At 42.8% G+C, this 144,179-nt stretch overlaps 1 pseudogene; it reads left to right on the forward strand.

The window, feature by feature from the left end:
- Nucleotides 1–131,447: 131,447 nt before the first annotated feature.
- Nucleotides 131,448–131,566, forward strand: LOC126177930 (5S ribosomal RNA; annotated as a pseudogene).
- Nucleotides 131,567–144,179: the final 12,613 nt, after the last annotated feature.

Raw genomic sequence — 144,179 nt, forward strand, 5'->3', positions numbered from 1 at the left:
TTTGAAGTCACGCTGGTACGTTCTGTTGCTGTGTGTTTCCATTCCATGATTAATGTGATTTTAAGAGAAGTAATAAAATGAGCTCTAACATGGAAAGTAAGCGTTTCCGGACACATGTCCACATAACATATTTTCTTTCTTTGTGTGTGAGGATTGTTTCCTGAATGTTTGGCCGTACCTTTTTGTAACACCCTGTATATATATCTATATATATAATCAGTTCATGACATCCAGTCTTACAAATTTACTATCTTTGATGGAGACACGTCCAGAACATCCGCTCTCAAAACTCCGCCATCTCTCCCCCCACATCCACCACTGCTGGCGGCTCACCTCCAACTGCGCAACGCTACGCGCTGTTAACAGCGAGCGGCCCAACACTCCAATAGCGAATATTCCAATAATGCCAATCAGCCACAGACTGCACACAGCACAGCTAGTGATTTTCATACAGAGCGCTATGTTGCGTTACCAACATAAAAACCTAAACAGCCTACTTACACTGTGCAGTTATGGTTTGAGAAAAATAATTCATTTTTTCCTGCATTCGTCAACTCTCCCTATTAGAGAGGAGCGAAAAGTAAGTTTTTTACGTAGAATTCGAACAGATACATTGTTAACATGTTTTTATTTTTAATCAATGATTTAATCACCTATATCAACAACGTTTTGCCATCTACTGTGCAGATTTTCTATGATGAATCGATAAAGATAATTGGTTTTTTACCAAAGTATCTAAAGATGGCATTTTGTACATCATCCATATTTTCAAACTATTTGCCACTTAGATAATGTTGTAGCGATCTAGAATAAACGGAAATCCAATGGCGTAATATCAGACGAGTATGGTGGGTGAGGCAATACCGGCCAACCTGATTTATTAATTTTGCCTGGGTTCGTCTTGTGCAGTGCGGTCGCGCATTATCGTGTTGTAGAATAACGCTATTTCTGTTGACAGTCTTTACCCATTATTCAATTATAGTTTGACTTACTCTATCTAATAGTTCATAGTAAAGGAGCGCACTGACAGTTTCTCTAGATTTCAGCACTCCAAAATGAACGATCCAGTGAATACTCCACTAAACACACAAAAACTCATTTTTAGGGTGTAAAGCTGGCTTAGCAGTACTTCGTGGCGATTCATTCGGAGAGGGTCACTGCCTTTTCGTTTTGGGTTATCGTAATAAACCCATTAGTCATCGGGAGTGAGAAAGAGATCAAGAAACGCTTCTGTATTATGTAACTGAAGTAACAAGCTGGATGTGGTGGATTGTTAGCTTTATTTGTCTTTACCAATTTTCTGCAAATTTCCTTAGCCGGCCCCTGTAGACGAGCGGTTCTAGGCGCTTCAGTTCGGAACCGCGCGACCGCTACGGTCGCAGGTTCGAATACTGCCTCGGTCATGGATGTGTGTGATGTTCTTAGGTTAGTTAGGTTTAAGTATTTGTAAGTCTAGGGGACTGATGACCTCAGCAGTTAAGTCCCATAGCGCTCAGAGCCATTTTGAATCTTCCACTTGTCCTTAACGTATCATTCTCTAAAGTTGATGGTCTTCCTGATCGATACGAGTCGTAAAGATCACACTTACAATATCTGGACTTAGAAAAACATATTTTTGAACGTCTAATGTACTTGGACAAACATCGCAAGTGTTTTTCATAACAACTCTTGCGTTACTATCCTTGCTGAACTCGTAAAAGCGTAAGATGCCGAATTTGTACCTTTCGTGTTATTTATCTGTACATTTCAACATGAATGTTCAAAAAAATAAGATTTCATTATTTGCAAATAAACGAGTCACTCTAATTTTAAAATGTCTTTGGCACGAATTTGAAGTACACAATGAGCTGATAAAAGAAAAACGAATATTGACATGCGGTCCCTCTAATACATTACAAACTGCTGGTCGTGAATATTGGAACAGCATGAGAGCGGCATTGAACAAGTTTCATGTTAGCATGAAATATACTACATGCTTGGCTATAGAAATGATTAACTTTTCAGCATCGCATAAAATTTGTAGCAGTAACACCATATTATTTCGGTACATAAAGAAATAACGTAGCGAGTTGCATTATGAAATCACATTTGAATGTTGGTTGTTTCAGAGAAGATAGTCACGATCATGGCATAACGATACTGCAGTTTATCGTCCTGCGAAATTGCTGCTCACATTCGTATATGGAATCGATGGGTTCTGGAGGGCAGCACTCAACGCCATGCAGGATGTCAATGACCCCAAGCAAATAGCGCCCAAAAGGTTCAAAATGGTTCAAATGGCTCTGAGCACTATGGGACTCAACATCTTAGGTCATAAGTCCCCTAGAACTTAGAACTACTTAAACCTAACTAACCTAAGGACATCACACACACCCATACCCGAGGCAGGATTCGAACCTGCGACCGTAGCAGTCCCGCGGTTCCGGACTGCAGCGCCAGAACCGCTAGACCACCGCGGCCGGCGCGCCCAAAAGGACAGACATACTGCTCGCAAGGCCGTGCAAGATCGTACAGCTATGTCCCGTATACGCTTGTTTGCAGCAAAATAAGTATCCACAAAGACAGTACGAAGAGGTCTGGAGGACCACTGCCTGGCAGATGGACGACTACTGTTCGACTTGACTTGATGCGGTAGCACAGATAGGAGCGCTGACACTGGTGTTACGCACAATAACACGAGACGCTGGAATGGCGTTGCTTACTATTCTCAGACAATCCCCAGTTTTTCGCACAGTATTACAACGGATGTATCGATTTGTGGAGGCTCCGACAAGGACGAACATCATCAGATTGTATTCGTCATCGTCATATGATCACGCTGGATTTGTGGTTGTACTTGCTCCACAAGAAATGACTCCAGCACGCACTGCAAGTCGATCTCAAACGTGATTGTGTGAGGTGCCATTGGATGCACAGTAAGATCGCCTACGGTTCACCTAGCTGGTAACATGAACTGTAAGCATTACATTTCTGACGCGTTCCCGGAAGAACAAATACTACCTTCATATATAGTTAAAATATGGCTACCCGGCCATTGACCTTCTTGTGCGAACGCACACGCTATGCCCCAACTCGTACGGGACTTGGTAGACTAATCTGCCACGAGTAGTGAGTGGGATGGTCAAACAGCTATTAGGCTCACTACGAATGTTGTTGTGTGGACATGTTGGGAATGTGGTTCTTACGGGGAGCATGCAAGGGATAAGTCCCTGCAGACGCACTATTCTCTGTACCCTCGGTGGCTCAAATGTACGCCGGCACGGTAGCTCAGCGTGTTCGGTCAGAGGACTGCTCGTCCTCTGTAATAAAAAAACTGAGTAAAGGAATCAACGATCGACTTGAATAGATGTCTTGTGACGTCCGCCCGGACCAAAAGCAACGAACAATCCCGAACAAAATGAAAAAAAAGTGGATAGAGCGTCTGCCTTGTAAGCAGGAGATGTCGAGTTCGAGTCCCGGTCGGGGCACACATTTTTAACATCCCAATGGTGTATATTAACGCCTGTTTGCAACTAGGGTGTCGATTTAATTATCATTTCATTCTAGAGAAGCTGCACCGTCATCAATGGTATTTGTTCTTTCGGGAACAGATACTACCTTCATATATCTTTTTTCTTACTTCTTGCAAACGCTGAATTACTATGAACTTACAGTTTTGTGGAAAATCATTGAGAGGACATTTCGTACCTGCGCTTACATCCAGATTTCTTTATCTGTGATATTCATTTATTGTTTTCCATTATGCGTTTGTTATTTTTCCTGTCATTAATAATCAGTTTTTCATCGAATTAACCATAACATCAGAGAAATAATCATTTAAGCAGTAAAATTATGGACATCTGCAAGGACATGAGATACTCTGATTAATCCAATAATTTTTAGATAAAGTAATTGCGTAACGAAATAAATATACAACTGGCCTGTATTTGCGAAAGTCTCAAGAACCGTTTAAATTTAGTGATGATTTGAAGAAAGTGGTAGCATTACATGATACAATCAACCAGAGATAATGGAGGATACGTTTCACGGGATGGTAAATCACAATGACATCAGCAGCTTTTCATGACAATGACGAATGGCACGCTGCAATAAGCTGGCTCAACCTTCTTTCACCTGGCTCTGCAGATCATCAATGATGTGGAATCTACCCCAGCATGTCGTACATGCTAAATGGGAGGGATCAATAGGGATCTTGTTGGCCAGGGTTTAGCGGAACAGTTCTTCATGTTAAAGAACTGTAGTCGAGTACTCTTTAATTCTGTACTCGCTTCACAATATGATTTGTCTAGACTGGACCATCTTGATCACTTAAAGTGTGTTTGGCACAAACTGTGGAGCACGTTCATACTCAGAAACATTTGAGAGCTTATGTTGTTAGAGTTATTTGCGTGTTTCATTGTCCTCTACTCGTCCCTTTCGTTCGTACCTATAACAGTCCAACAGCCTGTATACTTCGTGGGCAGTATATGGTAACAGGAAGAGAAAGGTCGTGGCGAGTATCTAGACATGGGAACAGACATTGCTCCATCCCTGCTCACACAAAGTCGCAAAATATTGGTACGAACTGCTCTGTACTAGACACGTTATAAGGTTTTGACACATTTGGAGATACGGAATAAGACTACTGCATTAATTGCCCCTATCGATTTTTTTCAACAACTACCTTTTTCGTCCATAATACAGTACATTAGGATGAACCAACATTACTGATAACACTAAGTTAAATTAGAGCTAGGTATCACATTAAAAATACGGCGGTGTTCAGGCTGCAGTTTGTCGGCAATTCCATTTTGTTTTTAAATTATTGTTTTCTCATCTTAAGTGCATGCGTCAGACACTGAAGCATCGCTTACATAATACGCCTCGAGAAAAGAAGCTGGTGAACAAAATCGATAACATGAAATTCATGCATTATAGAGCCGAGACTTCGATCCACTTCCTTCTCTGCAGACCATTCATTGGCGTGAGCCGTGCATACAACTGTTCCTTGAAAGTGCACTTTCGGAATATATAATGCGCTTTACAAATGCTTGCACTCATATTTAACGTTTGGTAGACTGAAAAGAATTTCCACTACAGTAACGAATTACGTAATTTTTCTGGCTCAGAGAGATGTCTGATTTTTTTTCTAGTGTCCAATTGAATCAGTTCATTCTTCAAATATGTATTTTCTTTAGATATCCATGTATATTCATCTAGTTTGGTGGAAGATGACTTGGGTCTAGTGTTGAGTGGATCGTAGTTAGCTCGTTTCGAGCGAACGTATCCATCCAGACCCAAAAGTCTAGCTCTAGACGACGCTCAAACTCTGCCTTTCGACCTTCTGATGCAGGAAAAACAACCATTCATCTGTGAATGCTAATCACGGGGCTCAAACAGTCTAAAGAAACTGACTTTCGAGAGCTCCTCACCACTATCAAGTAAGTTGTACACAATATATTCAGATGTATGTTGAAAGTTATCTGTTGTTTGTCACCTTTAATGCGACATATTCACGCACGCATCGATAAGCACTTGCCTGTGTCAAAGAAATTCAGTCACTTACACGTCTGTTAAATTAGCTTGTCTTTGGTTGGAAACTGCAAAGCACGGCGTAAGCGAATCATGTGAACTCTGTAGTGATCCACCCTAAAGAGATGTTTAGCGGGCAGAATCGGATAGCAAGTGCAACATGGACAGTGGACAGAGCGACACATACTGCTCTTCTGCTTGGTGCTGTGAGGTGGTTCTGATCTAAATTAGTACATTAGCTCTATCTTTTAATAAAGAAATGGACACGTGACATCGTTCTGGGTTATGCTGAGATAGTTACTTGCTTGGACTGCATTTGCTTAGTTGTACCTTGTAGAACATAAGATTTATTTATGTGAACTACTTCGTAGTCTTATTCAGCGCGGGCAGTATTAGTTCTTTGATAGAGTTCACAGTTTTGTTAGAACATGCAGGAATCAGTGTCAAATTCTGTTCAGTCATATAGGCTTACAAGCTGGTTATCTCATTGCTTTTCGATTTAGTAAATAATATCGTGGGCATAATATAGTGTGATTTTCCTCGTCTTTTTCTAGATGCATGGTAATATACCCCCCCATGAACCATGGACCTTGCCGCTGGTGGGGAGGCTTGCGTGCCTCAGCGATACAGATGGCCGTACCGTAGGTGCAACCACAACGGAGGGGTATCTGTTGAGAGGCCAGACAAACATGTGGTTCCTGAAGAGGGGCAGCAGCCTTTTCAGTAGTTGCAGGGGCAACAGTCTGGATGATTGACTGATCTGGCCTTGTAACATTAACCAAAACGGCCTTGCTGTGCTGGTACTGCGAACGGCTGAAAGCAAGGGGAAACTACAGCCGTAATTTTTCCCGAGGACATGCAGCTCTACTGTATGATTAAATGATGATGGCGTCCTCTTGGGTAAAACATTCCGGAGGTAAAATAGTCCCCCATTCGGATCTCCGGGCGGGGACTACTCAGGAGGACGTCGTTATCAGGAGAAAGAAAACTGGCGTCCTACGGATCGGAGCGTGGAATGTCAGATCCCTTAATCAGGCAGGTAGGTTAGAAAATTTAAAAAGGGAAATGGATAGGTTAAAATTAGATATAGTGGGAATTAGTGAAGTTCGGTGGCAGGAGGAACAAGACTTTTGGTCAGGTGATTACAGGGTTATAAATACAAAATCAAATAGGGGTAATGCAGGAGTAGGTTTAATAATGAATAAAAAAATAGGAGTGCGGGTTAGCTACTACAAACAGCATAGTGAACGCATTATTGTGGCCAAGATAGACACAAAGCCCATGCCTACTACAGTAGTACAAGTTTATATGCCAACTACCTCTGCAGATGATGAAGAAATAGATGAAATGTATGACGAGATAAAAGAAATTATTCAGGTAGTGAAAGGAGACGAAAATTTAATAGTCATGGGTGACTGGAATTCGTCAGTAGGAAAAGGGAGAGAAGGAAACATAGTAGGTGAATATGGATTGGGGGGAAGGAATGAAAGAGGAAGCCGCCTTGTAGAATTTTGCACAGAGCATAACTTAATCATAGCCAACACTTGGTTCAAGAATCATAAAAGAAGGTTGTATACCTGGAAGAATCCTGGAGATACTAGTAGGTATCAGATAGATTATATAATGGTAAGACAGAGATTTAGGAACCAGGTTTTAAATTGTAAGACATTTCCTGGGGGCAGATGTGGATTCTGACCACAATCTATTGGTTATGAACTGCAGATTGAAACTGAAGAAACTGCAAAAAGGTGGGAATTTGAGGAGATGGGACCTGGATAAACTGAAAGAACCAGAGGTTGTAGAGAGTTTCAGGGAGAGCATAAGGGAACAATTGACAGGAATGGGGGAAAGAAATACAGTAGAAGAAGAATGGGTAGCTCTGAGGGATGAAGTAGTGAAGGCAGCAGAGGATCAAGTAGGTAAAAAGACGAGGGCTAATAGAAATCCTTGGGTAACAGAAGAAATATTGAATTTAATTGATGAAAGGAGAAAATATAAAAATGCAGTAAATGAAGCAGGCAAAAAGGAATACAGACGTCTCAAAAATGATATCGACAGGACGTGCAAAATGGCTAAGCAGGGTTGGCTAGAGGACAAATGTAAGGATGTAGAGGCTTGTCTCACTAGGGGTAAGATAGATACTGCCTACAGGAAAATTAAAGAGACCTTTGGAGAGAAGAGAACCACTTGTATGAATATCAAGAGCTCAGATGGCAACCCAGTTCTAAGCAAAGAAGGGAAGGCAGAAAGGTGGAAGGAGTATATAGAGGGTTTATACAAGGGCGATGTACTTGAGGACAATATTATGGAAATGGAAGAGGATGTAGATGAAGACGAAATGGGAGATAAGATACTGCGTGAAGAGTTTGACAGAGCACTGAAAGACCTAAGTCGAAACAAGGCCCCGGGAGTAGACAACATTCCATTTGAACTACTGATGGCCTCGGGAGAGCCAGTCATGACAAAACTCTACCATCTGGTGAGCACGATGTATGAGACAGGCGAAATACCCTCAGACTTCAAGAAGAATATAATAATTCCAATCCCAAACAAAGCAGGTGTTGACAGATGTGAAAATTACCGAACTATCAGTTTAATAAGTCACAGCTGCAAAATACTAACGCGAATTCTTTACAGACGAATGGAAAAACTGGTAGAAGCCGACCTCGGGGAAGATCAGTTTGGATTCCGTAGAAATGTTGGAACACGTGAGGCAATACTGACCTTACGACTTATCTTAGAAGAAAGATTAAGAAAAGGCAAACCTACGTTTCTAGCATTTGTAGACTTAGAGAAAGCTTTTGACAATGTTAACTGGAATACTCTCTTTCAAATTCTGAAGATGGCAGGGGTAAAATACAGGGAGCGAAATGCTATTTACAGTTTGTACAGAAACCAGATGGCAGTTATAAGAGTCGAGGGGCATGAAAGGGAAGCAGTGGTTGGGAAAGGAGTAAGACAGGGTTGTAGCCTCTCCCCGATGTTATTCAATCTGTATATTGAGCAAGCAGTAAAGGAAACAAAAGAAAAATTCGGAGTAGGTATTAAAATTCATGGAGAAGAAGTAAAAACTTTGAGGTTCGCCGATGACATTGTAATTCTGTCAGAGACAGCAAAGGACTTGGAAGAGCAGTTGAACGGAATGAACAGTGTCTTGAAAGGAGCATATAAGATGAACATCAACAAAAGCAAAACGAGGATAATGGAATGTAGTCAAATTAAGTCGGGTGATGCTGAGGGAATTAGATTAGGAAATGAGACACTTAAAGTAGTAAAGGAGTTTTGCTATTTAGGGAGTAAAATAACCGATGATGGTCGAAGTAGAGAGGATATAAAATGTAGACTGGCAATGGCAAGGAAAGCGTTTCTCAAGAAGAGGAATTTGTTAACATCGAGTATAGATTTAAGTGTCAGGAAGTCGTTTCTGAAAGTATTTGTATGGAGTGTAGCCATGTATGGAAGTGAAACATGGACGATAACTAGTTTGGACAAGAAGAGAATAGAAGCTTTCGAAATGTGGTGCTACAGAAGAATGCTGAAGATAAGGTGGGTAGATCACGTAACTAATGAGGAGGTATTGAATAGGATTGGGGAGAAGAGAAGTTTGTGGCACAACTTGACTAGAAGAAGGGATCGGTTGGTAGGACATGTTTTGAGGCATCAAGGGATCACAAATTTAGCATTGGAGGGCAGTGTGGAGGGTAAAAATCGTAGAGGGAGACCAAGAGATGAATACACTAAGCAGATTCAGAAGGATGTAGGTTGCAGTAGATACTGGGAGATGAAGAAGCTTGCACAGGATAGAGTAGCATGGAGAGCTGCATCAAACCAGTCTCAGGACTGAAGACCACAACAACAACAATGGTAATATAAAGTCACGTGGTCCACCGAAGGGCACTTGCATGTGAAACATGAAATTTTCGATTCGGAGGGAATGGAAGGCACACAGCAGTCAGTTGAAATCCCATTAGCTTTTATTATTCTTGCAAATCTTTGACCATGCACTGAAGTGTATAGGCAGAAGTGTACTCCTGCCTATACACCTGTAATGACATATGGTGACATGAACTGCCACTAGTCTGTTGAAATATAACGAAAATGCATTTAAGGTGGCTATTTATAGCCGAAATGTCGATTTGCAAGAATAGTAAAAGCTAAAGGGATTGCTACAGACTGCTGTGAGCAGTTCCTGATGGGATAGAAGTGGTTATTTTGTATTCATTTTCTGAATAATAAATGTATTCAGCATTCATATAATTTGGGATTCTTACAAACTTATTTTTCAGTCCTCTGATTTTTAAATTTTTACATGTGTTCGTTTAAGAAAGACGTTCTTGGACGAACAATGTTTCCCTTTCTCTGCCTTTCTTATTTTTAAATGTAATTGTCAGCAAGTCAAGTGAGCTCGTGTTGCAGTGGAACCTAAAGGCATGTGGTTGCAACGACGGAGACTTCGATGTTTTCGTTTCACGTTAGCTGAGATCCTTTCAGTGTATTGGTATTGTACGGTACAAAACTAAACACATTTTCACTGTACGAGCTGCACATGTAAGATACAGTTCCTAGACACAGATAGCGAGTAGCTACAAGAAATCTTTTGTAAGCATGGGATTTAGTTTTCTCTTCCTTTAGCTCTTGTTAGACCCCCCTTTAACAATCCCACGGCACCGTGAGTAAGTTCCTTTACACTACAGGACCCTACACAAAGTTAGTCAAACTACGTTTGTTTACTTATGGTTCAGATTTCACATGAAGGGAGTGATTCAGTGCAACGAACAGTTTAACTGTTGTTTCCAAATAATAACAAAGAAAGAAAAATATGTTTGTTTACTTTCAGGAATAAAATGGCGGTTAAGCTGTCATAATGTTGGCTTGAACACCACAGTGCTGTACAACAAATTTTCCTCTTGTCTTCTTCCGACAACTAAATGCATCAATCAGCCAGTTATAGGCGGGCCTACTGTTTGACGTGGATAGCGAACGACGGTGCAACTCGGCATTCTTCACATTTACAAAATTTAGCACCGACAATCGCTCTTCCACCTACAATCGGGAAAGAAGAAAGTAAAACTCAACCAGGGTGGATCTGAAGCTTACGGGGAAACGGTGAGGTTATCAGCGCCCTTATACACATTAAAAGAAACGAAAGAGAATAAAATATCGAAATTTTAACATACGTGCTGCGACAACTAAGAAATACTGAAATGTGCTATACCTGAGATTAAAACACAAGTGAATCCACAGAGGAGCTAAAAGAAAGGCACAGGGAAACGTGACTGGCTGCCAATTTACCAAAAATCATGGGTGAGCCACTCTGAACACATTAAAACCATTCTCATAAAATCTTGATCAAAATATTGCATTAAAAACAGAAGTAGGGATGAAATCTCTTCTGTACTGCACTAAATCTAATATTACGCCGGGCCTCTGCAGTAATCAGGGCAGTAGACGGTTAAAACGCTGGATTTGGGGTTGTACTTGCTCCACGAGGAATGACTCCAGCACCCGCTGCAAGCCGATCTCAGACGGCTTTATGGATCCTAGAGAAAAGGCGTTCCAGAGGTGGACGAGCAACAGTATGGTATGCGAGTGAAGTCTGAGATAGGAGGAACTTACATGCCTGACACTCCTTGAGGAGCTGCCATCCGAATAGTGAGTGGCGGTCCCCCGGTTTCAGCACAGCACCCGTGGCCAACCGAATCCCCTCATGGTGGACGGCGTCAATGATCTTCCAATAAGAAGGCCTCACCAATCCATGCACTGCGCACCCGAAGTCCAGCCGCGAACGCACCAGAGCCCTACAAAACTGGAGCAGACGCGCCCTAACCAAGACCTATGGCTAAATCACTTTAGGATGCCTTCTGGGTTCTGGCTTTCAGGTCTGTCAGGTGTGGCAACCACTCCAATTTGTAGTTAAAAACGAGGCCCAGAAACATCAAAAATGGTCCAACTGGCTCTAAGCACTATGAGACTTAATATCTGAGGTCATTAGTGCCCTAGAACTTAGAACTACTTAAACCTAACTAACCTAAGGACATCACACACATCCATGCCCGAGGCAGGATTCGAACATGCGACCGTGGCAGCAACGCGGTTCCGGACTGAAGTGCCTAGAACCGCTCGGCTACAAGGTCGGTCCAGAAACATAACTGAGTCTCTAAAATGTACGACAGTGTCCCTTATAGGCAAGACTCTCCTCTAAGCTCCGCACTGTAAGTTGCAACTGATGGCTCGCTGTTGCAAACTGGGGCGGGAACAGAAAACTGCAAAATCGTCCACAAATAAGGAGCACAATACATGACTCCTTACCGTAGACCTGATATTGTTTACGGCTAGTGCAAGGAGGGTAACAAAACATTGCTCTGAGGAACACCATTCTCCAGCTCAAAACGATCAAACAGAGTCACCAACTCGGGTCCTAAAAAACCACTGGAACAGGGAATGTAAGAAGACGGGGAGGTGGCCACGATAGCCCCATTGATGAAGCTGTGCTAGAATGCAGTGTGTCCAAGCAGTATCGTACTCCTTATACCGAAGAGTATGTCGATACAGTGTTATTCGGGTAGAAAAGCCTGCTGTATAGCGGCTTCTAGCACGGTCATGCTGTCCACAGTGGACGGAAATCTCCAGAAACCGCAGCGGCTAAGAAGTTACCCGATCTCTAACAACTACACCAGATGATGGTTAACCATTTGCTGCGGAGTCTTTCCTACACAGTTCGTTAAGGCGATACTCTGATAACTACTAAGACATGTACGGTCCTTTCCAGGTTTGCGGAGAAGTAGCAAAAATGCCTCTCTCCATGAGGCGGGGAAGTTACCCGAGTGCCATATAAGATTAAAACATTCTAGGACGACATCCTTTGACGCTGCTGGCAAATGTCGAAGCATGCAGCGCCCGATTTGTTCGTAACCGGGTGCAGCACCACGAGTCTCAGACAGGGCCGATCCCAACTCCCAAGGAAGCTATAAGTCTCCGAGTTGCTGGATCTAAAGTCCAACTTTCCCCTCTCTACAGTCGCACAGTAGCGACGAAACACCAGATCCCGGGTGGCATTGGCAGTACTTTGTGCCAAATTCTCCACCAGCATCTGAGCCATGTCTCCGGGTGCTCTTTGGAGATATCCAGAATACTCAACCACTATACGCCTTTCGACAGACACCGAGCGGTGGACTATAGTGTACCGATGAAGATGTAGACGTACATTGATGAATGCCAAAAATGAGTCTAAAACTAACATACCTGGTAGTTTAAATAGAAAATGGTGACCGGAAGAACACAAGGTGCATCTGAAAAGTTCGCTGAATGGACTCAGAAAATAAAAAATAAGAGTAAGAAACATACACATTTACTGGCCTTCAAAGTAGTCACCATTATGCACAGCATACTTCTGACATCTGTTTTAAAGCTGTTGTATCAAAAATGGTTCAAATAGCTCTGAACACTATGGGACTTAACAGTTGAGGTCATCAGTCCCCTAGAACTTAGGACTACTTAAACCTAACTAACCTAAGGACATCATACACATCCATGCCCGAGACAGGATTCAAACCTGCGACTGTAGCGGTCGCGCGGTTCCAGACTGAAGCGCCTAGAACCGCTCGGCTACACGGGCCGGCAAAGCTGTTGGAAATCGTCAGCAAACGCTATATGTGGAATCTCTCTAAGCACCGTGGTCACGCGTTGTTGGGGTCCGTGTCATTACAGGGGACGAGAGTTGGTGCTACCAATACGATCCGCTGACCAAGCGACAATCAGTGGCGTGGTGTTTATCATCTTCCTCGCCTTCAAAAAAGTCAGCTAAAAAGATACAAGATACAATGTTGATCGCATTTTTCGACAGCGAGGGCTTCATCCATCCCGGATTTGTACCCGAAGGTGGCGGGGAAGACGACGAATACGATGCCACCGACTGTCACTTGGTCTCCGCACCGAACTAGCAGCATCAGCTCTCATCTTAAGCAATGATGCAGATGGCAACCAAATCGTGACCACAGTGCTTCGAGCATTTCCAGAAGAAGCGTTTGCGGGCAGTTTCCAACAGCTTTACGGCCGATGTCAGAAGTGTGTTGTAGCTAACGGTGATTGCTCTGAAGGTCAGTAAAAGTATCGTGATTGTAACTCTTGTTTCCTTTATTTTCTGAGACCGTTCACACCTCCAACAATGGAGGACTCGGCTCTAAATGAGAAGAACGCTAGAGAGCGCTTACTTAGAGAGTTCCTGGGGTCGCTTAGGAGCAGCCAGAAAGGAGACAGAGTTGGCACAACGTCTAGACTGGTCGCCAGCGCTACGTTAATGGCCTCTTCTCTCCATTGTGGAGTGCTTGCTGGCTGGCCGGCCTCCCTGCCTGGTACATCGCAGAGGCAGCCGGCGAGTGGCTTGCTTGCCTCGCGCCGCCGCTTAAAAACCCCTCCCCGACAATAGCCGGCTCTGCAGCGAGCCTCATTCAGAGGGCCTTTGTGCCGAATCGAGCTATCGAAACGAATCTCGTTCTAAAGAGCCAAGTCGCAAATGATCGGCGAGTCAGTTCTAGCCCACGCTGTTGACCGAACGATCGGGTACGATAAAATTTAACGGACAGATCAGTTTTGGCACATCCGAGCTTAAATATATCGCTCGCGATGTGAGAACAGTAGAATTTCCTGTAAATGCTTGAAGCCTGGCTGACAACGATATTACAGATTTATTGCTCTCACGTGACGTTAACATGCAGTATCACTGATTGTTAGCGAACAGTTAAACGCATTTACAAGCAGCTGTTGTATTACGTGTGAAAATGGATGTCACGTTAGTAGTCTCACACAGCCGAGTTACAAACAAGCATGTTTCACGTTGCCTCAGTATTTCTCCTAGTTTTGATAAACTTCCGGAAAACCTGCATTTTTTTTAAATATGCGGCGGTTCTCTAAGGGTAGGAGATACGAAAAACCTTAAAATTGTTGTAGACGTGGCAGCTGGTTTAAGGTCCGAAATGTGTTCTCATAATTTTTTCAAATGTATTATTTTATTCTGTACCAGCTGACCCGATAGACGTTGTTCTGTTCAAATACCAATAAATTTGTTTGTGAGTTTTGTAAACGCTTGCTGACCACGTAGCGATGTTCAAAACTTTATTCGACGCAACATTTGTTTTTATTCTTGCACGGTTATTCACATTCATTGTCATTATTGGTTTCTACTAACCGATTACGTTTCATCCGATTTACGACCTTCCTTTACATTGTCCCTTTCTTCTTGTGTACCGTGCTGAACATGTTTGTGATAATCGATTGTGTTCACTTTTAAATCTTCGTGTTGCTCTGCTGTTCGATCATACTGAAATTTCGTTACATTTGTAGCATTGTGAGTTCTGCGATCTAAATTGTTCCGTTCTGTCAATCGCGACACAATGGGCGATGCGGATAATCACAATTCGACTGAAAATCGACAACTGTTTCACTTTTTTCTTACTGTATAACCGTTTGTCGCTTCGCAAATCACAGATTTGGTAGGTAAATACGAAAATTTGTTTGAAAAAAAAAATAAAAAAAACGACGAAACCTAATTCAGTCATGAATCGACTGCGACGAACTTACAACACAACCGCAATTCCACTCAAAATAAACTGAATCAATGAGTTATTTCCATTCAGGGAGCATAAAGAACAAAACAAAAAAAGAAACAAATAAATATGTCGTTCTTATCACGAGTTATGATCGATAGTGCATATGGAAATCATGATTTTTACGGTTTGAATTTTCCGAATTTTCTTTGTAATCGTCCCGAAGTTTTTTTCTGAAATCTTTTACAGGCTCTTAACGAAAAGAATAGAAGACAAATAACGAATTTCCATCGTTCAAATCGTGGTTTATGATGTTGATTTTATACACAAATCTCATAGAAATGAGCACTTCGAGGTTTTCCCGAATTTCTCAACTTTCCGGACAACTGTTCTAATTTTTCTTTCCCCAAAGCCTTATAGCGGACTACTGCCAGCTTTGTCTTAAAAAAAAAAAAAAAGAAAAAGAAAGAGGGAAAGCCAGATCAGTCCAACCGTTCTCATTTGATGCGCATGCCAACGAACAGAATTTAACTTCTATTTATTTAGATAATACTTACAGATAACGTATAATACAATTTAATTCAGTAGTTTAAGCACTAACTGAGCCGAACATCTTATTTTTTGAAGCATTATCAGAGTAACATAATCAAGATTACTCAAAACATTTTAATTACCTGTCACAGCCACTTTTTGTTATCGCCGTTCATGCAGCAAGAAAAAAATCGCTGTTTAAGAACAATAGGTTTCTCCGTCTTATTCTTATATCAGGAAGTGGGAGAAGTAAGGGGATCATTATTTCAGATTTTTACTATCGCTCGGATTACCAGAAAAAACTGACAGTTCCCTTGTGCTGACTGTCGCGAATAGTGACATGCATTGCCTGATACGTTTGTAAGTTTTACATTTCTGGTCAGAAAAAAAGTTTCGCGATACGCTTCATAGTTCTGTGTTATACAGTAGATTGTCGCGACGTCTAGGATGGGAAAGGCTAGTCTATTAGTCGACCACTATATTATTCGACCTGTGAGCGAAGCCACTTAGTTGCATTTATTGTGAGTTTTCATCGTGAGTTTGCATCAAGAGGACACGCTGAAACACTTCATAGTCTGTGTGCAACTGTCTTTGTACCATTCAAAATCTGAAGCAATTTCCTTAGTCAGCACTGTGCTTGTTTGCTATACAATCTCGCTGCGTGTTTCCTATAATGGCTCGGGAAGTAGCAATTATATCGTGGTCGGGTAATACTTTGGTGGTGGAAGCTGGGAAACTAACATTGCCACGTAGGGCCGGAGATAACGAGCACGCAGGGCTAACTGGGCGGGCCAAATGAAGTACGCATTGCGGATGTAAGATTTGGTAGACTAGGGAATAAGCACCTTTTAATTTAATTCATTGGAATTCCGAATAGCGCCTCAAGATTGTTCTCAATGTGTATGCAACTAGCTAACAATATTGTACAGTACACGTATGGACTACTTTTCGCCTGACATGGGGACACATTAAATCGTCGAGAGACTTCGAAAATACACGATGTGATGAAGAGTATACGGACATCCCCAAAACATAAGTCTTTCATATTAGGTGCATTGTGCTGACCCACTTCCATGTACTCCATACCAGCGACTTCAGTAGCCATTAGACATAGTGAGAGAGCAGAATGGGGAGCTCCACGAAACTCACGGAATTCGAACGTGGTCAGATTTCCACTCTCCTAAACATCCCTAGGTCCACTGTTTCCGATGTGATAGTGAAGTGAAAACGTGAAGGGACACGTACAGCACAAAAGCGTACAGACCGACCTGGTCTGTTTACTGACAGAGACCGCTGACAGTTGAAGTCATAATGTGTAATAGGCAGATATCTATCCAGACCACCACACAGGAATTCAAAACTGCATCAGGATCCACTACAAGTACTATGAGATTTCATGGTCTATCGGCTGCTCATAAGCCACACATCACGCCGGTACAAGCCAAACGACGCCTCACTTTGTGTAAGGAGCGTAAACACTGGACTATTGAACAGTGTAAACTTCAGCAAGGCTCATTTTAAAGTGTTAAAAATTTTGACAGGAAAATTATTAGCTGCTAATGATTCATCGTGGCATCGGGAGAGCGACAGAAAATGATTTCCGGTAGGTGCAGAGATCAACCTTCTATGGGATGTGTGTACTACACTTCACAAAATGGACATCGTCGACATTCAAGAACTGTTCAAAGAAAGCCTTTAACTTGCACCATGAACACCAAATGAAAAATATCGAGCCGCAGTGATCACAAAGGTTTGCACTATCAAGACTGAAGGCGAACTCCTTGGGAATTATAAATCGTACAGGACGTTAAGCTAGGTGGCTACTAGAGAAGAACCCTTATGGAGACATATTGGTGCAAGGGAGTGGGAGAACTGATGGAATGTGATGGCATCCAACCGAATGCGAAGCATTCTGTCGTGGAGCTTATCGTGAAACTGTATATCCTTTAAAAAGGATAGGCACGGAAAACATCCAGAAGCTGAATTTATCCAGGGGTTCCAGGCGGTATGAATTGCAAGGCCACGCACTTTTCAGGAAAGACAGTTTGCTCTAAAGGAGTATGATTTTATACGCAGACCAGAAACAAAGCAAAAGCAAGTTATTTTGCCCATTGGCCAAAATCAGTGCTGATACCATAGTTTTAGTTCTCTTACGCCCGTTCTCCCACTTTAGCTTGCCGAGACGTAAATATTCCCTACTGCCCTTGCGAGATCACACACACAAGAAAGAATCGTATGGGACAGACCACTTCCAACTTCTCGCAGCACAAGAAATAACTTTCCAGCCAATTTACGAGCCAGATTAAGTCACCATAATTGTATGCGAATGCCTTAAGAGATTGATGTTACTTGACCTTGATACAACTCTCTTGGTACCTTTGATTTCCAGGGTTCCTTTCATATGCATTTCCGCTTCCAATCTCGATTGGTCGGAGTTGAAATAAATTTCTTACTGAACAGTTGGATAAGTTTATTTATGTCATCTACAAATTTTCGGACGGCATTTGTGGCTCCTTGTCCGACAAGGGTCCTTAACTACACGGTTCGACAACTTCTTCAGTATCATTTTCACTTTTTAAGCATATATGGACATAAATGTAGTCTTAATGTGCATTGTCCGCACAGTCGAGCGTATACGAAACCACACATTCCACTGACTCACCTTACAGAAAAGTTAATATTTCATCTGCCAGTTATTTCTCACTCCACGAAATTACTTGAGTTCCTTTCTCAAGAAATGTCAACTTCGGCAACTACTGTTGTAGATACAACTCAAAGTTTGGTTTGTTTATCGTTCCCATTGCTCTGAAATGTATCAACACGAGTAGCACTGTTCTGAGTTTCTCGTCAGCTAAACAGTTCAACTATCCTCCGTAGCTTCATGTTGCACTCACTATTGGATACCTCCAATCCCGCACCCCGTTGCCATTAGCAGTAAATATTGTGGTTGCATGGTAGACGATATGTAGGGGGTCTTATGCCGTAAACATCGTTGGCCCTTTTGCGACCTCGCGCTCATGGGATTCAACAGAGACGGACCGCATGCTTGGACTGGGAAAAATGAGGAAGGAAACAGGGTCTTTATCTACTTAAAGAAACTATCCTAACATTTGTCTTCAGTGAAACTTCCTGGCAGATTAAAACTGTGTGCCCGACCGAGACACGAACTCGGGACCTTTGCCTTTCGCGGGCAAGTGCTCTACCAACTGAGCTACTGAAGCACGACTCACGCCCGGTCCTCACAGCTTTACTTCTGCCAGTAGCTCGTCTCCGCGTAGAGCACTTGCCCGTGAAAGGCAAAGGTCCCGAGTGCGAGTCTCGGTCGGGCACACAGTTTTAATCTGCCAGGAAATTTCATATCAGCGCACACTCCGCTACAGAGTGAAAATCTCATTCATTATCTTCAGTGATTGAGGGAACACGGAAACTCTGGATGGGTGGTTGGTTGATTCAGGGGATGGGACCATACAGCGAGGTCATCGGTCCCATCGCAGTAGGGAACGAAGGGGAAGGAAAGTGACCGTGCCATTTCATAGCAACCATCCTGGCATTTGCCTGAACCGATTTAAGCAAATCAAGGAAAACCTCAATTAGGATGGCCGGACGCGGGTTTGAACCGTCGTCCTTCCGAATTTGAGTCCAGTGTGCTGACCACTGCGCCACCTCGCTCGGTTCTGGATGGTCGGTCGGGGATTTCAACCATGTTCCTCCCGAATATATAATGTGAGGAAATATAGTCGAACTGTTGTGATGTGATACAGTATAGGAATAATTCAGATACGTTAACATTACGGGGGCTTTCTAGTTACGTTTAGAAGCTCAACGCAAAAAAAATTGTACTTCTGGACAAATAGAATCATTTCTGCCTAATTTAACAGAAATTCCACCCTATTCTTCATGTTACGTATCAATTTAGGTGAGTGGTACAGCACTGATTGTAACAGTGTCGACGTATGGACAGTGTGGGAGTGACGCAGATGTGCTTGCACTATCAATTAACCCCACATTCCATCAATAAAATTTGACTTATCAATATCGACGGGGGAATCATTACAGACCAATCAAGCAGAAAGTGCCCTCATCACATCACCTAAATCTAGAGGCAGACGCTGCAAGAAAAACATGCCTCAGAGGGGCTTTTATTAAAATTCCGAGAGTATGCGCTACAAAAAGAATCATTACTTCGTCGTATATACTATTGGCATGAAATTAATGAACTTGGCGGCTTGTCAACAGTTATTCAACCAGCGCACCATTTGCGTTTGCAACAGGAATGCGGGGAGAAAGACATTAGCACGCCATGTATCCTCCGTCACATACCAAAAGATGTCTTTCGAAATGTAGTGCAAATGGTTCAAATGGCTCTATGGCTCTGAGCACTATGGGACTCAACATCTGAGGTCATCAGTCCCCTAGAACTTAGAACTACTTAAACCTAACTAACCTAAGGACATCACACACATCCATGCCCGAGGCAGGATTCGAACCTGCGACCGTAGCGGTCACGCGGTTCCCAACTGAAGCGCTTAGAACCGCACGGCCACACCGGCCGGCGAAATGTAGTAGGAAATATAAATAACATAACTTCTCCTGCAACCAAGCTACGTATGTCACTGCAGTTTCAGATTTAGCGGTTTTCTGATCTTCCTTTTTTTAAATAAGGATCTCAGCTTATAACTAAAAAATCAATCTGACTGCTCACTTCATATACATTCGCCATTGCTTGCAAATTATGATTTTTTCGTTTTACACTTCTTGAATTAATTATTAGAAAATTTTGACGTACAATGGTGGGCAAAACGTATGGTAGAAAGTAACTTGCGCGTGATACGTCGTCATTGCCAATAACATTGCTTTTATGAAACTCGGCCATACATACAAAGAACTGCTACAGTATAGTGCAAAAGATATCTGAAAGGGATGCACAAAGAGACTAACAAAAATTAAACTTTTATTAAAAGACAATAATTACACTGAATCTGCCGCTATTTATGATGGTCCCCTGGACATTACAAAAAGCGGGACATGGTTCATAGCAGCGTGTGTGAGCACGACGGACGGCAATGCATGCTCCGCAACGTGCTTCCATGCTGGCCGCAGAGCTGGCATATGTGGCCTGCAGTACGTCTCTCCAACGCAACCCACACCTGCTCGATGGGATTTAATCCGAGGGAACTGTAAGGTCAGTCCACACGCCGACTCTCCTCTAATTGTAACTGCGTCTCCACCTATGCTATTCAATACGGTCACACAGTGTCATCCATAAGAGTGAAGTCAGGGCCGAATTCACCTATGAAAACAACGGTTCCAGACTGAAGCGCCTAGAACCGCTCGGCCACACCGGCCGGCCTCTTGAACATACTCCTCCCCTCTCGTTCCCCCCCACCCCTCAGAAACGGAGTTCATTGTGATAAAATTCCACCGAGACATCATCATGGCAACATGTGGGATGCGGCTATGCTGCCTCTTACAAGGAGCAGTTCGACCAGGGCGACACACAGCAACACGCCACATGTGGGACTGTAGTGTGTCGCAGTTGGAAAGTGGGTTGCAGCTGCATGCGACCCGCCACCGGTCGACAAGACGACACGCGCTGCACCCTGTAGCGAGCTATCGGTCAGTCAATGAACGCCTGTGGCATGCAGCATGCGACGTGAGGCAGACGATCGAGAATTTGTGGACAGTATTCTATCCTGAACGTAAAAAACAAAGTCAAAGAAAAATAGTACATTCCCGAAAAATTGGAGAAAACTGGTTTGTATATGACCTCTATATACATGTTTACAGTGCACTACTTTTCCAGCTGCCTGCACAAAATCATGGAGAACAGATATTACAGCTCTGTGTACTTGTGGCATAATTCTTGTAATACTTGGTTTGGAGATTCAGAACGTGTAGACAATAAAGGATAACCGTCCCCTGAAGCTAATGTCCTGAAGTGACTAATCATCTGATGTTGCCTCGCTACAGTTCTCCTACATTCTTATCGTTGTTGTGATCTTATCCAGCAAGTACCGAAAATCTGCTTCATAGCAAAGTTTCATCGTTATCGACCAGTTACCTCTCCGCCCATGGTAGCTGAGTGGTCAGCGCGACGGAATGTCATACCTAACGGCCCAGGTTCGATTCGCGGCTGGGCGCTCAGGGACTGGCTATTGTGTCGTCCTTATCATCATTTCATCCCCATCGACACCAAAGTCGCCCAAGTGGCGTCAACTCTAAAGACTTGCACCAGGTGAACGGTCTACCCGACGGGAGGCCCTAGCCACACACCATTTCCGTTACCAGTTACCTAAAACATTCATTCCTACATTCCTGATCGCCAACAACTAATTCCCTTCACCGCTATTTTGTCTTTCTTCTTTCTCATGGTTTGTTAGTGTATGTTGCGTTCAAACCAACTTCTACGTACTCTAGAATAGTACTTACCAAAGGTTACGACCTACAACGCAGCTGCTGATATTACCATTTTGTAACGTCATGTTGCAGCAGTTTGATCTTACTTCAATGGAACTGAGTGATGCACACCGTACAAACATCAGACAACGCGTTTATCTGGGCAACAGCAACTTCGTAGCACCGTCCAGGTCAGACACCAAAACTTGGTAAAGCTAGACAACAGAGTGTGCGACTTGCGGTAACGTGAATGAAGACACATTAACGGAAAAAAATGCAACACCAAAAAATAAATGAGTGAAGTAATGAAATTTCGGGAATACATTTGTCTAGGTAACATATTTAAGTGATTAGCATTTCAACGTCACAGGTTGATATAAATACTAGAAATGCCATTGCAAAAGTGAAATTCTGGTACATTAACGACCTGTGTAGCCGCCAAAATATTGAATGAAAGCACGCAAACGCGCATGCATTGTGTTGTACACGTGTCGCTTGCCAATATGTGGGGTGTAGTGCTATGCTTGTTGCACTTGGTAGGTCAACGCAGGGACAGTTAAAGCTGGTTGTGGATGACGCTGGAGTTTTCGTCCGATCATGCCCCATACGTCCTCGGTTGCGGACAGATCTGGTGATCGTGCAGGTCAATGCAAAATGTCGGCACTCTGTAGAGCAGGTTGGGTTACAACAGCGGTATGTGGGGAGCGTTCTCCTGTTGGTAACCACCCCTGGAATGCTGTTCATGAATGGCAGCACAGCAGGTCGCATCATTAGACTGACGTGCAAATTTCCAGTCAGGGTGCGAGGGATAACCACGATAGTGCTCCCGCTGTTATGCGAAATCGCGCCCCAGAGCGTTAAGTCCATGTGTAGGTGTAGGTCCAGTGTGTCTAGCTCGCAGACGGGTCGGTGACAGGTCCTCAGTTGGCCTCTTCTAGCGAACACACGGCCATCACTGGAACCAAGGTAGAACAAACTTTCATCAGAAAACACGTCAGACCTCTACCCTGCCCTCCACCGAGTTCTCGCTTAACAGCACTGAAATCGCCAATGGCGTTGGTTTAGGGTCAGTGGAATGCACGCTACAGGGCGTCTGGCTCGAAGCTGCCCTTGAAGTAATCGATATGTAACAGCTCGCTGTGTCCCTGTGGTACTGACTGCTTCTAAAATCGCTATTGCAGGTGCAGTACGATGCCCCACAACCAAACGCTCTGTAGTGTCAGGTGTCCGTGCGGAACACTATCTTCTTGCGATCGTACGTTGTCATGACCAACGAGCCAGCTTTCATCTACAGTGGCTACATTCCTGCCAACTCTTTCAGAAATATTGCAGAAGCAGTATCCAGCTTCTTGTAGCTCTGTTACATGTCATCGTTGAAAGTCTGATCTGTTAATAACGGCGTCTTCGTCACCTTAAAGGCATTCTTGACTACCATCAACTCACCGAATTCAACCTCAAAGGTAAGTAGCGCTCATGACAGTTACAGCGTTTATCTGAAGGGAACCTGATCTGCATCCTCACAGTGGCACCACTAGTGCCACTCTTACAAAATGGCTCTGAGCACTATGGGACTTAACTTCTGAGGTCATCAGTCCCCTAGAACTTAGAACTACCTAAACCTAACTAACCTAAGGACATCACACACATCCATGCCCGAGGCAGGATTCGAACCTGCGACCGTATCGGTCGCGCGGCTCCAGACTGTAGCGCCTAGAACCGCTCGGCCACTCCGGCCGGCGCGCCACTCTTATGCGAGTGACATGAAATCTGAATAGGCGACATCTTTCAGATGTAGAGACATGCCAACCAACTTCAGTTTATGTCGCGAATCTCCCCCTTGGTGCTGCGATTGTTTTCCGTCTATATATACCACTCCAGAGGGGATGTATGTCTCTACGTTTTCTTACCGACAAATGATAATCACAGCTAAAAGTTATGAAGCAAGATGTCGAATGTAGAAGTACGGATATTGTGTGGGTTTGATGTTTCCAGAATGAATGGTTTTGATGTTTTTATTTACATGCCGTGAGCTTTAACGAGAAACGGGTACATCTTCCGCATAGGACGGCGATCGCAGCGACTTCGCGACAGGAAATGATGATGATGATTTGATTTGTGGGGCGCTAAACTTTGCCGTCATCAGCGCCCGTGCAAATTTCCAATCTGTGCACAGTCCAGTCTATACACTATCGAATGATGATGGAATGATGAGCACAACACAAACACCCAGTCCCAGGGAAGAGAGAGTTCCCAACCGTGGCGGGAATCGAATCCGGGACACCGCGACAGGAAATACCTGCTCGGACGCTGTGATTTATGTCCCATGGATCGCTGCCCTGATTTGGAGTTGGCCAAAATTCCACAGCATGGATATATAATCAACGGACATTATGTTAACGAAAGAAGTTAAAATGATCTGTCGCATTCGTTCTAATTCGGTATATTACACAAAGTAGTTCGAGGTTCTGTGATTAATGTATGTTTTGTCAAAACTCCACACAAGCACACGCAACTCTACTGGAATTTCAGAAGTTATCTGGTAGAAATTCAATATGTGCTGTAACAGTTGTTAACTGCAGTGCAAGAGTAACAGTAGTAGAAGTGCAACAAGCATAAAAAGGCGCAACAGTCGAGAATAAAGGCAAAGATGCTATTAATGATATTGAAAGTTGCACCTCACGTGCCGCCTGATGGTGTCTCTCTAGAATTTCGCCTTAACGTGCGAAAACAGATGACTGTCAACTACACAATATTTCAGCGCTCACGAACACTCGTGGCGGAATATTACAACGCTTGGCATTCGTTACGCTGCGACGGTAGAAGCCTCGCAGGTCGATGCAAGTCTCCTTGCGTGCGGGCCAAGTTCGCAACTCGCGCGTGCGAGCTTATTCCAACACGAAACGGCTTTCGAGAATCTCTGCCACCTGGGACCGTGTCGCTGGCGTCAGCTTCTAAAGTGTTGAGAGCTCTGTTTCAGTTAGGTGCTGCTCCATAAATTTATTAGACGATCTAAACAGGAGGGGAGTGCTCAGGGGCCCTATCAACAGACGACTCATGACGCACTGTAGCTCCAGAAATCGAACAAATCCTTTGCGATTTTCTCAGTGTAAACTTTGTCTACGTCATCGCGTAATACTGAGGGAGGTCACGTTTGTTTCGCAACCACGAAACAGCCTCATTTTTTATTTTGTTTCAGATGGCATCGAGCAACGACTCATACAAACAGAAACAAAATTCACAAACAAAAGATTATTTATTTATTTTCTTATTTAGCCTGACCAGATTAGGGCCTTAAGGCCCTCTCTTACATCTGACCAGGAACAACACATACAGCTGTATTGCCAAAACATTCATGAAAATGATAATCTTAGGGATGATAAAAAGCTAATAATAATGATAGTTCACAATAATTAAAGTAAGGATAAATGGCAATAATAACAGTAATAATAAAACGAAGTGCTTTAAAAATAATATATAGTTTAGAACAACTTAAATCATGTTTAGTACTGTCAGAAAGAGAAAGGATGAAGAACAGGAAAATTGGAGTGACAGTAATAGTGGCTGTTAGGAGAGGACTTGATTTAAGTAAATAACTCTGTAAGCGAGGAGAAGGGAAAAGTTGTAGGGGGAAGGGGGACTGCAGACCAGTACGTGGGAGAGATAACTATTGCGAGAGAAGGTGAGTCATTAGCTGATTTTTGGAGCATGGAAGTGATTTAATTTCTCTGATATTTTGAGGAAGATTGTTACAAAGTCGGGTTCCGGATGAAGAAAATGATTTAGAAAACATGACGTTGTTGTGTGGTGGTACTGAGAGAATCTTACTTTGTTGTGATCGAGTATTTCTGCTGTGTTGTTCAGATAGTAATGTAATGGCTGAGGATAAGTAAGAGGGAGTCTGATGATTGAGAAGACGATGGACTAAACATAAAGTGTGGCAGTTCCTACGTTTACCGAGCGAGGTTGGCGCAGTGGTTAGCACACTGGACTCGCATTCGGGAGGGCGACGGTTCAATCTCGTCTCCAGCCATCCTGATTTAGGTTTTCCGTGATTTCCCTAAATCGTTTCAGGTAAATGCCGGGATGGTTCCTTTGAAAGGACACGGCCGATTTCCTTCCCCATCCTTCCCTAACCCGAGCTTGTGCTCCGTCTCTAATGACCTCGTTGTCGACGGGAGGTTAAAAATCACTAACCTAACCTAACCAGTTCCTACGTTTATCAGCACGTAGCCACGATAATTGTTCATAGGCTGGCGTGAAGTTACTTCACATATACGACATAAATACACAGATTTTTTAAAGTAATGCCTGTACACTTCATTATTATGAATATAAAGACATTGAGTATACTATTATACAGAATTAAACTTTTCCACGAAATTAATGAGCCAAGCATATAACAAGTACAAAATCGAATTGTCGTTAAAGATCAGTTTTAGAAAGTCTAACGAAATTTGGCAGTTTAAAGAACTTCAACTAAAGCAGCTAGAAGTAATCAATAATTTAGAGTTTTTCGTATAGTGTCTGCCCTCTTACGCATTCCATTAAAAAAAGTGCTGGACTTCATCTTCAACTGAATAATAATCGCAATTGGAGAGGATATTAACTTTCACACGTGTTTCATTTTGTTGGCAGAAATATTTTGTTTGTGACGGTTTTCTTCCTTTTAACAACTGAATTAAGAAACCATGGGCTACTTGGATAGCACAGTACCAAGTTCCATTGAGGTTAATGTTCTCGTTAGATAATGATGATGATTCTTACGTTACCTTAACTGCAAGCCGTCAATGTAATCACATTACAAGCAGAATATTAAACAGGGTGCAAGCTGTTGCACGTTTTTGAAAAACTGGTCACCTGGTTCGTTGCCCTTGCTCTGATGTTACCTGGTAGCCACTAGAAATTGATTTGCGGAGACGTTTCCATCCATCCCTTAAGATGGCTTGGGATATGACACGCTAGATAGATTGTTATTTTTCGAGAAGCTGTTCTTGTAAGCGGTATCAGAGCATTCGTGGAAACGGTACAAATTAGGACTTGGTCTACGAATAGCTGTGTCGCATATAGTATGGCCTTTTAAACGATTGTTTGAGTATACAGAAGGATATCGTAATTGGTAAATCTCCAATCTGTTCTGTGACAAAGGAGACAGCAGATAAGCGATCATCAAAGCAAGAGTTAAAGTAAATTATTGACAAATGACAATTTTGGTAAGCAAACACCTTGAAGCTGCATACAAAATATTTATTCTATGGCCGGTATTCAGAAACCAACCTATTATTAGGAAGTTGACAGAGAGTGTGATGGACACAAGACAAATCTAGGTGGTTATAAAACCAGTCATAACGTCACATTATAAAAGAAATTATAATTTAATGCGTCTTACATTGGCTTGAATCACAACCAAGAAGGCAATGTGTACACTGCTTAGTGACGGACAAAATTACGTGTGTCAGAAGAAACTGAAAAAGGACACATTGAAATAAAAAATGTGGAAGGTATTACTTGTATCACGCGCTATCCCTTCAAATAATAGAGAACCATGTAACTATGTGTGTTTGAATGATTATTTTTAATGTAACATTATATCATTTTAGTATGTAGCAGGTTGTTCACTTTCCTTCTTTTTTCGTTTTGGTCATTGTGAGGCCACAGAACTTCTTTAATTCGGATCAATTACGATCGTCTGGTCTCTATCCTTGTCCTATATTCTTTCATTCTCCCATTGTGGAACTTCCGTCGCCTGTCTGTCCACGATGCGTCGGTGCTGTTTCAATTCTGAACTGGAAGCTAATCACAACCTAAATTTTTTTTTCTTTGAAAGTCACCCTGTTGTAAATCTCTGTTTTTTGTATTCCAATTTCTTCCATATCTTTTGGTATCTCTTGGATTTGGTGTAAATTCTTTCTCTTGTCTACAGAAAGCTACAATGTCCGATGTAAATAATCTTGATCATTTTGAGCTCCACTGCTATCATTAACATTAAGACACACATCAAGAAACGTTTTGCATCACCCTGGTTCCCAGAACTCTGGATGATAGAAATTTACTGTGGATATTGTGTCACAGAGACAGTCCCAGTCCCTTTGACTCTTCAGAGATGTTACTAAACCCGCCCAATTATGTAAACAACCATCCATGAGCAGCACCTATTAGACGGACGGGGTACGACAGCCGATCAGTTCCAATCATTCCACGAGGAAGGAGCTACAAGGCTCGTGTTGTCTGTAGGTCAACCATGCCTAGACGGTCAATACCGCGGTTCGATCACGTCCGCATTGTTACTTTGTGCCAGGAAGGGCTCTCAACAAGAGAAGTGTCCTGGCGTCACATCAAAAAAAGTTGTGCATCACCTCGGTTCCGAGAGTTCCGTAACCTGTACAGAAAATAGGAATAGAGATCAACATAAACATAACTTCCACCTGTTTTATTGCTTATGAAAACAGCATGTTGTACAACTATACAGAGAGACCTTTAAAGGTGGTGGTCCAGATTGCTGTACACACTGGTACCTCTAATACCCAGTAGCATGTCCTCTTGCATTGATGCATGCCTGTACTCATCAACGCACTGTCCGTCCAGATTGTCTCACTTCTCAACGGCAATTTGGCGTAGATCCCTCAGAGTGATTGTTGGGTCACGTCGCCCATAAACAGCCCTTTTCAATCTATCCCAGTCATGTGCGATAGGGTTCATGTCTGGAGAACATGCTGGCTACTCTAGTCGAGCGATGTCGTTGCCCTAAAGGAAGTCATTCACAAGATAAGCACTATAGGGGCGAGATTTTCGTCCATGAAGACTAATGCCTCTACATCTACATCTACAACCATACTCCGCAAGCCACCTGACGGTGTGTGGCGGAGGGTACCTTGAGTACCTCTATCGGTTCTCCCTTCTATTCCAGTCTCGTATTGATCGTGGAAAGAAGGATTAAAGGTATGTTCTCGAAACATCAACAAAAGACCGTACCGAGCTACTGAGCGTCTCTCCTGCAGAGTCTTCCACTGGAGTTTGTCTATCATCTCCGTAATGCTTTCGCGATTACTAAATGATCCTGTAACGAAGCGCGCTGTTCTCCGTTGGATCTTCTCTATCTCTTCTATCAACCCTATCTGGTACAAATCCCACACTGGTGAGCAGAATTCAAGCAGTGGGCGAACAAGTGTACTGTAACCTACTTCCTTTGTTTTCGGATTGCATTTCCTTAGGGTTCTTCCAATGAATCTCAGTCTGGCATCTGCTTTGCCGATGATCAACTTTATATGATCATTCCATTTTAAATCACTCCTATTGCGTATTCCCAGATAATTTTAGGAATTAACTGCTTCCAGTTGCTGACCTGCTATATTGTAGCTACATGATAAGGGATCTTTCTTCTATGTATTCGCAGCACATTACCCTTGTCTACATTGAGATTCAATTGCCATTCCCCACACCACGCGTTAATTCGCTGCAGATCCTCCTGCATTTCAGTACAATTTTCCATTGTTACAAGCCTCTCGATATACCACAGCATCATACGCAAAAAGCATCAGTGAACTTCCGATGTTATCCCCAAGGTCATTTATGTATATTGTGAATAGCATCGGTTCTACGACACTCCCCTGCGGCACACCTGAAATCACTCTTACTGGGGAAGACTTATTTCCATTGAGAATGACATGCTGCGTTCTGTTATCTAGGAACTCTTCAATGCAATCACACAATTGGTCTGATAGTCCATAAGCTCTTACTTTGTTCATTAAACGACTGGGGGGACTGTATCGAACGCCTTGCGAAAGTCAAGAAACACGGCATCTACCTGGGAACCCGTGTCTATGGCCCTTTGAATCTCGTGGACGAATAGCACGAGCTAGGTTTCACACGATCGTCTTTTTCGAAACCCATGCTGATTCCTACAGAGTAGATTTCTAGTCTCCAGAAAAGTCATTATACTCGAACATAACACGTGTTCCAAAATTCTACAACTGATTGACGTTAGAGATCTAGGTCTTTAGTTCTGCACATCTGTTCGAATTCCCTTCTTGAAAACGGGGATGATCTGTGCCCTTTTCCAATCCTTTGGAACGCTACTGTCTTAGACCTACGGTACACCGCTGCAAGAAGGGGGGCAAGTTCCTCCGCGTACTCTGTGTAAAATCGAAATGGTATCCCATCAGGTCCAGCGGCCTTTCCTCTTTTGAGTGATTTTAATTGTTTTTCTATCCCTCTGTCAACTATTTCGATATCTACCATTTTGCCATCTGTTCGACAATCTAGAGAAGGAATTACAATGCAGTCTTCCTCTGTGAAACAGCTTTGGAAAAAGACATTTAGTACTTCGGCCTTTAGTCCGTCATCCTCTGTGAAGTACCATTTTGGTCACAGAGTGCCTGGAAATTTTGTTTTAATCCACCTACCGTTTTGACATAAGACCAAAATTTCTTAGAATTTTCTGACAAGTCAGTACATAGAACTTTACTTTCGAATTCATTGAATGCCTCATGCATAGCCCTCCTCACACTACATTTCGCTTCGTGTAATCTTTGTTTGTCTGCAAGGCTGTGGCTATGTTTGTGTTTGCTGTGAAGTTCCCTTTGCTTCCAAAGCAGTTTTCTAACTCGGTTGTTGTACCACAGTGGCTCTTTTCCGTCTCTTACGATCTTGCTCGGCACATGCTCATCTAATGCATATTGTACGATGGTTTTGAACTTTGTCCACTGATCCTCAACACTATCTGTACTTGAGACAAAACTTTTGTGTTGAGCCGTCAAGTACTCTGAAATCTGCTTTTTGTCACTTATGCCAAGCGAAAAAATCTTCCTACCTTTTTTATTATTTCTATTTACGGCTGAAATCATCGATGCAATTCAAATGGTTCAAATGGCTCTGAGTACTATGGGGCTTAACATCTGAGGTCATGAGTCCCCTAGAACTTAGAACTACTTAAACCTAACTAACCTAAGGACATCACACACATCCATGCCCGAGGCAGGATTCGAACCTGCGACCGTAGCGGTCGCGCGGTTCCAGACTGTAGCGCCTAGAACCGCTCGGCCACTACGGCCGGCATCGATGCAGTAACCGCTTTATGATGGCTGATTCCCTGTCCTGCGTTAACTGTTTCAAATAGTTTGGGTCTGTTTGTCACCAGAAGGTCTAATATGTTATCGCCACTAGTCGGTTCTCTGTTCAAGTGCTCAAGGTCGTTTTCAGATAAAGCACTTAAAAAAATTTCACTGGATTCTTTATCCCTGCCACCCGTTATAAACGTTTGAGTCTATATAAGGCAAATTAAAATCTCCACCTAGAACTATAACATGGTCAGGAAATCTACTCGAAATATTTTCCAAATTTTCCTTCAGGTGCTCTGCCACAACAGCTGCTGAGTCAGGGAGCCTATAGACACATCTAATTACCATGTTTGGGCCTGCTTTAACCATACCCTTCACCCAAATTATTTCACATTTCGGATCTCCGTCAATTTCCTTCGATACTATTGCACTTTTTATCGCTATAAACTCGCCTCCCCCTTCATTGTCCAGCCCGTCTCTGCGGTATACATTCCAATCTGAGTTTAGAATTTCATTATTGTTTACATATGGTTTCAGCCAAATTTCTGTCCCTAGTACTTTGTGGGAATTGTGACCGTTTATTAATGAGAGCAGTTCTGGGACCTTTCTATAGACGCTCCTGCAGTTTACTGTTACCACATTAATATTATTCCCTGTTGCGATTTGCCTACTACTACCTTGCCGCGTCTCAGGAGGCGTCTTGTCGGACCTAGGGAGGGAATTCTCTAACCTGAAAAACCCGCATGTGCACTCCACACGTGCTCCGCCACCCTTGTAGCCGCTTCCTGCGTGTAGTGCATGCCTAACCTATTCAGAGGGACCCTACATTTCTCCACCCGATAGCGGAGGTCGAGAAATTTGCACCCCTATCTCCGCAGAATCGTCTGAGCCTCTGGTTTAAGCCTTCCACTCGGCTCCAAACCAGAGGACCGCGATCGGTTCTGGGAACGATACTACAAATAGTTAGCTCAGATTCCATCCCGCGAGCGAGGCTTTCCGCCTTCACCAACTCCGCCAACCGCCTGTATGAACTGAGGATGACCTCTGAACCCAGACAGCAGGAGTCATTGGTGCCGACATCAGCAACAATTTGCAGTCGGGTGTACCCAATGCTCTCTATCGCCGTCGGCAGGGCCTCCTCCACATCTCGGATGAGACCCCCCGGCAAGCAGACAGAGTGAACACTGGCCTTTTTCCCCGACCTTTCCGCTATTTCCCTAAGGGGCTCCATCACCCGCCTAACGTTGGAGCTCCCAGTCACTAATAAACCTCTCCCCCCGTGTACCTTGCTGAAGGAGCGGCCACATGTCCACTCACAGGCAGAGCGGGCGATGCCACACGGCGAGGCACTACATTTACCCTCCGCCTCGTGCGCCGCGAACGCCGCTGAACCTGCCACTCCCCTTGGTGCCCCAACCGCTCCCGGCACCCACGAAGATGCCTCGACAGCAGGGACAGTGGGTGAAGCATGTAACACCTAGCGTGTACCATGCAACGCACCAGACTCCCCACTGCCGCTACGCTCCGAGGAAGTAGCCTGAAGACGGATGACCGCGGCCATCAACACGTTCAGTTGTTCGCGAACAGTGGTCAGCTCCTCCTGCGTCCGTACTCAGCAGTCACACATCTGCCAATATGCTGCCGATATTGTTGCACTATCAGTCGGAGGATGGCTTTCATGTATAGTATAGCCGTTACGGCGCCTTCCATGATCACCAGGGGCGTACGTTGGCCCCACATAATGCCACCCAAAAACAGAAGGTAACCTCCACCTATGCTACACTCGATGGACGGTGTGTCTAAGACGTTCAGCCTGACCGGGTTGCCTCCAAACACGTCTCCGACGATTGTGTGGCTGAAGGCATATGTGACACTCATCGGTGAAGAGAACGTGATGCCAATCCTGAGCGGTTTATTCGGCATGTTGTTGGACCCATCTGTATTGCGCTGCATGGTGTCGTGGTAGAAAAGATGGACCTCGCCATGGACGTCGGAAGTGAAGTTGCGCATCATGCAGCCTATTCCGCACAGTTTGAGTCGTAACACGACGGTACCACGCCAACAAAAGACACCAGGATATCGATATTTGGCTACACTACCCCCTGTCCCCCCTACCCTCAGATGCCCCAATAACCACTCCAGCAACGAATAGTGAACAAAACAGTATTCTACGATAATTTAGGTCAAAACATTTTATCCTTAAGTAATATATACTCGTGTGTGTAAACACCTGATGGTGACAAAAATGAATGAAATGTGTTGCAATATTTTAAATTAACCATAAAATAAATAAATGTGACTGGTAACAGAGAAATACAAATATGTATCATAGCATTTGATGCAGAAGATTGGACTACAAGGCTAGCAAGTAATCTCTGGGAAATCTGTTCTGTCTATGGGGGTTTGGTTCCAGAATGCAGATGCGACGATTTACAGAACATTTTCAAAGTATTGTCTCCAAAGTATTGTCTCCAAACTATTCTCTGCCCCTTCCTTGTACAATGATTATCGAGCTCTAGAAATGCAGCATTACAGTATGCTGGAGAGCGAATTCCGGTGTCTTTTCGCAACATAAAATAAACGTGGCCAACATCCATCGTTCCATAGCAGTACAGACGAAGAGTCTACAAAAGGAGTAGGTATTATTGTGGATAAAGATCTAAAAGAGGAAGTCTGTGGCGTGGACAGAATCAATGACAGAGTCATGGGCGTAAAACTCACTACCGGACGAGACCTCATCACAGTTCTAAGTGTGTATGCACCCCAGACTGGGTATTCGGAGGAACAGAAGGACGAATTTTGGTTAGACCTAAATGAACAATGGAAATACCAGACAATAAAAGGGTGGTAATTGGGGGAGATTTAAATGGACATGTTGGTGAGAGGAGGAGTGGGGAAGACAGAATTCATAGTGGATGGAATTGTGGAGAAAGAAATGCAGCAGGACACAGTATTGCAGAATATGCTGTATTTTTTGACCTAATGATCGCCAATACCTACTTCAATCGTAGAAGAGAACAACTTATAACGTACAGGAGCGGATAACATAAAAGTCAGACTACTTGTTGTCCAGAAGGAAACACGTCAAGAAAATAAAGAATACCAGGGTTATATACAGTGAAGATGTGGCTGCGCAACACAAACTCGTAGTGGCCGATTATGAAATGGTAGTGGGGAAAAGACGTAAATGTATCAAGCGAGGAGAAAGAAGAATGAACTGGTGGCAACAAAGAAAAGGTGTTGCGAGAAAAAATCAAGGAAACAGTATTAAGTGAAGTGAATTTACCAGATGATGTACAGGAGTGGTGAAGTTGTAATAGTAATGTAATTACAAAAGTTGGAAAAGACGTGCTGGGTGTAACAACAGGAAAGGGATCACCAGAAGGAGGCATGGTGGTGGAATGAGGTTCAGAAAGCGATAAAAGTGAAGAAAGATGCAAAAAAATGGGACTTAACAGGACGACAGGAGGATAGGGAAGCCTACAAGACTGCAAAAAAGATGCCAAAAAGAGCAGTGGCAAAAGCAAAGGCTGGGGCAATGGAAGAGGCGTATGAAGAGCTGGAAAGAACACAGGACGGCAGGCAACTCCCACCTCCCACGGATTGCTAAATCAAGAGCTAAGGCGACCAAGGACATAACATCAATGAGGCAGATAAAGGATAAATCAGGTGTAGTATTACACGACATTGAAAAAATCTTGAATAAGTGGTGGGAGTACTTAGAAAGGCTACTGATTAAGGAATATGTACGAGAGAAGTATGAGGATGGAGATATAAATGAAGGAATGACCCAAAGTGTAAGTAGGGAAGAAGTAGAACACGCAATGAAAAAAATGAAAAATGGGAAGGCCCTAGGGGTAGACCAAAACCCAATAGAAGCATGGAGAAGTCTGGGAGAACTGGGAACTGATTTCTCTGGGATCTAATGCAGAAGACCGAGCGAGGTGGCGCAGTGGTTAGACACTGGACTCGCGTTCGGGAGGACGACGGATCAATCCCACGTCCGGCCATCCTGATTTAGGTTTTCCGTGATTTCCCTAAATCGCTCCAGGCAAATACCGGGATGGTTCCTTTCAAAGGGCACGGCCGACTTCCTTCCCCGTTCTTCCCTAATCCGGTGAGACCGATGACCTCGCTGTCTGGTCTCCTTCCCCAAAACCAACCAACCAATCTAATGCAGAAGATCTGGAGAGGAGAAACAATGGCGCATGCGTGGAGAAGCAGTATACTGGTTCCCATTTGTAAGGGAAAAGGGGATATCCAAAACTGTACCAATTATAGAGGGATAAAAGCGATGTCCCACTCAATGAAGATATGGGAAAGGATAATTGAGAAGAGGTTGCGTCTAGAAACTGATGTATGTGAGGAACAGTTTGGATTTATGCCTGGAAGAGGAACAACCAATGCAATATTTGCACTAAGCTAATTGATGGAGAGGCATAGAGAAGTACAAGCCGAACTGCACATAGCCTTTATCGATCTTGAGAAGACAAATGACAGAGTACCAAGGCAAAAGATACGGAGATGTCTGAGAAGTAAATGCCTGCCAGAAAAATGTATCAGGGTGGTAAAAGACATGTATGAAGGTGGAATGACACAATTCAGGAGCAGAGAAGGTGCAACAAAGGCATTTCCACTGAGAATAGGACTACATCAGGCATCTGCTCTCAGCCCATGTATCTTTGGCCTTGTCGTGGATGTACTAGTCAAAGATGTGAAGAAAGAGACACCTTGAAGCATGATATTTGCCAATGATGTTGGTAATCTGTGAACTCACCCAGCAGGCACTTCAAGGTATTCTTGAACAGTGGAGAAAAGTTCTAGAGGAAAGGGGAATGAGAATCAGGAGGGTGAAAGCAGAGTGTATGTGTAAAAAGGATACCAAAGATCTAGATATAAATCTGCAAGGAGAACAACTGATGCTTGTCAAGAAATTTAAACACTTAAGCTCTTACATGCAAAGAGATGGACTGGAGGCCGAAATACAGCACAGGATAAATAGTGGATGGATGAACTGGAGGACACTGAGCGGAGTACTGTGTGATAAGAAGGTTAGCTGCAGAATGAAAGGAAAGCTTTACAAGCCTGTGGTGAGGCCAGCGATGTTGCATAGCGCAGGAACTCTGCCAATTATAAAAGCCCAAGGGAAAACATGGAAGTAGCAGAAATGAGTGTTGAGGTGGATGAGTGGAGTAACACGAAAGGAGAGACTAAGGAATGAGTACATCAGGGGAACAGTGAAAGTGGGGCCGATAGGGAAGAAGATCCATGAAAGTAGGCTCAGATGGTATGGACATGTGCAGAGAAGAGGGGAGTACTACGTGAGGAGAAGAATTGAAGACCTAGAAATCGAAGGACCAAGGAGAAAAGGAAGACCGAAACTGAGATGGATGACAAGGTAGCAGGAGACCTACGGGAGAAAGGATGGCTCAGAGAAGAAGCACTCGATAGGCATTTATGGAAGAGCAGGCTCCAGGAAAGCAACGCCACCCCACATGACGTGGGAAAAGGCCGAGATGATGGAGATGATGATGATTATGATGATAATCCATTCTTAATTCCCACAAGAACACTCCCTCCTCTCTTTCATGACTTAATAGCAATAATAGTTTACCGTCTTTGGTCAAAGAAGTCCCATCGCAGCTTGCTGAGATCACATTCAGTATTTCAATCGTAGGTCAAGAAAAAAGTGTATAAAATCGAGGTCGAAAAGACCTTCACATCAGGAAATGGGATATTATCAAACTCGGCGCGGTGGAACGCCGCACAACATGCGGCCATGGAATTACGAATTCTACTGACCATTTGGCATGGCTGGGCAAAATGGAAGGATCAAGTGGTGCGAGGGGCAATAATAATCATCTCGATTCAATCTAATGCTTTTAAGAATCCATTGTACTGGGCTGTTTGTTTCGGAAGGTTTCCTTCACTCATTTTGTCGAATGTTTGCCCAATCAACTTAAAAAACGTAGCTTTCCAAGACGTTTTACAAGGGGCAATCAAATGAAAACGATACAGATGAAAAAAGTAATAACTGTTTATTATTTCAAAAGTGACAGCTATACAGTATATTTTCCCCATTGTGAGATGGTGAACACCTTCATGGAAAAACGTTTGGGGCTACCATGATTTTACCCAGGCGTACGCCTCTTCGTCCGAAGCAAATCGACGGTCCCACATGTTCCCAAGTTTCTTTCGACTACGCTGCAGAAGTTTCGCTGGGAATCCTTACACAACCTCCACACAGTCCCGATCTCTCCCCACACGATTTCCAAAGGTTTGGAGCTCTGAAGGAAAGAAATTTGTGGCCATCGATTTGCTTTGGACGAAGAAGTGCACGGCTGGGTACAGTCATTGTTCCATAGGAAACCGCAAACGTTTTCTCATGAAGATATTGACCATCTTCTCCTACCGGGGGATAAATGTACTAACAGTTAAGGCGATTACTTTTAAAATAGTAAACAGTTTACTTAATTTTTTCCATCTCTTTCGTTTTCAATAGACTATCTCTTACTTTAACGTTTAGTTAAGTCAGTCAAATTTAAAATACATGAGGCGTGAAAATAACGCAGATAAATGCAGCAGCGTGATCAAATGTGAAGTTTTGTAAGCAAGTAGTTCTGTCGGTAGCGTAAGTTGAATAAACGTTTTTAAAATTTATTTCCTGTTTCTTCCCTCTGGGGAGTTGTCATGAGTGAAATTTTTTGTTGGTTAGTTGTTATAATAAATCAAGAGGAAATTCCCAAGTTTTCTGTTTTGCAAGTTTTTCTACATTCATTTTGTCGAATGACTGCCCAGTCAATTTAAGAAACATAGCTTTTCAAAACATTTTGTAAGGAGCAGTCAAATGAAAACGGGGCATATAAAAAAAAACTAGTAACTGTTTATTATTTCGAAATAGATTTTTCAGTCTTTCCCCTTCTTTCATTAATTTCTACAGATGCCCATGGTTGTGGTGTGCATATCACTGGCGTACTGATGAATAGCGTGTGACAGCGATCCTCTTGTAAAGGTACTGAAGTGAACGTTATCATCACGCCGCCCCTCCCCACCCCTCACCCCCCACCCTCCCACGTCAACCCTGTTTCTCTGGCATAAACAAGGCGGTGCTGCCACGCTGGAGAGGTATTCACTTACGAAAAAAAGTAAAAACTTTTCACTTTCGGAACTAAATATTCATTAACGCGTTTGAACAACGTGTTGCAAGTTTCGTTGGCCCCTTACTTTGTTTTCCTTTCAACATACAAAAGGAACCCAGCCTGAAGCAGAAACTGTATGAGTTTCTGACTTGAATTGTTTATGCAGCCATCATAACTTTCCATGGGCCTACATGTCCGAACGAGGCACTGGACCAATGTAATTTCCATGCACTCTGCTTGCTGATCCCAGATAACTCCATTAACGGAATAAAACGCGTTACGCAAATTCCAGACGTGATTTCCGCAATTTCTGTTGCCCTCTCCGCAAATTGTTTAAAACCTAGTATTTGAATCGGAGTTCTATCTTAAAGGTGTTCTTTATGTAAACATATATGAAAACATTTACAAAAAATTCATATGATCATAGACTAGATATAAACGTGGATCATTGTATCTTTATTGCGATATTGTCACACTCAAGTAATTGTTCAAACGTTATAGCATTATACAATATACGAGTTCCATTCATGGACGGAAAGTATTGGGGCTAATCAGTTACAGTAAACGCATTGACTGAGTTTATCACTGTTTTCCTCATCAAAAAACTGTATTATCAATGGGTAAATTTAATTATACTGTTAAAATCTGCAGTCATCTGTCAATTGCTGTTTCAATTACGTTTCTCTTGTGGATAACATTAAACGTTATCCAGGATACTTTTTGGAGACGTAAAGAGCTCAAGGAGAGGTGAATAGGTAATCTTGTGCAGCCAAGGTTGTTTGGTGTTTCGACAGAATCTTGCTGTCATCATCGGATCTTTGGAATTTATTTTTAACATGTATACGTGCCCTTCGTTGTATTCTGTTGAAACCAATCTTGGTTGCAGAAGATCGACTGTACACCAATGACAGATCGCTCCCTGCAACATGCGCAGCCAACACAAGGAGAAGTCTCAGCAGTGTCGAGTTCAGCCCTCTCACAAGTAAAGAGAGCTGAATAAAATAACTGCAACACCGTTTTCAAGCACAGATTTGTACGAGGTGTGCCTAGAAAAAAACCGGACTAGTACTGGTGAAACAATAAAACGAATGCAATAAGGCTGAAAGTCGCGTGGCCTGTCACGTGACTCTCGCTCCGTCTATTGCTCGAGTTTCATCTGCCTCCTGCACTCAGTCTGCCCGTGGCGTCTGTTTTAAGTAGTTGACGTTTTGTCTGTGCGTCGGAAAATGTTGAGTGTACAGAAAGAACAGCGTGTTAACATCAAATTTTGTTTCAAACTAGGAAAATCTGCAAGTGAAACGTTTGTAATGTTACAACAAGTGTACGCCGATGATTGTTTATCGCGAACACAAGTGTTTGAGTGGTTTAAACGATTTAAAGATGGCCGCGAAGACACCAGTGATGACACTCGCACTGGCAGACCATTGTCAGCAAAAACTGATGCAAACATTGAAAAAATCGGTAAACTTGTTCGACAAGATCGCCGTTTAACAATCAGAGCAGTGTCTGAGTTAACAGGAGTTGACAAGGAAAGTGTTAGGCAGATTCTTCATGAAAGTTTCAACATGAACAAAGTGTGTTCAAAAATGGTTCCAAAGTGTCTCACAATTGAACAGAAGGAACGCCGAAGAATGATTTGTTCTGACATCCTGGAAAACATTGAAAGTGATCCCACCTTCTTACAAAATGTTATTACTTGCGATGAATCGTGGTTTTTTACTTACGATCCCGAAACTAAACGCCAATCGATGCACTGGAAAACTCCTGGTTCTCCACGACAAAAAAAAGCACGAATGTCAAAATCGAAATTCAAGGCAATGATGATTGTTTTTTTTTTTTTTTTTTTTTTTTGACATCAAAGGGATTGTGCACATTGATTGGGTACCAGAGGGACAAACAGTGAATCAGCATTACTACATTAGCGTCCTGGCTACCCTACGTGAGCGAGTACGGAGAAAACGGAACGATTTGTGGAGAAAAAAGTCATGGATCCTTCACCAAGACAATGCCCCAGCTCACAGTGCGTTGTCAGTGAAGACGTTTTTGGCAAAACACAACATTCCCATCTTAGATCATCCACCCTACTCACCTGATTTGGCCCCCTGTGACTTTTTTCTTTTCCCTAAAGTCAAGTCAGCTTTGAAAGGAACTAGATTTGAGACTGTTGAAGCAGTAAAAGAAAAAGCGACGGAAGTAATGTATGGACTTACCGAAAATGATCTGCAGCATTGCTATGAACACTGGAAAATTCGTATGGAGCGGTGTAGAGACCGAGGAGGAGAGTACAATGAAGGAGATAACATGAAATTGTAAATAAATGTTTTTTCCAGCATCAGTCCGGTTTTTTTCTAGCCGCACCTCGTATTGCTTAAGTAATCGAGAGTGTAACGCTAGTAGGCCCAGGTCTATAAATCAGTTATATAAAAAATAAATGAAATTTAACTGACCGATTTATGGATATAAATCAATTTTTCCCGGCCAACAGAAACCACCGATAGCTTGCCTCAACAGAAGACTATCGAATGATAAGAGTACAGCACTTTTCATAACCACCAATCATGTAATTCGCAATATACACAAGGTGGCGAAAATCAGCCTAAGTTCCACTTCTGTTCCTCTCAAATTCAAGCCACAGCAATGTTGTCACGTAGAAAGACTGATTCCATATGCATTCTACATCTACATCTACATCCATACTCCGCAAGCCACCTGACGGTGCGTGGTGGTACCTTGAGTACCTCTATCGGTACTCCCTTCTATTCCAGTCTCGTATTGTTCGTGGAAGGAAGGATTGTCGGTATGCCTCTGTGTGGGCTCTAATCTCTCTGATTTTATCCTCATGGTCTCTTAGCGAGATATACGTAGGAGGAAGCAACATACTGCTTGACTCCTCGGTGAAGGTATGTTCTCGAAACTTCACCAAAAACCCGTACCGAGCAACTGAGCGTCTCTCCTGCAGAGTCTTCCACTGGAGTTTATCTATCATCTCCGTAACGCTTTCGCGATTACTAAATGATCCTATAACGAAGCGCGCTGTTCTCCGTTAGATCTTCTCTATCTCTTCTATCAACCCTATCTGGTACGGATCCCACACTGCTGAGCAGTATTCAAGCAGTGGGCGACCAAGCGTACTATAACCTACTTCCTTTGTTTTCGGATTGCATTTCCTTAGGATTCTCCAATGAATCTCAGTCTGGCATCTGCTTTACCGACGATCGACTTTATATGATCATTCCATTTTAAATCACTCCTAATGCGTACTCCCAGATAATTTATGGAATTAACTGCTTTCAGTTGCTGACCTGCTATATTGTAGCTAAACGATATGGGATCTTTCTTTCTATATATTCGCAGCACATTACACTTGTCTACATTGAGATTCAATTGCCATTCCCTGCACCATGCGTCAATTCGCTGCAGATCCTCCTGAATTTCAGTACAATTTTCCATTGTCACAACGTCTCGATATACCACAGCATCATTCGCAAAAAGCCTCAGTGAACTTCCGATGTCATCCATTAGGTCATTTATGTCTATTGTGAATAACAACGGTCCTACGACACTCCCCTGCGGCACACCTGAAATCACTCTTCCTTCGGAAGACTTCTCTCCATTGAGAATGACATGCTGATTCCGACCCTCGGCCAGACGTCGCCCGGGAACGGAATCCATGGACCGCAATGTTCGTTCGAAACGTCGATATTCATGTGTCCTGCAGTTCACATGTCGACGCGCAATGTGCTGAGTTCTTCATCGACCCACGACCCACGAGCCGAGTGATCCACCGTCCTGGCGCCACCATAGTGTCACCAAGATGAATGCCGTGAGGTAGAGCGGCTACTTGGGTTGAAAACAGTAGGAATGGTTCACGATCCCCCCCCGCCCCAGTGGCTGAGGTGGCTCGCAGTCCGGAGCTGCTGGTGGCATGACGCAGCGGACGCTCATCACTGGGCCTGCCAGACCCTGTGCGACAACTATCGGCATCAAATGGAAACTTGCAATTCCATTCTCAAGTTGATATGCCGACAGGGTGGTATCGATAGTCGATACAAGACCGATAGTATTCTCACTAATTCGCCATTTAAATAAAAACACAAATAAATAAAACGTACAAGTGTAAAAAAAAATGGCTCTGAGCACTATGGGACTTAACATCTGTGGTCTTTAGTCCCCTAGAACTTAGAACTACTTAAACCTAACTAACCTAAAGACATCACACACATCCATGCCCGAGGCAGGAATCGAACCTGCGACCGGAGCGATCACGCGGTACCAGACTGTACCGACCGTCTGTACAAGTGTATCCATAATGAAATTCACATGTACCGGGTGGTCAAAAAGTCAGTATAAATTTGAAAACTTAATAAACCACGGAATAATGTAGATAGAGAGGTAAAACCCCATGTAATTCCAAGCATGTGTGTCAATTTGTACCTCTCTATCGTGATTTATTCAGTTTTCAAATCTATACTGACTTTTTGATCACCCAGTATATTACTAGAGGAGGCGCATTACCACACTACTTACCCATTGACGTGCGCCTTCAAAATGTTCTGCTTCACTGCTACAGTTCCCACGATAACTTAGTTGCCGGCCGCGGTGGTCTAGCGGTTCTGGCGCTGCAGTCCGGAACCGCGGGACTGCTACGGTCGCAGGTTCGAATCCTGCCTCGGGCATGGGTCTGTGTGATGTCCTTAGGTTAGTTAGGTTTAAGTAGTTCTAAGTTCTAGGGGACTTATGACCTAAGATGTTGAGTCCAATAGTGCTCAGAGCCATTTGAACCATTTGATAACTTAGTTCAAAAAATGGTTCAAATGGATCTGAGCACTATGCGACTTAACTTCTTAGGTCATCAGTCGCCTAGAACTTAGAACTAATTAAACTTAACTAACCCAAGGACATCACACACATCCATGCCCGAGGCAGGATTCGAACCTGCGACCGTAGCGATCGTTCGGTTCCAGACTGTAGCACCTAGAACCGCACGGCCACTCCGGCCGGCTATACTCGTAACTTAGGTAACTCAGTAACAAGATCACGTGCAGTGCCTGTCCAGCACAGTTATATCGAGCGAAATGCGTAATTGTGACACACAGGTATTGAAAATTTATGTTGCGTTCTTTTAGAGCTTGCACCGGGGCCACTGTACACATAGTAAGAATAACACACATACAATCAAGAGCTAAATCATAGTTTCATAAGCATAAATAGTAGAAATAGTAACATACCCAACATGTGCTGCCAGGAAATTCTACAAATCTCGTAATGTAATATGTATAGATGAACAGTTACCTACTTAATGTTTTTATACGCCACTGAAAATGCGTAACACCAGTAGGTGAAACCAGTTTGACTATAAATATTCAGTTACAGAAGATGGAGGGTACTCATTCTTATCTTCATTATAAACATAATTGGAAAACTCTGGACAGCGGTCCTTGCAGGATGGGACAAATACTTCATAACACCAGACATGTATTCGTAACTAATTTTCAGACATTCTGCGCATACCAGTGAACAGCTATCATACCAGTTTTTGATGTGTCTGAGCACTCTTAGTTGACCCATTAGTATCATGTTTGTACATTCTTTTATGTTTGAAATATATTACAATTAAACTTCCAAAATGCTGTGGAAATAACACCACTGGTCAGAATGACGTAAAACTGCAACGGAATATTATCGTAGAAGGGCGAAAACGTATGGTAGAAGAAAAAAAAAATAGTGTGAAAATTGATCAATAGATGGCGCTGTATGTGTCAGAATACGTAAATGGAAACACCTGTCATGTGCACGACCCATTGAAGTTGGTATAAACATGCCGGGTACACGGTTTTTCCTCCTTTCGCGTCTGCAACATTCACCATGACTATCTCAATGCAGGATCGTGCTCTGCTTGTAAAGCTGTATTACAAGAATGATGACTATGCACATGTCGCTCTGCAGATGTTCCGGACACTGAACCGTTTGAAAGAAGACGTTGATCAAATGACTGCCGTGGGTCTGGAGCAAATGATTCGGAAATTCGAATAGATGGTTCCTTATGGTGTGCAACCTGGTGGAGGAAACGAATTCATTCGACGTTAGTGGAAGCAATGGCCACAGCAATGCAGGAGGAGACGAGAGGTGGTGTACAAAAGTGTAGTGCACAGAGAATTGCTCGAAACTGGACATACCCGTGAGCACGGTTCGTAAACTCCTACGAAACATCCTTCTTTGTATCCACTGAAAATTACCCATATGTACGAGTTGCTTCATGCCATCAAAAGAGACCTTTGCTTTAGGATCTCTTGCTCGCATGGCAGTGACAATGATTGGCCGTGGAAGATTTTTATGGACAGACGAAGCACACTTTCTAACATTCTGCGTGGTTTCTGCGACTTCTCAGTCGTGTCTCCCTACCACTTTCGCGCAACGACGCTCTGAGCGTGTTTTTTAGGGAATTGACTAGTTTCAACCTGGGACCTCTTGCTGGTAAGGAGACGCCAGACCACACATGACATGTAGATTTCAGAAGAGTTAAGTGAGACTAGCGATGATAAAATCAAATACTTAAGGATTTCAGCGTCAGCTCCACTGCACTCCCTGTAAAAGAATCTTAATACTAACTAAATTTAGTGGAAGGGGTTCAAGGCTTTTCTATTTTTAGTTATCTGGTAAAATAACGTCGTAAAAGCAGTTAAGTTTACCATTGGAAATTTTATTCTACTCACAAAACATTGTTTATAAATTGCACTATTGATAAAAGGAAATATTTTAATACAGGATGATAAAAACCAACTGCGTTCAACAAAAATGTGAACGAATATTCCCTGAATGGTTTTCCAAGTTCTACAATGGATCGAAGGATGACCTATGCCATATCACATCTACAATCTAGATTTAAGTTAAGTTTCATAAAAGAGAAAACTATCAAAATGGTCTACAGTGACCCTCAATTATCTTTAATTACTTATCTAACTTGTCGTAAATTACAGTGCCTGATGTGACTTATCAATAATTATATAACAGAAAAATCATTGCATTTCAGATTTTTACTTCAAGTAGCAAATGTGAACGCCATGAGATTTAATTGCCGATCGACACTAGTATTACGTAAAAAGGGGATGTAACAGATGAGACTTCTGCAGTTCTGAGTGAAGCCTTATGCGCTCAAAAATGCGGTATTGCGTGTGTTAATTACCTTGTCGGTGTTTAGGCAGCACCAGGGGGTGGCGGGCGGCACAGCTCCACGCACCTCGCTGTCTCGGAAGCAAGTCTCACCTAACTTCTCCTTACTACAATTTACTGAAGTTGGTTTGAAAAAAGCTATCTGGCTGTGTTTTCAGCTGACCAATCAGGGTCTCAATGTTCAGCTCCACCTACAAAATTCTGTCTATCCAATGAGAAACGTTATACTTTTCGTGGTGGGGCAATGTTTTTAATGTTTGCAACGTAACAGAGACGCGTATAGTCTCACGCTAAAACTTGCAGCTGGTGTGGCCCTTTTAGTGTTATCGTAAGATCTATACTGTTCTTCTGGAAGGCTCTATCTTTTAACAAAAAAAATGGTTCAAATGGCTCTGAGCACTATGGGACTTAACAGCTAAGGTCATCAGTCGCCTAGAACCTAGTACTTAAACCTAACTAACCTAAGGACATCACACACATCCATGCCCGATGCAGGATTCGAACCTGCGACCGTAACGGTCGCGCGGTTCCAGACTGTAGCGCCCAGAACCGCTCGGCCACTCCGGCCGGCTTTTAACATGGGCTGGGGGGTGGTCTTGGCGGTCGGCCGGAGATGTGGGTGTCCGTCCCTTATAGTAGAGCCTTCTAGCTTACATGACTCTGCTCTCGGCTTCTGTTCTCGTTTATCCCCTCGTAACTGCGTCTGTTTCACAGTGGGAAGGTATGACATGCATTTAGGCGTTCTTGTGTTAGTCTGTGGTATTCCATTTGCTCACTCGTTGATCGTATTACTTTTGTTAATTTAACGTCAGGATTTATTCGGAGCCACGTGACATACTGCCGGATTTGCTATCATGTCAGGGTTTTCATGGAAGGTGTTGGATTTGCCTGACACCTTACAACTTCCATCTGACAGCATATGTCAATAAACAGAAATGTCGAATATGAGCGATGGAAAATCCACACGCAAATCAACCAGTACCACTTCACCCTGAAAAGGTCACTGTCTGGTGCGGGTTTACGGCATCATTTATCATAGGGCCATATTTTTTCCGAAGTGACAGGTGCTTCCAGTCCTGTAAGCGCTATGTGTCTCTTTCACGCAACCACGTCATTCCAGCTCTACAACAGCGTGGATGTGTGGATTGGATCATTTTTATGCAAGAGGGCGCACCGCCGCACATTGCAAATCCAGTTAAGCAGCTGCTGAAGCGCCATTTCGGAAATGCTAGAATTATCAGCCGCCACTTCCCTACAGCCTGGCCGTCCCAATCACCTGATCTTAACCCGTGTGACTTCCGGCTGTGGGGGCGGCTATCTAAAGATGTCGTCAGTGTCCTGACTGCATACTTAGCTGCACTGATGGCACGCATATCGCAACGGTACCTCGGAAACACTTCGATCAGTTGTGGAACATGCTGTTTCTCGAATTCAGCTTGTTGCAGAAAACGGTGTACAGCATGTTGAACATGTTTTCCACCAGTCGCACAGAAATTAATAATCTTCATTTGATTTTGATTGATGGTTTTTATGTGGTTCTTCGCCTCAAGACAATTGAAAACCGATGTGACTGATGTTTTTTATGCGATTTTTGGCTTCAGGACAAAAACCAATGCGAGTGATGCTTTTTATGCGGGTTTTGGCCTCAAGACAATTAAAAACCGATTTTTCCCATCCACCTTACCGTGGTGGGTGGGCTAACAGTGTCACACCCATTTTCACTGAGTAGTACAGTTTAACGTCAAACGTATACCTTAGGTATTGTTGTATGATTTATTTGCTATTTCTAGTCGACCACTATTAAATTATGATGCTTACAGCTCCTTCTATTGCTACATTTTGTAACTATTTGCTTTTCTTCTGCCATACGTTTTCACCCTTCTCCTATAATATTCCGTTGCAATTTGACGTCATTCTGATCAGTGGTGTCATTTCTAGAGCGGTTTGAAATGGTGTAAAGCCACTTGCAGTACTGAGGGAAAATATGATGCAATGTTATAATCGGAAGATGTCAGTATAAGCTTGACGCAACCACTTATCTAAATTTAATAAATACCTTACTAGCGATATCGACATTTGGCTGTTCTTCAGAGTCCATACGATTGTAGGCCCCATGCCCGATTCTTTAAAGAATCGAACCTCATCTATAAAACAGCTTCAAACATCTAATTACGAAGTAGTGTTGTGTTAAATATTTGACGTTGAGCATGTAAGCGAGAAAAATTTTAGAAAAGCTTGAAATTATGCGTTACGTTTGTTGTGAGTCGCTAAATGCTCTCATTCTTCAATATAGTCTGGGTAATATGCGCGCCTTGAGTTACGCTGCCTGAAGACATATACTCAGTTTCTATTTATAATACTTCGCTTAGCGTGGCTAACGTTTAACATAAAACTAGATTATGAGGACATTTTAAATGTTTTAATTTGGCCAGTATTTATTTTAAATATTCAAAATCAAATTTTTGTTGCCCCTGGAAGCCTTTTTATTGGCAACCTGCACCTCGAATCGTGCTCCATGAATAGGTTTAGCCGTTTAGTGATATATTGCGACGGAAAAGTCGCGACATCAGAAAATAATGTAGACTAATGAAATTTCGGAAACTTATTTGTCAAGGTAACATATTTCAGTGACTAACACTGGAAAATCATAGTAATGTAAGCTTGAGATAATCCGTTGCAAATGTGAAATGCTGGTACATTAATAAACGGTGTAACAGTCAGAATGTTGATTGCATTCACTGCATTCATTGCTTACGTGCATGCATTGTTTTGTAAGGCCGCCAGATATCAATTTGGAGGAAGGAGTTTCTTGTCGGTTGCACGTGATCGATCGATAAACGGACGGTTAATGCTATGTATGGACGTCGCTGGAATTCTCGTCCGGTGATGTTCTATGAGTGCTCAATATGAGACAGATCTGGCGATCTAGCAGGCCAAGGCAACATATTGCACTCTGTAGAGCGTTACAACAGCGATATGTGGGCAAGCGTTATCCTGTTGGAAAGCATCCCCCCCCCACCCCCCGGGATGCTAGTCATGAATGGCAGCACAATACGTCTAACCATCAGAATGACGTACAATTCTGCAGTCAGAGTGCCTGGAACAACCACTATAGTGCTCCTGCTTACATACACCCCAGACCCTAATTCCAGGTGTAGGTACAATGCGTCTACCACGTACTGAGGTTGGTTGCAAGCCCTCAACTGACTTCCTTCTAACCAACATATAGCCATCACTGCCACCGAGGCAGAACTAACTTTCACCAGAACACGCAACAGACCTCCGCCCTCCAATGACCTTTCTCTTGAAACCACTGGATTCGCAAATGGCGGTGTTTTGGGGCCGATGGAATGCACGCTATGCGGCGTCTGGCTCGGAGTTGTACTTGAAGTAACCGATTTGAAACAGTTCGTTGTGTCCTTGTAGCGCCAACTGCTGCTCAGATTGCTGCTGCAGATGCAGTACGATGCGCCAGATCCGTACGCTGAATACGATGGCCTTCCCTCTCGGCAGTGCTACGCGGCCGTCCGGAGCCTGATCTCCTGGCGACCGTACATTCTCGTGATCACAGCTGCCAGCAGTCATATGCAGTGGCTGCATTCCTGCCAAGTCTTTCTGCAGTATCGCAGAAGGAACACCCGGCTTCTCGTAGCCCTATTAGATGACCTTGTTCAAATTCAGGCAAGTGTTTATTATAGCGTCTTTATCGTCTCAAAGGCATTCTTGACTAACATCAAGTAGCCAATAACAACCAATAGAAAAACAAAATACTTTACTGCCACTATACTTGATTCAAAATTTCAGTGCATCATAGATGTTAATATAATTGTTACTGTCATATTATTCATTTTATCTCACCTCTATGTTGCTCCTTGTATATAGCACAGTATTTACATAATACCATATAAGTAGCATTCACACAAGCTGGTTACTACATCTGTCAACTTCATATGTAATATTATATGCTCATAATGTAAGGTATATCTTTCTGTTTTAATTTTCATTATGTTATGTTATTCTTTAAAAACAATCATACTGGGAAATCAAAGAAATCCGTATATTGTGATGTCTCAGAGAGAATGTCTCTGACACTATTGTATTTGTAAATCTGCAATCTCTGTTATAACTTCACATGTGGCAAAATCTTTTTGTTGTGTGTGTGTGTGTGTGTGTGTGTGTGTGTGTGTGTGTGTGTGTGGTGTATTGCACAATATGGTGATGTCCAAATTACATAAGTGCTAGCTATATTTTGGAATATTCGAAAAATACAATCCTGCAACTTCGCAACAAAATCGAACGGAATTTTCGACGTAAGTACCATAACCACTTAACCTCGTATATTTATTTACTCTGTATGTCATCATTTGGAGGTTAGTTATTTTCACATAGGGCGCTTCTAACACTGTTTTCTAGAGTAGGGCAACAGCACACCAACAATACTTCGCCACAGTGGAAGAATAAAAATCGAAAACGGACGATAATGTAAAGTGTATCTTGAAAATCATATGAACAACCGTCTGATGATGAACTTGCCAGTTCGAAACCGGTAACGGCGCTATTTATCTAAATGAATAGCAATATTAATAGTGGCTGATTGCTGTCTTTTTTCTTTGTAAGAATTAATCTACATCAAATAGCCACGTCCAATCTCAAAGGTAATTAACGCTCATTACAGCGTGTATTTGAAGTAAACCAGATTTTTATCCTCATACTGGCGCTTCTAGCGCCATTATTATGCGACTGGCATTAAACCTGAATAGACATCATTTTTCAGATGCAGGAACACGCCTACCTACTTTCATTTACATTGCACAACCTGTTCTTGGTGTTGCCACTTTTTATTACGTCAGCGTAAAAAAGATAAAAAAAGAAAGAAACATCAATTTCGGTTGATGCAAGTCACTGAACGGCCTGGTCGACATATTCGAATCATTTTAAAAAGGTAACTGCGCTCATTTAGAGCAGCTTCGAAATCCTAAACACCGGCTCCAGCTGACAGATTTACGTACATCCCGCTGTTTGGGCGACACGCGTTTTATTTCAGGATGCAGAAGGTAACACACATATACCGAACTGTGTAGCAGGGTCCCCTGAACAGACGTTGTTTACACAACTGACGCAGCCGTCCCTTTGATGGTCATGCGGCAGATGCGCGCGTCAGGTCAGCGGAAGCTTCAGGGGGAGAGAGAGGAGGGGGTAGTGGGAGGTCCGCCCACAACTGGGCAGGATATGAGTCGCTCACAAAAGACTCACAGGTGGAAGGGGGGGGGGGGGGGGGAGAGGGAGGGACGCGTCCAGTTCAATCGCGGCAGCGATACAGCACACCATAGCTATCTGTATTACCGCAGTCAAGTCTCCCATCTGAGTGCAGACAGTTCAGTCCTCCGGAGAGTTTGACTACTACGTTACCTCGCCAGACAATAGAGACGTGAACGATGTGTTTCTGTTTGTAACGGCCACAGCTTCAGATTAGCGCGTTAACGTAATCGGCTTTTCTTGCGTTGCCAAAGCTTCTGGCCGTGTTACAATCCGTCCCGCTGTCTGCGATGCACGCATGCATAAGGTATCAGTCTGCTGCATATGGAGTGTGGCGGTTCTGAATTGACGGCTTCTGGACATTCCCAGAACCCGTCTGCGTATCGAAAAACTACAGCACAGTGTAAATCTTTGACCGCAACGTGGGCCTGACTGAAATTCAGTCTCTCACTCATAATACAACTCAGCGACAATGTCAAATCTCGTCTTCACCTCCTGGCAATATCGCAGTGGAGGTTACACTACATTTCTAAAACAGTCGGGACAACAACTGTTGTTAGCCCCAGAGACTGCAACTACTCGCCGAAACTAGTGCCTTCTGTGCATTTTGATGTTAACTACAACAAACAGACAAAGCACAGTTTAGCAGATCTAGTTTTCACCTATGAACTGTCATTGTGGGACACAGTCAGCACCATTCATTATGCGCATTTGTCAGCAATTAACAGGAGTCTCCATGCCGCGCTCGTAAAAAGACCTGAACCACCTCAAGGTAGCTACTGTCTTGCAACTGAGACAGCATCAAATTGTGGACGACGTAGTCCGTTATTCTCAGACCAAAAGAGAGAGAAGTGTCGAGGTGAGTACGGTGGACGTGGCACGAAAGTCAAGCCACACTTGGCATTGAGTCCTATGGTCGCAAAAGAGCAGTGTGGCCTGGCGTTAACGTGTTACAACCTGAAGTTTGTCTTCTCCCACTTGACCCTCTTAACTTGGGTCAGTTGCGTCTTGTAGCTCTAGACTACAAGACATTCGAAAGGATCACTCATTGAATAACGCAGAGGTCTGTGCACACAGGTTTACATGCAAATGGTGGTCTTGAAGTATTTCTTTGTTACAAAATTCGCCTATCGTCTTTCTATCGACTGTTTTGCGTTCCTTCTCAGTGATGACACCACGTCTTATCTTCGCAGATATGGTGCTCAGTAATTTTCGCCTTCATAAAAACAATCGCGTTTAATGTTCGAGAAACGAATTTTCAGGCTTGCAACAGTGGTATGATGTGGGTCCTTTTGGTTCCCTAAGAACTTAGTAACAATTCCTTGTACTGATACAAAAGTCTCCCACTCAACCACGCCATTTTTCATTCAAATCTGGAATCGAACCGCTTTCTCCCCTTTTTTGTAATTTCAGGCCCAACAAACATTTGATATCTGACACATGAGGCAACTTCTCGCAGAGATACTTAGAACACCCTCCCTCTGTGGGTAAGAATTTAACAGTTTCATTAGAGATGACGATAATTTTTTTTAATCTACAACGTTTTTGCGCCAAACGTTCTTCTCTCCACGTTTCAAAGACATTTTTTCCGGGCACTTTTTTGTGAATCAATGTAGACCCCTTGGCCTAGTATCCCATTTACACTGAACTGAAATGAACTGCAATAGTGAATGAAAGACCCGTCAATAAGTTTGCCAAAAAATTGTTTCTTAAATACTGTGTGGGATAAGGATTTACTGACTTAATACTAGGACTGAAAACACTGAAAACCAAAAAGATAGGCCATTTTCATTTCAAAATCGAGCTTGCCGCGAGTCGATAGGTCGCATCCGTCTTGCGAGTGGCCATATCTTTGGCCAGAGAGCGCACGCGTGGTGAACTGAGGTCCTGGCGGTCTCTCTTGAAGTCTAACCGGCAAGCAGTGAGGCGACGGAAGCAGGAAGCAAGCGGCTCTGCGGATCATTTGCCCAAAACGTCCAGAATGTTGTGACAGGGCGAATTGTCAGTCCATAAAGATTCAATCGTTGTTTGGAAACATGAAATCCACGAATGGCTGCAAACGGTCCCCAAGTAGCTGAACATACCCATTTCCAGTCAATGATCGGTTCAGTTGGACCAGAAGACGCAGTCCAGTCCACGTAAACACGGCTCACACCATTATGGAGCCACCACCGCTTGCTCAGTGCCTTCTTGACGACTAGGGTGCATGGCTTCGTGGGGTCTGCGCCACACTCGAACACCACCATCAGCTCTTACCAGATGAAAGCGGAACTCATCTGACCAGGCCACGGTTTTCCAGTCTTCTAGGATCCAACCGATATGGTCAGAGGACGTGCTGCAGGCGATGCAGTGCTATTAGCAAAGGCATTCGCGTCGGTAGGTTTCTGCGTAGTCCATTAATGCCAAATTTCGCTCCATTTTCCTTACGGATGCATTCGTCTAACGTCCCACATTGATATCTGCGGTTATTTCACGCAGTGTTGCATGTCTTTTAGCATTCACACCTCTACGCAGACGCCGCTGCTCTCGGTCACTAAGTGAAGGTGGTAGGCCACTGCGTTGTCCGTGGCGAGAGGTAATGCCTGAAATTGGTATTCTCGACACGCCTTTGACACTGTCGAACTCTGAATATTTAATTCCCCAACGATTTCAGAAATGGAATGACCCATGCGTCTATCTACGTCTAACATTCCGCGTTCAAAGTCTCTTAATTCACGTCCTGCGGCCATAATCACTTCGTAAATCGTTTCACATGAATCACTTCAGTGTAAATGACAGCCCCGCCAATTCACTATCGTTTTATACCTTGTGTACATACGCACGTCGCTATCCCGTGACTTTTGCAACCTCACTGTATTCGAGAGAAGACAGAGAATTACCATGTAGTTAAAATATTTACTGTAATTATTATCAGAAATGCTCGGGTGACACAGTACAGAAGTCAGAATTGATATTGCAGGGAAGTTAAAAGCTCTGAATAGGGAAATACCAAGTCTGAACATAATAATGAGCGTATGGCATTGGTGGCCGGGAGACCCCTCGCGTGGCGGTTCGGCCACCGCTCCACAAGTTCTTTAACGCCACTACGGCGACTTGCGGGTGAATGAGGATGAAACGATGATGAAAGACACACCACACCCAATCATCTCGAGGCAGAGAAAATCCCTGACCCCGCCGAGAATCGAACCCGGGACCCCGTGCGTGGGAAGCGAGAACGCTACCGCAAGACCACGAGCCGCGGACAGTCTGAACATAAATATAAGGTATTGCACCGATCTAATAGGAAGGTCGCTCAGTCGAATAGGGGAGAAACGATCTTTATCGACAACTTAAATAAGCTGAATATGTCATAGGTTTAGCTGTACCACAAATCCAGAGCCAAAGTTCATTTAATAGTGAAAGAAAGCGTGGGAGGTTAAACTGTAGAAGGAGACGAAGACGTGACTACAGTAAGGGGTTTCACGTGCGTGTGCAATAATTACGCAGAGCGAAGATTGCGAAATAGTCTCCCATTCGGATAACTGGGCTTAAACTGCTAGGGGGTGTGAGGGGGGAGGGGGGGGGAGGGGGGAGGAGGAGTGATCAATAGAAATAGATCGGTAAATCAACGAAAGGACGAATCAGAAAAAGGATAAAGGGAAGAGTAAAGACTGAATCTAGAGTCGGTAGACTTCAGTGAATTCAAAAAGCAAAGATGATGATGTTTCCAGTCAGATGAATATAAAACAGAACCAGTAAATAAAACAGCACCAGTAAATAAAACGGTCAATTGGAAATCAGGAAAAAGATATGTTACTGTGAGCAATGCAGCGGTAAGATTATTGTCATCAGAATCGAAACGAAACCAACACTATAATAAGGGAGGAATGAGAGACAGAGTTATGGAGAATATGGGCTCGATGAGAGAGAAGAAAGACATCTTGAGCTCTGTAATAATAGCGAATACACTGCCTAATAACATGAAGATGTTCACCTGGAAAACGCTAGGAGATGCCGGATGATTTCAGAGGGATCTCATTATGCTGAGACAGAGATTCCGAATTCTGATATTAGATTTTCAGGCGTATCCAGGAGCATATGCAGACACGTATCATAATTTGGTAATATTGAAGAGTGGACTGTGTTTTAAGAATACTATCATACATTCCATCGTGATACCGAGCTACTGATGAATAACAATACGCGCTTTAAGTTCTCTGTGGCTGGTAGCACCGTTACAATGAATTCCACGGTTGGTATTGCAGCTCTGAAAGAAGTCATCTTTAAAAAAGGTAACAGCAGCAACTGGACAGACTAATTTGGGTAAAAGAAAAGTAACTGAAGAGAATTTGGGTAACACAAGAAATACTTCAGCTAATTAAAGAAATACAAAAATGTTCGGGAAAGAAAATAATATACCAATTTAAGACCTTTAGGGGTGACACAGACAGGAAATGCAGGAAAGTTGGTGCAAAATCAATGCCGAACGGACGTGGAGGAATAGAAAAAGAAATATCCGTCGGAGAAGAGATTCAACGTATAGAAAAGTCAAAATAACTCTCGAAGACTGTCAAAGGTAAGGCGGCAACATTGAGAGTGAAACGTAATTTTGCTTTTAAATGCAGAGAAGTGGGCGGATGGATGATATGTGCTGAGGACCTTTGTGAGTGGGAGATACTCTCAGCTAACGGCACAGAAAAAGGAATAGACATCAGTTTGGAAGATACGGAGTATCTAGCATTAGTATGAGTTTGATAGTGTTTTGGAAGATCTGTGGTCAAACAAAGCGGCAAGGGTGGATAACATTATTCTCACTCATTTTCAAAATCAATGAGAGAAGTGACAAGCAGACAATTATTAAAGTTAGTTTGTAGAATGTATTACATATGAGATATACCATCAATCTTTTGACAGAACGTCAAGTACATAATCACGAAGGAATCAATATCAGATAAATCGTACGCTCAGCTTCATATGTCATGCCTCCATGTTTCTGACCAGAAAGGTATGCAAAAGAATGGAAAAGAAACTTTTGTGTCTTTCTTCTTTAAGCAAGTAAACACCAGAGGCATTCCCTGTAACATGGAAGTTACACTTACAAAACAAATACACCTTCAGACAATTAATCTAGCTGTAAAAATCTTAACAACGTAAAATAGTGTAAAAGGTACGAAATCCTGAAAATATAGTTATATGCTATAAGGAAACGGATAACTTGGAATTGTTAGTGGAACAAAGAAATAAGACTAAAAACGCAATATCAAAAGAACAGCACTCAGACTAAAATCTCTTAAGGTAGGGCTGTAATCTTCCCCTCAATTTTTCGAAATTTATACTGGAGCAGCAATGAATGGAAAAAAGAGAGGTTCAGAAATGGAACAAAATTCAGAATGAAAGGAAATCAATATTAATGTTCTATGATGATGTTGCTGACCTCTGTCAAATTGAAAATGATTATAGGATGTGTTGAATAGAACAGATATTTCACTTACTGCAGGATACTGACTGAAATGAAACCAAAGACAGACGAAAGTGAGAAGGACTAGCAGCAATAAAACCATTGATGAATTTCAGATTAAAGTTGGGAACTATGTTGCAGACGAAGCGAAGAAATCGTAGTGCGTTGGAAGCACAGTAACATGTAAAAAATGAAGGACGCCATAAGAAGCAGACAAGCATAGGCAGAGGGAACAATCTTCGCCAAAAGAAGTCTATTATTATCGAACATAGTTTGAGAAAGTTCTGAAAATATTCGTCTGAAATACTGCATAGCATGAAAGTGAATTATGAATTGTGATAAACCTGAAAGAGAATAAATTAAAAGCGATTAATCTATTCTGTTACAGAAGGATGCTGAAAATTAGGGTGTCTGGTAAGATACGAAATGAGAACGCTCCCTGCAGAATAGGTGAGAAAAAGCATGTGTGGAAGACTAACTCAAGGAAAGGACAGAATAGGATAGGATAGGATAGGATAGCAGGATATTTCTTAAAACATCAAGGAATAAGTATCATGGTAATGTAATGAGCTGTAGAGGGCAAAAACTGTAAGAGAAGACAGGTATCGGAATATATCCAACAAATAATCGAAGATGTGTATAACTACCGAGACAAAGAGGTTGGTCGAAGAAAGAGAATAGTTACAAGCAACATCAAACTAGTCAGAAGACTGGTTGTTACGGGGCAGTTTACACCCAAATTTTATATTATAAAATGCCCATCCCAGTACTCAGCGTAGTCGATCCTTTAACATTGCATAATAAAAGCACACAACATTCACTGCCAATGACTGCACAGCTAATCACTTCCTACTCTCATTTCCTTATTGAAGTGAGGGGTCCTGTTATTTTCTGCACCCTTGTGAGCTTCTTTAGTTGGTCTCTGTTATGAAAGCTTATTTAGGATCATAAACTTAGTCAATACTGAAAGCAGCCATCCGAGCAGACATAGGATAGAAAAAAGACTGTCACATCTCCGTATAGCAGGCAAGTTGGGGTTGGTCTGCGTTTCATGAAACTAAATTGTGCGACACGCTAGAAGGATTCCTTGTTGGAAAGATAAAACCTGAAAGCCAGGTGTAGCACTCATAATAAGAGAGTGTGGGATTGACTGTTGTCTGTACCCACACCATGAAAAAAATGTCCGCTTGGGGCCGATTAACTCGGTCTGTAGTTGGCTCACAATAATTATTTAGTAGAAGGCATGATTTCCAAGCATGTGTTTATGCAAGGCTTTTCGTTGGCTGGAGTTAGAAACCTGTCTCTTACTGGTAGACATTTTCTGCCTTCATTTCTGCACCACAGCGCTATCGGTTAACCGTGACAAAATCTGTGAGAGTAAGAGTTAGTTAAATTTGTTTATAAATTATTATTGGTCACGAAGTCTGCTACAGTTTGTCAGCGAGATTTCTTTGCTCTCAGTATCAGCCAAGTTTAAGAAAGTAAACTGAGAGCACTTTAGCTGCCTAGGCACTGAGGAAATAACACTTGTTTCAGGTCATTGCAGAAAACGGCACAGATCGATATCTGCAGCTCAGATCAAAGTAAAGACATCGAGTTGCCGTCTTACATACACACATACACACACACACACACACACACACACACACACACACACACACACACACAGTTTAAGAGTGTTAAGCATGCGCCAGCGATGCAATCATTGAGCCAGATGGGTCGTGAGGACAGTTGATTTACATCTGGGTTTAACTGCTCAGTTCTTCGCATCCACCTAGTTGTACAAACATGCTCTTCGGTTTTCGTACTTGCTTTTCCAGAGTTCTTTCTTTAAACTACTAACCACTTCCACAGTCATTGGTCGCATCGTTGATACTGTTTCATGTTGTGCTTTCATGTGTCCTACCACCTCCGCCAGGGCTGTAATTCATAATTACAACCTTTTGTCCATTTATTAAATATTTAGGTGCCTGATGCAATGCGTAATTCATCTATTCGATGTCTCATGGTAATGAAGCAAATTGTTACAGTAACCACTAGTTTCCTTTGTAGTCAGGTGGGCCCCCTCATTAATACAAATTTGTGAGGTGTGGTACGCGTACTTCAAATGGGCTACATCTAGAAGTGTTCTTTCAGTATGACGTTATCCATTGTACAACATTGTTTCTCTTAAATTTGCATGACCTTACGGGGAGCTTCCCTTCACCTGTAGGTCACTGACGATCAGACGAAGAGCTTCTTAGAGGAATGCTGAAAATCACTCAACAACCCACATGATGACACACGAAAGGGAAAGTGTGCCTTGTACTTTGCTATCTGTTGGGTTGCGGTGCATATGGATGCTAGGGGGATGTCATGTAGCTGCCACTCATGGGTTTTGCTATAGAACTATATATATTGCACACTCCCCAATCCACTGCACAATCCATAGCAGAAGCTACTTCATACCATTATTATCGATTTTCTTTCCTAGTCCATTTGAGTGTAGGCCAACAAAAAATGACTTCCTGTATGCCTCTTTACGCGCCCTAATCTCACTTAACTTATTCTCATTATCACTATGCAACATATACAAAGATGGCAGCAGAATAGTCGCACATTCTTTGGGAAAAGGTTCTCTGAATTCACTCAACAGTACTTCATGAAAACTACGCACTCTTTCTTCCAAGAATTCCCATTTAAGTGTTCAGAGTATCTCTGTTTTTCATATAGGTCTTACCAACCTTTACGATCCTAACACTGCATCTCTTCATTCAGTCAAGGTCTATGTTATGTATTTTTTACATTTTTCAAAGTAATGCTTGCATAATATAATTTGTTGTGAAATTATTGCATAAATGTTTAAATTATTAGAAACATCACTTTAAAACTAAGAACAAGTTGTTTAATGCAAATTTTCGAATAAGGAATATGGAATTTTAAATAAGTGTTTACAGTATTTTTATTGTTAAGATAATTGTACATTTTTCAAAATGACTTTAATGCTTAATACCAAATTAGTGTTATTGTTACTTTACTGAATCCACTGCTCATGCACCAGATATATTTTATGGCTTGTGAACAGAAACGTAGGACGCCTAGTAATAAATCCTATAACCAAGTGCCGCGCAATTAGACAATTTTTTTGTCAAATCTGTGTGGTAAGCAATTTCTTTCTGCTAGCTGATAGGCCAATAATACGACAATGAGAACCTTCATTGCTAGGCTAAAGATTCTGCTCTCTATTGAATGAAAGTTTGCTAATATATTGTCTTCTTGTTCTGCAGTACAATCATTTTTCAAATTTCTATATTATCCCTTAACATTGTAGTTGAGATTATTCTTAGCTTTATGAACTTATCTTACCAGCATTGATTTGGGTATATTAAACTGCTTAGAAGCTTCTAGAAAAGTAACACGGGTGAAACTGTCATTTCCACTGGTTTAGTACCCGATTTGCTACCCATCAGTCTTTCTAATGTTAATGCACACCATCTGGAAAAACAAAGGGGAAAAATAAATAAATAGTTTGGAAACTACTTCCATCACTATCCCATTCTATCTTGTCCCGTCCCGCCCCAATACCACAGTCCAATTCAACAACTTTAATGGAGCATAGTAACTGTCGAATTGAGAGGTTCTATGGAACTAATGTACAGTGAATGACACGCATTTTAGCATTACGTCATTTAAGGGCGTAAAATTAACAATTAATGGCTTTCCTTGCGTTAAAATTCCCCAAAAGTTATAAAAACACAAATGGAAACTTTAAGAGTAATCGTTCACTTGCAAGTTTCACTTCCAGCCAAGTCAAAATAGCTGTCGCACCCTCCTTTACATTCAGACACAGTTTCCTGTTACTACTATAGGCTGGAGCACACTCTAGCCTAAAAAACAGCACAATCCGATTGTGGCTAGCTATCCCGTCCTGACCCGAGTCCCCTGCGTGTTTTTCCATTAATTATTGGGGATTTTAGGCTAGCGTGATTTTAAAGATGTAGCTCTTTGGTTACCTATTAGGAATGATTAAATATTTTTACGGTCTGGTTGCTACAAATCGTTCATTACCTATTCTGTTCGCCGATTACAGAAAACCTGCAACTTAAATGTATTCCTATGATAACGGAAAACGGTAACATTCCGTATTTGAAATAAATCCGTACAAATTTTTAACATAAAGAACGTATTCAAACTTTTAATGAAAAAGATTTCTTTATTTTGCATAGTAACAATCTTTGAAACGTAAAACCTTGTGACATCTCGCTTCGTCTTAACTACATTCATACAATGTATGCAACAAAAATTAAAACTGTAATCAAAACAATATTATTATTTTTATGACTTTTCAGATTTATGGAAAATATTGTGTTGCTGTGGTCTTTAGTTCGAAGGCTGGTTTGATGCAACTCTCCATCCTACTACATCTTGTGCAATCCTCTTCATCCCCGAATGACTACCGCCATCCTCATCCATATGAACCTGTATCCTGTATTCTTTTGGTCTCCCTCGGTAATGTCTGGCCCCACCCTCTAACACTAAATTGACGATTCCTTTATGTATCATAATGTGTCCTATCGACAGATACCTTCTTTTAGTCAAGTTATGCCACATATTACATTCCTTCCCAATTCTATTCAGTACATTTTCGTTAGTTACGCGATCTAGGCGTATAATCTTCAGCATTACTGTGCAGCAACACATTTCAAAAGCTTCTATACTTTTCTTTTGTCAACTTTTCATCGGCAACGTTTCAGTCTATACAAGTCTACACTTCAGACAGATACCTTTAAAAGACTCCCTAATACGTATTCGTTGAAAACAAATTTGTCTTCTTCAAAAACTTTTTTCTTGCCATTGCCTGTCTACATTTTATATCGTCTCTACTTCGGCCATCATCAGTTACTTTACTGCACAAACGGCAAATCCCATCTACTACTCTTGGTGTCTCATTTCCTAATCTAGTTCCTTGAGCTACGCGTGATTTAATTCGACAACATTCCATTACCTTTGTTTTGTTTTTGTTAATGTTCATCTTACATCCTCCTTTCAGGACACTGTCAATTCCGTTCGATTGCGCTTCCAAGACCTTTGCTGTGACTGACAGAATTAATAAACCGCTAAGTTTTTATTTCTTCTCCCTGAACTTTAATTCCTTTTCCGAATTTCTGGTTTCATTGCTTCACAGCTTGCTCATTGTATATCTTGAATAACATTGGATATAGCCTACTAGTCTGTAACACTCCCTTCTCAACCACTGGTGCCCTTTCATGTCCCTTGAGTCTAACAACTGTCATCTTGTTCTGTTCAAGTTGTAAATAAACTTTCGCTGCTTGTATTTTATTCATCGTACCTTAAGAATTTTAAAGAGAGTATTCCAGTCAACATTGCCAAAAGCTGCTTCTAAGTCTACATATGCTATAAACGATGGTTCGCCTTTCCTTAAAATACAAGTAAGTCATATGATGAGTACTGGCTCGCGTGTTCCAACAACTCGGCGGAACACAGCCCGAACTAACCTTGTCGAGGTCGGCTTCTACCATAAAAAAATTTAAAAAGTATAGTTTTATTTCTTGTACCTGAAAAGACGTGCAGATCTTTTTTCGAAGAAAAGGAAGAAAAATCCAGCAGCTGAAAACAAGAAGTAAACTTCTCCCGCTGATAACCTTGTCTTTCAGCGCCCCTATCCAACGCACAAACGTCTCCGAACGAGGGGTACGCAGATCTTATGCACCGCTGCTTAACACAGTGCAATCCGAACATCGTCATTATTTAGTTTCTTGTATCTTCGTTCCCTTCCCATTTTAGTGCCTTCCAATCCTCTGCCTCCTGTTCCTTCCCATCCCCCCCCCCCCCCCCCGCCCCCATCGGTCTGTCTTATTCTTCCATCCATTCTTCCCTTCTTTTCCTCCTTCCCTCTTCCCTTTTCTTTTGCCTTTCCTCTTTTACCCAGTAGCAAAAACTGCTGTTCGCGAGGAGACGGCACACAGGGCTGACGTACTCTAGTTAAGGCACTGCATATGAATGTGTTTTCATATGTCGCGAGGTGGCGTAGGAGCAGGCAGACCGCCACGCAGAGCAGTGTTTGCGGGCGCCCCTTACAGCCCGTGTAACAAACCGCGTGTGTCGTCCCAGCAGCCGGAAGCCAGCCGGCTAGTTTGGCGCAGACCAGCCCTCGGTGCTGTGCTGTGCTGTGCTCGCGCTAAGTAGATTACGCTTCGCCTGACGCAGCACCAACCGTGGCCCGGCCGCCGCAAATTACGCCGTCGTTACGTCGACGAATTTTCTGAGCGTTAAGGCAAAGGAAAAGGCAGAAGCCGACGACTGATCGATACAGAGAGTACCATATTGTCAAAATAAATCAAAAGGGAACACACTAAATTTATTAGTTTATTCAACTTCAGTGGTAAGAGGCTATCTGTATTAATTACCTGATAGAAGGTGAACTTCTCAGTCAAGCTCGCTTGTAAACAATCTTTATTGTCTATTACCTGTTTCGCTGAACATGGCTATCATCTTAGGATCTGTAAATTCATTTACTCAATGTGAAATTATGCTGAGATAGAGTCAAGTATAACAGCAGGTGCATTGCAATAGCAAAACCGTGTTACGACATACCTCGATAAAAGATTATTACATGTCTCCTATACTGTACTTCTTACTGAAAACTGTATTTTAACTACAGCACGATTTCTGTTCCGTGTCGATAAAATATTGGTAAACACCGTCTAAGCTATCTATAAAGAAACTGTCTGTATGTGAGGAAACTGATTATACTAATTTCAAACACTTTCTCCTCATGTAACTTTTACTTTAGATAACGTATTCAATTGCTGAGCAAAAGTGACTGTTGGTTGGCCATATATTGTATATGTGAACAGTAACGTGAAATAAAACTTTAAATTTCATGAAATGCAAAATTTGAAACAAAGAAAATGAATCTAATTAAGAAACTAACTTTGTGCTTAACGAAAATTATATGACAAACTCAGTACTAAAGTACATTATGAACGTTGTGTGATATGAACTGCAATGTTTGACTTGTAATACCACGAAAATAAATTACTTCTCCGCTCCGAAGAAAATAAGTTTGACATCACCGATACCATTGACTGAAAATTAATCTGCTTCCTAGCACGACATCTGACAGTCCTAACTACACACTATTTGCTCAAGAACGCAAGAAAATATCTGCTCTAAAATAAGTGCTCAACATGCTGTTTTTGTGTCTGATACACCAACGTTCTCGAAAGCAAATACAAAAAGAACATGCAGGAGCTAAAGATGAATGATCTACTCGAAATTATTTTGCTCGTCAGGATTAATCTGCTGCTGCGTGGCGAAAGGTGTAATTCACACACGACATAATATTTAAAACTTCACTATGAATCATTGAGGTGGGTTTTACTTCAAAGAAAATCGTTTTTAGTAAGTCAAACTCTGATTATTGAGAAAAAGACTGCACAGAAGACCAACAATTACAAAATTCTCTCATTACAAAGTAATTACAAACGTGCCTTCAAAATTCCTCACATATATTCATCAATATAAAGAACAAGAAGGTATTATAAACGAGTATTCATCTCCGTAACAAAGTACTCTAGACAGCTTCTCGAAGATTTAAAAAAAAAAAACAGATTTCGTTATCTGAAAAACGTAACTGCACGCTACTATGCTTCAAATAAGAACGCCCTATCGCTGCACAACAGACTGACTGTCAAGTCAATTACAGATAAAACTAAACACAGCGACAAGGACCTTATTCACTGCTCATTCAGTGCGCTTATTCACCTTTGTCTCAGGACAGCAAAGATTAATGATTTACAATAGCAGACGACATATGAGAACCTTAAAACCTTTTTAAAACTTACTGTAAATAGTTATTAAAACGGAAGCTAAAAATTATTCTTATTACACTCATTTGCAGAAATGCGCCTATGCAGAAGCTGCAGTTTCCACAAACTGATATGCAATAAACTACTGTATGGAAGAATTTGGCAGTTTATAAAAATCTGCAGACATAATTGTAGAATTATTAAAATTATGAAAATATGCAAAAGTAAGGTTATAAGGTGAGCTTCCGCTATGTCATTTGGGGCCGGACGGAGTGGCCGAGCGGTTCTAGGCGCTACAGTCTGGAACCGCGCGACCGCTACGGTCGCAGGTACGAATGCTGCCTCGGGCATGGATGTGTGTGATGCCCTTAGGTTTGTTAGGTTTAAGTAGTTCTAAGTTCTAGGGGACTGATGACCACAGCAGTTAAGTCCCATAGTGCTCAAAGCCATTTGAACCATTTTTGTCATTTGGGTAGCAATCTAAGCTGCAGATGACAACCTAAGTAATTACAACGTATGGAAATAATAAAATAATTACAATGATAGTGGGAGAAACACTTAATTGACGTATTAACTGCAGATTTTTATGAATTTCAAAATATTGTCATACAGAAATTTATCGTATATCAGTTTGTGGAAATTGCATCAAGTTGTAAAGCAGCTTCTACCTGGGCGGACTTGTGCAAGTGATTGTAATGAGAATAAATTTTTGCTTGTGTTTTAATACCTATTTTGCAGTGATTTAAAAATAGATGTATAAGAGTTTTTAATCGACAAGTAACAGGAACAGTGCTGCTATTGAAATACACAAATAATTTTAAGTTAGAAGTACTAGCTACAACAGACGGTGCCAGTTGTCAATTTTCCTGCCAGTACCGCTCATCACGTGCCAATGTAGCGTCGCCCTGGCTGCAATGAAGTGCACAGTGGTGTATGGTATGGGATGCGAGCATCTGGCCAATTACTCTGTATATTGTGATTTTAACCTTGACTTGCCGATGCATGGTTCATCTCGTCCCTCACATACTTGGCAATGTTTTAGAAAGAGTACTCGTACAACTAGCATGTAATAACCTTTTATCGAGGTATGTTGTAACACGGTTTTCTATTATAATGCACCTGCTATTATCTCTGCATAATTTCGCATTGTATGAATGCATTCACTGTTCTGAAGGTAGAAATCATGCTTACCGAAACCGATAATCGACAATGAAGATTGTTTACAAGCAGTCTTAGCTACGAAGTTCACCTTCTCTCAACTAACACTAAGATTAATCCCAACGACAGAGACAAAAAGCGAAAAAATCAATCTATAATTTCTTTCACGAATAGAAGAGATGGAAGTGATGCTCAACAACGAGGTCACCAACGCCTTTACTCAACTAACTGCATACGAATGAGGTTTTTTCTTGCGAAAAATACACACCTCAGCTACCCGCTACACACACATTCTTACTTTCTGACAGAAGAGCAATAGGCGTATGCCTCAAACCATTCTGTGAATATAATACATGAACTATTACCAAAGAACAGCTAAAATAATACAATAGGGAATGGTGCGTGGTTGATCAATGAGAAAATAAAAGATAATGCAATCACTTAAAATCTTGATAAAATTATCTCTGGCTTCCAGCCACGTCAAGTGGCTTAAAATCTACTACTTTCCGGACGAGTGCTCCTCGGCCATTGCCAAGTGGTGACTGTCAAATGGTTGCTGCTATCGTAATTAATATAGCCGCGCTACCTCGAGACTCACGAGAAAGACAGCCCGCGACGCGTACGTCACGTAGGTAGACGCGAACTCGCTCGCTCGCTCAGCTCAGCAGACACAATGCGTTTCTAAAACTGTTAACTCGTAGCTGGGCGTGTAAGTACTAACAGGAATTGCATCTTCTACTGGAGTCTGCTATTATAAGGTCTTACTGATTACTAGTCGTACAACAAAATTTAAGATCAATTTTCGACATAAATGGTATAATGGCTTGTTTACAGCATTTAGTTTCTTCTGGCTATCAGTCCTCATGCCATACAAGATGTGGCGCCTAATGCAATAGCTAATCATTTTGGCACGACTGTAATTTTATTATAAAACAGTACAGCCGTAATAAATCATCAGTAAGCTTGTGGACTCCATAACAGTGGTTTCCAGTAGAAGATGCAATTCTCGTTTGTACACACACTTCTAGCTACGAGTTAACAAGGTATAGAAGCGCAGTTTGGCTGCTGAGTTGAGCGAGCTCGGCCTACCTTCGTACGTACGCGCCGCGGCCTGTCTTTCTCGTGGGCCTCGGCTACCTTTAGTGACGTCACTGGTGCTCGCTCCTGTACCATATATGGAAACGTTTTCATTGCGCGTTTGTCGCACCCGCTTCAGTCTTCGGATGGTCAGGTTCCAAGATGTGTTCAGATGCAGGCCGCCCCCTACAATGAGAGTGCCGTAAGAATTTTTTATTTCTATCACTACTTTCATGAAGGTGTTCCAGAAACTTTTAGACCGCGTAATAAGAGATGCCTCGGAGAGCGCAGTACGGTGGCTTTCATGTTCTGCTATCGCTTATTTCTTAGGAAAACAAGTTCAATAGTACGCACAGTCTGCCACTCGTACAACTGACCACACCTGCATATACTCCTGGCGTTCTGAGACCTGCATCGTCTTTCACAGGCCTCATTAGTTGTCGGAATTTTACTCGGATCCTAAAGATCTAATCGATTTTCTGCCTCTTTAGGAGCCAGCTAATCTTTCCTATTAATGAGCCACCGAACGGCAAAAACGAAAGCTTATTAGTGTCCTCCTCGGTGGCCTTATGCTCTCGTTTCTTCGGGAAGGTATTTTTGTGCAATTGCCGGTTGTTGTAGCCGTTTCCCTTGAACATTTTTCGTAAGTGTCCCAGTGCCTTCGAAAGGTTTCCAGCGTTTGAAAACGCCGTCCGCTCGATGCACCGAGGTCATCAGAACAGAACTTTTCTGAGAAGGGTGCGATACTTCGTAATGCAGATATAGACAATGCAGGCCTCAGAGCCCCATGAGTACATAAAATATCGTATGAGTGTGGACAATTTTATGTCGGACAGACTGTGTGTACTATTGACAGCGTCGTGTAGAGCACAAGAAATGTTTTTGCCACTGGTACCATGAGAAATCAGCGGTAGGAGAACATCAAAACAGACATCGCATTGCATTCGCCGAGACGGCTCTGAGCACTATGGGACTTAACATCTATGGTCATCAAAAAATGGTTCAAATGGCTCTGAGCACTATGGGACTGAACTGCTGAGGTCATTAGTCCCCTAGAACTTAGAACTAGTTAAACCTAACTAACCTAAGGACATCACAAACATCCATGCCCGAGACAGGATTCGAACCTGCGACCGTAGCGGTCTTGCGGTTCCAGACTGCAGCGCCTTTAACCGCACGGCCACTGCGGCCGGTTATGGTCATCATTCCCCTAGAACTTAGAACTACTTAAACCTAACTAACCTAACGACATCACACAACACCCAGTCATCACGAGGCAGAGTTCGCCGAGACATCTGTTGTTATAGGAACTGATAGTTTCTGGGACATAGTCATAAAAGATGTGATCGAACTGAAAATTTCCGACACCACCCTCAATAAAGACAGGCTGCGACTACGTACAGCTAAGAACCTGGCCGTGGGAACGTTGAAGCGGGCGCGGCAAGTGTGCGACAAAAACATTACCACATATGGCGCTGAAGGGAGCATCACTGACATCACTGAAGGCAAAGCGGGACGGCAGCAGCAATTATTCGACAATCGAAACGCAGGACAACTTTCATGTGTCAGAGGACAGTGCTCTATCCGGACGCGCGTCAGCAGTACCTACTGTCGTCCCAGTGGCCGGAAGGGAAAACGACACAACTGTATCGTTCGTGACACCGATCGCAGTCTGGTTGATTGGTTTGTTTGTTGGTCTGGGAGGGGAGGGGGGAGGACTAAACAGCGAGGTCATCCGTCCGCAGTTTGTTGGTCCTCATCCGTAACTACTACTACTACTACTACTCCCACAGGCGTATGATCTGCACTTCAGTAGCGACGTAACTGCATGTTCCGAAATTGTATTTTTCAGGCACGCAGTCTTAGCTGCTGCATCTTCTGCTTCATTACCCTGAATTCCCACGTTAACTGGTACCCAGCAGAATTACGTTTACCTTTCCTCTGTAAGTAGAAAGAGGTATTACGGATCACCTGAATACACTATCCGGCCTCGATATATGTGATGACTAGGCTCGAGAGCATTTAGGAAGTCGGTACAGATGACAGTAAGACACAGCATCTGCCCGTCGCCCTCAAGATTGCATTTAATTCAGCGTCATAAGATATTACTGTATTAGGATAGCGAATAGTGAAGACACATTCTGGAAATAAGAAAGCGCAACCCATCGAATTCCCCTGCTTAGACTCAGTGTGAACTATAACATAGTCACAGCACACTGATAAAATTCTTTAAAATATCGATACAAAAACATAGCCTGGAGTACAATTCTCTGTGTACACTGGTAAATCTAAACTAATTCTTGGTCTCCCTGTTAACTAGCGCTGTGAATAACTATAACCTCGAAGAAGCACAGGAATATGGTTCACATTAAGAGCGACAAAGTCCTGTCGCACGCGAATCCCGCATGGCGTCGTTGCTCGCCATCTCTGTCTGAACAGTCGCTCAACTGGACAGTATGCAATGCTGGTAACTGTGCAGTTGAGGGTAGGCTGTACATACGATGCTTCACGAGGATCTGCCGGCGGATGAGGATTGGTGGCTCATCGGTCTCAACACGGAGAGTGGAAATCGCACAGGACATTCATGCACCTGTCTCTGTTCCCAACTGAATCCCTCGTGGTGAACAGCTTCGATGCTCATCAGATGGCCTAGCTAAATCAAAAACCGTGGTCGTACAAACGCCTGGTAAAACTGGAGGAGATATATTCAGTCTGCTCTCTATGAGCTGTAGCTGAGGCAGTCTAAAATTTTCAATGACTTTAGGACGTGCGAAGGAATTAGTGGAAGCATCAGACAAAAAAAGTTTGTTTTTAAATTTTTCTGTTCTTCTTGCTACTTGTTTAACGAAAAATTCAATGACTACTGGTGGAGTTACTAACTGTAGCTTCCACAAAAAGTTCGACATGTGAGCCCCAACGGCAACACGAATAAAAAATTTAATGAACAATAAAAACACTCTTCAAAGGGCGTCCTAGTGCGTCGTCGGATTTCAAAATATTGGTTTCGTCACTTTCCAGGGGCCAACCAACGCATCCGTCGCAGTCACAAATTTATTACAATTGCATGCACATTTACAAATTTGAACAAACTCTTCGCGCCACGTGAATTTCTTCTACATACAAATCTAATATTTCTTTCCACAATCTTCACAGACCGAATATTTAGAAAATATTTCGGTTACACACACTAGGCGCCTAACAGCCGCACATATGACCTGTCTGCACGCGAGCGCCACTCAAACTGATCGTCGAGATCTTAGTGTGGTGCCACCAGTAGTTGTGGCATGCCGATTCTGGCGCAAAAAGCATTTCCAAGTCAAATTTCCAGGATGACAATCAAGAATCTAATTTCCCAGTTTCACCGTAACCAAAAAATCTCATTTACCTACATCGAAAAATTAAATTTTACATAAAAACAATGGAAACTGAAGTGGCGAACAAAGCAGAGTTATTTAAAAAACTTAGAAAATTGTAGTGAAGGAAATCTTAATTTAATTAAAAGAAAAATACAAAATTTCAGAAATGTTTTCCAATTCAGTTACATCAATAGGTCCACCTTTATTTACTTTTTTACCTCGATAAGCAACATGTAAATTTATAAGTTTATTTAATTAATCAACATCATTTTAAAAGATTTCAGTATAACGCATAATTTTAAATTTTTCATCTAAAAGTAATAAAATTTAATCGCTGAGTTTAGCAGAGAAAATTTCAACTTTTGAAATAACATAACATTTATGTTTCTTAAGTTCTGATAATTTAGAGAACACTTCTGAACAAACATTACTGTAATTGTTAGGTTCAGTTAATAGATTTTAAGTGCTACCATTCATGGACATTTTTATTTATGAAGAGAAAAATTTATAGAATAAAAATATTAGAACATCTAGAGAAGAGAAGATAAAGGAGACTGAAAGGACAACAAAAAATGGATAACCTATTTGAAATAAATTAAATGGATGAAAAATGAGGTCAACAAAACATAATTTACTAAGGATCTGTACTAATAAATGAAAGAAAACAAATTTTAAAATCATAGATCTATTTTTAATAATAAAATTAAATACCAAGGTACAAGAGAAAAATTAAGTAGTTTACTAAATGAAGAATATTGAGTTGGATGTTTGGATTTAATTTTAGTTAAACACAGATGTGTAAAACTTACTGTTCATGATGAAGAAAAAGATGCATTTGTAGAACTAAGATATTTAAGTAAACGAAGTAGAAAGAAATATACAAAAAAGATTTTTAAGGCAATTAACAAATGTTACTAGGAAGAAAACGATTAGAGTTCTAATGAAGAAAGTGAAATAGATAACAATAAATATTATAAAAACTAGTTTCCTGTTTTATTTTGGCTTATTGATAATTTGTAAATCTACAAACATGTTTTTACAATGATCAGGAAATTTCAACGATAAAAAATAAACCTATCGCTGTTCAACTTTAACGTTTTTATATTGATGCAAACGTTTTATATTTAATGTTTATCTTCAGTTTTTATGTTAAATGTTTACATTCAACATTTGTACTTAATTGGTTGGTTGTCTTATCTTCATTTAGAATTTTAAAGATCAACATTGAACAGAAAAAAATTTGTTAATTTTATCTTTGTTTCGAGTTTATTTTTTTACCACTCGAATTTTCTGATCATTGTAACAATTTTTTATATTTTACAAATTAGCAATCAACAAAAATTAAATTGGAAATTTGTCTTTATTGTATTTATCATAATCTATACATTTTCCTTGTTAGAGCTAGAGTCAGTAAGATTTGTTAATTGCCTTAAAAATCTTTTTTAAATATTTCGCTTTACTTGGTTTATTTAAATCTTTTAATTCTAAAAATGCATGTTTTTCTTTATCATAACCAATTTTTACACATATGTTTTTAAGTAAAATTAAATGCAAACATTCGACTCACTATTCTTCATCTAGTAAACTATTTAATTTTTCTCTTGTATCTTGGTAACAAATTTTATTATCGTAAAATATCTCTCTATCTTTAGAATGTCTGTTTTCTTCCCTTTATTTCTACAGATTTTTAGCAAGTTATGTTTTGTTGACCTCATTTTTCATCAGTCTCCATTTCCTTCCATTTTTCACTCTTTGACTTTCTTTCAAATATGTTGTCCATTTTTTGTTGTCCTTTCAATCTCACACACTCACTCCCACACTCACTCACTTCCACACTCACTCGCTCCCACACTCACTCACTCTCACACACACACACACACTCCTTCACATACACACACTCCTTCACATACACACACTGCTTCACACACACGCTGCTTCACACACTCCTTCACACACCCCTCTGTTTTTCGAACTGTTTTCTGTTCCCTCTTCTCTTCTCATCTCTGAAAGTTTTAATATTTTTATTCTTTCCATTTTTTTCTTCATAAATAAAAATGTCCATGAATGGCAACACTGAAAATCCATTAACTGAACTATTCAATTATAGTGATGGTTGTTCAGAAGTGATCACTAAATTATCAGAACTTAAAAAATATAAATCTTATGTTATTTCAAAAGCTGAACTTTTACCTACTAAATTCTGTGATAAAAGTTTATAACTTTTAGATGAAAAATATAAAATCATTCTTCCAAATCGTTATAATAAAATCTTTAAAAATAATGATGATAAATTACATAAACTTGTAAATTTATATTTTGTTTATCGAGGTAACAAAGTAAAGTAAGAGCAACTTATTCATGTACTTGAATTTGAAAATAATTTTAAAATTTTGGTATATTTCTTTTAATTAAATTAAGATTTCCTTTGCTATAATTTTCTAAGTTTTGTAAGTAGTTCAGCATTGTTCGCCACTTTTGTTTCCATTCTATTTACGTAAAAAATTTTCAGTTTAGGGGAATGGGATTTTTTGGTTAGGGGGAAACAGAAATTAGATTCTTGGTCATCATCCTGGAAATTTGACTCGGAAACGCTCTTTGCGTCATAATCGCCATTACATAACTACTGTCGCGCGATAATGTCCGCCTATACTTATGGGTTCGCACCAAATCTGAGTCAGACTCATTTCCGACTTTCGAAAACGTTGCCTATAAGTTTAATATTATTAAGACATATTATATATGAATTTAGACGTAAATTTCATCAGTTTTTCAACGCTGCTCCTAGTTTTTGTGTATCTTTAATGGTTTTCAGAAAGATAGTGTTTTGCTTATATGGACTATTTTGCGTCGTTATATCACTAATAAACATTAAACAATTAAACTAACGACTGTCATACATCCCTAATTACCTCTGTTTACTAATACTCCGTTACTTTACCTGTTACACATTTTGGTTTCCAGGAAATTCCCATTTTTATGAGCAGAATATACACTCCTGGAAAGCAATGATCACACGCACGGCACAGCGGACACACCAGGAACCGCGGTGTTGGCCGTCGAATGGCGCTAGCTGCGCAGCATTTGTGCACCGCCGCCGTCAGTGTCAGCCAGTTTGCCGTGGCATACGGAGCTCCATCGCAGTCTTTAACACTGGTAGCATGCTGCGACAGCGTGGACGTGAACCGTATGTGCAGTTGACGGACTTTGAGCGAGGGCGTATAGTGGGCATGCGGGAGGCCGGGTGGACGTACCGCCGAATTGCTCAACAAGTGGGGCGTGAGGTCTCCACAGTACATCGATGTTGTCGCCAGTGGTCGGCGGAAGGTGCACGTGCCCGTCGACCTGGGACCGGACCGCAGCGACGCACGGATACACACCAAGACCGTAGGATCCTACGCAGTGCCGTAGGGGACCGCACCGCCACTTCTCAGCAAATTAGGGACACTGTTGCTCCTGGGGTATCGGCGAGGACCATTCGCAACCGTCTCCATGAAGCTGGGCTACGGTCCCGCACACCGTTAGGCCGTCTTCCGCTCACGCCCCAACATCGTGCAGCCCGCCTCCAGTGGTGTCGCGACAGGCGTGAATGGAGGGACGAATGGAGACGTGTCGTCTTCAGCGATGAGAGTCGCTTCTGCCTTGGTGCCAATGATGGTCGTATGCGTGTTTGGCGCCGTGCAGGTGAGCGCCACAATCAGGACTGCATACGACCGAGGCACACAGGGCCAACACCCGGCATCATGGTGTGGGGAGCGATCTCCTACACTGGCCATACACCACTGGTGATCGTCGAGGGGACACTGAATAGTGCACGGTACATCCAACCGTCATCGAACCCATCGTTCTACCATTCCTAAACCGGCAAGGGAACTTGCTGTTCCAACAGGACAATGCTCGTCCGCATGTATCCCGTGCCACCCAACGTGCTCTAGAAGGTGTAAGTCAACTACTCTGGCCAGCAGATCTCCGGATCTGTCCCCCATTGAGCATGTTTGGGACTGGATGAAGCGTCGTCTCACGCGGTCTGCACGTCCAGCACGAACGCTGGTCCAACTGAGGCGCCAGGTGGAAATGGCATGGCAAGCCGTTCCACAGGACTACATCCAGCATCTCTACGATCGTCTCCATGGGAGAACAGCAGCCTGCATTGCTGCGAAAGGTGGATATACACTGTACTAGTGCCGACATTGTGCATGCTTTGTTGCCTGTGTCTATGTGCCTGTGGTTCTGTCAGTGTGATCATGTGATATATCTGACCCCAGGAATGTGTCAATAAAGTTTCCCCTTCCTGGGACAATGAATTCACGGTGTTCTTATTTCAATTTCCAGGAGTGTACATTGCGGCCTGTACTTTTTTGAAATACGAAATATTATAGGAATTCCATTACAACAGTTTTATATTGCTCACTCAGCCCTATACATTGACACTGTTTCTCTACATTGCGGAAAGCGTTAGTGAGTTATTAATTTTTAAACATTTTATATCCAAAGTATGTGACATTTAGTAACTTTTAAATTAAATCTCGGAGAAGGGTTGGTCTTCCCTCACGCATTCGTCTAATGTTAGCCTTTACAACCATTTGACTGGTTTCTCTGTCAGTGATGTCATTCAGTTTTTATTTAGAGTTTCCGTTATTTCATATTTTCTTTATTCACTTATTTCGGCCATAGAGACTACATTCTACCGTTCGTTCAAACGCTCGGGATTTCCCCACCAAATGATCAGGGTTCCAGGCTAGCATTGTGGCCATATCTCGTGCTTATTAGGTGCATTGTGCTGCCACCTACTGCCGGTTACTCCTTATCAGCGTCCTCAGTAGTCATTACACATTGTGAGAGAGCAGAATGGGGCGCTCCGCGGAACTCACGGACTTCCAACGTAGTCAGATGATTGGATGTCATTTGTGTCATATGTCTGTACGCGAGGTTTACACACTTCTAAACATCCCTAGGTTCAATATTTCCGATGTGACAGTGAAGTGGATACGTGATGGGACATGTACAGCACAAAAGCGTACAGGCCGACCTCGTGTGTTGACTGAAAAATACTGCCGACGGTTGAAGTGGGTCGTAATGTGTAATAGGCAGACATGTATCCAAACCATTAGAAAGGAATTCCAAACTGCATCAGGATCCATTTCAAATACTAAGAAAGTTAGACGAGAGTTAAGAAGACTTTGATCTCATGGTCGAGCGGCTGTTTATAAGCCTCACATCACGCTGGCAAATGCCAAACGACACCTCGCTTGGTGTGAGGAGCATAAACATCGGACGATTGAGCTGTCGGAAAACGTTGTGTGGACTGACGACTCACGGTCCACAACGTGGCGATCCGATGGCGGGGTATGGGTATGGCGAATGCCAGCGTGTGTAGTGCCAACAGTAAAATTCGGAGGCGGCGGTGTTAATGTGTGGCCGTGTTTTCCATGGAGGAGGCTTGCACCCCTTGTTGTTTTGTTTGGCACTGTCACAGCACAGGCCTACACTGATGTTTTAAGCGTCATCTTGCTTCCCACTGTTGAAGAGCAATTCGGGGATGGCGACTGCATCTTTCAACACTATCGAGCACCTGTTCATAATGCTCGGCATATGGCGGAGTGTTTACATGACAATAACATCCCTGTAATGGACTGGCCTGCACAGAGTCCTGACCTGAATCCTACAGAACACCTTTGGGATGTTTAGTCACGCCGCCTTCGTGCCAGGCCTCACCGACCGATATCGATATCTCTCCTCAGTGCAACACTCCGTGAAGAGTGGGCTGCCATTGCCGAAGAAACCTTCCAGTATCTGATGGAACGTATGACTGCGAGAGTGTGGCTGTCGTGCGGCTCAGGGTTGGCCAACACCATATTGAATTCCTGCATTACCGATGGAGAGCGCCACGAACTTCTAAGTCATTTTCAGCCAGGTGGCCGGACACTTGATGAAATAGTGTACATCTAGAAACGACTCTAACAGGTGACACGTAAGCATCCTATTTTATCACCTGCATTCACTCATGTATTGTGCATTCCGGCAGACTTGGGCAATTCCAGTAGGGCAACGCGACAATCCATACGTCCAGATTTGCTACAGAGTGACTCCAGGAACACTTCTGATTTTAAATGCTTCCTTCGGTCACCAAACTCCCAAGACATGAACATTATTGAGCATATCTGGGATGCCTTGCAACGTACTGTTCAAAAAGGATGTCTTCCCTCTCGTAGTCTTATGCAGTAAGCCCTGCAGGATTCATGGTGTCAGTTCCCTCCAGCACTACTTCAGACATTAGCGTAATCCATGCCACGTCCTTGGCGGCTCTTCTGCGTGCTCGCGGGGGTCCTACACGATATTAGGCAGGTGCACCAGTTTCTTTACTCTTTAGTGTACCTTGGTACTACTTTAGATGAAGCCTTGGGGGCTTCCTTCTCGTGGTCGCTTTATAGGATGGGTGTTTAGACTGCCCAACGAACCATCGGCGCGATAGTTCGAGAAATCGTGTTCCGCCGAGCCAGAGTCCCGCTTGCCTGGGTAAACCTAGTACAACTGAGGTGCGAGGACACACGTTGCACGTGTGGCTTTATCGAAAATGCCACGCACGCGGCGAGAATTATCCACCAGGACTAGAGTAAATCTTGTTCCGTACTTCGTTCTACTTCGTGCATAAATGCGAAAGTTATCTGTCAATTAGCATGACAAGCCACTATTGTAGAAGCTAAGTACTCAGATATGGGACTAGATGAAGCCTTCGTCGACGAAAAGTGATGTATGTCCAAAATCCTTAGATGTTCGGTACAGGAACTGAAGAATAATACGTGACAAGTAGTAATAAAATTGTAAGATGAAGTAATACAAATTTATATTGAGAAGGGTGTGTAGGAACGTTGTATCTTACGCCTATGTTGTTTCATTTGTGCTTCGAAGCAGCACTGAGTGAAGTGAAAGAAAGTCTCTGAAGAAGGATAAAAGTAGAAAGGAAAGAATTATCAATTCTAAGGCTCTTTGATGACATAGATGTTCTGAATATCCTCGTTTATCTGTACACTTTTTCTGGAATTATAAGAAACTATAATTTATAATACGTTTGCTGTGATAGGTGGCATGAATGACTCTTTCTACTCCCCTGTAAAAGACCCAAATCTCTGATTGTGCACTCATGACCATGACTCAAGAGTCCTTCTTGAATAAGGTATTGTTTCTTGACACTTCCCTGCAAGGACGTTGTCTGAATGTTAAGAGTTTCCTGTAGCAGCACCTACGAGTGGTTTTAGGCATTTTAGTGATTCTTTTATGATGACTAAATATACTCATGGCACTAATGACACTCGAGTCCACCGGAACTGTAAGCGTTAACTTAAAACAGCTCATCTCTAAACCCACTGGAAACGAAACTTACTGCTATGAAATTGTTGACAGAATTCTAAAAAATGGTTCAAATGGCTCTGAGCACTATGGGACTTAACATCTGATGTCATCAGTCCCCTAGAACTTAGAACTACTTAAACCTAACTAATCTAAGGACATCACACACATCCAAGCCCGAGGCAGGATTCGAACCTGCGACCGTAGCGGTCGCGCGGTTCCAGACTCAAGGGCCTAGAACCGCTCGGCCACACCGGCCGGCTGGCAGAATTCTCCGTTATATCGCATTTTCATATAAATTTAGTGCCTTTCGAGAAATAATGTAGGCATATTTAACGATACGCTTCTGTCAAGTACAGTGATACTGATTAGAGTTGTAAGCGCTGCAGGTCAATAGTGGACACTTTTTACTCTATTAACGAACAAGTCAAAGACTTCCACTGTTGGAAAAATACCATAAAATTTGGCTGATTTTCGGATGCTGTCAGCTATAGGTCGTAGGAGCTGAGAAGAACAAGGGTCGCACATATTGAATCCCCCGTCCTCAGTGAGACCAGTCCCTCCCTAACAGATTGCACCTATTACGAGTCGTTATCTTCGAGATAACAGCGGCTGTTGTCGACATCGCACGAGCCCGAACAGAAATAGCCGCCTGCTGTGTGCTATCAGGGATTGCTCATGCTGCGACTGTTTATTACCATGCGAACAAAACACCAGGTACAGATACTGCGCCAATTCCCTTTATTTTTTTTCAGACACAATGGATTGTTATATTTAAGAGTTACTGTAATGCGATTCTGAAAGAGCATGCAAAAGCCTGAGGGGAAGAATAGTATGCTAAGGTAGCTAGACTTATTGTACGAGGGTTGTAACTTTAATAGTGGCAACCATTTGTTTACAGCTCGTACAAAATAGATACGTGTTTCAAAGTTTTACTGACCTTCAAAGTACTCACCAGCATTGTGTATAACCTGTTGCCAACGATGTGGAAGTCGTAGGATACTCTTCGCAGTGCTAATTATGTTGACAGTTCGAGCGGCGCGGTCTATTGCCCGATGAATTTGTAGCAGTTCTGAATCGAATGCCGTGAAGTAGGTCAAGGGAGTGCAGTAAGTGGTATAGTACTTAGAAGCCCCATCATTCAAACAAATCAGTAACAGCTTGCACTGTACATGCTTGAGCATTGTCCTGCAAAATGATGGTCAGGTCCTGCAGAAAGTGTCATCACTTCTGTCTCTGTGCTGTTCACTTTCAGAACACAACCTACGACCAGCTTAGAGACAGAAGTGATGACACTTTCTGCAGGACCTGACCATCATTTTGCAGGACAATGCTCAAGCATGCACAGTGCAAGCTGTTACGGATTTACAAATTCTTCCAATCCATCTGTGGCATGAATCAGCAAACCAGTATTCAGTAGTATAGTTGAAAACAGTCTTGGTTGCAATTTTAGTTTCTATTTATCAACTACGCGTTTCACCTTACTTAGGCATCTTCAGGCTGATCTACATAGTAAACAGAGAACAAATACATCTATTTAAGGATTGCGATAGCGTTGTGCAGACATGGATAACCTAAAAGTATGTATAAACAGATCAAACACTGAAAGAGCAAATATCTTAATTTGGTATTTCTTAGGACAATCCTTTAGACAGTGTAGCTAAAGAGCATCGTCGAGTACATCAGGCCAACATCACCTTCGTTAACCTCAGCAAATACTAGAAATATATAATAGTAAAAATGGATAAGAGAATTGACCAATTATAGGACACTCAGAAATGCAATCATATTGCCGAAGCCTTATGATAAGGCCTTACCTTTCTAGATGGACGTGACTGACTCCAAGACCTGCATAACGCTTACACGTTCACAGGAGCAAATTATAGAAGAAGACGCAGTGTCGTGTGCTAGTACTGACGACAAATACAGAATCACCTCATGCTGTTACTGATTTGTTTGACTGATGGCGCTGGTAAGTGTTATACCACCTACTGCATTCCCCTGACTTAAGCCCTCGTGAGATTAACTCGAAGGAACCCTTCATGGCAGTAACTTCAGAACTGCTACAAATTCGTCGGGCAATAGACCGCGCCGCTCGAACTGTCAACGCAACTGGCACTGCTGGGAGTATCCTACGACTTCCACATCGCTGGAAACGGGTTATACACAAAGTTGGTGACGACTTTGAAGGTCAGGAAAGCTTTGAAACATGTATATTTTGTACGAGCTGTAATAAATAGTTGCCACTATTAAAGTGCCAACCCTCGAATTCTTCAGGTTCGGGTCTCTCAAATATTTCTGTGACAATCATTGCATTTTCCTAAGACGGTTAGCCTAGAGGCTGTAGTTTGATGTCACTTACTATACGTTTCCATTTGCAATTCCTCACTACTTTTCGATGATAGTTGGCTGAACCCTGAGATAGGAAGTTCTGAAATACTTAGTGAGGGTTGGAACGTGTATCGGAAAGACAGAATAGACACCGTAGGAGGTGGTGTCTTCATTGCAGTTGACAAAAATATTGTGTCTACTGAGGTCTAAGTAGAGTGTGATTGTGAAGTGATCTGGACACGCTTCACAGTGCTAGGAGAAATAAAGTTAATTGTTGGGTGTTATTACCGTCCAGCAGGTTCCACCGTGACGGTTCTAGAATCATTCAAAGGGAGTCTACTTTCTGTATCGCAGAAGTACCCGGATCATGCTATATTAGTCGGAGGCGACTTCAACCTACCTAGTATAGACTGGGATGTCTATGGATTCATTACAGGTACAGACAAGCCGTCGTGTGAATTACTTTTGAACTAATTATCCGAAAACTGTCTTGAGCAGCTAAATCGACAGCCAACGCATAACGGAAATATTTTAGATCTGGTAGCCACGAACAGACCAGACCTCATCGACGGTGTCAGTGTTGAGACAGGGATTAGTGATAATGATGTTGTCGTTACGACTATGGTTACGAAAGTTAAAAAGTCGGTCAAGAAGATTAGGAGAGTATTCTTACTTGAAAGAGCAGATAAGCAGTTGTTGGCATCCCACTTAGTAAATGAATCGACTTCATTTACATCCGGTCGATGGACGTGGAAGAATTATGGGCAAATTTTAAACACATTGTAAATCACGCATTGGAGAAGTATGTGCCGAAAAAGTGGGTTACGGACGGAAAAGACCCACCGTGGTTTAACAGCGCAATTCGGAGAATGCTCAGGAAGCACAGGCAGTTGCATTCGCCGTACACGAAAGATCAGGAGAATGAGGACAGGCAAAAGTTAGAGATTCGTGCTGCTGTAAAAAGAGCGATGCGTGAATCATTCAACCACCACCTCCGTCATACCTTAGCAAAAGATCTTGCTGAAAACCCAAGGAAATTCTGGTCTTACGTAAAATCGGTAAGAGGGTCGAAGGCTTCCATCCAGTCAGTCACTGATCAGCCTGGCCTGGCAAGTAATTCACAGCAAAGCTGAAATTTTAAATTTAGCATTTGAGAAATCTTTCACGCAGGAGAATCGTACAAACATACTGCCGTTTGAGTCTCGTACAGATTCCCGTATGGAGGACATCCCTGGGGTTGTGAAGCAGCTGAATGGGTTGAAAATAAATAAATCGCCAGGTCCTGATGGGATTCCAATTCGGTTTTACAGAGAGTACTCTACTGCATTGGCTCCTTACTTAACTTGCATTTATCGTGAATCTCTTGCCCAACGTAAAGTCCCAAGCGACTGGAAAAAAGCGCAGGTGACGCCTATATATAAGAAGGGTAGAAGGACGGATCCTCAAAATTACAGACCAATATCCTTAACATCGGTTTGTTGCAGGATTCTAGAACATATTCTCAGTTCCAATATAATGAATTTCCTTGAGACAGACAAGTTGCTGTCCATGCATCAGCATGGCTTTAGAAAGCATCGCTCCTGCGAAACGCAACTCGCCCTTTTTTCACATGATATCTTGCGAACCATGGATAAAGGGTATCAGACAGATGCCATATCCTGGACTTCCACTGCAGACTCCTCACTAAGGTACGAGCATATGGGATTGGTTCCCAATTATGTGAGTGGCTCGAAGACTGCTTAAGTAATAGAACCCAGTACGTTGTCCTCGATGGTGAGTGTTCATCGGAGGTGAGGGTATCATCTGGAGTGCCCCAGGGAAGTGTGGTAGGTCCGCTGTTGTTTTCTATCTACATAAATGAACTTTTGCATAGGGTGAATAGAAATGTGCGGCTGTTTGCTGATGATGCTGTGGTGTACGGGAAGGTGTCGTCGTTGAGTGACTGTAGGAGGATATCAGATGACTTGGACAGGATTTGTGTTTGTTGTAAAGAATGGCAGCTAACTCTAAATATAGATAAATGTAAATTAACGCAGATGACTAGGAAAAAGACTCCCGTAATGTTTGAATACTCCATTAGTAGTGTAGAGCTTGACATAGTCACGTCGATTAAATATTTGGGTGTAACATTGCAGAGCGATATGAAGTGGGACAAGCATGTAATGGCAGTTGTGGGGAAGGCGGATAGTCGTCTTCGGTTCATTGATAGAATTTTGGGAAGGTGTGGTTCATCTGTAAAGGAGACCGCTTACAAAACACAAATACGACCTATTCTTGAGTACTGCTCTAGCGTTTGGGATCCGTATCAGGTCGGATTGAGGGAGGACATAGAAGCAATTCAGAGTCAGGCTGCAAGATTTGTTACTGGTAGGTTTGATCATCACGCGAGTGTAACGGAAATGCTTCAGGAACTCGGGTAGGAGTCTCTAGAGGAAAGGAGGCGTTCTTTCCGTGAATCGCTACTGAGGAAATTTAGGGAACCAGCATTTGAGGCTGACTGCAGTACAATTTTACTGCCACCAACTTATATTTCGCGGAAAGACCACAAAGATAAGAGAGATTAGGGCTCGTACAGAGGCATATAGGCAGTAATTTTTCCCTCGTTCCGTTTGGGAGTGGAACAGGGAGAGAAGATGCTAGTTGTGGTACGAGGTACCCTCCGCCACGCACCGTATGGTGTATTGCGGAGTATGTATGTAGATGTAGGTGTAGTTGCAAACTTCAGACACATCAGTATTCTGTTTCTGCTAAGAAAATTAGGTTCAGGCTATTAACCGCGGGTATCACGAAGAAAAAGCACATCAATTTACGTATCTTATGTCGTTCCTTAATCACAAAATGGATTACTAATAACTCTTTACAAATAATCAATTAATAACTAGGACTTTGGTTGAGAGCAACGTCTCAAATCATGGAAATAGCCCCACCCTCTTTCAGGTGCAGAAAAGTGAGTATTGCGTCCATAGAGGAGTGGAATACATACAGCTCCACATGGAATGTGTACCCGAAACACAAGAATGAATATAACGGACGAAGAGTTGTGGATACTGTGATAAGTAAATCTAGGTAGCTAATTGATTGATAGCTGCGATTCGTAAGTACCTCAAACGAAACATCAAACGGTATCAGAGGATGCTGATGACAAAGCGTGTATCACAAAGAAATTTCACGGAGCGATCGTTTATAAGAGCAGTGCATAGCTTCCTCTGGCAGTTCGTAGCTACAAGTGGTTCCTGCAGTCGTTACGGTAACAGCAGTGTTTACGACGACCGCACACGCCGCTGCCATCACACCGTTCAGACTTCAACCGAGTGGAATAACTCCAGAATGTAATAATTTCTAAATTTACTCAATGACATTAATTCTAATATAATGTTCCGCATGGAAAAAGAGTAACAATGTCAAATAACCTTTTCAGATGTACAGGTACCAAGATAACCCGACGGAACATTAGGGCACAGAGGATACTTACCTTCACACAATTTCCAATCACCATACCAGACAGGAAATAAGGTTTACCAAAACCATAGTGGACCACGGTCTGAAAGGTTGTGTGAGCCACAGAACACAGAGAACGGGCTCGATCATTTATCCCCATAACACTAAAAGGAGCACACTGTTACATTGTTACTAAACCATGGTAATCTTTATTATTTCATATTTTATTCAAGGGACGTCTTAGTTTGTGGTATCCGCGCCTAGTTAATTACAGTTATAAGATCTCCAATGTTATGTCACGTACAAAGTAAGTATAAAATGTCCTGCTTACACCTTATCCTGACAATACCAGATTAATAGGAACGGCGTGTTGGTACCAACTGCAATCGTAAATTTTAAGAGGGTTTAGTATTCTAGGGTTAAGAACGGCATTCAGGACAAACAATTAGCCCGACAAAGAGATAAAAAGGAAACTACGCCATAAAAGATCTGGAGCTTCTAGTTAAAAAGAATCAAATAAAGGGAAAGTTTTTCATTTGCTTGCATCAGCAGAGTAGTCAGAAATATGGTAATGTGTTTAAACCAACAAGAAAGTTGAGTGAATATTTGAACACTGCACAGAGCCTACATCCGCCGGTTTCCACTGTCTGAGTATTAAAAACCCTTGCACATGCCCTCAAGTGGATGTAGGAACTACAAAAAGTAATACCCAGCTTAAGTAATACAAGAGCAATTGGCGTCTGATCAACACGGATGAATTTGAAGTAGCAGAATTTGCCCTAGAACCAGGCAACCACAAAATTGGTTTCTCTGATACCGAAGTTTTATCATGGTCGAATCATTACTACGGTAGGAAGTACAGAGGGGCCACAGAAATTCAAAACACGAAAACAGCTTTAACAGAGGAGGAGGAGAATTTAACTGGATAAGTTCTTGGCCTTAGGATTAAACGAAGCTTCGTAACACCTGTCGATTGCACTCTGCGATCTTAGGCAGGAATCTTATGACATAACGAACCGACTTTTGCTTGAATACGTATAAAATTTTCAGCTTTCTGAGCATGTCTGACATTGCAACTGCTTTCTGAGTCCTTATAGCCTCTGATGATATCCCTAGCACTGGAAGATGAAATGTTAGGCGGAGAAATATGCCTTGAACTACAGCCTAATGCCCATAAAACAGAATGAGTTTGAAATTTTCGCTGCGATACTACAAGGACGGAAAGAGGATATAAAATACAGATTGTAAATCGCAGGAAGCTTTTCCTGCAAAGGAGAAATATGTAGACGTCTAATACAAATAAGAGTGTGAGTAGCTCTGTACGAGTTCGCAATCACTGAGAACATGTTGTGAATAAAACCGTCTACATAACTTATTAAAATTTATTTGTTTATTACGATGTTTCGGCTACTGCTACCATCAGATATCTGCAATATATATAATCTTCTGCATACTTACAAAAAAAAGGCAGATCATCTTTAAAACAAACATTCGAAGTCAAATTATAAGCAACATTTTAAGTCAGCACAATCCCATTCATCTGTATTCTTTGCAAATAGGATATTTCTCGGGACTTGGATTCCCTGTGTTTTCCACTTCAGTTTAGACATTGTGATTCAGTTTCTCCTGGCATATTTGTTGATCGGACAGCCCACGTGTGTACTGCCGACTCGTATTGTCATAGTGTCCTTTTTGACATTATGATCCGGCAGTCCACCCGTGGACTATTTCATCAATTTGGACATTGCTTTTTCTAGGACTCCTCGAGATAGTTTCGAAGATACAGAGCACCTTTTTTATACCCTTTTCAATTGGAAAATTTATTGGATTCTTCAACAACACTCGCAAACGCTGTGAGGCTTTTTATAAGTCAGATAGGACTTTAATATAGCCATATTCTATTTCTTGCTCTGTTATAGCCTCAAACACAGCTAGACACTGTACGGAAATTTATCTGTTGAAAGTAAGGAACTGCTAATGGTCACATGCCTATCTGGGTCATCTTGTAAATATGAAACGAGAGCTAAAACTAGAAATATTTCAATGGATTAAATGAGGCTGGCAGGTATATGGAAGATACTCTTCATTTTTGAAGTCTAAGATGTCTGCTAAGCTGAGAAGACAATTTTTGACCGATGTATACTGCCAGTAATAACTTATTGCTGTGAGACGCGGACATTAAATGAATTCATTCTTAGAGAACTAACACTGGTCCAAAGAGAAATGGCAAGGTCAATGGTGGACTACACGAAGGAAGACGAAAGGAAAGAAATTGTTATCAGACGGACAACAGAGATCAGTGCGAAAATAGAAAGGGTGAACACCTTGAAATGGCTGTGGGCTGGACACGTCCCTCGAAGAAAATATGGAACGCGGTCAAATTAAGTACTAGATAGGAGCCCAATTTACCAAAAACGACCGCGGGGGAAGACCTCCGAACAGATAGGACTGAGACTGTAAAAAAGACATCCGGGTTGAACTCGAAACAGGAAACTCAACCTCCGCAGAAATGAAAGAACTTCCTGGCACACTATGTTGCACATCGACTGAAGGAGGCCACATCAAGCGATCGAATTAGCTGATGAAGATAAGGATGAATTTCATATTTGTCAAATTAGCTGTTGAGATTAGGTCAAATAGTCCATGTTTGGAGAGCTCCAAAGAAATTCTGAAAGAGCTTGTCTGGAATAGAGCCACGGAGGAGTGAAGAAGATTGTGTGATTAGATCGAATAAGTAAGAAGTCCAGCCCCCCCTCCCAATGAACTATGGCCGTTGGTGCGGAGGCTTGCGTGCCTCAGCGAAACAGACAGCCGTACCGTAGGTGCAGCCACAACATATGGGTATGTGTTGAGAGGCCGGACAAACGTGTGGTTCCTGAAGAGGGGCAGCAGCCTTTTCAGTAGTTGCAGGGGCAACAGTCTGGATGATTGACTGATCTGGCCTTGTAACACTAACCAAAATGGCTTTGCTGTGCTGAAAGCAAGGGGAAACTACAGCCGTAATTTTTCCCGAGGGCATGCAGATTTACTGTATGCTTAAATGATGATGGCGTCCTCTTGGGTAAAATATTCCGGAGGTAAAATAGTCCCCCATTCGGATCTCCGGGCGGGACCTACTCAAGAAGACGTCGTTATCAGGAGAAAGAAAACTTCTACGGATCGGACCGTGGAATGTCAGATCCCTTAATCGGGCAGGTAGGTTAGAAAATTTAAAAAGGGAAATGGATAGGTTAAGGTTAGATGTAGTGGGAATTAGCGAAGTTCGGTGGTAGGAGGAACAAATCCTCTGGTCAGGTGACTACAGGGTTATAAAGACAAAATCAAATAGGGGTAAGGCAGGAGTAGGTTAAATAATGAACAAAAAATAGGAGTGCGGGTAAGCTGCTACTAACAGCTTAGTGAACGCATTATTGTGGCCAAGATACACGAAGCCCACGCCTACTAGAGTAGTACTAGTTTATATGCCAAATAGCTCTGCAGATGACGAAGAAATTGATGAAATGTATGATGAGATAAAACAAATTATTCAGAAAGTGAAGGGAGAAGAAAATTTAATCGTCATGGGTGTCTGGAATTCGATAGTAGGAAAAGGAAGAGAAGGAAACGTTGTTGTTGCTGTGGTTTTCAGTCCTGAGACTGGTTTGATGCAGCTCTCCATGCTACTCTATCCTGTGCAAGCTTCTTCATCTCCCAGTACCTACTGCAACCTACATCCTTCTGAATCTTCTTAGTGTATTCATCTCTTGGTCTCCCCCTTTCGATTTTTACCCTCCACGCTGCCCTCCAACACTAAATTGGTGATCCCTTGATGCCTCAGAACGTGTCCTACCAACCGATCCCTTCATCTGGTCAAGTTGTGCCACAAACTTCTCTTCTCCCCAATCCTATTCAATACCTCCTCATTAGTTATGTGATCTACCCATTTAATCTTCAGCATTCTTCTGTAGCACCACATTTCGAAAGCTATTCTCTTCTTGTCCACACTATTTACCGTCCATGTTTCACTTCCATACATTGCTACACTCCATACAAATACTTTCAGAAATGACTTCCTGACACTTAAATCTATACTCGATGTTAACAAATTTCTCTACTTCAGAAACGCTATCCTTGCCATTGCCAGTCTACATTTTATATCCTCTCTACTTCGACCATCATCAGTTATTTTGCTCCCCAAATAGCAAAACTCCTTTACTATTTTAAGTGTCTCATTTCCTAATCTAATACCCTCAACATCACCCGACTTAATTCGACTACATTCCATTATCCTCGTTTTGCTTTTGTTGCTGTTCTTCTTATATCCTCCCTTCAAGACACCATCCATTCCGTTCAATTGCTCTTCCAAGTCCTTTGCTGTCTCTGACAGAATTACAATGTCATCGGCGAACCTCAAAGTTTTTATTTCTTCTTCTCCATGGATTTTAATGTCTACTCCGAACTTTTCTTTTGTAGGTGAATATGAATTGGGGGTAAGGGTAAGAAATGAAAGAGGAAGCCGCCTGGTATAATTTTGCACAGAGCATAACTTAATCATAGCTAACACTTGGTTCGAGAACCATAAAAGAAGGTTGTACACATGGAAGAATCCTGGAAATACTAGAAGGTATCAGATAGATTATATAATGGTAAGACAGAGATTTAGGAACCAGGTATTAAATTGTAAGACATTTCCAGGGGCGGATGTGCTCTGACCACTATATATTGGTTATGAACTGTAGATTAAAACTGACGAAACTGCAAAAAGGTGGGAATTTAAGGAGATGGGACCTGGATAAACTGACTAAACCAGAGGTTGTAGAGAGTTTCAGGGAGAGCAAAAGGGAACAACTGACGGGAATAGGGGAAAGAAACATAGAAGAAGAAGAAGAAGAAGAAGAATGGGTAGCTTGCATGGATGAAATAGTGAAGGCAGTAGGTAAAAAGAAGAGGGCTAGTAGAAATCCTTTGGTAACGGAAGAAATATTGAATTTAATTGATGAAGGGTGAAAATATAAAATTTCAGTAAATGAAGCAGGCAAAAAGGAATACATCCGTGTCAAAAATGAGATCGACAGGAAGTTCAAAATGGCTAAGCAGGGATGGATAGAGGACAAATGTTAGGATGTAGAGGCTTATCTCACTAGGGGTAAGATGGATACTGCCTACAGGAAAGTTAAAGAGACCTTTGGAGAAAAGAGAACCACCTGTATGAATATCAAAAGCTCAGATGGAAACCCAATTCTAAGCAAAGAAGCAGAAAGGTGGAAGGAATATATAGAGGGTCTATGCAAGGGGCGATGTACTTGAGGATAATATTATGGAAATGGAAGAGGATGTAGATGAAGATGAAATGGGAGATATGATACTGCGTGAAGAGTTTGAGAGAGCACTGAGAGACCTAAGTCGAAACGAAGCAAAACTGACCCTACGACTTACCTTAGAAGGTAGATTAAAGAAAGGCAAACATGCGTTTCTAGCATTTGTAGACTTAGGGAAAGCTTTTGATATTGTTGTCAATGTTGACTGGAATAGTCTCTTTCAAATTCTGAAAGTGGCAGGGGTCAAATACAGGGAACGAAAGACTATTTACTATTTGTACAGAAATCAGATGGCAGTTGTAAGAGTCGAGAGGCATGAAAGAGAAGCAGTGGTTGGGAAGCGAGTGAGACAGGGTTGTAGCCTATCCCCGATGTTATTCAATCTGTATATTGAGCAAGCAGTAAAGGAAACAAAAGAAAAATTTGGAGTAGGAATTAAAATCCGTAGAGAAGAAATAAAAACTTTGAGGTTCGCCGCTGATATTGTAATTCTGCCAGAGCCAGCAAAGGACCTGGAAGAGCCTTTGAACGGAATGGACAGTGACTTGAAAGGAGGATATAAGATCAACATCAACAAAAGCAAAACGAGAATAATGGAATGTAGTTGTAGGAGATGCTGAGGGAATTCGATTAGGAATCGAGACACTTAAAGCAGTAGATGAGTTTTGCTATTTGGGGAGCAAAATAACTGATGATGGTCGAAGTAGAGAGGATATAAAATGTAGACTGGCAATGGCAAGGAAAGCGTTTCTGAAGAAGAGAAATTTGTTAACATCGAGTATAGATTTAAATGTCAGGAACTCTTTTCTGAAAGTATTTGTATGGAGTGTAGCCATGTAAGGAAGTGAAATATGGACGATAAATAGTGTAGACAAGAAGAGAATAGAGACTTTCGAAATGTGGTGCTACAGAAGAATGCTGACGGTTAGATGGGCTGATCACGTAACTAATGAGGTGGTAATGAATAGAATTGGGGAGAAGAGGAGTTTGTGGCACATCTTGACTAGAAGAAGGGATCGGTTGGTAGGACATGTTCTGAGGCATCGAGGGATCACCAATTTAGTATTGGAGGGCATAGTGGAGGGTAGAAGTCGTAAAGGGAGACCAAGAGATGAATACAGTAATCAGCTTCAGAAGGATGTAAGTTGCAGGAGGTATTTGGAGATGAAGAAGCTTGCACAGGATAGAGTAACATGGAGAGCTGCATCAAACAAGTCTCTGGACAGAAGACCATAACAACAACAATTAAGAAGTACTTGATAGAATTAGAGACGAAAGAAATTAGTGGCATAACTTCACCAAAAGAAGAGCACACTGATGAGACGCATCCTGAGGCATCAAGGACAGTCAGTCTGGTCATGGAGGGAAGTGGGAAGGTTGAAGCGTAAAAACCGTGGAGGGAGACAAAGGCTTCGATTCAGAAAGCAGCTTCACCTCGATGTATGGCGGAACAGCTATAGAGGAATGAAGATGCATGCACAAGATAGCTAGATTGGAGAGCTGCAATCAGTCACTCTTCGGACTGAACACAATTATTAATAAAATACTGACGAAGTAGTGGCTTAAACCCACAACAAGGAACTTCATGTTTACATCCAATTCAGTTATGTTTCATAAGCGGACCAGCAGCAGAAAAAATGGACTACTACACAACCTGATACCACAGTCGCAAGGAAGCATAGGAAAGCTATAAGTCTCGTGAACTGGGAGCTTCCTGTAGCAGGAGCCCATGGTGTACATTGATGAAAGCGTTTTTAATGAACTAATTCTACCTCTACAGTAACTTATATAGGGTGGGACAAATAAAAGTGGCCCAAACAGCAGAGTTCCAGGACACATAGGAACACAGCAAAGAAAAGGAAATATGTTACTGACCAGACTATAGTAGACGTTGAAAGTGACCACCATTCATCTTTTGGCACTTTTGGGTCCTGGTCAGCAAGTTACTGAAGGCGGATCGAAGCTGAATTGCTGCAGTTCTTGAAAACTATGAGGGTTGTTGCGATACACCTTAGACTTGAGGACTCCCCACTCAAAATAATCGCACATTGGCAGATTAAGTGACCTGTGTGGCCAGCTAGGATCGCGGCGAGACTGGCCTCTGCTAACAACTATGTCATGCCTGAAGACTGTGTAAATGTGCTCCAAGGTTCGGCCGGCTGTATGGGTAGTTACACCATCCTGTTGGAAGTAACTGTAGGTCTTTCCCACCTCTGTTAATGCTGCCATAAATGGTCTCAAAATGTAACGCCCCATAGTCAGCGTCTGATGAAAGGAGGTAGGAGCAATAATGCGGCGTGAAGATGCAGCACACCAAACTCCAACCTTCAGATCATGCAATGGTGTTTCGTAGAAGTTATGCGAATTCTTCGCTGGCCAGAACCGCTGATTGTATGAGTTGATATGACCACTCAGAGGAAACCAAGATTCACGAGACATAAAGAACTGACCGATGTCCAAGCCATTCATTGTTATCTCCGTGAATAGCCACTCGCAAAACTGGAGGCGCTGAAGAGAATATGCTGCTTTTAATGCATGAACAACATTTACTGGGTAGGGATTCATTTGATGGTCCAGGTGGAGTACTAGTCCACATGATTGACTTGATATGCCGGTGTCTTGAGACAGGCGTCGGGTTGATTTGGTAGGACTCTTAATCATTTTCTGGAGAACTGCAGCCACATTTTCTGACGTGTGGGCACAGTTTGGAATTTTTTTTGACTTGTTGAAACCAGATCCTATCTGACGCCAATTTTGACTCTTTGTTAGCACTTTGACACCATTAAATTTCTCAGAAGACAACTAAACACACCATTTTCACAACTTTGATGTCATGTAACTTTCCACAACGAACACCCTCTGCTCCTCTGTGAGTACCCCCTTTGCATCACAAACAACTCGCACCACGGTTTCGACCGGTGTGGATCACGTGGCGGGGACACACGGAGTGTGGTTATACGCATACATTCAAGTGCAATTGTATCCACTCGTCCGGGCCACTTTTATTTGCGCCACACTCTATGACTCCATCCCGTTTTCTGTTTACATTTACAGTTTTTTCAATGTGTTTAAATACCTTCTCTTATCGGTGGAATGCAAATTTTTTGATTTGCGTCAGTATTTTTAATATGAGATTTTTCCAGTGTAATGGTGAATTGACTGCTAGATGTCACAAGGGACGAACCCGCCAGTACAAAATAAGGCACTGAATATTGTGTTGTCAGCAGAGAAACAGTAACAGTAGACTGAGACGGTCGCTAAACCAAGAACAGGTAAACCTCATGTACCGACGGACAAGGACCGTTGAGCGCTGAGGACGGTGTTTAAAAAAGCACATGAAAACAGCGGAAGGAGTCACTGGTGAATTCCGAAACGCGACCAGCACTCCCGCCAGCAAAATGACCATAGGTAGAGCTCTAAAATGACTTGGGGTAAAAATGACGAGCACCCCCTCTTTAGCCACACATCTCTGTGGCTAATGCAAAGCGACGCTTGTGTTGTAAAGACCTACACCAATGGGAAGTATATCCCAACAAAAGAGCGATTTACAGTGACGAACCGCGCTATAATTGATGGCAGGGTTATTCATCAGCATATCCTGAAAACAACCTAATTGATAGTCTGGACCGGAAGATTTGCTTTTATTAAGAGATTTGAGTTCCTTCGCTATTCCGAGGGTATCTACTTCTAAATTACTCATGGTGGTAGCTGTTCGTGATTCGAATTCTGGAATATTTACTTTGTCTACATTGTTAAAGGAATTTCGGAACGCTATTTTTTTGTAATTCTGCTTTAGCAGCTCTGTGATCGATAGTATTTCCATTGCTACGCGCAGAGAAGGCATTGACTGTGTCTTTCTGCTAGCGTGATTTACCAGAATCACTTTGGATTTTCTGACAGGTTTCGAGACAAAGTTTCGTTGTGGAAACTATTATAAGCAACTCGCATTGAAGTCCGCGCTAAATTTCGAGTTTCTAGTGTTATTTCAGCTGAGGTGTTTCCGAACAGTGTAACTGAGGTGGAACGTGGAAGGAACGAATGCTGGGTTTAATGTCCCGTCGACATCGAGGTCATTAGAGACCTAGCACAAACTTGGATCGTGACGAGGATGGGGAAGGAAATCGTCCGTGCTCTTTCGAAGGAACCATCCGGCCATTTGCTGGAGTGATTAAGGGAAGTAAAAAAAAATGGTTCAAATGGCTCTGAGCACTATGGGACTTAACAGCTGAGGTCATCAGTCCCCTTCTAACCACTGCAACTTAGAACTACTTAAACCTATGAAACGTCCCCTTTGAACAATTATACAAGACTGTGCTTAAACTGACACACAATATTTTTTAGCGCAACGCAATCTGACTTTCAATAATCCCTACAAAAGAATGGCCCTGACTAACACTAACCTATACCTTTCACAAATCACTTACCTCACCAAAAATCTTCCTTACTCGAACTACTGCAATACAGCGAGCGCCACTACTGCCAGCTAAATAAAAGATTCAAACTACGGAAGGCACTAACTACTGATAGGCATAGTTAGCAAATGAAAGATTTTAATAGAAAACAAACAATGTATTTACCTTAATATCATCAAAAGTCATAATATATGTAATTTCAAAACTCCGGCATTTCCTTCCACACATCCACCACTGCTGGCGGCTCACCTCTAACTGCGCAACGCTACGCGCTGTTCACATCCAGCTGCCGCTGCCCAACACTACAATGGCAGACAACAATGCAAACTAGCCACAGACTGCACACAGCACAGCCAGTGATTTTCATATAGAGCGCTACGTAACGTTGCCAATAGGAAAACATAAACAGCCTACTTACACCTAACTATCCTAAGGACATCACACACATCCATGCCCGAGGCAGGATTCGAACCTGCGACCGTAGCGGTCGCGCGGTTCTAGACTGAAGTGCCTAGAACCGCTCGGCCACACCGGCCGGCTAAGGGAAGTCACGGAAAACCGAAATCTGGATGGCCGGGCGCGTGTTTTTGAACCGTCGTCCTCCCGAATGGAAGTCCTGTGTTCTAACCACTGCAACATAGCTGTCTCGCTAGGTGCGGCACATAGGTACCAGCCCAGTATTCAATTAGTCAGATGTGAGAAACTTCCTCGAAGCAATATGCACGCTGGTTGACATACCAGCTTTTGTCATCAGTCTGTTCGGTGGATTCGATCCGGAGGTGTCACAGCACCCCGAATCCCGGATGCGGCGTGCTAACGCACTTGGCTATCCAGGCGGGTCGTCGAGATACGGTGTAATAAAGGTTTAATGCAGTAGCACTACTTTAGTACCTACGTGACAATGTATTTCAGAGACAAGTGCTGGACAAGGACGGGATTGATGACATATCGTTTGTGGGGCACTCAACTGCGCGGTCATCACCGCCCGTACAAAGTCCCAACTTTTGCACAGTCCAATTTTTTTCACAAACCAATCTAGCCACTGTCACGAGTCCGTTGAATGTAAACGTGTGTCGAGTGACGTTCACCCACAGATGACGTTTTTTATATCACAGTCCGAGTCATGTTACTCGGAATTATACAAAACTATAGTACCAGAATACACACCGGTATGCAACACCTAAGGATGAAAGTAACTTTTGCATTGTGTACCATTGCGAAGTGACATACAGCAGCTCGTTGTAATTTGGACAATACATAGAACTTTTGCAGCATACCACACACAGCAACTGGACGAAACACACAATGAGACGAATTCCAATGGGACTTTTATTCAAAGAAAAAAGTTTACACTGAAGCCACCACGATTTATGATGGTCCCTTGGACATTACGAAAGGCAGGACACGGTTATTAAAAGAATGTGTGTTCAACACAGGCGGCAAAGTACGCTGTTCAACGTGCACCCATGATGGCCACAAGAATGGTAAGGAGTTCGTGTGGTAGGGCAAACCATTCCTCCACTAGTGCTGTTGACAACTGGTAGATGTTGGCGGGTACGTGTGGACATGCTCCAATACGTCTCCTCATCCTGCGCTGTTCTGTGTTGTCGCGCACTGTCATCCATAAATATGAAGTCAGGGTTGAATGCACCCTTTAAAAGACGCACATGCGAGCAAATATAGCGTCACAATAATGCTGACTAATGAGTATACCGTTTTCAGAAATTTTGAGATCAGTACACCCGTGTAACATTACGACTCCGCATGGCATACGTACGGACCACCGAAACGACCATGTGTAATACGTTTCTGGGTGCCTTGCGTGTTTCACCTCTCGCTACATGATGGGACTGAACCTGCTGTCTTCCGAGAAGAACACGCGACCCCGCTCCTCCTCGTCCATTCCCGCTACTCCTGTCAGCATCAAAAACGGTGCCGCCGATATACGTGTGAACGGAACACAGTGTACTGGTCGTCGATCAAAAATACCACCCCCCCCCCCCCCCCCCAGTCGTGTGCCACCGTGGAGCGTGAGATTGCGTCCCTTCAGTCCTGTTTAATATGGCTGCGAGACCGTCCATTTTTCCTTCGGGCAGCAGTGCTTGTGGTTCGGAACACTCCTCACGCACGTGAAACAATGGTATGACCAGTATGAAAGTCCTCGGTTACACTCCTCACACTGCGTCTTTTTTCTCGTTTCTCGATGAATCTTCCCCTTGTGAAGTCCTCCAGATGTTGTCTCCGGGTTGTATTGTAACGAAGAACACCATCACAGTGCATCATAACTAGTCGCTGATTGACACACACTGTCTTTTCCCGTTCCTTCATCTACCTCGTGTTACGGGGCCAACCCCGTTTGTCGCTATGCTCACGTCACGTCATATGACATCCAGTTTTCTCTGCATGACTGAAACCTCTGACAACATACTCTCATACTTTCATTCATCTCCTTGGAATTGCTAAAATGTTACGTTAATTCTTCTAGTTCGTCCTTAGTTTCCCTAAGAATGAACAATGATTAAAAGAACTGTACCATAAAATGAATATGGCGTAATTGCGCTCCTGAAAAATATTTTGAAGTGTGATAAATCGCTGATTTTCTGCATGCCACACTTCCAAATTCGAAATCCTTCAGAACACTTTGTCGTTGTAGAAAGATATTTTTCAATGGCGTTGTGTCATAATTTATTAAAGCAGAGACTCGGCAATATGATCATATTCAGCACAAAACCAAAACAAAATACGCTACTGGCCGTTAAAACTGCTACACCACGAAGATGACGTGCTACAGACACGAAATTTAATCGACAGAAATAAGATGCTGTGATATGCAAATGATTAGCTTTTCATCCACACAAGGTTGGCGCCGGTGGCGACAAATACAACGTGCTGACATGAGGAAAGTTGTGTGTCCTCGGAGTCTTTCGCGACGGCATACACGAATAAAACGTTTTCGGTTTCCAGTCGCGTCAATTCGAATTAAATGCTCTAGCTTTCGATTGCCATCTCCGCCATCGTCGTCAGGAGTTCACTGACTGCCGGGGCTGCTGCTGCTGCCTGACAGGGACAGATGAGTCCCTGTGGGTCGGTGGAGTCTAAGCCGGAAGGCTATTCCTCCAAACTGACGGAGCGTACGATGTGGCCTGACTTCGTGTTTGATGCCCTGCCAGTCTGCTGGGACGGTGTTCTGGACGTGCTGGCAACTCAGTGGTCGCGAAGCAGGTGGGGCCATCTGGTTTCGTTAAGACGCTGCACCCAGTGAACCAGGGCTCGAAGGAGCGGATTTTCGGACTGCGCGGTCTTCTCGTAAAAGAGCCGTGCAGCCTGACGAAACCTGCCTCGAACAGTAGGGATGTTGGAGGTTCGGTTAAGGTCGTCCGACGGGAAGTCCCGAGGGAGGTGCAATGCCAGACGTAGAATCCGGTTCTGAAGGCGTTGCAGGCGGTCGACGTGGGTCGCTGCAGCATTGCCCCAAACCACAGCGGCGTAGTCGATAAGCGGACGTATAAGCGTAAGATAGAGCGCAACACCCAGTTCTGGCGGGAGCGCAGGTGTCGGATTGAGAAAGGGGTAGAGTTGAGTCATTCTGCCCCTGACCTTTTTGACGATGTCGTCGATATGGTACCTCCACGTGAGCCCTCCATCCAGCGTCACACCCAGGTACTTAGCGGTATTGCCCCAAGGTACGGCGGTTCCCCTGATGGTGATCTGCGGTAGGTCGGCTAGGATACGCTTCTTGGTGATTTGGAGGGCTTGCGTCTTAGCCCCACTGAAGCTGAGGCGCCACCTCCTGGCCCACTGACTAAGTGTGTCAGCCGCTGCCTGCATGCGTCGTACGAGCAGAGCTGCATTCATGCTGCGCGTGTAAATCACCGTATCATCCGCATAGAGGGCGAGGTGGACCCTGTCCATTCGCGACATGTCTGCGGTATACAGGATGTATAGTATGGGGCCGAGGACGTAGCCTTGGGGAACTCCAGCCCTGACCCGGCGGCGCGTCGACAGGTCCTCCGTGCGTACATGAAAGCTTCTGTCGGCGAGGTAAGATTTTAAGAGACGGACATGCGGCAGGGGCACACCGAGGTCCAGGAGCTTGAAGAGCAGACTGCTGGGGCTATTACGGTCTCTCGCTTATATAGGCATGATGACATCATCAGCAGCCAAATAGATCGATCCAACGTGGCGCGCGCGCCTACGTCGACGCGGGCAGCTAGCGGAGCTATTTCCCGTGGCACCACCGGTGGCGTAGGGTGGCGCCAGGGGCAGGCGCCACGTTTGAAACTGCCGCTTCCGCGTCGCCGATCTGTCTCTGCTTTCTTTCGATGTCCAACGCCCGTCCCCATGCCCTGCTGGTCTCTGTCGAAATTGTTGTTGTTATTTAAGCGAATCTCGGCCGCTTCATTTATAACGGAGTCCCAATATGTAGACGCATGAGCCAACACTTTTGTATTTTCGAACTGTATTTTATGTCCGTTTTCTGGGAAATAAGCGAGAGACCGTAACAGCCCCGGCAGTCAGTGAACTCCTGACGACGATGGCGGAGATGGCCATCGAAAGCTCGAGCATTTTATTCGAATTGACGCGGGTGGAAAACCGAGAACGTTTTATTCACGAGGAAAGTTTCCAACCGATTTCTCATACGCAAACAGCAGTTGACTGGCGTTGCCGGGTGAAACGTTGTTGTGATGCCTCGTGTAAGGAGGAGAAATTCGTATCAACACGTTTCTGACTTCGATAAAGGTCGGATTGTAGCCTGTTGCGATTGCGGTTTATCGTATCGCGCCATTGCTGCTCGTGTTGGTCGAGATCCAATGACTGTTAAGCAGAATATGGAATCGGTGGGTTCAGGGGGATAATACGCCGTGCTGGATCCCAATGGCCTCGTATCACTAGCAGGCGAGATGACAGGCATCTTATCCGCATGGCTGTAACGGATCGTGCAACCATGTCTCGATCCCTGAGTCAACAGATGTGGACGTTTGCAACCATCTGCACGAACAGTTCGACGACGTTTGCAACAGCATGGACTATCAGGTCGGAGACCATGGCTGCTGTTACCCTTGACGCTGCATCACAGAGAGGAGCGCCTGCGATGGTGTACTCAACGACGAACCTGGGTGCACGAATGGCAAAAGTCATTTTTCGGATGAATCCAGGTTCTGTTTGCAGCATCACGATGGTCGCATCCTTGTTTGGCGACATCGCGGTGAACGCACATTGGAAGCGTGTATTCGTCATCGTCATACTGGCGTATCACGCGGCGTGATGGTATGGGGTGCCATTGGTTACACGTCTCGGTCATCTCTTGTTCGCATTGACGGCACTTTGAACAGTGGACGTTACATTTCAGTTGTGTTACGGCCTGTGGTTCTACCCTTCATTCGATCCCTGTGAAACCTAAATTTCAGTAGGATAATGCACGACCACATGATGCAAATCCTGTACGGGCTTTTCTGGATACAGAAAATGTTCGACTGCTGCCCTGACCAGCACATTCTCCGCATCTCTCACCAATTGAAAACGTCTGGTCAATGGTGGCCGAGCAACTGGCTCGTCACAATACGCCAGTCACAACTCTTGATAAACTGTGGTATCGTGTTGAAGCAGCATGCCCAGGCGTATCAAGGCCGTTATTACGGCCAGAGGTGGTTGTTCTGGGTACTGATTTCTCAGGATCTATGCACCCAAATTGCTTGAAAATGTAATCATGTCAGTTCTAGTATAATATAATTGTCCAATGAAACCTCTTTTATCATCTGCGTTTCTTCTTGGTGTAGCAATTTTAATGGCCAGTAGTGTAGCTGTGACTATTCTTTTTGGCGCGGGTGTGTTTTATTACAGCAAAAGGAACACCGACAGCTATAATGTGGCATCGCCGACAAGCTAAATGCCCTTGACATTCATTGCTTCAAAGCCGTAAGTCAAGTTCCTTCCAGGTATCGAATGCGAATTGTCAGGATGACTACTAAGCGCGTGAACTAAACCCTAGCTACTTTTGTACGGGATCTGAATGTACTAGCGGTGTTGCGACGTACACGATATGCTGGGCGTTGTCGGGAAAATCTTAACCCGCAGCATAGTCACATGACTTTGAGAACAATGTACGTTAACTGAAAAACGTTTGTACTATTTCTACTCTGTGGTTGTAACAGTGGTTAGACTGGCCGCGGTATAGATTACTCGCCACATGACAGCTGAACTACAACCATCAAGCAGTCAAGTCCATTACCCACATTCACATCCGTAAGTATTTTATCTCATCCACTGGCATGATTAATAGGGTATCAGGATTCATCAGACCATGCAACGCTAGGGCACTGCACTAGCGTCCACTACCACTGGTTACGTGCCCAGTCCAGTCGTAGTTGTTGATGTCGTGGTGTTAACATCGGCACATGCATGGGTGGTCGAATGCAGAGGCTTATCTTCGTGAGTGCTCGGTGCACTGTGTGTTCAGATACACTTTTACTCTTCCCAGCATTAAACTTTGATGTTAGTTCCGCTACAGTTCGCCGCCTGGTCTGATTTAACAGTCTGCCCAGCCTACGACGTCCGACATATGTAGTGAGGGGTGTCCGCGCAACTCCGCAACGTCTGGTTGGTTGGTTGTTGGGGAAGGAGACCAGACAGCGAGGTCATCGGTCTCATCGGATTAGGGAAGGACGGGGAAGGAAGTCGGCCGTGCCCTTTGAAAGGAACCATCCCGGAATTTGCCTGGAGCGATTTAGGGAAATCACAGGAAACCTAAATCAGGATGGCCGGACGCGGGATTGAACCGTCGTCCTCCCGAATGAGAGTCCACCGCAACGTCTGGACGTGGTTTTACCTTTCGCCACGTGTTTAAGACGCTCACCACAGCACTCCTCGAACACCCGACAAGTCGTTCAGTTTCCGAAACGTTCATGCCGAATCTCGGAACCACCACAATCTGCCCTCGGACGAACTCGGATTGCATGTCTTCCCCATTACTACACAATTATTCTGGACAAATCCACAAAATTTTAAGAAACAACACAAACTTCGCCCCATATTCTCATTCAAAATTTAGGACAGGAACCACCACAAGCTTCTCACAAACAAACAAAACCCTCACACGCCAATTTATGGACCAATAGCACACACAAAACACCAAACAGAAGTCTACACACTGAAAACACACACAGAGCCCCAATCCCTCATCTTCGCGAAATTCCCTAACGCATTCTTAAGTCAGATGAGCACAGCCCAGTGGTACTTCATACACAACATAAACAACTTTGTTGCTTCATGCTACACACGGACAGCACGCTCACTGATGCTACATTCACTATGCGTGTGTGACTAGCAGTCACTCCTCGCCAGGTGACGCTGCTGTCGCCTGGACGGGTTTATATCGATAGGTCAGTGGTCATAATGTTCTGGCTGATCAGTGTATCCCAGAACCAAAAGTCGCTTGGATTCACATTAGGTGATCTAGCGAGCCAGGCATCTGGAAAAGCTCTGGAGATAACATGTACGTGGAAGGCGGTATTAAGGAAATCACTCACTGTGCGAGCGACATGAGGTGTTGCCCCATCTTTCATAAAAACAATGGTTTCCACACAGCTGCGCCCTTCCAAAGCAGAAGTCACATGCAATACAAGGAGGTCTCGATAACGTGCAGACGTCGCAGTACACCTGAGTGGCCCTCTGGGTGTATTCTCTTCGAGGAAGAATGGACCGAGAGTAAAGGTGCTTTTAAAATCACACCACACCAGTCACATACTGCGACTGCAGTGGCTCTTTGTGGGCTACACGCGGTTTATCAGTACCGCAAATTTGGGCGATTCTGCGTATTCAATGCACCCTGTAGTGTAAAATCTGCCTTATCACTCCACAGAATATTACCCTGTGGATCGTCTACGGTCGCTAGTGTGAAGTAGACAGCAAAATTTTCCGCACTGTTCACAGTGGGATGCACAATTCTCTTGACACCTTTAAGGGGGGCTCCGTTACACTGAGATGTAGCAAGCGGAGTTGTTCCTAGCTCCGTTACGTTTTTAGAAATAAGAAATAATTATGAGATACAATTATTTCTTTCTACTACATGAAATTTTGTTTTCCATTGCGCTTGCGAAGGTTAGCTTTTGTCATCACAAAAATAGTCAGATGCGTCCTTACCTGGGCTTGTTATAACCAATGGCTGGAAAAAAGTGCAAATATGGTTCAAATAGAAAACGAAAAAATAAAAACTGCAAATAATCCAAATTTTAACTGAGTTGTTAAAATAACGAATACGAGAAGTTAGCACATTCTAAGCAAAGTAGAGTGCTGGACCCCTATCTTTCCTAATAAGAGCCATAGACTGAATACCTGAAAAGAATTGGTAAGAACACAACGACCAGCTGGGACTGTGGCAAAATATGCACAGCAACTGAAGTATATGGGATTTTCCACCTAGTTGAAAATAAAGAAAAAATGCTAGGCTTTCTTTAACAAGTAAAACTGTTTACAGCATAATTAGTTATCTAGTAATCCAAATCTTCTAGCCGATGCGGTCTCAGTAAAAGAAAGTACCACCTATAGTCAACAGGCACCACAGCAGGGACGAGTAAGGTCAATAGACGAGCATATCGCACGAGAACGAAGCTCGATAGTTCTACGATCTCTTTGCCCTTGTAATGGGACAGGAAGGGAGCTGGACAGAGCGTACATAAGAAGAATCAGTGAAAGATGAGTGTTGTGTTCTCATCCGTAGAAGCCTAGAAGCATAAAGAATTATTGGACCAAACAATGTGATCGGTCTCATATGGAAAGTACTGACAAACTAGATACATCCACGTGCATGTCCATCGCAGACTAAAGGACGAGAAATAGATTGTAGCTACACAAAAAATATACCACTTAAATGTGCTCAGGGGATAAGTGACCCTTTCATTTTCGTAAGTAATTGTGTAAAACGTACATTCTTAGACAAAAAACGACGCACCACGTAAGGGTAATTTGATATGTAACACTCCATTGTAGTACCGTGAAAGATGATTAGAATGAATGAATGAATTATGAATAGACTGCAAGCGATAAGGGTCGACATGGGTACGTAACGTAATGACAAATGAGTTACCGTGTCTGGACGAGTTAATGGCCACATCGTGAATGAAGTCTCCCGATTTGTCGGCATATCAATGCAGACCTCCCAACGTGTCTACAAGGACTGGTGTAACACTAGCAGACATGTAACGCGGCCTACGAGTATTGGTTGTAGAAAGATCCTAAGCGACAGTGACCAGTGACGAATGACCCACCTTTTCAAAGACAACCGGTTTCAAATGCGACAGGTATTGCTAGTGTCAGTGAATGTAGGTCCATCTCTGAGTGACTAAGTGCTTTGTACTTCACATACTATTTCCGTTGTTTATGTGCACTCATACCGACGACAGCCGCATGTTTATATCGTTCTGCTTGATCGGTGTCTATACCCAAAAGAAATCTTTCGTTCTAGAGTGAAGTATGTACGATTTTGAAACTTCCACGCACATTAAACCTATGTATTAGACTTCGACTAACTAGTAAATTAGCCTTTCTATTGCAAACATAGTCTCATTCAGCGAGGACGTTTCAGTGTGTGTGTGCGCTGTTGGTCATGAGGACTGTTTTCTACAGTCCTATGGGAGTCTGTGAAAAAGCAAGCAATCTTATATTCCTTTCCGTTGTTGTTTAATGTGAATACCAGATTTCATCGCTTGAACAGGGCGCTGCCGATTTCTTTGGCCATCCTAGCTCTGTTGAAGATTTTGGTTCGTCTCTTTAACGACCTCCTCCATCCCTCTCGAAAAGCACGAAGTATGTTACAACGCACAACGTTTCCAGCACTATCCGCTGGCTCTGTTCGTTCACAAGATACAGAAGGTTGTCGAAAGCGAAGTATAAGCTGATGGCGTATTCCTCGTCCTCCAGAGAGCTTTTGATGTACACACATCAAAAAAAAGTTTTGTGTCACCCCGGTTCCCAGAACTCCTGAAATTGACGTTCACTGTGGGTATAGTACCACAGACACAGTCCCTTTGACTGTTCAGAGATGTCACTAAACCCGCCCAAAGATGTAAACAACCATACATGAACAGCGCCTGTTAGACGGATGGGGTCCGACAGCCAGTCAGTTCCAGTCATTCCACCAGTAAGGAGATTCACGACTTATGTTGTCTGCAGTTTAACCATGCCTAGACGGTCAATACCGTGGTTCGATCTCGTCCGCATTGTTACTACGTGCCAGGAAGGGCTCTCAACAAGGTAATTGTCCAGGCGTCTCGGAGTGAACCAAAGGGATGTTGTTCGGACACGGAGGAGATGCAGAGAGACAGGGTCGATGACATACCTCACTCAGTCCGACCAAGGGCTGCTACTGCATTGGATGACCGCTACCTACGGATTATGGCTCGGAGGAACCCTGACAGCAACGCCACCATGTTGAATAATATATTCGTGCAGCCACAGGATGTCGTGTTACGACTCGAACTGTGCGCAATAGGCTGCATGATGCAAACTTCACTCCCGACTTCCATGGCGAAGTCCATCTTTGCAACCACGACACCATGCCCAACAGCATGTCGAATGGACCGCTCAGGATTGGCATCCCGTTCTCTTCACCGATGAGTGTCGCATATGCCTTCAACCAGACAATCGTTGGAAATGTGTTTGGAACCAACCCGGCCAGGCTGAACGCCTTATACACACTGTCCAGCGAGTGCAGCAAGGTGGAGGTTTCCTGCTGTTTTTGGGTGGCATTATGTGGGGCCGATGTACGCCATTGGTGGTCATGGAATGCGCTGTAACGGCTGTACGATACGTGAATGCCATCCTCCGGCCGATAGTGCAACTATATCAGCAGCATATTGGTGACGCATTCGTCTTCCTAGACGACAATTCGCGACCCGAACGTGCACATCTTGCGAATGGCTTCCTGCAGGATAACGACATCGCTCGACTAGAGTGGCTAGCATGTTCCTCAGACATGAACCCTATCGAACATGCTTGGGATAGATTGAAAACGGCTGTTTATGGACGACGTGGCCCACGAACTACTCTGAGGGATCTACACCCAATCGCCGTTTCGGAGTGGGACAATCTGGACCAACAGTGCCTTGATGAAATTGTGGATAGTATGCCACGACGAATACAGGTATGTATCAGTGCAAGAGGACGTGGCTACTGGTTATTAGAGGTACTGGTGTGTACAGCAATCTGGACCACCACCTCTGAAGGTCTCGCTGTATGGTGGTACAATATGAAATGTGTGGTTTTCATGAGCAACAAAAATTTTCTGTATGGGTTCCGAAACTCTCGGAATCTAGGTGATATTAATTTTTTTTTTTAATGTGTGTACTTCTGCCCGATCACCTAGTAAACAAAGTAGGTATCGAACTGGATATGCGATGGTATTGGAAACCTAGTAGGAAACGAATGAAGCTGCCCGACTTCTTTGTGTATCAACACAGACTCTCCAGAGCATCTACAAGGAATTGTGTACTACTCGCAGCCATGTAACACTGCGTCACAACAGCGATCATAGAAAGATCGTAACCGAAGGGGCTGAAGGCAAGTGTGACGCCTTATAAATGACAATCGGTTTCAGACCAACAGGAATTGCTGCTGCCACTGAGTTCGGGTCCATTTCAACCAGTTTCCGATAGTACATTGCAAAAGCAAACGCATGCAATCGACATTTTGGAATCAGGTGCCTTACAGACGACCATTTCTTAGAGAGGCACATGAAACTTCACATATTCAACGAGTCAAACAGCACAGAAACCGAACAGACGCTGTCTGAAAATGTGTAGTGTGGTCCGGCGACTCACGATTGTGTGTCGCCTGAAATGATACAAAGCAGAGTGCACAGACGGCCAACGAACCGTTTAAGTCACAGTATGTAGATGCTGTAGTTCAAGCAGTCGATATCCCACAATATGCTAGCTCTGCATGATCTAAAGATCAATTTTCACCTGGACATGGCATACCTGAACAAACTTGTGGACTCTTTTCATCGCCGAATTGAGGCCATTATCAAGTCTAGAGGGGGTGCTGCAAGGCTACAAGTTATCAGCGATATGTGCCCTGGACATGATTAATTTTTAATCTGGTGTTTTTACCTACGATCTGACAATGTGCACGCTTAAAAACTCAATAGATCCTCGTCTTCATCAGACTACTGTAGTATTTCATCAGTTCTAAACCGAGGCTCATTGGTTTGACCAACACTCCACAAACACATCAGTGCTTTTGTGACCGCCCAGATCAATGACCTCATTCCTGCATATCGAGGGTGCATACCTTCGATCCTGGTCCGACCACTCTACTTGTGGTATGGTTGACAACTGAGCAGTCAAGGACCAGGATGGCTGTCCATCGGTTTCAGTGTCTCGCACCGTCTATGTCATAACCCATCGCCGCCATCATCACGAACGAAGGAACGCGCTATACATTACTAATCGTGAGTTTACTTGCCTTCAGGGAGCTTGAATATTCATCTTAAACTAACATAAAAAGTGCTGATACTTATTTTAGCATACCGTTTAAATGTTGAAAACACAGAAAATCTAACAGAACTAAAATCAAGCATTATATTCCAGCCCACAAGTGACTGACCATATTGGACAGTTCGTGGGCAGATGTGAAGCGACTATTTTACCATTGATTTCACGAAGGTTTTTGGTGATGTTGATTTCGAAATAGTACTTTCGAAAATGAAACATCTGGATTTCTTAAACATTGCAGTATTTTGATGGGAGAGCTCCCAAGCAAACAGACGTCGTCGAGTTGTCCGTGGTGGGCTGGAGAACTCATCCTGGAAAACATGTGCACTCTGGAGCCAAACAGGGTCCCGTTTTGGTCAGCTGTGGTTTCGTTCGTCATTTCCGCCTTTGCTCTTTCATTATATCCAGTTACTCTATAAAAAAAACAGTAAGGGTTCTGGACGTAATCTTAGACGAGCTATTAAACTCGAAAAAACAAACCATCACAGCATGCGGGAAATCTCTTACTTGATTACACGCAATCGAAATATTTAGATAGATACTTACACCCAAAACAAAACATGTACTACTCCTGGGTTTTGTCCCGACGACAGGTTTTCGACACAACGCGTGCATTGGGCGTGGACCTCTTAATGCGCTTAAACGAAACGCCAAATGCGGAAGGATAGGAATACATTTTACAGCAATGCCTACTGCGAGCAGTAGAAGAACTGTGCAGAGACGATGACTGCATCAGCATGACTACGCACTATGTAATGATGATGATTATTATTTTGGACTTGGGGTCGCTCAACAGCATGGTTATCCTTGGGGGAGGGGGGCGGGGAAGGGAGACAAGTTTGTCCCCACTACGGAGTTGTTTATAATGCTTTAAAGTCCGCCTCTCTTCCCCAGCACTTCAGGAATGAGGCCCGGCAGTTTGCAAATGTTCAAAACCCGTTGGACAATGGCGTCAGTGTCGGTAAGAATGGTGGACTGATGTCCAGCCAAACCAAGGGCTGCTCTAATTGAGTATATAAGACACAAGTAGCCAAGATATAGCCAAGATATGGTGATCCGAAAGTGACACACCACAAACTTCGCAGAGTGGTGGATTCTCCTGCCGAAGAAGGATACAGCGAGTTAAAGTGCTGTGTCCTAAGAATAGTCCCGTGTAACATCTCCGTTCATCGGTGTGGGTGGTATGAAGGCCGCCTTTCCTGTGTGGCTGATTTGAGCGACCACTGTCTGTTGTCTGTCAGCTCCAACCGTTCACACTCTCATTGACGCATCATCTATCTGTCAGATAACGAAATGAGAAGCACAAGGGGACATGGATGTGCAAAATCAACCCGACCTGCTTCTGTGACTGTTTTGCGGTCTATATCGTTTCCCCGTTTTCCGATGCGTCCAGATATCCAGCAAAAGACCTCTTCCTTGCGTCCGTGTTGGAGCTGCTGTAAGGTGTCGTCAATGAGCTCAATGAGCTGAATAAACCGGTCTACCGGTTACGTTTGATGGACAGCTTGTAGCGCACTGAGTGAACCTGAACAAACGAGAAACTTTGTTCTGTGTTGCCTGTGAATCTAGTCCACGACCGTTTAACGCCATGCTGCTGGACATCATAATTTGTAAATTGTTCTGGAAGAGGTACTTAGAAAACCCTGCCAGGTAAAACAGCTGAACAAACGAGGTCATTCCCTTGCTGGGATCCAACCGTATTAGCAACAATAAAACTGTGGCACTTACGTAAAATTAAGAAAACAGAGATGTAAAAATATCATCTGGAGTAGAAGTTTCTTTAATGCTGCAGGCTTAGAATCACTTTGAGCCTCCACCCTTTGATAAAGCAGTATCTCATTGACACTGGTTTGTGGTCAATAATATAGCTCGACTATAACAGTTCTTGCCTGCCCATGAGTTCCGACCTGAACCCATTCGATCTCTTTGCGATGAGGTAGGAGGCCGACTTCGCTCAAGACCCCAGCGACCAATATCACTGCCTCCTCTGGTTCCGGTTCTTGTGGAAAAATAGACCACCATTCCACCACAGACATTCAGACGCCTCACTGAATGAATGCGTCCCGAGTGGATTTCAAGCAATCATACAAGCGAAGGGTGGACACATCCCTCATGTTCACTAATAGTTGTCTGGATACTTTAGATCTGAGTTGATCAGACTTGTTGAACACCAGGCGTGACGGGTTGGTCAGCACCAAGTACGAAAATATGTTGCTGGAAAAAGGAAAGACGAAATCTGGTAAAAAAATTGAATAAACAATAAAACGCGATCAAAGATTTTCACTTGCCACACTCAATTACAAGATGCCGTTTCTGCATTTCGTACATTTCTGACACATTCAGCTGCTTTGACGCTAAGTTTATCTTCGCACAGAGCTAATACAAGTTGCTGACTAATTCGCGAGTTCATTTTGTTACTTTTAGCATACAATTTACTGGTATCAATCTGGTACCCTTCCCCCATACAAGTCTAAGAACATTCCGCACGAAAGCTAACAAATGTTGTATTTTTCCGTTGTCTTGTGTGTTTCAATTACGGGACGCCGTAAGATATCGCAACTCGTAAAAGCGGCCGTCCTGTAAACGAGGAACGCTTAAAGTAACAAACCTTATCCGATTGTTCTTCGAGTTCCCCCATCTCCACTGCGCGCTTTGTTCCAGTGGCCGTAAAATTTTATCTTGCGTTCTCTCTCTTGTTTCACAGTGAAATAGTTGCGTCAGACACTATTACTTCTCCAGTAACTTTCACGTGCCAAGAGAACTGGGAACATAAATACTAGCATCTTTCTTTGTCGTCTTGAGACGTAGTTCTGTTAGATGTTTAATTCGACGACCTAAAGAAACTTAAGTGAAGTCTTTAATGTCATCATTACTTTGTGTTTCAAAATCATCTCTTAGGCTACTGTCTTCTTCAAACAGGCTACAGCTAACTTTACGTATTACTCATATCACTGGCACCCTTTTCACCAGTTTATCCACCGACATTAACGTCAAATCTCGTCTCGCATGCCACACCCTTATAATTTTAGGGTTGCAAAAAAGATTCCATTCATTTAGTAGACTAACGGTATTCCACTGGGCATGTGACGTAGGCTGTCGTCGTCATTACATACGACAAGACCAAGGAACACTACATTGCATCATGACATCTGCGAATTTTCGTCACATAAATAGTAGCATTTAAATTACATTCTTCGGAGGATGAAACGAAAGCAACACGAAAGATCATTGTGTAGCTTTACATGCCAAAATCACGAACAGATTAAGTAAATGAAATATATTAGCAAATATGTGAAGGGTAGAAGGAACAGTGAGGTGAGAGACTTCCGGAGTTGTGTAACTCTTTCCATCTGGTTGCTTTGAAGACTCACATGTCAGAGCACAACAGAGAAACCTATACTTTGGAAAGACCAGCAAACGACTACTAGTTGTAATGATTTACAAATTAAATACTGAACTTCAAGGAATATTCATTTGTGAAAATACACACAAATCATACAGCACGTTGTAATGAAAGAGGATAGGAAAATATTGTGTATAATAAAGTAAAATACCGAACATTTTATGTATTTTATTTACCACTGCTGGTTTCGAGCGATGACTCATTCTCAAGTGTTATCTTCATACATTCAAGCTATTGTGAACATTTATATATACTTTCAGTTATGATCTGTTTCGTCATATTTGTGGATGACTGTTACAATATCAGTTTATGTCTCAGAGATATGGTTCGTTATGAAATTTATATCTTTGATGAAAAATTTAGGACTGTCTATTGTCCTGAATTATCTGTCACTGATAAGAATTTTGTCAAAGTTCTCAACGTACGTTTTACCTCCAAGTTCTGTTTCTATATTTAAAATCTTATTTGAACTTTTTTTCAAAATGTATGTAGTTTGTTATTTCCTCTACGATGCTCATGTAGCTTCCTTTTCCGGGTCTAACCGAAACCAGTAGCCGTAAATAAAACATAAGACAAGCAGGTCTGGTGGATTATTATTACAACAGTATGAATATCATACATTCTTTGTTGTGGTTGGCAGGAGAGCCAACACCGTGTTACTAGAGGAAGCCGAAAGGCACGCGTTTTAGCTCACGCAGGCTGGCGTGAGGTCTGGAACAGGTCAAGGAATTAGAAATTAGAAAAAACGGACGTAGCTGGTGGAATACTTAACTTTAATCCATTAATGGTGAACGTCGCTCTGGACGGTACATTATGCACAGTATCAATAGTAACTGGTAATGGCGCCTTGCTAGGTCGTAGCAAATGACGTAGCTGACGGCTATGCTAACTATCGTCTCAGCAAATGAGAGCGTATTTTGTCAGTGAATCATCGCTAGTAAAGTCGGTTGTACAACTGGGGCGAGTGCTAGGAAGTCTCTCTAGACCTGCCGTGTGGCGGCGCTCGGTCTGCAATCACTGATAGCGGCGACACGCGGGTCCGACGTACACTAACGGACCGTGGACGATTTAAAGGCTACCACCTAGCAAGTATGGTGTCTGGCGGTGACACCACATTCTTAATAATTAACAGACCGGCGCTGAAGTGTAGAGACAGAGGATTAATCCAAAATTTCAGCAAAACCGAGTGACAGTAATAAAGTCTGAAAGCCAAGAAAGAAAACTCATATTTAAGAGAGTGTGGAACGGATTGACGCTTCGGTCCAGTGTCCATCTCTCGCTAGAGGAGAGGAGAGGAGCAGGTACTAATCCTAAATTTTGCTGAGGTGTAAGAAGTATCGACGAGGACAGAAGTGAATGGAAGACCCTTACCGGACAAAGTGACAGTCTCAGTCGCAGTCTTCGACAGTCTTCAGGCTTGGTCTTCCTAAGTTCGCTCGTGCATTAGTAGTGGGAGCCTCACAGAGCACAATGCTCTTTGTTTTGCTTCTTGTAACTGCGGGAATTTTTTCCTGTTTCTTCTTTTGTAAAGTTTTTTTTGCAATGAATGGAGGAAGCGATAAATTAAGTAAAATATCTGTTTATTGTATTTGCATGTTGGCTAAAAATTTCTGCTCCTGTCCAACTTCCCTATGACGACAGCTGCTGCAGCACTCTAGTCGCTCGGTTTGAGGCGTCATGTCACTGATTGCGCTTCCCCTCCCGCCGGAAGTTCGAGTCGTTCCTCGGGCATGGGTGTGTGTGATGTTCTAAGCATCACTTAGTTTAAGTTAGTTTAAGTAGTGTGTAAGTCTAGGGAACGAGAACCTCAGCAATTTGGTCCCTTAAGAATTCACTCACATTTGAACAAACACGCACTTTCCTTCGCGTTGTGACTTAGCGGATGAGGTTTTTTTTCTCTTTCCCTGTATACGGTATACATCTTCGATACGGCTCCTCCTGAAACACCAAACACTAAAGCTGACTTGATTACGGAAGCACCCACAATACGAGCGCCCACAACTAGTCCACGTTCGAATTCACTTAGTTCAAACATAATGCACTCATAACTATGCAGGACTCCGTTTTGATCACGACTGATATTTGCAACGTACTGGGGATATTGCACAGGTTCCGTTAGTGTTCAGATACAAAAGCGCAAGCTGCAACCTTGACTAGCATCTGCAATTATATTCGAGCATAGATTGGCCGCGGCGTTTCTGTATTTTTGTCCAGCCCCTGTAATAATATATTAAATGAACATGCCAATTAATTTAGTCTTGATCAACATCAAAAACAGAAACCCAAGACACTTAAAACGAAATCGCGGTCCGCTACATCTTACAGCCAAAGATCAGAAACAAATGTCTTTAAAGAAATTACCAAACATTTGAACTGTACTTATAGTTGAATAGAAAACGTCGAAATGTTCTCAATAGTGTCTTCGATCGCCTGAATCATGTTTAAAGAGACATGATGCTAAACTCTTTTTGCTATCGAAGCAACCTGTTCAATTTAATGACAAAAAACTCTTCTCTTTCTTCATCAATCACCTGCTGTTTCCTACCGATTATTACTTGCAGTCTTCTGCTTTTAAAACCCGTTCACCACTTTTTTTTCGGTAGCTTTAATCATCTTAACCCTAGGACGCCTAAGGGGGTGGGGGGGGGGGGGTTTGAACCCACAATTTTTTTTATGTCCCCCGTTTTTGCCCAAGTAACTTTCATACTACATATTCCCTTTGAGTTATTGTTTGTTGGCTATTTTATGAAACGTTAGTATCAATATATTTTATAGAAAATTCCTGCTTTGAAAGAAAAAATAAATAAACTTATTATGGGTCCAACAACCCCCTCCCCCTTAAGCTTCCATGCTATAGAAAATTACCCTTAGTAGGATTTTGTATTTCTCATCTCCACAACAATGCAAGTTAGTTTCTTGTTGGTTGGTATTCTTGATATTCACAACGATCGGTTTACTTTCAGAGAAAGTGATTGTTGATGTCAGTCAGCTCTTATTTATCTTGTAAACTTGCAGTGAGTTAGTGCAGTTCCCAATACGTAGCCCTCCAGTAACTTTGGTGTCCTAAACAGCAAAAACGAAACCAAGTAAGAACTTACTGATGTCAACAATGCACCAAGATAAAGGCACTGCTGTAGGAGAGAAGAATAAAACCGAGATAAATGCATATTATAATTCCACTAAAGGTGGAATTGATACCATTGATCAAATGGCACGTATGTACACCTACAAGAGGGGAACAGAGAGATGGCCTCTATCTGTATTTTACTCTCTCATCGACATTTTTACTATCAATGCAACTACTATATTCATCCAGCAACATCCAAGATGGAATGAAAAGAAACTCAAGAAACGGAAACTTTATCTTCTGCAAGATGGGATGGTACTAGTGAAATTGCAGGTAGAAGAAAGATGTTTCAACGCAACAGGCTTCTCTAACCAAATTGTTCAATCAATGGAGACTATTCTACAAAAGAAAATCAAAGAAGTGACAACAGAAGCACGTCAGCCTCCTGCAGGGAAAGGTCGGTGCCATGTTCGTGTAAGAAAAGCTAAAACAAAGAAGCAGAAGTACAACAATCTAAGTAAACCAAAACAGTATTGTGGACAGTGTCATAAACATGTGTGTAACACACATTCAGAAAAAATTGTGAAGTGTGTCTCTTGCCTTGACGTTAAGTCTCAGAGTAGTCTATTGTATATGAACACATCTGTATTTTGTATTGTAATATGTCAATTTTATATATACTCAATCCAATATTTATAACAATTAACAACATTTATAAACCGATGCATTAGTTAAAATACATAAACCATTTTGAAAGTTGTAATTTTTCGTCAGTAAACTTATTTAATACCTGTGGGCTCGCCAACCTCCCCCCCCCCCCCTTAGGCATCCAAGTTAGAAAAAAAAGGCTTGGGCGTCCTTGGGTTAACTCTCATGTTTCCCCCGTCTTCCTTGGCGCCCGTTGCTTCTACGACCTACAGCCGAAATGTAACCTTTTATAAGTATAACGATGTTTGATGTGCTAAATACTGTTGAGAGTGCCGTTATATCATTTTTAAGATTATTATTATTATTATTATTATTATTATTATTATTATTATTATTATTATTAGCAGTATTCGTTTGCTACAGTTAGAAGTAACATTGTAATTTGTAGATTTTGTTTGTAGAGAAATTGTGAGCACTGTGTGATTAGAGGTAAAAATAGATTAATTGCTTTAATTTCGATAGATATTATTCGTTAGTCTCGTTTAACAAAAAGAAAATTATAGTCATTATAATCGCTATATTAAATAGAAGAATAAAATCCTTGTTTGAATCCTTTCTCCCTCTAATAAAACAAGTCAATTTTTTACAGCTATACAATCATATTGTCTTTAAATTCATTGAGAATTCACAATTGTCTGTTTAGTCTACGTGTGTGGCATAGGGCGCTTGAAGCACGATGACAGACAGGTTGGACTCCGTCAGTGGAGAAGCAACAGTAGGGGCACAAAGGAGGCTGTCCATCATGCTCTATTGTGCCGCGACACGAAGAATCAATATTGCTCTCAGTTAATGGAAACGGAGCTTTAATGTACGAAGGGGCTGTCCTCCATCGTTAGGTTTTGACGTTCCGTCGACAGCTGGAATACACGCGCCGTGTTCCGCGTTAGCACTCTGCCGAATGGGCAATTCTTGGCTAAATCGAATTGTGTTTTATAACGCCGTCTATCAGTCGACGTAAAATCCGCCTTTCGTTTGTTTCACTACTATGACAGGTTACGAAAGGGCAATCTAAAATACAAGGGACTTTTGTCTGTGCGAGAGTGGAGAACTTGACTAAAACCACCGCCCCGGAACCCGGTGTGTGACATTATTTGTCCTTAAATCATAGAACGATTTCGTCGCGAATCTGGTTCACTTCCTTGTTTCACAATGCAGATGCCCGCGCATTGTGCTATACCTGGAAGGTTTTTTGTATGTCATCTGTTTTTTGATTAGTTTGATGCGACCATCCGCTAATTTTATCATCTGTGCCAACCACTCACCTCAAAGTAGCGCTTACACCCAACGTCCTCGATTATTTGTTGGATATATTCTACTCTCTGTCTTGCTGTACAGTTCATGCCTTTTACGATTCCCTATAATAGTGTAAAAGTTTCTCCCCGACATCTTAACACATGTCCTGTCATCCACCCATCCCTGCTTCTAGTTAGTATTTCCTTCCCTCGCTGATTCTGCGGAAGACTCTTTCCTAATCTTTCAAAATGCCGCTTTAATAAAATGTCTCCAACGCTTCGATTGTCTTCGCTTACAGTTTTTCTGTAGTCTGTGATCCACTTTCATACAATACTGTCCTCCAGTCATACGTACTCAGAATTTTCTTCCTCATATTAAGGACTATATCCGATGGTAGTAGATTTTCTTTAACGATAACTGCCCTCTCTCTTTGTGTTAGTCTTATTCTTACGTCTTCCTTGCTTCGTCCGCCTTGCGTTGTTTTGCTCGCAAACGTCGCAGAATCCATTCACTTTATCTACTAAGTGGCCTTCAATATCGGTGTTAATCTTACGGTAGGTAGCTCGCTATAACAGTATAGGCACAACATCGTTGTGTCTTAGAAATGATTCTCAAGAAACAGACGCTCTTGGTAATCTACTATATCCCTAAACAGCAAAGTGCAGGTATTGAGAACGTAATTCCACGAATGTAGGTCACGTCTGGGTATGGAGTACGAATGGAACCACACGAATCTAAAATGTAGTAATCGATTACGAAATTTGTGAATTCCACAAAATTATCTTCAGCAGTCATATAGCAACCACAAACCGCGTTGATTTTCTCTGGTCTTCCCAATCCGTTGTCCCAAATGTAGCTTTAAATGCTCCTACGTTAGTGCTCGAGGACGTGGTGTTTCGGCCGGCCGGAGTGGCCGTGCGGTTCTAGGCGCTACATTCTGGAACCGAGCGCCCGCTACGGTCGCAGGTTCGAATCCTGCCTCGGGCGTGGATGTGTGTGATGTCCTTAGGTTAGTTACGTTTAATTAGTTCTAAGTTCTAGGCGACTGATGACCTCAGAAGTTAAGCCGCATAGTGCTCAGAGCCATTTGAACCGTTTTTTTTTTTTTTTTTTTTTTTTTTTTTTTTTTTTTTTTTTTTTTGACATGTGTTTCCCAGAGATATTCTAACAGTTCAGTCCGACTGAAAACCGTTCTCTCTCATCAAAATTCTTCTGGGTATGCTGCTGCATCGTGTTATGAATTACTGAAGTAATGGACGTTTCAACTGTGTTTCAGCAGCGTTTCTCACTGCGTGGAGTAAGTTAACCAGGGAGAGGTTGCGTCAATATATTACATGGTCTGAAAGTGTCATAAGAGCACCGAAGTCAAATTTCATAGACTTTGCATGAGTCACCCGTATTGGCAGTAAGCTTACTACCATATAATAAAGCTACAAAGTCCAACTTCGATCTAAAAAAAAACGTTCGTCCCTTTGTTGTAGTTGATACTTACCTTACAGATACCTTGGGCACAAGACAATCGACTGTATAGTATGATCTGTGAGAAACGAATATTTTGACTCAGTACAAGCGTAATGGACATTGCGACGGAGTACCAACATTGAAAATTGTCATTTTATTTTCCAGAACAATCCCGGTTTAAAGGCGAGACATGCGAGACGAGGTAATGGCTTTCTAACACTAAAAAAGAAAAAAAAAGAAATGAAATGGGCCATAATTCTGGTTGCTAAACTCCGTCCAGATACTTCCGCCGCTTTACCAGGAACAAATAATACAGGGTGTCTATAAAAGAGTGCCCAGTAACAAATCTTAATACTATCAACTCCAAGAATTGTAGAGTCTTAGTTCAAAGTCACAAAGAAGAAGCAGCACATGCGCGACTACTGCTTTTTCTTGTTTTCCCACTAGCAGCGCCGCATACGCAAAATGGCGACTCCTGAGCGTAAAGCGTTTTGTGTTCTGCGATTTGCTAAGAGTGAATCTTTAACTTAAATTAAACGTGCGTTTCTTTCAAAGTTTAACTGAGGTCGCTCTTTTGAAAAATATCCGCCGATGGCACAGTCAATTCGAAACGACCAAAAGTGTCTGAAGAGGTTGTTAACCGTGTCAGAGCATCTTATCTTCGTAGTCCTAAGACGTTCTAGGAACGAAGTCTTGAACTTCAGTTGCCAAAGACGACAGTGTGGAAGGTTTTAAGAAAACGGTTACGTTTGCGTCCATACTGGTTACAGCTGGTGCATGCTGTAAAGCGGGATGACTATGGTGTACTTTATAACTTAGCAAGTGAAGTATTGCAGTAAGATGATGATTTTGTCGTTGGTGTGGCGTTCAGAATGAGGAAACTTTTCATCTAAGAGGGAAGATAAAATACCGTAACGTTCCCACCTGGGGATCAGAAGCTTCTCTTGAGCTAGGACAATATCAAAGAGAGTCCCCAAAACTACACACATTCTGCATTATGTTTCGGCGCCAAGAGCTACACTAACAGCGATGAATTAGCGGCTACGTTGCAAGAATGGATCTTTCCTCAGTTACGAGGTGTACCTGAAAACAATATGCAGCCCGTCCCCATTGGTATTTCTCTGTAAGAGGGTGCTTGCACTTCTTTAAGTCCCTGGCAGTTGGATTGGTGGTAGTGGTCAGTACGACAGAGATCTTTCCCAATGGCCTCCGCATTCACCTGACGTCATGAATGAAAGATCGCATCTGTATTCCCTCCACTACCTAATGAACTGCCAGAGTTGGGACACAGAATTACAGAGGACATTGCTTTCATTACTCTGAACCTGTCAACCAAAATGTGTGAAGAATTGGATTTTACTTTGATTATGTGTTATATTACTAAAGGTGCACATATCTTACATTTGTAATAAAAAATAGGTTATTTTATTTTAAATTTGATGTATGATTCGTTGTAAATAGCTTAAATTAAACTGTTGTAACATACCATTGAAACTGGGGCATTCTTTTATCGACATCCTGACTTTCTGGACAGTGAGTTTTTGTAAGAGTCTCTTGATTTTAACTGTCGAAATTCTAGACGTTTTCCCAATGTGATTGTTTGTGCAGCTTTAGCTAGAAACTCTGAGCATATAAATCAGTCTATTATGGTTGGACTAAAAGCGCGGGTAAACAGTGCACTCTTCACCTGGGTAGAGTAAGTAAACAGCAGACCGCCAGGGAAGTCGAGTTCAGGCGTCCATGCAACGCCGCTTCACAACGATAATGATAATATCCTGATCAAATACGGCTGCATACAGAACCCCATATCGACCGTGAACCTTGTAAAGAACGAGCGCAAAGGATCTTTTTTGATTCGAAAGTGTGCCACATGAGGTGTACGGTGTACTTTCATGAACATCACGTAGATCACTGTTTAACAACCATCACAGACATCTACACTCACTTGAGAAGTGTTGCTCACATCACGCACTTTCTTCAAATGGAGTACGTGCATCCACTTAGCGTGCACAAGACAAAGAAACCCTGTGTAGTTTATCGCTGGCTTATCAAAATGGTTCAAATGGCTCTGAGCACTATGGGACTCAACATCTTAGGTCATAAGTCCCCTAGAACTTAGAACTACTTAAACCTAACTAACCTAAGGACATCACACACACCCATGCCCGAGGCAGGATTCGAACCTGCGACCGTAGCAGTCCCGCGGTTCCGGACTGCAGCGCTGGCTTATCCAAACACTAAGTATTCACCCGAGCAACACATTCTATTTTCACTGACTTAGAGGAACACTTTGACAGTGTGACGCTTTGTATGCTGCAACATATTCTGTATGTGATCGTGAGATCGTTGCTTGCAAGCGCACTTCGTCGTAATACGACATATGCAGAGTTTTAAGCTTTATAGATATACCGACTTTCTGACCAAGGTTAATTCAGTCTTGAACTGCTCTTAGAAATTTCATTTCCCCTGCTTGCAATCTGCTCCAGTCCCTTTCTGTCATTGTCCATGTTTCTGCACCATAAATGACAATAGGGAAGTAATAATTCTTATACATAAGGAGTTTTGCTTTTTCTGAAATTTCCTTATTCCAAATCAGGTGTTTTATTGTTTGGTAGAAATTGCCCCCCTTCTGTAACCTCCTATTAATTTCGTTGGTTATTCTTCCATCGCTAGATATTTCTCTCCCTAAATAAGTGAAACTTTCTACCACTTTGAGGGGTTCTCCAGTCAAGGTAATATTTCCGTTGATCCCTTTCTCTCTTCAAAATACCATTACTTCACTCTTATCTTTATTTATTTTTAATCCATACCCTTTCATTATTTCCTTCCGCGCATCAAATTGTAATTGTACATCTACCTCTTTATCACCCCATATTACCATATCATCTGTAAAATTCATTTTTTTGTCTTTTTCTTTTGCTATGTCTTTAACTGCCCTATTCATTCCCTCCAACGCAACATTAAGAAGTGCAGCAGACAGAATACTTCCTTGCTGAAGTCCTTGTCTAATTTCGAATTATTCAGAATTCCCCAATTGTGTTCTAAGTCTGCAATTGTGTCCTCTGTGCATTGTCTTTATTACATTAATGTATCCATCTTCTATATCTTTCTTCTTCATTTCTTCCCAGAGTCTTTCCCTGTTAACTGAGTCATATGCCTTTTCTATGTCTATAAAAGCCATTATCACCCTTTTGTTATACACCCAACTTTTTTCCATCAGTTGACGGATAGAAAATGTCAGGTCAATCTTACTTCTTCCTTTCCTAAATCCATGCTGTTCTTCACTCAGCTCCTTATCTATCTTTTCAGTTATTCGATTTAGTAAAATTCTTTCAAAAATGGTGTGCCAAATGGAGAATTCGGAACATTTCCGACATATTTTTCTGTGTATGTTTAGCAGCGGAGGCAGTCAGAAGAAACATTTGCATCGTGTATGGTTATAACAAAACTGGACACTGCACGGCAAGAAAATGATTTTCACGTTTTATGGAGGATCGTTTTGACATTAGTGACTCTCCACTTTTACAAAGACCTTCGGCGTTTGAAGAAGATCGTTCAGACGCATTAATCCACGATCATCCACGTCGTGTACTCGGGAACTGGCAAATGTGATGAACTGTGATCATATCACCATCGTATTACATTTGCATGGAATGGCAGAGGGTCAGAAGTCGGACGTACGGGTACCGCATACTTTCAGCCAAAATCACAAAAATCAGCGAGTGACCATATATGCATGTCTGCTTGTTCATCACCAACAAACCGACCATTACTATCCTGTATCGTTCTGGTGACGAGAAATGGAAAGGAACAGTTGAGACCTCCGCACATCCACAAAAGATGTTATGCATCTGGTGAAACGACTTTCTAGTGTACTACGAATTGCTTCTCGGAGGTGTAAGCATCACTGCTGACATTTATTGTCAACAACTGACACGTCTTGCAGACGCAGTCCGTCAACGACGACCAGGAAAACGGTGTGAAGTGATGGTACTCCATATAACGAGCGCCCGCATTCTGCTACACCGATAAAAGCATTATAAGGGAGTTGGGCTTGGAAGTCGTTCCACACCCACCTGACTCACCCGATTTTGTGCCCTCAGATTGGCACCTTTCCCGCTCTCCATCGAACAATCTTGGCGTATCAGTTTCCGGATGAAAACGCCCTCCGAACATCGCTCGACGAGTACTTCGCCTAAAAAATCACGAGATTTCTACAATCGTGGAATCTAAAAGTTACTCCAGGGTTGGCAGACTGTTGTAAATTTTGAAGAAGAACATGTTATTGGTGAGTTAAGTAACTTATGTGTCTGTTCTGTGTTTAGCAAACATTTTTTCGGAGAATCGCTACGAACTTATGCACCAATCCAATATACAAGGTTGGTAAAAGGAAGTGATTCTGCTTTTTCTTAAATGAAACAGGCTACTGAAATGTGTGCAGAGTGCAGGTTAGTACCAGGAGGTTATAATTAACCGTTAACCTCTGGCTACCACTGTCCTCATTAACTTTTACTGTGTCTTACCTGTAACGAAAGTATTACTTCCCAATGGAAATCTGAGGTACACATTTGTGAATGTTCAACCTATCCATCATGCGCAACTACAGCCAATTGTTGGGTATCACAAAAAACTTTCATAAAGTCAATGTAGCGTGCGCGGCAGCTCGTGATCACCAGAACACAATGATGTAGTTGGTTCGCTACATTCCACTATATAATTGAATATTGTTATTGTTATTTTTCATGGTAATTGGTTCAAATGGCTCTGAGCACTATGGGACTTAACTGCTGAGGTCATCAGTCCCCTAGACTTATAACTACTTAAACCTAACTAACCTAAGGACATCAAACACACCCATGCCCTAGGCAGGATCGAACCTGCTACCGTAGCAGCCGCGTGGTTCCGGACTGAAGCGCATAGAACCGTCCTGTCACAGCGGCCGCCTTTCCACGTCATAGCGAGAGGTCGCAATTGTGGTACACGGAATAGGGAAGTAACGGAACTTAAAACCAACAGCAAAACGTGGCAGTTGGTATTCGTGGGAGCCACACAAACTGCGAAAAGGAATTGTAAAATAAGCTGATTACCCCCAAACAGAAAGAGAACCGTTAGAGAAAAAAACGGGGTGTGTGTGGGGGGCGGCGGAGACTATCTCAAAAAAGCGAATTAATCCCTGTCCTCCACCTCCTCAACGATATACGGTAACAACAGGAGACCCAGTTGTTGCACACGATCGAGGAAAATCATCTGAAGGAAAGTAAGGGAAATCTTGAAAGCCTTTGAGGACCTGAAAATATACTTTGCGCGGACCAAATTCAAAAAGAATCCTGACAAGACCCAAGTCTGTACTTTCCATCTCCACAATATGCAATCAGAGGGCAGGAGAAAGCTTATCAGATGAGGGATGTGTTCCTGGGTCATGAACCCATCCCTAATATCTGGGAGTCAGAGCCGACCATATCCTTGCGTCCCAACAACACTGCGATGAACTAAAAGAGAAAGTTAGCTCAAGAAACTTTCTACTGAGAAAACTAACGGGTACATCATGAGGAGAGCGCCTGGAGGTAATTAAGATCACTGTTATGGCTCAGTTTTGCAGTGGGTGAATATACGTCACTGGCGTAGGAAGCGTCAGCTCACTCAATGCAAGTAGATGTTACCTTCAATGAAGTAGCAAGAATTATTACTGGATGCTTGAGACCTGCATTTCTGATAGATTTTTTCATCATCACAGGTATAGCCTCACCCCAAACGAGGAGAGCAGTCGCTGCATGAGAAGAGAGAAAGATGCAAACAGAATACCCAAAATATATGCTATATAATCAGACTGTTGTCAAACCGCGGTTGAGGTCGAGCAAGATTTTGCTGAAGAGAACTACCCCCTTAACGAGTGCATCTTAGAGCAGAGGTTTAAATCTGTGGCAGGAGATACAAGTCAATCCTCTTTATGACTTGAATGAGAATCTTCCTGGGAGCCACACGTTCACGTATTCCACATGGAGAACACTCAATCGTCTAAGATCAGGAGGCTCCAAATGCAAAAACACCTAAAGGATTTGGGATATGTAGAGGACAACACACGTGAAAGTAGGGTGTGGTATCAGGTATTGATACCTACCGACGGGTGTCGCGAAGTTGGCAACGGAATTACAAGTTTCCGTCAGACGCCGACAGCAGCTGAATGAACACTGACGGACCCAATGGTGCGCGCCCACTGAGCCACGCCTGCAGTAGGTCAGTACCACGAGCGCCCTCTGCCGCCGCGATATAGGACGGTGTCAGCAGCCAGCCACTCACACTTGGAGCCTCTTGCTATGGGATGCTATGCAGATGCCACCTAGTCACGGCTCCGACTCCTTAGTTTGTGCCTTAGTACAGAGTGCCTCTGCCTTGTTGACATTGAGAGCTGGATTCCATTTGCTGCTGCATTGTTTCTAATGGGTTTTCGTATGCCTGGAGAAATACAAATAAATCTTGTTTGCTGTGTTAGTTTGTTCGCTAATCACTTCGGCTCATGTCCAACTTTCCTCCTCCGACAGTTACTGCACTATTCTGTAGCCCACAGCTCTCCAAATTTATATGGGTAAATTTGTGGTAAGTTCCTTTGGGACCAAACTGCTCAGGTCATCGCTCCCTAGGCTTACACACTACTTACTTTAACTTAAACTAACTTACGCTAAGGAACACACACACACACACACACACACACACACACACACACACACACACACACACACACACACACACACGCCCAACGGGGGAGCCGTGCGTACCGTGGCAAGGTGCCTAACACCGCGCGGCTACCCCGCGTGGTACACAATATGCGTGAGAGTTGGCAATACTCTCTTAGGATTTAAAGGCTGGCTACAGCGCGCATGCATAAGCTCTGAAATCTAAAATATTGTTGTCGCGCTTCGCAGCGCCCGGATTAATTAGTGGCAATTTGTAAGCCGGTGTGTTACCTTAGCAAAAGATCTTGCTGAAAACCCAAGGAAATTCTGCTCTTACGTAAAATCGGTAAGCGGATCGAAGGCTTCCATCCAGTCACTCACTGATCAGTCTGGCCTGGCAACGGAAGACAGCAAAACGAAAGCTGAAATATTAAATTTAGCATTTGAGAAATCTTCCACGCACGAGGATCGTACAAACATACCGCCGTTTGAGTCTCTTACAGATTCCCGTATGGAGGACATAGGGATAGACATCCCTGGGGCTGTGAAGCAGCTGAATGGGTTGAAAATAAACGAATCACCAGGTCCTGATGGGATTCCAATTCGGTTTTACAGAGAGTACTCTACTGCACTGGCTCCTTACTTCGTTTGCATTTATCGCGAATCTCTTTCCAACGTAAAGTCCCGAGCGACTGGAAAAAAGCGCAGGTGGCGCCTGTATATAAGAAGGGTAGAAGGACGGATCCTCAAAATTACAGACCAACATCCTTAACATCGGTTTGTTGCAGGATTGTAGAACATATCCTCAGTTCCAATATAATGAATTTCCTTGAGAGAGAGAAGTTGCTGTCCATGCACCAGCACGGCTTTAGAAAGCATCGCTCCTGCGAAACGCAACTCGCCCTTTTTTCACATGATATCTTGCGAACGAGGGATGAAGGGTTTCAGACGGATGCCATATTCCTTGACTTCCGGAAAGCGTTTGACTCGGTGCCTCACTGCAGAATCCTAAGGTACGAGCATATGGGATTGGTTCCCAAATATGTGAGTGGCTCGAAGACTTCTTAAGTAGTAGAACCCAGTACGTTGTCCTCGATGGTGAGTGTTCATCGGAGGTGAGAGTATCATCTGGAGTGCCCCAGTGAAGTGTGGTAGGTCCGCTGTTTTCTATCTACATAAATAATCTTTTGGATAGGGTGAATAGCAATGTGCGGCTGTTTGCTGATGATGCTGTGGTGTACTGGAAGGTGTCGTCGTTGAGTGACTGTAGGAGGACACAAGATGACTTGGACAGGATTTGTGATTGGTGTAAAGAATGGCAGCTAACTCTAAATATAGATAAACGTAAATTAATGCAGATGACTAGGAAAAAGAATCCCGTAGCGTTTGAATACTCCATTAGTAGTGTAGCGCTTGACACAGTCACGTCGATTAAATATTTGGGCATAACATTGCAGAGCAATATGAAGTGGGACAAGCATGTAATGGCAGTTGTGGGGAAGGCGGATAGTCGTCTTCGATTCATTGGTAGAATTTTGGGAAGGTGTGGTTCATCTGTAAAGGAGACCGCTTATAAAACACTAATACGACCTATTCTCGAGTACTGCTCGAGCGTTTGGGATCCCTATCAGGTCGGATTGAGGGAGGACATAGAAGCAATTCAGAGGCGGGCTGCTAGATTTGTTACTGCTAGGTTTGATCATCACGCGAGTGTTACGGAAATGCTTCAGGAACTCGGGTAGGAGTCTCTAGAGGAAAGGAGGCGTTCTTTTCGTGAATCGCTACTGAGGAAATTTAGGGAACCAGCATTTGAGGAGGACTGCAGTACAATTTTACTGCCGCCAACTTACATTTCGCGGAAATACCACAAAGATAAGAGAGACTAGAGCTCGTACAGAGGCATATAGGCAGTCATTTTTCCCTCGTTCTGTTTGGGAGTGGAGCAAGGAGAGAAAATGCTAGTTGTGGTACGAGGTACCTTCCACCACGCACCGTATGGTGGATTGCGGAGTATGTATGAAGATGTAGATGTAGGAGCCCGCCTGCTGTGGAGCGCACGTGTGTTGGGCGAGGGGTCGTCGCCGAGCTGCCGTACTGCCGTGTCCGCCAGCAGGGACGTAGGATTTGGTATTGAGTTGATATTTTTTATAACTTACAGCGCGCTTATTAATTTAAAGAAAAGGGTCTGTCTATGTGCGCAGCGGCAGACGGTGATTTTGATAATAATAGGAGTTGAATTCTTAAGGGAAACCATTGTTAGTCGAATAGATTAAGTATTGATTTTTGTCACTGATTTCTTTTGTTGTCAGGGAATTGTTTTACTTTGTATTTAATTGAGAAGTATTTCAGTCTGTCTCAAGAGTTTGATTAATTTGTAATATTGCTTTAATGCCACTGGAGGCAGATTTACATACGAAGCGATTGTTCAAAGAACTTCTAGCGGTTTGTTAATTGAATTATAAAGAATCGATTTCAGAATATAGCTTTTGAAAAAAGGAATTACGTGTTTTGGTTATCATTTATCGAGTTTAGATTTGACCAAACCCTTTCTCTTGAATTATATGTAGTTGTAAGCAGCAGCAGCTGCAGCAACAGCAGGAGCCGTCATACAGAACATGCATTGCATTCAGCATGAATAATAGGTTTTTTATGTTTTTGTTAAATAATGGAATGCCGCAGATCAAGCAGTGGCAGCAGAAAAACCAAGTAAGTTATTTGTTGCGCACAGGACCAATTAAAAAAAAATAAAGTTCAGGCAATATCTGTAATAGTAAAGTTAACAAGAGTAAAAGCACGTGATTTTCAGTAGAAAACACGAGATAAGAAGATAGAGCTCGCGACATTCATGGGGAAATCAAAACTTTACACCATCTATTCGTCTGCACATTATTGGACGAAGCAGTGAATTTGCAGGACTTAGTTTTACCAAAGAACAACGCTGTAAAAGCTGCTGAATGCTGGATACAGACGATTTACTGCGCAATGGATAGGTAAAGGAAATAAAATATCTGTTCACTCATACTGCTACAATGGAAAGTGGTATCAACCTGGAAGAGGCCTCAGATCCTCAAATAGGTATCATATGTTGTGAAAATAAAGATCATGCTATTCTTCAGAATAGAAGGCGCAATAAAAACCACGTAGACTGGAACTGTTGACAGCGTAGTTTGTTACAGTCGCAATGGTGCACTACATCTATAAAACACGGCCGCGTTGTGGATTTATTACAGTACGCTGCAGCCAGCTCTAACGTTTCTAAATAGAGACAGCGCCGCGATTTATTACACTCTGCCCCACCGTGGGACGAACTGCAGCTGTCTGTGGGCTGCGGACACGCAGCAGACACTGCACAAATTAGCGCTGAGCGGCTTATGCCCGATGAGCGCAGCGGAAGTGGTCGCTCTGCCGTGGACTGCCCGCTGGAACGAGACTGACGTCATGGAGAATGCTGACTCACGGCGTCCAGTTACGGCAAATAATATACTCTTAGCACTCCCAGCTTCCGCGAAAAATGCTCGCGCGCTGCCAGTTCTAAAATCGTTTTATGTCTTCCGCGGAGTAGTTACCTTCGTACAATGAGCAGCGTCTGAGGCAGTGCACAGTGTTGGCACTCACAGCGCATACAGAACAGATCTTCCACTTTCTGCGGAAATGTGAACTGTTGTGAAACGTCCAGACAGATTAAAATCGTGGCTCGGACTGGGAGAAGAACAGGGAATACCCTGGCGTTTCGCTGGCACTCTGAGCTATTAAGGAATGGTGCAGTACCGCTTTTATATCTTCAGCCTCCCAATTCCTCTCAAATACGTTGCCGTGCTGTTCCAAGGTACGTCAGTGTACCTTGCTAAAAAACAAAAATAGTAGAAAAGGAATAATACTACCCTCAGGTGTAGGTGAAGTCGCGTTGTCCTGCGACCAGGTTACAGATGGCGAGAATGTACTGCAAACCAGGCTTACCTGCTAAAGAAGATGACATTACAGGAATACTCAAGTGGCAAATGTACTCAGGCGTCGAAAAAAATGTACTCACAGTTCGTACTAAAATAATTTTGAAAAAAATGACTTACGGATACCAGTTTCAAGCGGAAGTGTAGTTCAGCTAAAATGGTGTGCAATTTTTAAAGGACGAAAGTACCTTTCGCATGATTTCTCGCTGCCAAGTAACATAGGTCGATGGAAGTTGGACATCACATAGTAAGTACTACTACAGTATACTACAGAAGGTAAATGAAAGACAAACGTATTGAAACGACCAGAAATGACTCATTTAAAGACAATAATTACACTGAACTCACCGCGATTCGGATTGGTCCACTGGACATTACAAAAGGCGGAACATGGCTCCCAATAGGGAATATGAGCACCAAGGACGGCAACGCATGCTCTGCGACGTGTTCCCACTCTGGCCACACGGTTGGTAAGGAGTTCTTGGGGTAGGGCATTCCATTCCTCGATCAGCGCAGTTAACAACTGCAGGATGGGTCGTTGGTGCATGTGGACGCCCTGCTACACATCTCCCCAGTGCATCCCACTCGAACCGGATGGGATTTAATTCAGGAGAACAGGCAGACCAGTCCATTCGCCGAATCCCCTCTCGTGTCACAATAATGTTGAGCGGCGAGTCTACTTTATTCAAACATTTGTAAGTCAGTACGCCAATGTAAGACTGTGACTCCCCACATCACAACGCCTTGACTACCAAAAGATCGTGTTCGACGATGTTGGACGTACCCTAATACGACGAGAAGTGGCCAGTGTGCTTCCTGCCGCCGTTGAGTAAGCAGCTGCCAGCAGCAAGTCGTATACTCCTAGCTCACTTATTTGTTACATAGTTTAATTCTTAATTTCTTTGCGTGTTTTTGGGTACTTGCATTGTTTAATTCATAAATTTCGGGCGTCTTATAGTATTTGAGAGTTGCAGCATCGCGCTTTAGTATCCGAATAGTGTAAATTCGCGTAGTCGTTTGTCTTCCGTTTTTGTTTTGAACGGCCAGTGTCGGTTGGTCACAGCCAGTGTGCTTCCCACCGCCGTTGGATAAGCAGCTGCCGGCAGCAAGTCATATACTTCTAGCTCACTTATTTGTTACATAGTTTCGTATAGGAGGTGTAATTTCGAGTTTTAGTTACTGTAATCGTAAATTCAGGCAGATTGTAGCGCAGTCGTTAGGCATTTGTACACGTTAGTTCATACATTCTTTGTGTGTTTCCCTTGCGTTGTCTAGGCACGGACTCGTGTTTCAGTAACTGTTGTTCAACAGCGATTAGAATGGACAGGGACTGCGATTGCTGAGTTGGCATCCCTTCGCTCACAGCTGCAGGCGGCGCTGACTTCGGTCGTGCAGCTTGAGGCTGTTGCCAATGGGCACCACTGTGGGAAGCCGGACTTAGGTATCACAGGGATGTCAACCTCGTCCCGTCTGTCCCCAGATTGGTCTGCCGCTGTGGTTGCCCCGGTTGCTGCCTGCAGTGGGGCTGAGCCCTCGCCTGTGGTTGATTGGGATGTCGTTCCAAGGCGTAGCAGGCAGCGAAAGACGTCCCCAGAGGCTGATCAGAAAGCCTCCCCAGTGCGTCTGACAAACAGGTTTCAGGTGCTGTCTCTGGCTGAGCCAGATGCAGCAGCCTGCCCTGTTTCAGAGGATGATTTTCAGCATTCAAGGTCCGGGCAATCGCAAAGGGTGGGTTTATTGGTAGTTGGGAGCTCCACTGTAAGGATATGGCGGCTAAGGAGGGGAAGAAATCCAGTGTTCACTCCGTGTGCATTCCGGGCGGAGTCATTCCTGATGTGGAAAGGGTCCTTCCGGATGCCATGAAGAGCACAGGGTGCAGCCAGCTGCAGGTGGTGGCACATATCGGCACTAATGACGTGTGTCGCTTTGGATCTGAGGAAATTCTCTCTATATTCCAGCGGCTATCTGATTTGGTGAAGGCTGCCGGTCCTGCTTACGAGATGAAGGCAGAGCTCACCATCTGCAGCATCGTCGACAGAACCGACTACGGACCTTTGGTGCAGAGCCAGGTGGAGGGTCTGAATCAGAGGCTCAGACGGTTTTGCGACGGTGTTGGCTGCAGATTCCTTGACTTGCGCCATAGGGTGGTGGGGTTTCGGGTTCCGCTGAATAGGTCAAGAGTTCACTACACTCAGTTGGCGGCTACACGGATAGCGGAGGCTGTGTGGCGTGGACTGGGCGCTTTTTAGGTTAGAAGGCCTCGGGAGTGTACGGAATGGGCTGCAATCTCAAAAGGTGCATGGCAAATACAGGACGTGCTTGGATCAAGGAACAGTCGGAATTGTAGTCGTAAATTGTTGTAGTTGTGCTGGGAAAGTACCTGAGCTTCAAGCGCTAATAGACAGCACAGAAGCTGAAATCGTTATAGGTACAGAAAGCTGGCTAAAGCCTGAAATAAGTTCTGCAGAAATTTTTACAAAGTCTCATACGGTGTTCAGGAAAGATAGATTAGGCAGAATTGGTGGTGGAGTGTTTGTGTCTGTCAGTAGTGGTTTATCTTGCAGTGAAGTCGAAGTAGATAATCCGTGCGTATTTCTATGGGTGGAGGTTATACTTAACAGCCGAACTAAGTTAATAATTGGCTCCTTCTACCGACCCCCAGACTCCGATGATATAGATGCTGAACAGCTCAGAGAAAATTTGAGTCTCGTAACAAATAAATACCCCACTCATACGGTTCTAGTTGGTGGGGACTTCAACCTTCCCTCGATATGTTGGCAAAAATACTTGTTCAAAACCGGTGGTAGGCAGAAAACATCTTCCGAGATTGTCCTAAATGCCTTCTCCGAAAATTATTTCGAGCAGTTAGTCCACGAACCCACGCGAATTGTAAATGGTTGCGAAAACACACTTGGCCTCTTAGCCACAAACAACACAGAGCTAATAGAGAGCATCATGACTGACTGATACAGGGATTAGTGACCACAAGGTCGTTATAGCTAGGCTCAATACCGTTTCTTCCAAATCCACCAGAAAGAAACGCAAAATAATTTTATTCAAAAAAGCGGATAAAGTGTCACTAGAAGCCTTCCTAAGAGACAATCTCCATTCCTTCCGAACTAACTATGCGAATGTAGACGAGATGTGGCTCAAATTCAAAGATATAGTAGCAACAGCAATTGAGAGATTCATACCTCATAAATTGGCAAGAAATGGAACTGGTCCCCCATGGTGCACAAAACAGGTCCGAACGCTGTTGCAGAGGCAACGGAAAAAGCATGCGAAGTTCAGGAGAACGCGAAATCCCGAACATTGGATAAAATTTACAGACGCGCGAAATTTGGCACGCACTTCAATGCGAGATGCCTTTAATAGGTTCCACAACGAAACACTGTCTCGAAATTTGGTAAAAAATCCGAAGAAATTCTGGTCGTATGTAAAGTACACAAGCGGCAAGACGCATTCAATACCTTCGCTGCGCAGTGCAGATGGTACTGTTACCGACGACTGTGCCGCTAAAGCGGAGATATTGAACGCAGTTTTCCGAAATTCCTTCACCAGGGAAGACGAATGGAATATTCCAGAATTTGGAACATGAACAGCTGCTAGCATGAGTTTCTTAGAAGTAGATACCTTGCGAAACAACTCAAATCGCTTGATACGGGCAAGTCTTCAGGTCCAGATTGTATACCGATTAGGTTCCTTTCAGATTGCGCTGATACAATAGCTCCCTACTTAGCAATCATATACAACCGTTCGCTCACCGATAGATCTATACCTGCAGATTGGAAAATTGCGCAGGTCGCACCAGTGTTTAAGAAGGGTAGTAGGAGTAATCCATGGAACTACAGACCTATATCACTGACGTCTGTTTGCAGTAGGGTTTTGGAGCATATACCGTATTCAAACATTATGAATCACCACGAAGGGAACGATCTATTGATACGTAATCAGCATGGTTTCACGAAACATCGTTCTTGTGCAACGCAGCTAGCTCTTTCTTCGCACGAAGAAATGGCCGCTATCGACAGGGGATCTCAAGTTGATTCCGTATTTCTAGATTTCCGGAAAGCTTTTGACACCGTTCCTCACAAGCGACTTCTAATCAAGCTGCGGGCCTATGGGGTATCGTCTCAGTTGTGCGACTGGATTCGTGATTTCCTGTCAGGAAGGTCGCAGTTCGTAGTAATAGACGGCAAATCATCGAGTAAAACTGAAGTGATATCAGGTGTTCCCCAGGGAAGCGTCCTGGAACCTCTGCTGTTCCTGATCTATATAAATGACCTGGGTGACAATCTGAGCAGTTCTCTTAGGTTGGTCGCAGATGATGCTGTAATTTACCGTCTAGTAAGGTCATCCAAAGACCAGTATCAGTTGCAAAGCGATTTAGAAAAGATTTCTGTATAGTGTGGCAGGTGGCAGTTTACGCTAAGTAACAAAAAGTGTGAGGTGATCCACATGAGTTCCAAAAGAAATCTAATACTCGATAAACAGTACAGTTCTCAAGGCTGTCAATTCAACTAAGTACCTGGGTGCTAAAATTACGAACAACTTCAGTTGGAAAGACCACATAGATAATATTGCGGGGAAGACGAGCCAAAGGTTGCGTTTCATTGGCAGGACACTTAGAAGATGCAACAAGTCCACTAAAGAGACAGCTTACACTACACTCGTTCGTACTCTGTTAGAATATTGCTGCGCAGTGTGGGATCCTTACCAGGTGGGATTGACGGAGGACATCGGAAGGGTGCAAAAAAGGGCAGCTCGTTTTGTATTATCACGTAATAGGGGAGAGAGTGTGGCAGATATGATACACGAGTTGGGATGGAAGTCATTAAAGCAAAGACGTGTTTCGTCGCGGCGAAATCTATTTACGAAATTTCAGTCACCAACTTTCTCTTTCGAATGCGAAAATATTTTGTTGAGCCCAACCTACATAGGTAGGAATGATCATCAAAATAAACTAAGAGAAATCAGAGCTCGAACAGAAAGGTTTAGGTGTTCGTTTTTCCCGCGCGCTGTTCGGGAGTGGAATGGTAGGGAGATAGTATGATTGTGGTTCGATGAACCCTCTGCCAAGCACTTAAATGTGAATTGCAGAGTAATCATGTAGATGTAGATGTAGATGGAGATACACTCAGGATCCTTGCTCAACACGATCCTTTTGGTGGTATAGGCGTTGTATTAAGTGATGAGGCAGAATGTTGTTTGGGCGTACTGACCTCTACGTCTCTCAACGTGGTATTCTCATCGGACAGTCTTATTGAGAAACTGTGCTCCTCTACCACGTGCTTTCTTTCGTACACTTTTGTCTATAAGCTCCCAAAAGCAAGTTGACGTGGATAAAGAAACTGGCAGGACCTAATGTGTTATGTGGCATGTCATTTTATACCTAGAACAGTCCCTGGTCCCAGGGAACCATAAACTATGTAGAGTCAGCTGTATCTTGATATGCTTCAGACTGGGATAATGTCTGCGACTCAGACATTATATGGAAAGAAATGTTTTACATGCAGGAAGACAGGCATCACAGCCCGACTATAATCTAGGTGTCAAGTTGTACCTGGACGAATAATTCCAGATAACCGGTAAGTTGAAGGATCCTTATTGGGTGCGATCTCGCTCGCCTGATTTGATACCCGTGCAGTACTGTCTGTGGGAGACCATCAGGGACGACATGTATCGACAAGATCCATCTGCATTCAACGAGCTATGTAAAAAAAATACTGTAGCATTATGTGCTGGACACACAAAGCGGTAGTACGTCTAGAATTTCTTTGATATGGTCTATGGAAACTGTTGGGAAGCTGGTCCACGTAAGTGTGCTATCAGCATTACAGTTCCTAGTAGATGTTTACCAGCTATTCTAGCGTAGTAGTTCCTCACGTGGGTTATCATCACCCCAAATTCAAGTGATATGAGTGATAAAACACCAGGTACACGTAAGGCCGAGTCAGCCTGAAAATATCACGAATGAACAGAAAGCAGTGCCATCAGCCTTTGATGAAGAAATCACAGCACGAACTGTATCCAATTCATGAAATCGAAGGACCTTGTACTTGCTTCTTGTGAAGGTAGTACACGTTGGGTTATGCATACATGATGCCTTACAAAATGTGTTCACAGCACATGCTACAGGAAGTGTTTACCCCGTTATCGTTCTGTCTTCATAACTGGGTGCACTCTTCACAAGACTGTATCTTCTACATTGCCAACGGCCTTTCTGCGGTGGGAACAACGGTTACCGTCAGGTCACCGAAGTTAAGCGCTGTCGGGCTTGGCTAGCACTTGGATGGGTCACCATGCGGGTATGCCGAGTGCTGTTGGCAAGTAGGGTGCACTCAGACATTGGGAGGCAAACTGAAGAGCTACTTGATTCAGAAATAGCAGCACCTATTACGAAAACTGGCAACGGCCTGGAGAGCGGAGTGATGGCAGCATGCTCCTCTGTATCCGCATCCGGTGATGGCTTAGGACCAGGATGACAAGGCGGCCGGTCGGTACTGTTGGGCCTTCAAGGCCTTTTCGGACAGTGTTTTTTTTTATATCTTCTACATTACCCAAAGACAACGCGTTGTGGAGTATACACTCGAGGTATATGTTATCCACGACAACTAGTATTGTCTAGATTCTACAATACATGGGCCAAGGAATGGAAGTACCCCTTTTGTTTCAACTGGACCTGAAGATGTGTCTCATTATGTTCCTGTGACTGAATACCTGGAACCTTGTGGTTGTATTGGAAATATGTCTCATGTTACGCCTGATAAAGTATTTATTATTATATGTCGATCTGGGAGACTGTTCTTGCTTAGTGAGCCCTAGGCAGCTCACTTCAGAATGAAGACAGAAACTGGGTGTCAAAACATGCTTTTTTTGTATTATGACCACAGTCATTTTCTTCACACGATCAGCTGAATCTGGCGGTGTGACACTTCCAAGTGCCTACTCATAGCACGGTAATTTGACGTTCATCCACTATAGATGTATAAAATCTACGCTAGTCATTTGAATATGTAAGTACAGAATGTTTCAAACTGTGTCTCCTTAAGTCTCCACAAGAATTCACAGGAAATCCTAATTCACGACTAGCCTTCCGAACTGATTTCTTGGGGCTGCATGTGAAAAGCTCTCACTCGTCAAAGACGTTCTTCATCCACTCTTGGTCGCTCCATACTCTCTCCTTTTAGCAACGTGTAACACTGTAACCGCATTTACGTAGCTTGTGCAATCTAATACCAAATTTGGTCTATTACGTACTATGCCTTAACAGAATAAGTAGTCCTGTCACGGAAAAGTCACGAAGAACACTACCGTGTGCTGCTATTTGCGCCTTGATAATGTCATTTTGCGCAGCATTTTGTTGTCCCTGCGCTGCGATTTCTGCAGACAACATTTTTAACAATTCTGTCATATCTGGATTCTTTTCAAGTTTACGTTCTGCTACCTTTTCATGTTCAAATCCTATTTCCATTTCTGTATTTAGTGATTCAAACATATCCTGCGATTCATTAGCATAGCCATTGTCTTCGACAACATCGCCTATATTTTCTTGCTCAGTACGCGCGACGTTCGTAGCTTCGATCTGTTTATTTATGTCCATGTGATATCGTATGTAATTGAATTCGCGCGTAGTGCCATCTGTTGACACGTTGTTTGAACTGCTATCAGCTGCATTCTGTAATCGCTTGTCCCGATTTATTTCTAGTTTCTTGTCCATTTTAGTTACTGTTAAGTACCGATAACTTTTTACTTTCAATTTTAGCTGACCTTTCACTATTCGTCCTGTCGAATAATGTACAGGTTCGTGCCGCTGGACGTTTTATGTTCACTCTATGTTTGTAAAATGTTAAATACTTATAATTTTTCCGTCTGTAGTTGAAAACTGAATAACGTCCTGTCACGCGGCGCCACGTCTAACACTGTAACAGCATTTACTTAGCTTGTGCAATCAAATACCAAGTTTGGTCTGTTACGTACTATGCCCTAACAGAACAAGTAGTCCTGTCATGGTCACCACGTATAAAACTGTTGTGTCTAGACAAGACAGCCTAGACACAATGAGAGGAAGCCGAAAGGCACGCGCTTAAACTCACGCAGGCTGGCGTGAGGTCTGAAACAGGATACGTAATGAATGCTATAAAGAAAAGTACGTAGCTTCTGGAATACTTAACTTTAATCCACATTTGTAGAACATGGCTCTTGATGATACATCAATAGAATCTCAATATCTATACTGGTAATGGCGCCTTGCTAGGTCGTAGCAAATGTAGCCGAAGGCTATGCTAACTATCGTCTCGGCAAATGAGAGCGTAGTTGTCAGTGAACCGTTCCTTGCAAAGTCGGCTGTACAATTGGGCCGAGTGCTAGTCAGTGTCTCTAGACCTGCCGTGTGGCGGCGCTCGGTCTGCCATCACTGACAGTGGCGACACGCGGGTCCGTCGTATACTAGCGGACCGCTGCCGATTTAAAAGCTACCACCTAGCAAGTGTGGTGTCTGGCGGTGACACCACAAAAACTTCCGTTATGCTACTGCTGTACCATAACCTCAAAGTTGGGGGCATATCGTAAAATGGAACTATCTTGTTAAAGTAATTACGGTATAAGGCAACAGAGCAGTGTTACCCTCTGAAGGGAATTTTGTTGTGTTGACCGCGATGTACCTAGCGAAGGTGGCTTATCGGAAGTGAAAGTTAGAACTATGTATATATTTAAACAGTAACAAACAATATTTTACCTATCCACACTGTTCAAAGAATAAAGAAAACGGTCGCCAGCCTAATTAGGCATAAGAATGAGTAACATTCTTGTTCAAGAAATTGAAAAGAAGTAACTTCAATGGGCAAACCCAACCTATACTTTGTCACACGAGAGTAAAATGAACTCTGGCACCTGCGTATGTTCACGTTAAGGATGGAAAACAGAGCAGAACAAACTATTTGCATAAATGTAACAGATAACGAAACGCTATTGCCTTGAGGACTTAGTCAAACTGAATGGTCTCTGTAACGTACTATTAATATTCATTGTAGAATCGTAAATTGGACATAGGTTCAATATTACTTTTCAAACAAATTCCTATCGGACATGAAATATGGATATGGTTCACAGCAAAATTAGTTATTGTGCACAGATTAATTCTCTCACTACCAAACACCTTTCTACTTAGAATGAAAATTAAATGGAGTTCTCTAACAAATTACTTCTCACTGTCTTTTGAATAAAGAAGTTACTGTTTTCATAGATAGTGGTCTTTCGATTAATAGTTATCTAGCGTGAGCACAATAGACAAACTATGGATCCTGTTACACCATTAATATACACTTTTAATATACAAGAGGAACCCAATATTGTACAGAACTTGACAGGAATAGCAAGAGTAATTGAAGTTTTCTACAATTAAGTAACTTTGAGCATTTGGACTACTTTCAATGGGGGTGGGGGCTTAATCTTGACCAAAGTAGAAGAGCAATAAATGCACTTTCATTACATTAGTGAAACGAGGACTTAGGAAGCATGAACATATAACTCTCAACAGTTGCAGTTCTGAGCTTTTACTGCAGTGAAACACAAAAATGGAGATATTTTTAAGATCCTTTAAACAAACAGTATTAATTTTAGCACTCTCTATTCTCATATTAATTTTAATATGCTTTCAATAAAGGACACTCGGTAAGCACTTTAGCGTGAGAGGGACCCTAAGTGGATATGTGACTGAGGATAAATCACGGTAGGTACAAGAGTTCAGTTAAAATTTACCTTATGTTTGAGCACACTATAACATCCTATGAGCTGATCCTTCACTGTACATTACTGTAGTTCTTCTGTTCCATTACAGTGATTGCGCAATGTGCTGGCGAGTGCTCGTTGGTAGGTGGATTTGCAAGTAGAAATGCTGGACCTTGTCATTTCTTGGTGGCGATGATAGATACCAATTCCAGAATAGTTCCAGCTCTTTATCCACCCATCCGAGGCATTAGCACCTTGGGAAACGGCACCAAAAGCCTGTTTGGGCACCAGCACAATACACAACTTTTACATGAGCAATTGACAGTTTGGTAGCTCGTCCCCGACTGACTCTTGGTTCCACCTTTCTATCCATGCCCACCACATTTTGCGCGCACTACACAGTTCCGTTCCCGAGGGGAACCACACCACCTTTTACTTACAAAATAACTAAGAACCCTAAGTGAAGGTCAGCGTCTTACATAACAGCAACCAAACATATTAAATAAAACAGAACATTTGTACATATTTACATTTCTACAAAAAAATTATTTAAACAAAATTACAATTATGTACATTAAGTTTTGTTCTCTCCAAAGGAGACAAAGAATTTAAATCGCATAGAATCAAACCATGACACCAAAGTTTTTACAAAGGCAGCAAGCGAACACTCTTGTGCTACCAATGCAATCGAAACATTTACAGAAACTCAACGTTTTGACATTAAACATCAAACAAAAGGCAAAATAAATCATTACAGCATTAGATATATGGTGTTACAAACGGTATACAAACAATGAGCTGATTTTTTATTTGATGTGTTATTTATAATTGTAAATGGAATGTAAGGACTACAGCATAGCCTTAAAACCCATATATTCAGTTGAAAACACCCTCTGTTTCGGAATTTAAATATATAAATCACAGACCTACATTCCATACACCCACACAGGATTGCCACATAAAATTACCAGACTATGAGGAAGCACTGGAAAATGACGTATCTTGGAAATCAGCTGATGTGTAATAATTTACTGTCGTCATAACTCAATCAAGGAGGAGAATGAAAGTGTGGATCCGATACAAAAAACCTAGAGAAACGCAGGGCAAGTTTTAAGTTAAACATGGGAACTAAAAGTTCGCCTCAGCGCCAGCTGTGAGTTGTTGGTTCATGTGGTGGCCAGTAGTGGTCTCCCAGGCGCAGCTCGCTTGCCCTCTCCATCGTTCATTATTCAGTGTGCATCGACTGGAGGTAGCGATACATATCAACAAATGCAGTTCAGTTACAACTATGCACCGTGATTCTCGTCGTAAGTCACTCTGACAATCTTCCCACACCCCCTAGTAGTTCTTCCCAGCAAATCGTCACTGCGCATTTTCTAAGGATTTCTAACACTACTCTGCTGTGCTACAACTCAATTTATAGTAACTACACTAGCGGCCTGCCGGGGTATCCACGCCCGTACGACTTATCTGACGTAGCGGTAATCTGGACTACGAGGGGCGTGCAGTAAGTAATGCAAACTTTTATTCTCTGCCAATTTCAGTTCAAAAAACGCAGAATATGCTCTGGGACATCGTGGAATGTTTCTCCTCACCCTATGTAGGTTCATGAAATTCCGGTAGGTGGCGATGCTACACCTAGGTTTCAAATAGCGCCTGATACGGAGGTGCGTTCCAAGCAGTGAGCTGTCATTGAGTTTCTTTTGGTGGAAAACCAGAACATCGCAGATATTCATAGGTGCTTGTAGAATGTCTACTGAGACATGGCAGTGAACAGAAGCACAGTGAGTCGTTGGGCGAGGCGTCCATCATCACAACAAGGTCGCGCAAACCTGTCCGATCTACCGCACGGCGGCCGTCAGCACACAGCTGTGACCCCTGCAATGTTGGAACGTACGGGCACTCTTATTCGAGGTGATCGACGGATTGCAATCAAACACGTCGCTGCTCAACTGGACGTCTCTGTTGGTAGTACTGACACACTTGTCCATCACTTGGAGTACTCTATGGTGTGCGCTTGCTGGGTTCCACGCCGCCTCGCCGTTTAACAGAAGACCATAAAGAGCAACGGAGGATCATCTGCGCGAAACTGCATGCGCGTTACGAGGCTGACCGTGACAATTTTTTTGTCAAACATCGTCACAGTTTATGGAACAGGGGTCCATCAATTCGAACCGGAAACAAAACAGCAATCATTGGAGTGGCGTCACACCACCTCTCCTCCGAAGGGAACGTTCAAAGCTACACCTTCGAGCGGTAAAGTCATGGCGACGGTCTTCTTGGACTTAAAAGGCTATTCTGTTTGATGTCCTCCCTCATAGTGTAACGATCAATTATCATGTGTATTGTGCTACCCTCAGGAAACTGAAGAAACAATGTCAGTGTGTTCGTCGCCACAAAACATGCAAACGAAATTATTCTTCATGACAATGCAGGGCCTCACACAAATCTGCACACACGAGAGGAGCTCACAAAACTTCATTGGACTGTTCTTCCTCATCCACCCTGCAACCCGGATCTCGTACTTTCCTACCTCCATCTGTTTGGCCCAATGAAGGATGCACTACGAGAGAAGCAGTAAACGGGTGATGAGGTTATTCATGCAGTAAGACGTTGGCTCCGACATCGACCAGTGGAGTGGTACCAAGACAGCATAGCGCCCTTCCAGTAAGGTAGCGTAGGGCCCTCGCATGGAACAGAAATTATGATGAAAAATAGGGTTTTGTAGTCAAAAGAGTGGGGAGTAACAAGGTGTATTGGAATACTGAATAAAACGAACCTGTTTTCAGAAAACATAATGTGTTACGTTACTTACTGAACGCCCCTTGTACTATATAAAGTCAAGACGTTGTCTGATGTTGTTGCCATAAAGCTCTAAAAGTCATGAATCAGTTTACTTCAGATTTTTACGCGTTATTCTAATAAACATTTGGACAGACATAGACTACGTACTGTTTAGTACGTATGTACATAAATAATAAGCAAAGGAAAAACTATAGTAAATATCTCCAGATTTTTACAGTATATTCTAAATCAGTTCGAATAGACTTAACCAACATATTTTTTTTGTAATATGTAACGTATATAAATACACACATAAAACATACAAGGGGAAATGTTGTTTGTAAAAGTCCGGAGACGTTTTTGGCCGATTTACTTATGATTTTTACATGATACTCCAATAAAAATACAGACGGACATAGGCTATATACAATTTTAAACAACGAAGTGCAGTCGTTAATCTGCTAAAACCGTCTGCGAAGAAAAAAATACTGTGCTACGCTATGCTATGAAAATGTGGGTTTCGTTTTCTTTCTCGGAATCAGTTTTAACTGCAATAGCAGGCATTGTAACCATAATGCAAATTGTTTCTCCCATATATATATATATATACATAAAACGACAGTATGACAAACGGCGACTGACAGAGATCGAATCGGACTTCATGAAGAACAATACAAGAAACTTCTACAGAACGTTCAGAGAAAATATGACGGGATATCAACCACCCAACTTGTGCTTCAGAAGACCGGATGGAACCCTAGAAACCAATACCAAAAACAATTATGACATTCTGGCAGAGTACTTTGAAAAACTGCTCAACACGGACCCCCCCCCCCCCCCCCCCATGGAAGAAATGATGACAGAAACGAGCACATACAATCCAGATAGTGAACCTCCAACTCTAGAAGAAGTTAAAGAAATAATAAAGTCACTCAAGAATCGTAGAGCACCAGGAGAAGATGGCATCATCGCAGAAATCTGGAAGTTACAAGACCCAGAACTCACAAAAGACATCCACAGGATCTTGGAAGACATCTGGAAGACCATGAAAATTCCTGACGACTGGAAAAGTGCCCTGATACACCCACTACACAAAAAAGGTGACAAGACTGACCCGAACAACTACAGAGGAATATCCCTACTACCGGTCACATACAAGATCCTCTCTAAAGCTTTACTGAACAGACTAGAATGCCAGACCGACCACTTGATTGGGGAATACCAAGCAGGCTTCCGTAAAGGGCGGTCTTGTGCAGAACAAATTTGGAACCTGAAAATGATTTTACAACACAAACAGAACCTGATCATTACCTTTGTTGACTTCAAAAAGGCGTAAGACTCTATCGATCAGAAAACTCTCTTCAAAATTCTAGCGGAATACAAAGTAGACAACAAAACACGGGCTATCATAGAGCAAACTTTAACCAAGACCTCCAAAGTAAAGTTCTGTGGGGAACTATCAGAGCCCTTTGAAATTCGCACAGGTGTCCGACAAGGCGATGGCCTCTCACCTCTCCTTTTCAATCTGGTGTTAGATAAGGTCATAAAAGAATGGGAAACATCACAACAGGGGATAACCTTAGGAAACCTACAGATTAAATGACTGGCTTTTGCAGACGATTTGGCGATTGTCACGAAAGGTATAAAGGAAACAAAAGACGCTATTGAAAAATTGCACGAAATCGCTTCCAAAACTGGACTACAGATCTCTTACGAAAAGACACAGTTTATGAGCGCAAAGAAACTCTCATCTCTGAACACAAAGTATGGCACGATTTACAAAACGGCAAACTTCAAATACCTCGGTGAAACACTACAAATGAGTGGACATAACAGAGACTCAAACGAAGAAAGAAAGACTAAACTGGACAAGGCATACAAAGTAGTGTGGAATCATTACAACAAGAAGTCTATCTCACAAAAAGCCAAATTACGCCATTACGACACGGTGGTGCTCCCCGAGGCACTATATGTAGCAGAGACCACACTAATCCTAGGGTATACACGTATCAGACAATTAGAAAAAGTAGAACGGAAAATACTTGGGAAAATATTTGGCGCAACTAACAACAATGGAATATGGATCAAGAAACCTACAGAGGAACTGTACAAACATACGGAGACAATCACAGAAAAGATTAGAAAACGCAGACTACAATTCTATGGACACCTATACAGAATGCCATCACACAGGCTGACCAAACAGATCTTTGACTGGGTAACCACTAGAAATAACAAATGGGTGGCAGAGGTAGAAAACGACCTGAACCAACTCAACATAACAGCAGACACAATAAACGACAGAATAAAGTTCAGAAACATCATTAAGAAAAGTAAACTACATGAGATACAATGTGACAAACGAACAGGCATAAAATGGACCGCAGAACGCAAGCAAGATCACAGCCAGAAGATGAAAGAAATATGGGCAACCAAAAAGGCAATGAAGATGAAGCCGAAGACACAAAGCCGACAAGAAGCATGGACAGAGGACCGGAAACAGAAACACAGCGAGCGAATGAGGGAAGTTTGGGCAGCAAGGAAGGCAGCAAAAGGAACTGGCCATGTAGTTTAGTCCTAATGCGCTCTTTAAGGGCAAAACACCAATAATAATAATATATAATATTCTCCTTTTATGCAGTTTTAACAAAAAATGTATATAAAACAATGTGCTGCTTTGGTGTCTTTTTGCAGTTGCCATTAACAAAAAACATGGAAGCAGTATTTATGGCGTATCAACTTATGATTAGAAGTTGATACGAAATATGAATCGTGTGAAACTTTGTAGCCCTAGCCGTATGCAGATTAAAACTATGTGAAAGTCTGTCAGTGAAACTACTAACCACACAGATCTAGCAACTGAAGACATCTCACTCGTACCCCCTGTACCCATGAACCTAACCAATTTACCCATTCATTTTAAGCGGCTTCAGTTCCCAGTCGGGGTTTCCTTTGCAATATCAATAAACAAGACTCAAGGTCAGGGAGACTGAGGAAAAAGAGGAGGACAGAGAGGGGGAGAGGAAGTTTAAAGAGGGGAAGGAGAAGATAATCGACAGAGAGAAGGGACAGAAGGAATTAGAACTTGTGTCCGATTAACGTACATATTTATCAATTGCTAACCGTTGCTAGGTTTGCTATTAAATTATACACTAACTTTTCTTGTGATTCAGGAGGGAAGAAAGCAAAGAAGATTGGTGTTTAACATCCCGTCTACAATTAGATCATTAGGGAGGCGGCAGAAGCTCTGATTAAAAAGGAGGGGGAAGGAAATCCGCCATGTTCTTTCAAAAAAGCCATCCCGGCATTTGCCTTAAGCGATTTAGAGAAGTCGCGGGAAACCTAAATCAGGATGACCGGACGTGGTTTGGAACAGTTATCCTCCCGAATGCGAGTCCAGCGTGCTAACCACTGCGCCTAATGAGTATGTATTAGTGGAAACCGTATCAAAATTCCTGCAGTAGTTACAGAGATCAGCCTTCACATATACGCTGCATGGGACTTTAATTTATACGCATATATTTTCCGTCATAGTGTGGTCCGCAGGCTATAAAGTTCCTGATTGGAGGGCTTTCAGTCTGTTTGATTGGCTGCCTTCAAGCGGCGTCAGTTGTTGTATTACATTTCAGATTAGTCACCTTTGTTTTTGTTAGTGGTAGAATTCATACATTGTCAATCAATACTGTTTGTTCGTTTCTCTTAATGGAGTTTTGCATCTCAATGCCTACCCGAGTTTTACGTGCGTTATGTCCCGTATTAGCGAGGACTTTTGTCGCATCGAACTGAATTGTCCATAATATAGCTTATAACTATTTGCTGTTGTTGTTTAAGTAAATAAGTTTAATATTCTTAAACTTTCGTATATTTCTGTGTAGTAAAGTGAACCGAAACAATGGAAGTGGTGAACTATCGATAAAGAGTCGCCAAATCCATCAGCAACTACATAACTATATTGCAATTAACTTTCACCAAAAATAACTAGAAAACGTTAAATTGGATAATAAATAAGTTATCCTGTGAAATTCTATAATCTGCAGTGCAATGAACAATGCTACAAAGTGGGACGTCACAATGCTTGACTTACAGTTCCTATACACAAAACAGAATAAAAATTCACACAAAATTACACATCTGATTTTGAAAGAATAAATATCCGAAGTGCTTCTATGAAAATGACCTGCAAATTTAGCGAAAGCAGACTGGCTACATAAAATTCTAGACACTGAATAATGGACACGCGAACTTTTAACACTCCACGATAAGAATAAGAATGTCTGCATAAGAAATGAGATCTGACTTTATCTAAGCTAACCCTGAAAATAATTCTGATAGGCAATGTTTAACTGTGAATAATCTTATTATGTCCTAACTATAATATTAAATTGGGCCTAACGAATTTTCATAACTTATCTTGTTACAACGAAACCTCGGTACTGCCCGAAATTGGTGAAAATTAAAATGCAGCGCAGCGCCAAACCAGCTAACGGAAAACCTTGCAAAGTGCAAGGAAAATCAACTGTGCTAGCCACGTCATGCTCTATGTTTTGAGTGTGTCCATTCAGTGCTATTGGTGACATAAAATTACGAAAGTTTCATGAGAAGACTGTGGAAGCATGTAAAGTTACTGAATGACTGAAACGGGACTAGCATTCAAAAACAGTATTATGAAACTGATTCCTTAACGATTACTATCAGCTTAACAAAATTCACTTCCTATAGTAAAAAATATTACCCTGCCATATGTTGCGTCAGTACTGTAATCACAAAGAAGAAAGAAGTGGTGTATTTGCAACTCTGATTCCACCTATGAGAGCAGACACCCTGGTTTACTCACGATTCGATAATCAAACCAACTGACCTGAATTAATAAAGAAAAAATCGTGCTATTTGGCTCTCTCAACTATGTGATAGATTACGCGCGAGCAAGCAATGCAGCAACAAATGGTTCAAATGGCTCTGAGCACTATGCGACTTAACTTCTGAGGTCATCAGTCGCCTAGAACTTAGAACTAATTAAACCTAACTTACCTAAGGACATCACACACATCCATGCCCGAGGCAGGATTCGAACCTGCGACCGTAGCGGTTGCTCTGTTCCAGACTGTAGCGCCTAGAACCGCACGGCTACTCAGGCCGGAAATGCAGCAACAGCATTACCTGAATATTTTCGCATTTCTCAAATCAGTGTTCACAAAATCATATTTCTAAAAAGCGACATCCTTTTCATATTCATCTCTGTGTTCTGCTAGTTACCGCTCAGCAGCGCGATCAACACCCGACTGTCTCACTTACTACTTAATGAATGCTGCAATGCCAAAGACAATGCTACTGAGAACCAAATATCACGTTGCTTGTACTCATAACCTCTGTGATGTAACATGATAACCATTCAATACTTCTTTTTGAATAATATCCAGCGCACGCATACGAAGGTACACATCGAATAAAAAGGGAGCTCGTAACACTTTCACTGAAAGCCAAAAGTAAGTTACAAACCTAACAAGCTGTGGCTGATTTTATTTGTGTGGCATAGTTGATAAAATCTTTTGTGCTCCTAAAATCTCGTGGTAACGATCTTTATGTCATGCAGGAACACCTTATGCTCTTCTTGGTCGTCCTGAAGAATTAGCTAATATCTTTGTTGGAGTCAGAGATGATCTAATCTTCTAAGAATGTATTCGTTTCTGTAATATACTGTAATAATTTCTTTCACCGCTAAAGTTCGAAAGGCCCGTGACAATGTATAGTGGACTCGCATTCGGGAGGACGACGGTTCAATCCCGTATCCGGCCATCCTGATTTAGGTTTTCCGTTATTTCCCTAAATCGCTTCAGGCAAATGCTGGGATGGTTCCTTTGAAAGGGCACGACCGATTTCCTTCCCCATCCTTCCCTCACCCGAGCTTGCGCTCCGTCTCTAATGCCTCGACAATGTATAGAAACTCGTATGCAATGGGATTAAAAGTTTCCACGATCTGTCACAGAAACAGTCCGCGACATTGTGTATTGAGTATGTGCGTTGCGGGATAGTATTTCGTAGGAGATTCGAATCCCAACGAAAGTGAGATTCTCAAACTATGTTGGGCGGCCGTTCCAGTGCGGATGTGTCATCGAGTAGCTCCAGTCGGAAGACTTACACCAGACCGTTGTTGTATCGACTAGCTGGTGCCACACACTGCTACTCTAATTTCCTCTCTGATATTTGCTGATCACATTTGGTGCAGTGACAAGCCTAAGGAAAAATTTATTGAAGATTTGAGAAAACTGAGATATGAAAAAACGGCGCCCCGACCAAACTGACCAGAAAATATTAAATGTCCGCCATTTAGAAGAAAACAACTAATTGACAATTTCAGAGATGAGTTTATGCTCTATACTTGTGGGTAATCTCTGTATATAAAAAGAGATGTCCAGTCCAAACAGCCAAGGA

The sequence above is a fragment of the Schistocerca cancellata genome, chromosome 3 (genome assembly GCF_023864275.1).
Source record: "Schistocerca cancellata isolate TAMUIC-IGC-003103 chromosome 3, iqSchCanc2.1, whole genome shotgun sequence".
NCBI lineage: Eukaryota > Metazoa > Arthropoda > Insecta > Orthoptera > Acrididae > Schistocerca > Schistocerca cancellata.